The following is a 144,179-nucleotide window of genomic DNA, read 5'->3' on the forward strand; positions in this document are numbered from 1 at the left end:
GAAGATTATGGTACATCTTCCTCTCATAGAAGAAACTTTTTGCACATAAAATAGTAGCACTGCAGTAGCACAGGTGGCTGTACTAAACTCTCTCTCTCTTGTGTGTGTGTGTGTGTGTGTGTGTGTATGTATGTATGTATGTATGTATAATTATGTATGGTTTCCCAGATTGCTTTCTTTGCTACAAGGCACATTTTGTTAAAGGGTTCAGTAACAGACATGTGGCCCCTGGTCAATTGGCAGATTGGAAGGGTACACACTTAGAATAGTAATTTCTTATAAATATGGGATTGAGCCCAGAATGCACTTCCTTGGTACAATCAGAAAATAAGCTGAAATAAAATGAGACTCATTGCTCTAGAATATGTAGATCAGCCTTAGCATACCATGCACAGCTAATATTTTCTCCAAGCTAGAAGACTACTTGACAGGATCACACCTTACCCCGCTCTCAATCTCAAGAATTCTTTGCTTACTTGAAAGAAAATATTTTTAGACAACAACTTGGCCATCATCTGAAGTTGACTAGAGAGATCCTTGCTACAAACCCAATTGCTGATGTTATGAGTTTTAATATGTTTATTAAAGCTTTCTGACAACCAATGTGTCAGCTACATATAGAGGACTGATCACAGTCTAACCAATGCTTCACATAACTCAGTGGCCTTATAAGAACCACCTCTTACTGTGATTCCATGCAGCAGAAGTTATTTATACAGCCCGAATTTTGTAACTCCGGAACTACAGGTATTGAATAGCAGGAACTAAAGCAACATGCAGAATGTGGCTTCATTTTTAATAATTGCTAGGAGCACAGAATCGTATTAAGGGAACTGTTACAATCCACATGCAAGTACATGGAAAAGGGGATAGCAAAGCAGAGTTTAATTTTAAAATGCTATAAGAGAAATTATTTCCTTCAAATACTTTAAAAAATAATAATGATAAAATAATTTCAATTCTGTTCACAGGCTCTATTTGTACTAGGCTGGGCAATTTTTGGTTGAGGATACAGCAGAGTCCAATAGACAAGGTGGATATGGTTTCTAATTTTATTGAGGCCCTCCCCTCAAACATTTCTCCATCTCTAACAGCATGATACTTTAATCTATTTCTTCATTTATTAAATTTATCTGCCGCCCATTTTGTCACGCGGAGACTCTGGCTGGCTGATTGGCTTAATCTAACAGAAGAGTGGAATTTATCCAGTTTTAGCAGGAGTTCCCAGGGGTGCATAAGAATGTCCTCTTGGCCTATACTATGCGTCCTTTTGTTTGCTACACTCCCTTCTTATTCCAAAGTACTGGAGCACTGAGGCAGGGAACTCCTGGAACAGGGCTGCAGTCATGTTCTTTTAGGGTAGGCTAATGGAATGAGACGCTTTTTATGAAAGCTCTTTTATATTATACTCCTTGATTTTGAACCACAGTAGGTCCCCCATAAGAAGCAGCTTGCGCATTCTACCAGACCCATCAAATCAGGTCCTTTCCACAAGCCCTCTTACCTGTTCCTGGAGTGTTAAGGTCACTTCTTCTTACTGTCTCAGAGCCTGAGCACAGCTCTCACACTGACTGGAAGATTCAACATTTGTCTACTCTGCAACAGAATTAAGTGAACCAGGCTGAGTGACAATGACTGAATAGCAAGCAGCACAGATCACGAACTAAGGCAGAGGGAAGGCCACCCCAACGTCACATGATCTTTAATAATGATCATCCTTCCTCAGCTTGGCATATTCAAATGTGATGGATCACAACTCCCATCATTCCAGCCAAGATAGCCAAGGGTCCTTGGTGCTCTCTGCAAGAAAACAGTCTAGTTCAAGGAGCATCAAGGACTCCTTGTTTCAACCCTGAGCTACAAATATTCTCCTTTGTCCGTTACAAGGAGAGTTGCAGTCTTGATCCCATCCAGCCCTTCCAGAGAGTGCCAAGTTGAGGGAGTATGCTCTACGTCCCTGCCTAGAAGTAACTAAAGCGGCCTCACGTCCAATTAGGAGAGAGATTATAGCATATTAAAGACCAACTGATTTTCATATAGAAAGTTCCAGGCAAAATTGCCAATTGCTCTAAAACAAGGTTCCCATCTAAGAGAAAGATTTGGGGTTTTTATCTCACAGCCCCAAATAAAGAAAGACCTTCTTTAAGTTTGAGGATTATTCTTAAGCCACAGCTCTGAATTATTAGGGTTTACTGAGTCATGCTCTGTGTCTCAACTATACAACTCTTGGAGGGAACTATATATTCACTGAGAAAGAACAATGCTGGGCCATACCTATCTTTTGGTGTCATTTTGAACTACGGAAGGAAATCCACCCAAAATTTAACCTCCCTTTGGCAAGTCTCTACCTATCACTCACTTGCAAATGTTGATACATTCATACTTCCTTTCCAGGTTTCTTACCATTCCCACAATGTTAGCAAGGATAGTGTTGAATTAGGTTGGCCAATAGTGCAACTGACAGCTTCATTTGTTCTTTCTCATAGCAAAGCACTCGTTCTCAATGAGAATCTAGGTCCCAGATAGTAAATTCAATGCTATTGTGAGCCCTTACTTTTCAATGGAAAATATGAGAAACCAAAATTCTACAGTCCTTTCTCTAGACCTGCATTGCATTCATTCAACAACAAGCAGAATTCTGAAGTGTTCTTTTTTAAATGAAAGAACGCAGCACAGTTATGTTTCTAAAGGTACAAAAAAGTAACATAAATTAAAAAAAAAGAAAACTAAAATACCTTATCATCTGTCCCACTTGCCAGCAAGCTCATTTCTTGTCCTATTAACCTGAGAAGATCCTGGCTACACCTGCTGTGCACTGTTATTGGAGCTGTCACTAAGGAAACAGATACCCTGTTGGGACAAGTTATACTTCAAAGCCCTTGCCAAACTTGCATTTTTAGCATATCAAGGGAACAAGGAAAAGAGTGGGGGGAGGAGGAGGAAAAAGACAAGTGACAGGAGGTCTGAAATGCTTGTTAAAAGGAAGTCTGCAGAAATTCAAAACACATTTTGTCACAGAAGAACAGAACAAGAAGCAACAGCATCATATTCAGACAAGGAAACAGTTGGGAGAGCAAGTGACATTAAGGTCCTGAGAAGCTGGATTGATCGTGATGAAAGCAACACCAATAACAGAAAACCTGCATTAAGTTTAGCATGCCACATATACAATTACACATACATACATAGACATGTGCATTTGTGTGTGTATTATATGTGTGCTTTCTATTGGGTGGAAACTGAGGAATAATAATTTTTTTTGTATAGACTGGCAGCACACAGTACACAGCCCCTTTGAGGACAATGTTTTATTTAAACAAAAGACACATAATTAGGAAGACAAAATAGTGGAAGAGTTGGCAAGTTGCATAGCTACACTCTAACTACCACTCTGCACCTTTTCCTCTGGTTGTGATTCAAGCTAAACATTGGCCAACTAGCAAGAGGTCAAGGTCAGTCCAAGATGCACATGCGCACACTTTGACAAGAAGCAGAAGAAAAAGGGAGAGATTACTTCCAATTCTTCTTTTTTGTTTTCAATCTACCCTATGATAGCAATGTGCAAGAAACTTGGTATTTATTTTGGAAGAGACAGATGGAAAAAGACAATAGGTGACATCATCTGAAGGAGAAATAGAATGGAAAACCTTTGACCAAAAAAAAAAAAAAAATAGTAAGAGGGGAAGCAATTTGGAATGTTTGTTCCCATCCTCTTTGTCTTTGAAATAGTCCATGATTTAAGGCCACAATCTTGAAAAGCTCACTGGTTAAACGTATCAGCTTAGCTTTTGAAATGAACATGGCTTATAAGAGTACTGAATCTTTAGCGTTTGCAAACAGAAATACTTTCTCCTGCTTCTTTGCCATTGAGTTAACTCTTATGTTGTCCCCAAACAACTTTGTTTAGCTACATCCTGTAGCTTAGCACTGTGTAACTTTGAACCTGCTACTGTAATGCTTATGATTCTGCAACTACTAAAAGTCCAGGCATCTTAAAGTTGACAAAGTTGAGAAACACTGGTATGAATTATTCTATTTTTTCCCCTAGACACAATAAAGCAGGGCTATCAAACTCCCGGTCTGTGGGCCGGATGCATCATGTGTTGGCCACGCCCATGCCCGGTTTAACAAAGGGAGAAAAAGTCCCGATACATCACGTGACACTGCTGTGACGACATGAGTTTGACACCCCTGCAGTAAGAGGTGCCCTTGTGAATGTTCTTCCTTCTCGTTATTGAAATACGCCTTAGCTCCCCCCACCCCCCGGTAACCTAAAAAAATAAAAGAATTCCCATTGTGTTTTGAAGGCTTCCTCTTGAACTACAAGAATGAAAGTTTGTATCAGATAACAACATGACCAAAAAAATGTATCCCTGATAATATGCATAGTACAAATTATGTGATCTACAATGCATACAACAGGCCTGCCATTTTCTCTTCCAGAACAGCAAAATCACCCGTCAGTTGCAGCAGCTAAGAGTGAAGGTTTCTTACTCTCTTCACAAAACAATTTGAACAGTTCAAACCGACCAAATTATGGAGCTTACCACCTTCAGAGCCACGAGCTGGTATCCTGTGTGAAAGTGTAGAATGGAAGGCCAGGTACCATGTTGATGGATATGCTACAAAAACAGTCAGGATGCTAAAGTTTTCCACAAAAATGGCCAGCACCAGCAAAACATCACAGCACCTCCCAAGAACTGCTTTCTCTTGCTATAGTAGCCAAGACAAAGAAGCACCATGAATAACCAAACTAAGGGAGGCTTAGTGTTAGCACAATGTATACCTGCATACCATTTAAGATCACACTGTATAAGGCTATCCAAATGGTTGATTCTAGATAGGGTGAGAAATGGTCTCTAAAGTGTGGCAAAATGACTTTTTCCAAAGCCACCCTCCGGAAAGATGATGGCCCTAGGATAGATGTTTGAGGCCAGGACCTATGTGAGATATACTTTGTTAGAAGCTCCATAGCTGCCCTTCACTCATTTTTAAGAAATCAAAATAATAATGAACAAAATGAACAAAACAAAAACTGTATCCACCCCATTTTGAACAAGGGGCTTAGTTATGATCAGTCTCTCTGGCTGCAGTTCATTGGTTAGTTCTATGCCATGCAACTGGCGACATCATCTGCCAGCAGACTGGGAGTGCGGCGCCATAATGACATGTGACTGCATGGGCATGTTTAGTTCTGTCCTTTGGTTGGCCATCTGAGTGAGGACTGAAGTGGCAACGGCTTCAGCTGCAGAGCGGACGTTCAGCCCATTGGGAGATGCAGTCACCGAACTGTGCTGGATGACAGGAGCTGGAGAACCGGTGGGCTCAGAACTCTCTTTGGGGCTTTCTGATTTTTCAAGAAAAGGGAAAAAGAAAATGGTATTAATGATTGGGCTTGGCTTTACAGACTTCTACAGAACATGCTTCGGCAACTATTATTCTGCTAGTTCTCACCAGTTACATTTTCTCAACTGAGTTGCTCTTTTTGGCCACAATATTCTCTGTACAAAAATTCAGCTTCATTACAGACTTAACAAGCCTGAAAATACAACTCATTCTGATGCTAATCAAAAGTATTTGTATAATCTTGTGTTGGATACACTGAAACCATGATCATAGACTTTCGTTTTACATAGCCTATTATGTGAATCCAGCCACCTGTATTCGATAAACCATAGTTTATTGTTGTCAAGAGTCAGCCAATTCTGGTTTCTTCGATTAAAAAACAAATCAGCCACACATCTCAATGATAAAACTGCTTTGGAGTGAATGTGCATAAGAGAAGAATTTACTGGCATTATTTAGGTGCCAATTGAATGTTTTTCCCTACAGCTACGCCTTATAATGTGAACTTTAAGAATTGAAGAGGAAAAGGAAAAAAAATACAGTTTTACAGCACTGGAAAAAAAGCAGCCTTTGGGGGGGAAATAGGTTTTGTTTTATAGCTGCAAATGTAGTAGAATCTTTTTCAACTGAGTGTTCTTGAGATAATATGGACTAAACCATCCAATCATCCAATGGAAGAACTGGCCATAATAACTGGGGTGTTCTATCCCCAACAGTTTTGGAATAGCTTAGGTCAGAGTTGGTGTTCTTGTAATATTCACAACTCTTCAATTACAGAATGCTTTCTAAATTTTGACTGATTCCAAAATGCTGTTTCATAAAATGCTGAAATTCTAAAATCTCTATCTGACCTCGATAAAAGAGAATGCTAGTAACTCAGGGTTGAAATTGAGAGCCTTGGTGTTCTCTGAGCTTGGTTGCTTTTTTTGCAGATGTTTCATTACCCAAACTAGGTGACATCATCAGGTGTTTTTTTTTTTTGTTGCTCTGCTTGAATATTTATAAGATTCTGCTTACCAAGATAACCTTGTGTTTTCTTCTGTAATGCAGTGACAGGACAGTCCTTGTGAGCCAACAATAGTTGTTTGAGTTGCGCAACTTCATTCCTTAATAATGTAACTTCATTCTATGAGAAAGGAAACATTTAGTCTCATTGCGTTGGTTCAATATCCAATCTTGAATCTTGTTAAGTGTTAATTTGAAACAGTGACAGAACAATCAGAGGTACAACATAAATATGAAGGAATTTATGGATGATGGGTTTCAGCCAGCACTTTTTACTCATTACTTAGCCTAGGGAATGCTTCATTCGTCATGCCCCTCTTTTTAGCATTAAAATTGTTATGATCCTATGGCTCAGTCCTATGCCTAAATGGTGTCTTTTGCTATTGGCATATTTTTGAAAAGGCCAATTTGGAAACCTGGTAGTGAAGAAAGGAGATTCTAATCTAAGAAACCTTGAAATAAAAGATGTTTTAATTCTGAAAATCTTTTGAAGTAAGTCAGGCTAAATGTAATGCACGTGCGCACTTGTACACAAGCACACACACTTAGGCAGTATCGTTTCCACCAATGAAATATAAAGTGGAAACTGCAGGGCTGATGCAAGGTACCTGGAAGGGTTTTACAAAAAAGATGCTGAAAAATCACAAAGGCCAAACAAGCCCATCTTCCAGGTTTACCTTTCTTAGCATACTAGCTTCATGGAATGCTGGAGCTATTTTTGGTTTCTAGCAGACAGAGGCTGCTTATGGAGAATGCAGGTAGCAGCCTGTTTTAATACTGGAGTTGAAGCTGATGAACCATGTCGTGGTAGACTTGCTTAGTTGCATTCTTTGTGTAAGTCTCTCAAAAATGGTGGGAGCACCATGCAAGGGCACATATGGAAATAACTCAAGTGTATTAACATTCTTTTTATTACCACTGAAAGGGAGATTACACTGAACTTCAGTTTCTCCCTCTAAGACAGAACTATCCCTGCTGGCTTAGGCCCAAGAACCAGAAGGCTCAATTCTTTTTCCTCAAAGGCAGGAAATTTCTATTAAGCTTCAGAATAAGTTAAGCAGCAGGGTAGTAAAAAGCAAACCAAAAAATTCATAGCAGCGCAAATAGCTTGGCTCACAATCTAGCACCAGCAATGCACCAAATCAGGCCAAGGTTCCACAGCAGACAAGAGAAGAAACGAAGCTTCCAATGTTAAGAGACAGATGGAAAGCATGAAAAGGTTCTCTTTATGCATTTAGACCACATAAAAGTTAACATGTCTTTCTTACTTATAAGAATAATAACAGAAAGCTTCACGTTAGGATATTTTGAAATGATAACAATATATTAATAATGATGTATTATTTATAGGTGATGGGAACAAAGAAAAAGAAGAGGAGGACTATGAATTATCCTTGTCAAAGGGTGAGTAAACAGATCTGCCGCAGTAAGATTGGAATTGAGTTGTAAGATTTTCTGAAAAAGTCTACACCGACGAGTAACAAGAAATAAAAATGACTGAGGCCCTAATGTCTGTTCCACAAAATGTCCATTCCCACAAGAACCTATAATTTAAATGAGGGATCTATAGTCTCAGAAAGTGTGTGTTAGTAGAATGCATTATTTCACAGAGACCTCAAATCTCCCCCCAACTCCCGGCAAGGAAAGCTCCTCCAGATGGTAGACAGCCAAGACCAAGAATACCTACTCAATGTCAGGATCTTCAAAGATAAGCAATGAAGGTCTCAGAGTATAAAAATCACCTCCACGCTACATTCAGGTCCCATAATTTCAGATTGTATCGGCTAGGAACAAATTTATGAACTATAGATCTCACATAAGTACCCTAGAGGATGATGGCCTTGAAAATAAAGCAAGGATAGATGTGATATTAGGGGTACATTTATCATACTTTAGGCATGCTGGCAAGCCTACTTACACTGAGTTGGATGTTCTGTGTGGTGAGCTCTTCTGCTTTCTTTTCCAAGGACGACACCCAGAGCTTGCGTTTCTGGCGGCAGCGGGAGGCAGCAGCACGGTTTCGCTCCAAGAAACGCTGCCTGCGTTCGTCTGGATCTTCATCTGCTGTGCGTCTCCGTCGGCCACCTGTACTTGGTGTGGGTTGAGCTGGGGAAACCTGAGGACGAAGGACAGATAGGTGGGCAGGCTTTTTATACAGAAGATGGGGCAGGCTGTTCAAACAAAAAGAGGAGGAACTTGTGGCTTTCCGGTGTTATTAAACTACACCACCCTGCATTTCTTGCCATTGCTCATGCTGGCTAGAACTGCTGAAAGTTGCAGTTCAGCCATTATCTGAAGAGGTCCACCTTCTATTAAGAACTCAGCAGTCATATATACTTATACGGAGCAAAGAACATGCCCAATCAATTTTCGGGGTTATTAGCACTGCCATAATGCTACTCAAATGCTACTTTACTGTTTAATGTTTGCCTTTTTCTTCTTGATTGCTTTTATTATATTTTGCATGGTATTTTTCTGTAAACTGTTCTGATATTTTCTCTGAGAATAAAAAGTAATAACTACAATCTTTTAATGAACAAACAATAAATAACACTTTCTTCTGATTTGTCTGGTTCCCAATAGTCTATTTGTAAAATAGATGTACAAAACGCACAGATGTCAATTGCTGTGCATTTATCTGCAAGCAACTTGGAATATTCGGTCATTATTTGATTTTGCATCCTTTTATCAATTTAATTTTTTTTAAAAAAACTTCTCTTTTCCCTTGTGTCTGTTCAAGCATCTATATTATTTTTGCAATGAGATGCTTGTGTGGTAGAAGCAACGCTGTAATAGTGACTGAAATCCTTTTTATTTTTAAGTAGCCAAATGGAAATAACTGCCAAAAGCAAAAACAAATTTGCAGGTTCCCACCTTAGCTCAGCCTCCCCAAATGGGCCCTATAATTAGACAGACAGTTTCCACTTCTCTATACTCGCTGTTAGTCAGGCAACATATGGACAGTAAACTTCTGGAAGCTCTAACTGACAGAGCAGGTGGTAATTGTGATGGAAGGCTGGCATTTGGTAAGCTGGCAGGACCAAATGGAGTGCATTTAAACTCAAGTAATTAAGACAGGAAGAGAGACGGGGAGAGAAGATTTGCAAACATTGCTTCTCTGTTTCTGACTCTGTCCCCGTTTCTGACTCTGTTCCCATTGCTGTTGTATCTCAGTGATAAACATCTGGTATCAATGCTGACAGAAGCAATGGATGCTCACCCTAGTCTAATCACCTGCTCAGGGAATTAGAAACTCAGTGCCTAAACCTGCTCAGGGAATTAGAAACTGAGTGCCTAAACCTGGCACATCCTGCAACTAGAAAGCTGAAATTTGGCAACAAGGAAAAACAATATGCTGAATGTTCAAGCTTATTTTCATTTGCAACATTTAAAGTTTGTTCTAAAGCACGGTAGTTTTTTCAGAAACTGCAAAAAGGAGAGTTGGTTCTATAAGGAAATGGGGAAAGACTACAGAAAGATGTACAGGAACATAAGGGAAGAGAGAAATCCACAATTAAGTAGCATTTATTCCCAGATAACTAAAAGACTGCTGGAAGCTGATGACGGTTTTCCTTCCCTTCTCCAGAAATGACTATATTATTGCATAAGAGAGTTCATTATCATCAGGTCATTCTTGTTTTAATAATGGCTCAAAATCTTACATTCACATTTGATCTTAAAAAATACGAATAAAAAGTGTGCATTCCATAGCATATTATGCCATGCCACCCATCATACTCTCTCTAATACCATAGTTAGCCGAAGCCTCTATTTAGAAGTTCCCCATTCCCCTTTTACTCACAAGGACCAGTACATTTTTCTTTTAAATAAAAATCTGGCTCCAAATAGTAGCTGTTGGGTTTTAATTAAATTTCATACAGTCTAGCAAATGCCTTTACAAATTTCCACGGCAGCTTTCCTAAATTTGGGCTCTTTCTTTTGGCAGATGCGCCTGCCAGCTGAGGAAGGACGAGATTGTATTGTAGTCTCACTTCTGTTTCCTGAATCTTTACTTAACCCAATTTGGCATTTAACCAACCTGTGGCTGGGCTGGAGAAGGTGCATCAGGGTGCTGGATAAGTATCTGACCCTGTTCAGGATGGGAAGTCACCATTGTGCTCGCTGATCCCACCATCATGCTGCTGCCGTTCAGTGAGGAAGTAACTCCTTGCGTCAGGCTGGCTTTTAACCTCTGCATGGGATGAAGACAAAACAAACACTAGGAGAAGCCCGACTTTCTGCTTGTTGAGATGGCACAGTGGCTAAAACATAGCATCGCAAGCTAACTCTCCTCACAGCCAGGAATTCAATCCTGACTGGCTCAAGGTTGATTCAGCCTTCCATCCTTCTGAGGTCGGTAAAGTGAGGACCCAGATTGTTGGGGGCAACATGCTAACTCTATAAACTGCTTAGAGAGGGCTGTAAAGCACTGTGAAGTTGTATATAAGTCTAAGTACTATTGCTATTGTTGATGTTTTTAACACATATTTGGAGTTTGCTCAAAAGAGGCAGTCTGTTGAAGACAAGGGGCAGTAAACCTGACATGCTGTTAACTAGAGGTTCACATTTATGTTCCTAGAAGAAAAATAAAAACTTGGATTAATGGATGTAAACACTTCACACGTGACTGGGAATTCTTTTTGCTAAGGAAATCTGAAAAATCTCAGACAAAGGAGATGGTGTTGGATTTCCGGAAGCAGAGAGAGGAGCCTGCCCTACTTTATATCAAGGGGGGGCTGTGTGGAGAGGGTTTCCTCTTTCAAATTCCTGGGAGTGCACTTCAGCCAAGACCTCACCTGGAAAAATATCATGTTCCAGGTGGTTCGAAAGGCTTAACAGAGATTCCATTTCCTTAGGGTCTTGCGGAAAAATCAGGTGGAACAATGATTGATGACTTCCTCCTACCGGTCTACGATAGAAAGTGTCCTCATATATTATGTCCTTAACAGCCAAGGACAGGAAGGCCCTACAGAGGGTGCCCCCTAACCCCACTGGATGAAATCGTCATGTCCTGCTGTCTCAGCAGAATGAGGAAAATCCTGAGGGACGATTCACACCCTGGACAGCATTTCTTTATTCTCCTACCATCGGGCAGGAGATATAGGAGCACAGCCAGCCGGACAAATAGGCTGATTTAATATGACAGACTTACAGCGCAAGTATAACAAGCAATATGTCTATACCGATGGTGTGTGTGTGTGTGTGTGTGTGTGTGTGTGTGTACTTGGGTTTGGGGATTTTCTGTTATTAATGAGATGTATTCTGTGTTTTGTGTGGCCTGCACCAATGGAGGGTCATTCAATATTATTGTACACGTTGTGCGTTGCCAATAAAGGTTTGAACTTTGAACTTTTTTGTGGAGAAGCTCTAATTAATATGGAATGTTTAAACAGGAATTCTTCCTTTCCCATACAATTAAGAAATAAGTCATCATAAAATGTTCAGACAGCTGAATTTTTCTAGTAAAACACTGGGTTTTTTATTACATTTTACTTCATTTTCCTTCCAAGGAATGTGTGTGTTAGACTCAAAATAACTTGGTCATATGTAAGACAGTTAAAAGAGAGAGATTATAAAACTATCATGAGGATATGCCTGTAAGATAAAATAAAATATTATGTTGGTGTAAAGGCTGTCTAGCCTGAAAAAGTACAGGAACTGTTTTTCTTACATTTGTGCGATATTTGCTCAGATGAAAGTTAATATCTACTCTTAATATGCTGTATTTGGACATGTCTATACTTTTGTGGCTGTAGTCTTTGTAACACCAAGCCAGAATTCAAAGGACTCTGCATTAGTTTTATATGCTAAAAAGGATTTTACAAGTGGTTTTGGCTGAATATCTCCTCTTCTACTGCCATATATCAGCCTCCGTGGATGGGAATTTTGGGGTTTGCAATTCCAACATATTTGGAAAGCTCGAAGTTGGGAAGACTGTCATACACCAAGTTGCTTTTGAATCTGAGAGGAATTTCAAAAACAAATTTATTGTATTTGGCATGGGAATACAACTCAAAAGAAAAAAAAAACCCACTGTGAGCTTTAGCAGTTTTGGAACTAGTACTTTGTCTGTAAATTGTGCAAGCGGTAATGGCAAAGGGGACTAAGCCAGATTTCTGAAAAATGATACAACAATCTAATACATTTTTACAAGATGAAGTTTCTTTACAGCGGTGTTTTCTCAACTTTTAAGTTGTGTGGACTTCAACTCCCAGAATAATATCCCAGCCAGCCATGCCTTCAAGACTAGAATGATAGAAAAAATGTTTTTGAAATCTACAATGCATCTTGATGCATACATCTCTCTCATTTGATTCTTTAAAAGGTGCCATCTTGTGAACAGTGAAGTAGAATAAGGAGCTCACCATTTTAGCTTCAGAGTGTCCTGGAAAGCCTGATGGTGAAATTGAGCCACTGCTGATAACCGGGGGACCAGGAATACCAGGAATGTTTGGCACCATAGGCATCGGCCTTGCCAGCTATATATTGGAGGAAGAGGAGGAGGAGGAAGAAGAAGCATCTTAGGTTTTCTTTTTTTACTTAGAACACACCCAAAAGAAAAAAAAATGCCTCACAAAAATCCCACCATTGGTGTTCACATAAAATCCACAAATTTTCAACCACTTAACCAGACTGAAAAGAAGAAGAAACAGGAGGCAGGAAAATTGCTGGCCAGTTCACTTTCTCTGAACCATTCCATTTGGCTACAATAGCCAAATACTCTCTCTTTAAAAAAAAAATATTGTCCCAAATATCCTTGTTTGCTTTCAGGTATCCGTGTGCAACTTCTCAACAGTCACCTAAAAACTGTAGCATAACAATTTGTATCTTGAAATTGGGGGTTGCTGGCAATCTGCCAATCACAAGGAAGATTCTGGTTCCAGGTAACTAGGCCCACATAATTTTTTTTAGAACAAAGGCACTTGGGGATCCATCATGATTAAACATTTGGTCTTGAATTAGAGGGGGCGGAACACATCACTGAGCAATATTCAAGGCTATTGTCGTCTTTCAGATAACTTTTTCAGGTTGTGGAAGGGACAAAAATAATTCAAAAACAAAGTGCAGAAGCCAGAAATGTTTAGAGGAAAGGCAGACTCAGAATTATGTTTTTATCATAAGGAGGAAAACTTCTGACCAATTTGTTATCCCCTGTAAGGTTCTTTGCAATTTTACCGTCATTTTATGATATTGTTCACTTTCACAGCAATTGGAGAGGGAGGATGCTATGTAAGCTAAGTAGAATTCATGCAGTATTATTGATACACCTGGAGAAAAGGCAGTCATTTGAAAACCTCCACACTAGGTACACAGAGAGATGTCTTCTGCTGTCCTAACAAATTAGTCTTTCCAATTTATTGGAGTCGACCTATTTCCATTGTGGCAGAAACTTTCCAAACACTTAAAAGTCAATGAAAATTTACCGCACAAAGAAGCAGACACTTGATTTGAATGCAATATCAGAAATAATACAAGATGCACCAGAAGGTGCTCATGTTTGTCAAATCCATATGCAGAAATAAAAGCTAAATAACCATTTCATGCCCCGAAGAGGCCAGGGAGGGAGTTTTTCCTGGCTTGGAAAAGCCGACATGTTCTCTGCAAGCTTGAATGGTTTCAAGCACAAAGCTAGCTAATCAGAAAGCCTGCCATTCCCAGCCCCAGAACCAACAGGGCCGGCCATCTGTTCATACAAGGATTCAGCCTGAGCCTTCCTGACCAATGACTTGGTTGGCAGGCACTGCTACCCTCACAGGCAGTGGCTCTCACCACCCCTATGTCCTCTACTCCAACACAGGCTTATCTCATGCAGAGAAGTAGAGGGAGATGTCAATTTTTGCAAATTAAAGTGCCCCATATGCTCTGCAAAGGGAAAAAGCTGTCCCTTCCTTTATCAAAATCAGCCATGCTGGAAACTTTCATTACCGATATGACAGAAGGCATCTGAACGGGTGGGCCAGGAAGGACCGGCATAGTCTGTCCATTCACAAGGTGCATGACAAGTGGTACAGAACTGGTAGGAGACCTGGAAAAGATTTCAAGCAAAAAGAAAACGCGTCAAACAAACTTCAGTCCAATTGGCAGGCGAGGGAACTCTCTCTCCAGCAAACCCTGGTTGCACATGGTTCTCTTTGATTCATGGGTCCCATCCAAATTCTCCATGGTGCTCTAACCAATGGACAACAAACTGATTTCTTAATCTAACTTTTTAACTGCTAACTAAATTGACAGAGTAAACATGGCTCGCAAAGCCACAGTTGGTTCTAAACGAATACAGTACTTCTCATTCAGCAACCGGGTCATTAAGCAAAGTGGTTGCTAAGGGAAACTTCATGATTTTATGACCTTCATTTTTTTCCCTTTACAGATCTGTAAAGGTTATAAATATGAGGACCCGTTGCCAAGTTACTTTTTCATCCCCGTCATGAATGTGAGTGGCTGCTAAACATGGCAGTCGCTAAGCAAGGACTATATGTAACTAAAGCCTGCTTCTTCTCCCAATCCATTTCAAAATCTAACTGGAATGGCAATAATAAAAGAATTTAACTATGACGAAACTATATCTTAGGACATGTTTTCTTCCCTCATGGCTATTCCTGGGCAATTATATATTCCACTGCCATACCATATAAGATTTGATACCAGAACACTTCAGGAGAAAATTCTACCTGATAAAATGCTCAATTCTAATCTGCTTAGGATGCTTTCTCTTCCCTTAAAGTTTCTACTTACCCGAGCTGCCTGTTGGAAGGTGGAGCCTGGGTGATGACTGAGGTTGGAGAAGGGAGAGTTGGATGTAGGGGGTCATATCCCAAGTGCAGTGGCAGAGATCCAGGACGTACAATAGTTGGAGTAGGTGTAGAAATGATAATAGGTTTTGAAGCGCTCTCCTAAGAGAAATGCAGACAGTCAGTGCCAGATTCCCACCACCGTCACCCTTTTGTAATGCTGTAAATTTTTACAGCTTTATTATCTTACTGATTACCAAATTACATTATATATCATATTACTAATTATAATTGATGGAAACATACAAACATGGCATAAAAATACAAAAACATCCCTCTTCCTTAAGGCAGAACAAAGAACACTCTGCTAACTCCAAATAACTAACAGGGATGAGGTCTATAAGTATTACATGAATGTAGTTTCAAAAATCCCAATTTTATCTAAAGACAAAAGGTCCAAATCTCAAACCAGGAATCTACAGCACTCAGTTTCATTATAATCAGGATAATTATTACAAGGATTGCTTGATTTAAGAAATGAGTCAAACAGATTTATTAATAGCATTTTGTAGTTTTGTACCAAAAAAATAGTTTGGGATTTAATATCATGTTAACCCTATCAGGTCCCTCACAAAGTAGTACAATAGAATGGAAAGCATGGATTAATGTGATCTGCAGGTAGATGATAATAGGCAATTGAAACTCTGAGCGAAATATAGGAACTATCTGGAATGCAAATAGATGTTCATTAAAATTAAAATCCAATCCCAATGCGTTTTTTTTAGTAGCAAGAACTTCCAAGAGCAGTGATAAGCCACGTTTCCATAAATTTCATTTCATTCTTCTGAGCTCTTTCCTGCTTTATGATTTGGTTGAGATCCATCACTAGGAATGTGGAGTTGCCAGCAGACATGAAGCCAAGAAACGAGTGCACAGAGAAAACACTGGGGTGGTGATAATTTAAATTGTTTCAGCAGTTTTCATGCATCTGTCCCTGGCATGGAACTGCGCCAGTTCTTACACCCAGCAAAGAATCAGAAAATGGGTAGCAAGTCCAGCAGGAAACTCGGGTTTATAGGATTAAATTGACTAATACTTCTGAATCTCTTGCCTCTATGTTACTATTATCAGAAATAAAAAGACAGCTAGTTTTGCTTTTGTTCTTATACAGAGGGCATCTTTTTCAGAACGAGCAAAAGCCATTAAAAGCAGATTAAAATAATGCAGGTAGTCCTCGACTTACAGCAGTTCATTTAGTGATCATTCAAAGTTACAATGGCACTGAAAAAAGTGACTTATGACCGTTTTTAACACTTACGACCGCCACAGCATCCCCATGGACACATGATTTACATTCAGATCCTTAACAACTGGTTCATATTTATGATGGTTGCAGTGTCCCAGGGTCCTGTGATGTCTCCTTTTGTGACCTTCTGCCAAGCAAAAATCAATGGGAAAGCCAGATTCACTTAACAACGGTTTTTCTAATTTAGCAACTGTGGCGAGAAAAATCGTGAAATGGGGCATAACTCACTTTCTCGAACGTCTCACTTAGCAACATAAATGTTGTGGCCATAACTCGAGGACTACCTGTACTTCCTGAAAGCTCACCTTCTCCTTAGGCTGTGGTGACTGTGGACTCTCTACTGGGCTGTCTGGAGGAGAAGAATCCACTTCAACAGGCTCTTCCTCTTTGATTTTGACGTCTGGGGTAGAGGGAAGAGACATATCTAGAGGACCAGAACACTGTGGAAACACAAAATACATGTTTTAATACAGTGCCCAAAGCTCCTGTGATGTGCTTTGCAGGTTTCTGCATGCCCACCACTCACGAACTTAGTTAGTAAAGCCTAGAAACATGACTACCAATGCTTGTGACACTTTTTATGGCAACAGCAATAACACTTAAACTTATATACCGCTTCACAGTGCTTTTACAGCCCTTTCTAAGCGGTTCAGCCTATTGCCCCCAACAATCTGGGTCCTCATTTTACCAATCTCAGAAGGATGGAAGGCTGAATCAACCTTGAGCCCGGTGGGATTCGATCTGCCAAACTGCAGTCAGCTGGCAGTCAGCAGAAGTAGCCTGCAGTACTGCACTCTAACCACTGCGCCACCACAGCTCAATTATCCTGGTTTTCTGATGCTAACATCAGCTTTTTGGTCCAGAAAAGCTAATGATATACTAAAGACTGCAGGATCTAATCTGAGTCAGTCACCGGGACCAAAGGTTTATTCTTCTGAGCTTTCAGGATCGTGCTGGAGCCTGTCATTAGGGAACTTCTCTCCAGAGTATGTGCACTGGGCTGTTCCACGCATTGTATTTACTAAAGACGACTGTCGAGGATGCTCTTACAATCCCTGGGCTGAAACAGTGCAATGCAGATTATACAAACAGCAATTTGCCCCCACCAAGGACACCTGCTACTCTTCTTCACATGAATGTCAGGTTAGATGTCTGTCTTAAATTGCTCAGACCCTAATAGCTTATTAAACCAGAAAGGCGGTATTTTGGAGACTGTGTACATAGCATTATACAGGCAACCCTTTTTTCCTGTAAAACTTTGCAAATATAAAAATAAAGCTGGAGGGCCTGCAGGTCACAATCCCACCCCCACCCCCGGGCTCATTCACAGAAGTGCTGGAATCCGCGATATAAGTCACTTTTGAATTATTGCTTGATTTGTCAAAAGCCAACGAGAGAGCCATGTAACTTATTACAAACCTATGACTAGGCCATTGTAATAAAACCCAACCATATGCCTGAGCCTGGCAGCTAGCCACCACACCTATTTTCATTTCAACAGCTCAGCGTGGCCTTTTCCAATTTTTTGTGAACAACAGCTTGCTGTGCTCATAGATCTCCGGGTCGTAGTACAGCAGGAAGAAATGGCATTGTGCATAGCAAAGCAGAAAGAGAAATAGCGCATTAAATAGTCTTGGAGCAATCAAAAGTGGCCTAATACCTGCTCAAGGCCTTTGATGGAGTTCGCCAAGGTGATAAAAAAGGGTATAATGAGCCGCTGGGAGGCGAAAAGGCCAGTCAGCACAAACAAGCTACTTTTCCATGTATTCAAGGCAGAAAATTGCTTTTAGTGGTTACCAAAGAAAACCAACAGGGGCAACCAGGGTAACAATTAATTAGATCATCTTTCTTTCCTTCTTTGCTTAGCAATCTGCTAATTGCCGCCTCGTTGGTCTTCTGCTGGCTACTTCTTGTGCATAATCTTCAGTTAAATGTTTCTTTAGGGCCCTCTTCTGTGCTGTAATACACACCATCAGGTGCAAGAAATCAGGGACCAAATCAGTAGAAATTTATTCCACGCCATCTCTAAACAAGAAGCTGAACTACTAATGGTCAAGACAAATTGGCAGTAGATAAGAGTCAGCGGAATTCAAGGAGGGCTAGATTTAGATCTCTTGTGGGTGTGATGGGACTCCAGACTGATGACATGCTTGACCTCCCCCTCTGGCTCAGCCTGGTCATCGACCACACAAACTGTCATATTACATGCCGAATCTCAGACTTTGCCATCTCCTGGTTGTTTCTCCTTTAGCTTCTTATTTGTTTAACACAGGCCCAGTATGTTCCAGTTCAATTCTCTCTAACCAGGTACCCTCTAGAGCAGGGGTCACTAACCCCCGGTCTGTGGACCAGCACTGCTCCGTAGCATCCCACCAATTAGGCTGCACATACAAGCGAAGCCCCATCCAGTCTGTGGAAAAAATTTTTTCCCTGAAACCGATCCCTGGTGCCCAAAAGCTTGAGGGCCACTGTTCGAGAGGTTTTGCGGCTATAATTAATTTTGGCTTGTTTTTCTGGGATATACACTCCTAATATAACTAGAGGGCACCTTCTTAGAGAAACATTATAACTTTAAGCGTTTTCCCACCATTCAAGGGGAGCTTTTCCCTAAGGCTGCTAGATAATGCCTTTTAACTTTCTGAAAAACTGATTGATTCAAAGCATTTTGATGGTTTGCATGCAAAACACATGTTCTACCACTGAACTTTCCCATTTGCTTTACTAATCCTGTAACTGAAAAATGTCTGTAGAAATAAAAGAAAATGGCCACCACCGTGGATGATGACACTCAAGTGGGTGTCCAAAGTACTGCAGCTCAAAGTCAGTTATTAACATTAATCAGGCTAATACATCTGTAAGTAGTTACAAGCTTCTTAATTTCTAGTCACTCCTGACAAACCACGAGTGACATATTTTAAGAGTAGAGTATGAAGCCAATCTCATAGGAGGGTTAGCAATAGGAGGATCACATTTAACCCTCTTGGAGGAGGATGCCTCAGTTCTGCTCATCTACCAACTTAATGAGGTGATTTGAAACTAAAGTTAAAAGAACCGGAGCGTGTCCAATTTTTTTAAAAGTATTAAATTGCTTCACTTGAATGAAGTGGAGCTCCAAAGCACCCAGAATTCCCAGTCAGCATTTTTAGGCCAAGGATATGCAGAAAACATAAACCGCGGAAGAACCACATTAGGGAATCATTCAGAAGACAAACCATTGCTGAAAACATCTACTAGGAAGCATCAAGTTCTCTGTGAGAAACAGCAGGTATCCGAGAAACAGCCGAACTGGCTACTATCTTTCAGAAGAAACTACTTTATTGGGTTGCTGTAAGATAAAATAGAGGTGCCTCCAGCCCTTTTCATATGGCATAAAGACTAAAAACAAGGTCTGGGCCTGCAGCAGGGTTTTAAAAAAAGAGGCCTCCGCACTGAGGAGCGAATGAATATGGAGCTTCTCCATATGACTCGTCTTGACCCAGGAGATGAGTCACCCATCCATCTGGAAATACCCCAATCTTTTTTTTTCAACTACAAAGATCATCAACATCTCTTAGCTGGAACTACCCAGAAGAAGCAACATCCTCCTCTCCTCTAATCAACTTACATACATCCGCAAAAGTAAAACTACCACCAGCAACTGGACTCGATTTAGCCAAGCGTTTAAAGTATCCCGTGAATGTGGCGGGCAAAATCCGCCAAGTTTTCTAACTAGGAAACCAGCTGGAATTAACAATCCAGGCAGCTCTATTCTTGGAGGAGTAATTCCTTCAGCCTGCATGAAACTAGCCGGGCTTGGAACCGCTGCAGGCTCTTGCTGAGGTTAGAAATATTAAGGCTGAGTCATATATTTAACTAGGAGGAAGGGGAGACAAACTCCACCAAATTAAGAGTCGCAGTGGTAGCTATTTTAAAAAGTCCAGCAATAGGGTTATGGGTGGTCTAAACACATAAAGTGTTTGGCTATAAAACAAAACTTCAAATTAAAAACTAAAATTAAGATTCAAGGCTGCCACACATTTTTTTAAAAGACAAGGAACCCAGACAGACATAAAGGAATGGCTCAATGGGAACAGCAAGGCAGCAATTTAGCAGGCAAGATAAGGATTTCATTAAGAGACCCGTGGCTGTTTATTTATATTAAAAAGTATAATATGAGACATAAAGAGATCAAGGGTTGCTTAGTTTCTTGTTCTGGCTGGTCTAATCCTATTTTAAATTCTTATTTAATAAATAATTCAATTTGAATGCTCCCTGTTTTAAGGTTTATTAGAGAAAGAGGGAGGGAAAATGTGAACTCAAACAAGCAGCATTTGGATACCACTTCCAAGAGCAGAATAAGATACAGATGATTTAATGAAGAAAAATATGAAAAATAAAATACAAATATATGTGCGTTCTAGCCAAGAATCCCTTTCCAATGCTTTGGAAAAAAACTCTCATTTTAAAATATGAATTCATGAAATCTATTTTTCAACATTTCTTTCATTACTGTACTAACTGGGTTCTGTGAAATCTGACATTAGCTATGGCTGGGATGCAAAGCTTGAAGCAGCACGGAGGCATTACAATTTTTTCCTCTCTTTTAGATCTTATCATAAATCAAACAAATGCCCAAGATGGAGTGTTCTAGCTGGTGGAAGCATCCAGTAGATCTTGGCTGATCTTCAGAAAGCAAAACAGATTAGGGCCTCATTTGTACTAATCTGGAGGCCACCAGAAAATCCCAGAGCTCTACAGTAGATTAGGAATTTGGAACAGTATCTCAGAAAATGACCACAGCATACTGTTATTGTTTTTTTAAAAAAATCCACGTGACTAGTGACTTTAATAAATGACTACATAACTATAATAGATGGCATATCTATCTAGTAACTATGATAATAAACTCAAGTGATCTTTTCACATCTAGCTGTTTCACATATAGTTGGAAGCAAACTGGCAATGTAACTCTTGGAGCAGAGGTGCAATGCGTTTCACTCTAGGGATGCCCATAACTATCTACCCCATAGACCAGAGGTCCCCAACCTCCAGGCTGCAGGCAGGCTGTGGCCTGTCCAAAACTGGGCCATGGAAGTGGCAGGCGAGTACGCACGCAGCTCCATTTGTGTGCCCGCCGCTTGCATGGAACCTATTCCCTCTCCCCCACACTCCACTGGCCCACAAAGCTGGAAAGGTTGGGGACCACTGCTACAGACAAATATGCAGCTTTGGATCATTTTCCTCAATAAATAAAGAAACAAGTATAATGTTTCCAACTTCTTTGTTTAATAGGGTTTTCTTTCTTTTCTTTCTATTTTTAGGACATGTGTGGAAAATAGATGTTTTAATTTAATTTAATGTTTAATTCATATTTATGCAGAAATACCAAAAACTCAAAAAAGAATTTGCATACTTTTAAGCACTACTTTACATGCATGACAAAGACCGCCAACTTTGCCTTGTTGGTTGCCCCTCACCCTCTCCATGGTTAAGTGTGGCTCCTTGACTAACAAAACCTAAATTCTCCCTGAGCTGGCAACATTTCTTGATACAGATGATGACCCTCATGTTGCTCAATGTTTTAGTTTAGTAGGAACAAAAAACGTTGCCTCTTGCCTTTTTCTCATCGTCTTCTGAGGCTTTCTTGAATTCATGTTCAAATGAGCTTGCCAACTCATTGAAGAGACCAACTTCTTCACAATTCTTCAGAAAACGTGTTGGTGTTGGAGTTTGATCTGTTTGCCAAAGGAGAGGAAAAGGCAGTAAGAAATATGTGATTGAAGCCCGTGATTCATCCCACAGAATGAGCAGCCAGGATATTAATTTATAGCACAGTTTTGTAACAATGCAGTTAATCATGCTAGAAAGTTTGGATTCCACTATTCAGATACTTGTGTCTGTGTCGGTTTGATCATCATCATCATCACCACCCTGCCCTGTGCAGAGCACATTGGATTTCAGCCATGTATTAATATAGAACAGAATTCTATGTATTTTACAATGATATGTGGTATTAAATCTGTAATGGGGACAGGAAAATGTATGTATAAATGAATTGCATTTTTGGAGAACTATAATGCAGTCAGAAGTAGGAGGGGCTGGTCAAGACCTAAAGGCAGGAATTAATTTAACAGCGGCTAGAATTGTATCTGCTAAAAATTGGAAAAATGAGAAAATACCAACGCAGGAGGAAGTTATTAAGAAAATAATGGAATGTGCTGAAATGAGTAAATTGACATATGAAATTAGAGAACAAGAAGATAAGCAATTTTATAAGATATGGGATTCATTTTATCAATGGTTAGACAAAAAATATGGAAATGAAATATGTCAGAGAATTTTATAATACAAGGATAACAGAATGATACAGAACATAATATAAAAATGTACTACTATTGGATGGACTTAGGATTTTGTAATGAATTGTTATAATATAAATTAACTTAAAATTTTGAATATCTCATATAAAATGATGGAACAATAGTTTAGTCAAATAAATGATTAACAAAGATAATAATGTATACATATATATTAGATTTGTTTTCTTAAGTTTTTGCGGGTATTTATATGTATGGTATTCAGCTTTGTTCGGGTATTTTCCCACATCATTATAGTTGTGCTTTTAAAGTTGTAGCGACGTTTCGGCAGAATCTCATCTGCCATCATCAGGCTTCTGTAAACGAACACTATACAGAAGCCTGATGATGGCAGATGAGATTCTGCCAAAACATTGCTACAACTTTAAAAGCACAACTATAATGACGTGGGAAAATACCCGAACAAAGCTGAATACTCTATATATATACTAGATTTATAATATGAGAATTTATACAAACTGTAAGTGAGGACTATGGAGAGGATGCACAAAAAGATTTGTAACCAACCAACCGTATGTAACTGGAAGATGGTTTTATGTTTTGTGTATGTTTGTCTAAAAATTAAAAAAGTCTTTTTTTTAAAAAAGGCAGGAATGAATGAGGGCATTTTAAAAGATAAGAGCAGGATAGCTTAGAAAAATAGCGAATACAGATTGGCTATATCATAATAGGAGGGGGAGATCTTACAGTAGGAGCATATGAAAGCCCGTGACATTCTACTGCTCTGAAGGGTGCTGGGACATGAAGTTGTGCTTCCGAGGATCTCAGGAAGATGCATCAGTGTGCATGTAGAGATGCTTCTAAAACTATCAAGAATGAGGAAGGAATAAGGAATCTCTATCTTGCTAGTATCTTATCCAAATAGTGAGACATGAAAAGAACATCCCGTTTATGAAGAGTTTCAATCCCTTCTTCTAATAAGGAAAAGAGAGAGGGGGGAGAAAGGGAGGACGAGGGAGAGAGAGAATGGGAATGAATATGCAGGTCTAACTTTTGCTCTTATCCCTCTCAGAACCTCCTTCTCCACTTGCTCTTCCTTTCCAGCTATATCATATCAATGGCCTAAAAAAAGAGAGAGAGAGAGAGAGAGAGAGAGCCAGTCCCCTTTCCAAATTTACAAAAACCTTCCTTGTTTGGCTGCCTCCGGCTAGATTTTTGCTAGTTGCAGAAAAGCCACTGAAGGAGCAACGTTTTAAAAGCTTTCTCATTTCTGCTTCCGCATGCCTCTTTTAGATTTACTTGCAGCATTTAAATTGACAACGGCACCTTGGTACTACTCGACTGCTTCAAAACTTGTCAAATTTGGTACTCGACACATTTTTGATGCAAAAACATTTTCCAGTACTCGGTGTTTGTTTAGTACTCTATGTACGGCATTAGGAAGAGGGGAATGACTGCTGAGAACAGACAGGAAGGAAGTCGGACATGCTGGAAAGGTCGCTGACATAAGAAAAGGGACAGACAGAAAAATATTCCCAGCTGAAACAAAGGGTCACGTGATAAGTCACATCGTTTGTTTGGGACTTGCCCTTTTTAAATACTTGCCGCACCAATTAGCAATGTGTACCGAGATACCACTGTACACGATGCAGTAAAATAACATTTTAAACATGTTCAGTGTCAAAAGGGATATGTTTTATGATTTGAATACTGCATGTTTGAATGTGGGGTTTTTTGTTGTTGTTCCTATTCATTATACAGAAGAAAAGAGAATTGTGTATAAAGCACTGAAGCCATTAATGCTTGGCCTCTGAATCCAACACAGCATTTTGAATTTTTATAATTACCCTCCACACACATTTTTAAAATGAAACTGGACATGCTGCATCCATCCAGCCACAGAAGAATGGGTTATATTCTGATTTGGATTTTGGCCCACTGTACCCACTTCTTGTTGGGACTTTTTAATATGCTGGTTGATACGAGCAAGCCCGGGAGGATCTCAGGAGAATCTTTTATTTGTACTTTATGTTATTTGGTGGTGGAGGCAGAAACTTGGTTTGCTGTCATTGCTAGGGGGAGGCATGCATGAATTGATGTTTGCAAAGGCAAAGCAGGAACTTTGAGTGATTCATCTACTTAATCAAAAGCTGCAACAAGAAAATAGAATTCTTTATTGGCCAAGTGTGATTGGACACACACAAGGAATTTGTCTTCAGTGTATAAGCTCTCAGTGTACATAAAAAATACATTCATCAGAATTGTAAGATACAACACTCAGTGATAGTCATAGGGTACTAAATAAGCAAAATCATACTAGGAAACTAAATAAAACAATATAAATCGTAAAGATACAAGCAACAAGGTTATAGTCATAAGTAAGAGGAGAGAGGTAATAGGAAGGATGAAAAAAATAATAGTAATACAGTCTTAGTAAATAGTTTGACGGTGTTGTGGGAATTAGTTGTTTGTGATGGCATTCGGGGAAAAAACTGTCCTCGTGACTAGTTGTTCTGGTGTGCAATGCATTATTGCATTATAACATCGTTTTGAGAGTAGAAGTTGAACCAATTTATGTCCAGGATGTGAGGGGTCTGTAGATGTTTTCACAGTCCCCTTTTTGACTCACGCAGTATACAGGTCCTCAGTGAAAGGCAGATTGGTAGCAATTGTTTTTTTTCTGCAGTTCTATGTTCTATATTTTTTGCAGTTCTATGTTCTATGTTTTTTCTGCAGTTCTATAGGAATCAATGACAGGCAATTCTGTGAAACAGTCACTGTGTGTATCACAATACATAACCTGGTAGACATCAGTGTTAAAGAAGTATGTATATATAGTTTTTTTGTAATTGACTATTAGGTATTTACTGGGCGCGAGTGCTTAAGGACACTCTCCTCTGTCCAATCCCAACGCTCTTATCCTCTTCTACAGCATGTGCACTATTTGCCCAGCGATCCCTTCATATGTCAGGAAAAAATAAGCCCCTCAAAGCGTGCTTTCTATTATTGTTATAATTTACTGAAAAATTGATCAGACTAAGTATGGTTAGCAATCCTCACAAAATAAGACGTACAACCATTCATTTAATGACCATTTGAAGTTATGAAGGCACTGAAAAAGATGACTTATAATAGGTCCTTGCATTTATGACGACTGCAATGTTCCCTAGGTCACATGATCAGAAATTTTGGCCCTTGGCAATTGGCATGTATTCACTACATCTGCAGCGTCCTAGGGTCCCATGGTCGCCATTTGCGATCTTCCCGAGAAGTTTCCAACAAGCAAAGTTCATGGGGTGGGGTGGGGGGGGGAGAAGCTGGGTTTGCTTAATGACCATGTGATTCGCTTAATGGCTGTGGCAAAAAGGCCGTTAACATTGGGCATAACTCTCTTAATGACTGCAATGTTAGGGATGAAAGGTCCCAATAATGGTTATAAGCTGAGGACTACCTGTAGTTCTTACATAATGCCTCAAAATAATTATAATAAAACAAAATTTAGAAAAAAAAAAAAGGATCAGGGATATCATGGGGAAAAAAATTCCTCCATTTCAGATTGTACAGTATGTCTGCCTGACAGAGGAAACAATATTGGCTTATTAGTGTTGACTTGCTACAAGTATATTCATGGACCCAAACTAGTTCGAATGACTTTCCATATTTCTATTTTAACCAAGAATGAAAGCACTTTTCCCTGTCAAAACTGCAGTAGCAGAAGAAATTGCAATTCTCCCTTTCTAGGGGATGCAGATGAAGGAACCAAAATATGCAAGGACAGTCTGTGTAAAGGAAATAACTGTTTAACTCTATCTCGTACTCTTCAGGTATGTTGAAATTGCAACTCTCTATGTTCTCAGCCAACACGGGAGAAAGAGATGTCTTGAAGGATTTTTCTTCTCTGTTGGAGACTTTATAACCAAGACAATTTCTTACAAGATCTGTAGCCTGTCAGTCTTGTTTTTAAAAGACCCCAAATACAATTGATAGAAGAGGAATGCTCTATGGCCTTCTCTGTGTTAAATGGCTGCTGCTAGGCTGGCAGGAATATTTTCCTCAAACCTGTGCATGTTAGGAGGGAGTAGTCTGGGGCTTTGCAAATGCCTTCCCAGCAAAGTGCTAGGCGAGGTTTCAAATGTATTAAGTGATCACCTACCACTTAAGAAAAATGACACCTGGGAGTAGAAAAGGAAGCTGGGCTGTCAACTATTGTTTGTCACTCTGAAATTACACATGACGTGTTAAAGAACTGTCTGTAAATCTTTAACTCTTAAGGCATCTGACACTTCTGTAATACATAAAAAGGCAGGTCTACTTAGTAGCCTTTCTTTCTTTCTTTCTTTCTTTCTTTCTTTCTTTCTTTCTTTCTTTCTTTCTTTCTTTCTTTCTTTCTTTCTTTCTTTCTTTCTTCCTTCCTTCCTTCCTTCCTTCCTTCCTTCCTTCCTTCCTTCCTTCCTTCCTCCTTCCCTCCTTCCTTCCTTCCTTCCTTCTTTACCTTGATTAACTGAAGTCTGCAAAACAGGTGGAATAATACCTAGTGCATTCAAGCTCTTACTATCAATCTTACAATGGGCTGTATTAACCATTCCCCTTAAAATTGATCTGGAACATGGTGCGTACCTGCTATGATGACGGAATCTGTTCTGGAAGGACCGAATTTCAATGTCATCTCATGCTTGAGTTTATGAACAGCCAGGTGGTCTTCATTGGTAAATCTCTGGAATGAGACAAGTACATGCATTTTTATCCTAGAATGTTACATTCTGCAGCAGGATTTGGGTTGGGAAGGAAAGGCCCTAAGACAGAGGCTATAATAAAATCTCTAAAGTGTGCGCTAAACAAAACAGAGCATGACAGATTGTGAGAGAAGTGCTGTGCAAACACAATCTCTCTAAATTGAAAGGGGGGGGGGAGGAGAACCATAACATGCAGTGTTCCCAGCCAACAGAAGGAAATGGGTTTAATAATCAAAAATGTTTAAAAGGGGGGGGGGGAGGCAACAGTGTATATAGTTACTGCAACTCAACTAGGATAAGTGTATTTCTTTCTCTGCAGTACCCGGCAAAATGTGTCGATTTTGTTATTGACTAATGGAGAGAGAAATTATTTACCACTGGCAATGGAGGGGGTGGGAAGGATCAGCTAATGGTTTGAATGGTGCCAAACAGAGCTGGCATCTACGAGGTGATTTGATCCTGCCGTTTATGAAACATGACAGAAATAAGCTGGCCCAAGATCTTTATTCTAATGGATGCAAACACAGAGAAATGCAACAACTCAATCATTGCTCCCAGTGAATAATGGCCTGCATATCTTGTGTGCCAGAATATGCTATGCTGCACCTGCAGCATGATTACAAAAAGGAATTAAGAATAGCTGGTCTCTGGGACCTTGGGAGCAAACATGGACACCCTCAAGGCTACAAGGATGTGTCATATAGTCCCGCTAGGGGTTTCCAAGCAATGTAAAGGTGTTGATTAATCATCTGTATTTTAGCTAGCCACTGAAATTCTGTATAAACAGTCCTTCCTGCAGAACTGAAAGGAAAAGAAATAAACAACAGCTATCTTTGTTAGAGAAAGATACCGTATATTGTATTTCATTTCCTACTACAGTAAATGCACAAAAACTAGCAGTTTTCTTATTTCAAAAGAAAAAAAATGTTTTGTTACTTCCACTTAGTTGATAACACTTAAAATGCCATCTTCACCACAGCTCTACAGAGCAGTTGTTCCATAACTATCAAGTGCCAGAACAAATCAGTACTGTATAGGTACTCGACTTACAACCACAGCTGAACCCAAAATTTCTATTGTTAAGTGAGACATTAAGTGAGTTTTGCCCCATTTTATGACCCTTTTCCCCTCAGTTGTTAAGCGAATCACTGCAATCATTAAGTCAGTAACACAGTTGTTAAGTGAATCTGGCTTCCCCATTGACTTTGCTTGTCAGAAGGTCACAAAAGCGATCACATGACTTTGGGACACTGCAACCGTCATAAATATAAGCCAGTTATCAAGCACCTGAATTTTGATCATGTGATCATGGGCAGAGGTGGTATTCAGCAGGTTCTGACCAGTTCTGGAAAAACGGGAGCGGAAATTTTGAATAGTTTGGAGAACCGGCAAATACCACCTCTGACTGGAGATTTTGCAGCATCCTTCCCTGCCACGCCCACCAAGCCACGCCCACAGAACCGGTAGTAAAAACATTTGAATCCCATCACTGACCATGGGGATACCGCAAAGGTGGCCACTGTGGAAAACGGTCATAAGCCACTGTTTTCAGTGCTGTTGTAACTTTTAACAGTTCACTAAATGAACAGTTGTAAGTCGGGAACTACCTGTACTTCATCCTGAGGGTACTCAGAACAAACAAGTAATCCCACACCGAACTGAAAGTATATTCCAATGTCCCATTTATTATACATTCTTCCTGTTCTAGATTCTGAAAAGGAAAAAAAAAATGCTTCTGAGTTAACCGAGCGACTGCAACCATGCCTTTTTTTGGTGTGTGTGTGTGTGTGTGTGTGTGTGTAAACAATGCTCCAGAAGCAGTTTGCAGCGGCTGCTATTTTCTAGAATGCTTTTAAAAAAAATTCTAGTCCAGCCATAGATATGCTCAAAGCGAAGTAAAAGGGTACTAGCTATGAAAGTATTAAAAGCAGGTTTTCCCCTTGTGAGCAAAAAAATCAGGATCCATGCTTTTACTCCAAACCCTGCCTGGGGTGTCAAACTGGCAGCCCGCAGGCAGGATGCCTCATGCGCAGGCCATGCCAATCCCAGCTCCGCGTGTGATGGAAAAACGGTGATGACATGTGACTGTAATGTGACACCATCAATTTGACACCTGTGCTCTAGGTGGATACCACTACCTGAGAAGCCATACTCGTTTACTTCAAGAATGAAGCGGATTATAGGTAGTCCTCAATTTATGACCATTCATTCAGTGACTGTTTGAAGTTATAATGACTGGTCCCTGTAGTTATTGCAGTGCTCTCACAATCTGTTAGTGATTGGGGACAAACCCCCAAACAGAATGTGCAGCAGCAGTCAAGCCAGGCAGCCAAATGAGAGAGGAAGGGCCCTAGAGTTTACACACACTGATGACAAACACTGTTTTTTGTAGTTTAAATAGTTGTTTAATCCAATTAGAGTTTAAACATTGTCAATCAGTCCATATGTCATTCACAAATATATCCATTCAGTAACTTAGTTCATTCACTAGTCAGTTCTATATCCTTATCTGCTTATAAAGATATCTTCTCCTCTGATACCTTTCCTTTTGAAGACAACGCTGAGTATTCACAGGATATCAGCACATCAGTGAAATAGTCCTTTCGTTCAGGTATTCAAACAGTTGTAGCAAACAGTAGCAAACAAACAGTAGCAAGCAGACATAACAAGCAGAGAGAGGTTACGTTTCCCCTACTGCCTTTTATTGCCGTTTGTAACTGCACCCTTAATTAGTTAATTACAAGCAGTTTGGTGCTTAAAGCTACAAGTTACAAACACCCAAACCTTGGTTTTATATATTTATTCACCCAAACTTAGTTGGTGTATCAATGTCATACCCAACATTCTCCCCTTTTGGGTGATATAAATATACAATACCCTTACAATCTAAAACCATACTTTACACAACTCTCTTGGTGCTTAATGGCACCTTGGGCTTTAGTAAAGTTATCAGCTATATTGTCCTCCGACATGCAGTACTCCAGCTGTATCATTTTACTCTTTACAGATTGTCTAACGTTTAAATACCTTAAATCTGTATGCTTGCTCCTAGTTTTTACTGCAATATTTGTGGCCATTTGAATTGCTGCCTGATTATCTTCATGTACAATTATAGGATAATTTACAGTTAATCCCATGTCATTCATCATCTGCTTATACATGATTAATTCAGTACATAATAATGACAAACAGGAGAATTCTGCTTCCATAGTAGACAAACTTATATGCTGTTGTCTTATTGACTTCCAACCTATTAATGTCTTACCCAGCATTATGGCTGTTCCTGAAGTCGACTTTCTTGTGTCTCTTTCTGATGCAAAACTAGCATCTGCATAAGCACTCAGTATTAGATCACCTTTTGGTTCTAGATACAGTGCATGGTGTAATGTTCCTTTAAGATACCTTAAAATTCTCTTTAATGCTTTCCAATGACATTGAAGTGGATCATTATTATGTCGTGCCAGTTGATTAACACCATAAGCAATATCTGGCCTTGACCAATTGCTAATGTATGATAAGCTACCAATCAAAGATTGATATATTACCTTATCAAACTTGGGACTTTGAGTATCCATTTTGCAAATATCCTGACTCATTGGAGTCTTTGCAGTCTTACAAAGTTCCATCTTATAATCTATTAGCAATTTAGATATCTTATCCTCCTGAGATATCTTAAAACCTTTCTGTGTTTTCAGTATATTCACACCTAGATATTTCTTTATCTCTCCTAATTGCTTGATTTTTATTTTCTTAGCTAATGATGCTATTATTTTATTGGCTTCATCATTAGTTTCTGTAATCAAAGCAATATCATCTGTGAATAATAGTAATAATGATATTTTCCCATTTGTCTCCCTTTTAAATAGACATGGATCGGCTAAACCAGCTTTAAACCCTATATTGTTTAGTTCCTTTACAATATACTGGTTCCATTCATAGCCTGATTGTTTAAGACCATAGAGGCTCTTTTTTAACAACCAATAATCATTATTATTTTCACCTTTAAATCCAATAGGTTTTTTCATGTATACAGTATGTCTTAGTGGAGCGTGCAAGTAAGCAGTTTCTACATCTAGATGGTTGACTATATATTTCTTACTTGCTGCCCACACTAAAGCTGCCCTTAATGTTGCTGCTTTAAGGCTAGGTGCAAATACCTCATCATAGTCATTGGCATCTTGTCTAAAACCTTGGGCTACTAATCGTGCCTTATGGATTATATTACCATCTTTTTCAGTTTTTATCTTAAAAATCCATTTGCAGCCAATGGGTTTTTATATCAACAGGTAATCTCGCATTTTCATATACTTTCATATCCTTTAAGGATTTTAATTCCTTATTCATTGCTGCATACCAACTTTCCTTATCTTTAGTAGGATACATGTTTATTTCATCTACAGCATATGGAACTTTATTAATCTGGCACACTGTGTTAGCCTGGTATCTATCAGGCGGTCTAGATATTCGTGTAGTTCTTCTGGGAATTGCAGGGCTTGTTTGAGGACTTTTTTGAATTACTACCTGTTCATGTTCCTCAGCTTGCTCAGCTATTGGTACTATTTCTTCCTTTATGGGCTCTATCTCTGCCTGTATTTGTCTCTTTACTTTATTCTTAAAGTTACAGGGATAATTAATGGGATTTCTATAGCATTCAATAATTACTTCTTTATTGTTATCCTGTTCTAACTTATCCCATCCTACGTGCTCTAGAAATTGGGCATTGGCACTACATAACACCTTAGATGTGCCTTTCTCCCAAAATCTATATGCCCTATGGTTTGCTTGGTAACCAACGAAGAATAATTGTTTAGCTCTGTGTTGCCCTTTACGCCTGAGTTGTGTAGGGATATGCACCCATGCTGGTGCACCAAATGTGTGCAGGTAACTCAGATCAGGCTTCCTGCCATGCCACATGGTGAATGGTATTTCACCAGTAGTTGTATTAACAACGTTGTTCAATATGTTATTAGCACACATTGTGGCCTCCCCCCACAAAGAATCAGGTAATCCAGAATCAGTTAACATTGTTCTAACCATTGCCTGTAGTGTTTGGCCTCTTCTCTCAATAAATGCGTTGTGTTGTGGTCTGTATGGTGCAGATTTCTTGTGCTCTATTCCAGCTACCTTTAATCTATTCTGGAATTTGCTGTTAACAAATTCCGTACCCTTAATTAGTTAATTACAAGCAGTTTGGTGCTTAAAGCTACAAGTTACAAACACCCAAACCTTGGTTTTATATATTTATTCACCCAAACTTAGTTGGTGTATCAATGTCATACCCAACACAATCACATGATCAAAATTCAACTGCAGGGGTGCTTGGATTCCTCCCCCCGACACCTGTCTCCCCCTCATCTCTGCCCTTTTGGATCCCTTTGTAGACTCTCACATATCCCTACAGTCCTCTACCCTCTCCTGCTGCTGGCCTGGGATCCAGAGGCTCTGTGGAGATGCAACCCTGGGATGTGCAGGGTGAATGAGCCAGGGTGGCATCACCTGAGGCCTGGCTGGGGAGGGGGCAGCGAGATGGTGAGGCACAGTACTAAGGCAATAGCAATAGACTTATATACCACAGTGCTTTTACAGCCCTCTCCAAGTGGTTTACAGAGTCAGCATACTGCCCCCAGCAATCTCTGTTCTCATTTTACCGACCTCAGAAGGATGGAAGGTTGAGTCAACCGGTCAGGATTGAACTGTTGGCAGTCGGCAGAATTAGCCTGCAATACTGCATTCTAATCACTGTGCCGCCATGGCTCTCTGGCTAAAGTTGGAGGCTATGTGGGACCCAATGTTTGGGGTGGCAGGAGACTGGAGGAAGCGGAGGAACATGGGCTTCCCAGAGCTGCAGTATGCATTCTGCAACTCAGGATGGAAGAGCTCCTGGAAAATCAACCTGTTTATCAATTCACTTTTGTGTATATTTATTTTGTGATTTGAACCTCATTTATTCTGAGACAAACCACATCAATGTTTGCAGCAGAAACAAACTATTCATTAGTCTTTGTTTCCATTACGATGCCTTGAACTAAGTTTAAAAACATGAAATTGTATTTTCCTTCCTCATATTATCAGGCTGAGAAGACTCAGCTTTTTGGTCTTATGTATCAAGAATGCCAAAACAGTTGTAAAGGATAGTTGTAAGGCAGAGGGAGAGAGAGCAGGTGGTAAATTGGTGGATAAATGCAAGTTGTGTACTTCACAACTGAATGGGCATCTAAAGAGTTGCATCACAACTCAGCCATCAAACCATTAAATTGTACCACTGCTCCAAATAGAAACAGTTAGAGGAACATCCAGCAGAAAAATGTAAGGCTCCATACTATGTAATTACCCATATGAATATTTTGCTAACTGGAGTAAGATATGCATTATGATTACTGCATTATTTATTGGACTGTTGAATTCATATGGTTGGTGAAGCTCTTTTATTGATACTGGGAATTTGCCTTGGGAGCTGACCTTGGTCCTGCCTTACATTAACTACCTGGGATAGAAATATCTATTCTTGTATTTATGCCACACATCCTTATATCGGCATTGCAAAAAGAAAACACACACCTTTGTTCTACAATGCAGAAGTTTACAAGCTTTGATAGGGTTTTAGTAGCTTTACAATGTGCTTCATGCAAACTGAAACAGATTCAGCTGTTTTCTAATTAATGCCAAAACCTGGAGGCAAAATGTAACATTTCAGCTCTAAATCATTTGTCTGCATACAGAAGGCGAAGTGATGGAACATAAAATGAAAAGGATAGGAATTGGAAATACAGAATCAGTATTTTTAATCTCTCTCAAATTTGCCACTTCCAAACTTTGGACAGGCTTGTCAGCCATGGACTGAGGGAATAATATCTCTGCCAAATTTTGTAATAATATTAGAAAACTGCAATGGCTAGCATTTTCACTTCTATGCAACATAAAAGCACAGTTTGCATTGGGTTTGATAACCCTAAACATGTGCTCTCCGCTTCTATCCACATATAAAGAGCTCAGTTTGAGAAAACCATAGGACATCAAAGCTATTTCACTTCTTAAGTCTCTTTTATGAAGTTAAAGGGATTCCTTCAATATGTGTAGATGTGAATTTGTTTCAAGTGACAGAATATATTCAAAGCCACTAATTACTATTAATGTATTCAATACAAATATACTCTAAAAGAGAAAGTCTGAAATACAGTTGTAGCTTTTGCGTGTGAAAAGCAGTACTTCTCAGACTAATCTTTGTTAAAAATTACTCTCCTTTCTCTGAGAATAGTGCTTTCTTTTTAAACTATATTAGCATTACCTATATTGAGTAGTATCTCCATCTATGCCACAGAAGAAAGAAGAAGGCAGAATTGGCCATAGTGTATTGTCACTACCGATTCAGGCTGAGACAGACAATTGCTTTGCTTATGGTTGCATAGTAAACCTGTGGTTTCTGACCTGCAAAACCTTATGAGATATTTGGGTCAATTAAATAGTATGTGGTTTACCCTGTTTATGTGCTACGGGGAAGCCTATGACTATAAACATCAAATACATAAGACAGACCATAAATGTTTTTAACCCAGGAAAGCTGAATGTCACATATATATGTAGTTACAGTAATAGATTCCCTCTATGAACTAACTTTGTGAATCAATATTCAGTCAAGTTATTTTATTACATTTTCTTTAATAACTTTTTTATCCTTTTTTCTTATCACCCTACCTGAGAAATTTTATCAATTTCAGTGCTCTCAATTTATTGTCTGTATCCCTTCAGCCATTATCAATCAATGATACCTACAATAATGTATATTGTTTTCTGGACTAGAAGATATTATCAATTTAGAGCTATGATGTCCTTCCCTGTAATTCAGAACATTCCATTTCCTCAATGCTTCCAGAAAGTGCTGTGAAACATTTGGCAAGGAAATGCATACATTTTCTTCTTTTTTTCTCTCTTCCTCCCTCCCTCTTTCCTTTCCTTTCCTTTCCTTTCTTTGCTATTGCTTGTCTTAACACATTCTTTTACCCTCATATAGATATATAAGTGACAGGTTGTAATTTTTCAGCCCCAACACTCTCCAGTCACCAGTGTGTTCCCATGTTCTTTTTTAATGCCTTCAAGTCAATGCTAACTCCTGGATACAGCCCAGACTAGTCCCTGCAGTTTCCCTGACAAAATTTCAGAAATGATTAGTCCTTGCTTCTTTCCTAGGGCCAAGAGAGACTGGCCCAAGGTCACCCAGCTGGCTTTGTGCCGAAGGCAAGAGTAGAACTCAGAGCCTCCCAGTTTCTAACCATTATACCAACAAGTCCTTAGAGGCCAAATAATAAATGTAGCTCCTGGACACAAACAGATCAGTCATTAGTTCAAATAAAGACAAAACAAGAGGTCAAGCTTGGGGTCCATTTCAGTTTTCTCAGAGGAAAACTAAACTATTATTTCTTGCTCCTGCATAAATGACAACATAAGAATTAGTGTTGGATATCTTTGTCTGCATTAAATTCCACCCAGAGAGCAGCTCTCATACTGTCAGAGAAAATTCCAGTGATAATTACTTCTCAGAGCTGTTAACTTGTATTCAGGTGTACTCTTTTTCATTTCCCCCATATAACAATCAAAACAGCAATCTAAAAGAGTAGAATTTACTACAATATAGTGTTAAGTTTATGTACGCAAGGCACTTTGAGAAAATAAAAAAGGTTAATATATGGCGTATGGGAAAGGATTCAGCCGCTGTTTCCATACTGGTGATGATTACTGTCTGCTTTTAACACGAGAGAGCTAATTTGAGCTTTTATTGTGACTGATTTTCATTGATGCTGATATTTATTTAGTCTTTTTATGCAGGATTTGGGCTTTACTGTTAATTGTTTTGTATTTATTGCTCTATTTGATTGTGTATACTCAAAGAATCTGACAGATGATTACCGTGCAGACATAATGGTGTTTTACTTAGAAGGAACTGAAATAATGTATTAGAAAAAAAATCCAATACATACCAACTGTACCCCAAATTCTTGTAAGTCAGACTTAACATGCCTGATTTAACTTATTTTTGTCTGTGTCTTTGAGTCATTTTAGACTCAACTGCCTGGACTAGTCCCTGCAGTTTTCTTCACAAGAGTTTTTGGAAATGATTTCTTCCTAGGGCTGAGAAAGTGACTGGCCCAAACTCACCCAAGCTGCAGCTGTCCCTCTCTCGCCGGCGCCATCTCCAATAACAGTGGCAGCAGCGGCAGGAACCATGGAAGTTACGGAGGCCGCTCCCCCACCTGAGAAGCGGCCGAAATGCTTCCACGGTTCCCGCTGCTGCTGCCGCTGTTATTGGAGACGGCGCTGGCGAGAGAGGGACAGCTGCAGCTCGGCCTGGGTGCTTGGAATGCAGGAACGGGCTGCACACCGGGACTTTTGCAAACTTGCAGAGCCCAAGGCTGGAGCACCAAGGGTAGCAGCAGCAGAGACGCTCACTCGGCTCTTCTCACACCCACCCAGCCGCTCAGGATTAAACCAAAACACAGCACATGGAGCTCCCAGGTACCTCAAAAAAAATTTTTTTCCTGTTGTTACGGGGAATGGGGGAAAAGCGGGAGCGACTCAGATGCTGTTGTTGGAGATGGCCCTGGCGAGAGAGGCGCCAGCACCGGTGGGAACCGTGGAAGCTACGGAGGCCTGAGAAACGGCTGAAACGCTGCCAGACATCCACGCCACTGCCGCCCACCTGCTGACCTGGGTAAGGGAGGGGTAAGGGAGCCCTCCGTGCTCCACCATGATTAGCTGTTAGGAGCGGCTGATGGTGAAGCGTAGCTGCCTGCGGGGCACTCCTAATGGCAAGTTCCCCCCACCTTCCCCCCAATTTTGCATGTTTTAAAATAGGCCTAAATTTGGGGGAGGGGCTTAATTTCATTTTATGCCTAGAAAACATGCTGGGTCTTCCTATGGGGGGGCATATTGTTGGAGAAACACGGTCGTCTCTCAGTTTCTAGTCTCATGCCTTAACCATTACACCAGCCTGGCTCTATTAGACAAAGACGCTACTATCTGAGCTACAGAAATACATCATGAGGTTATTCAGTAGAAGCTGAATATATGTTTATCACCTACTGACAGCTTTACATCACTCTCACCATCAATTAGATTTTTATATTGCACTTCCTCCTGAATATTATTACAAACCAAACTAACATTAGCGGTGAGACTGAGGAAATTTAGGCTGTTATTCTGAAGTCCCAAGAATGTTTCTTCACAATTTCTGCATTTTGCTTATAGAAAATTTATGCATAAAGATGAAAGGGCTCCACTTTTCTCTAGACGTCTTTGCGCATAAAGAAACACCAAGACAAGCTCACTTCTAAGCGTTATATATAAATGAAAACCTGGGAGACTCGCACTCTCTTGACATATTTCTCTAAGAAACAGTTGCAGAAGCCTTCCTTTCGACATTATTATCAACATAATAACATCATACTGAAAAATTGGTGGGTCTTAAGGGGCAGAGGAAACCATGAATTAGGAGTTCTCCTTTTGCTGATGTGCTGCCATATAACAGCATAAAGAACAGTTACATGAGTTCAGTGTCTCAACTACAGTGACCAGCAATCACTCCTATTTCAGAACCCGCTCTCTCTTCAAAAGGCAGGCCATGCTGATTGCAAAAAACAAATCTGTTCTGCTTGCCTGTAAAAGACAGAAAAAAGCAGCTGGGTTTTCAAGACAAGAAAGTTCTTTATTAAATGTGCAAATGTCCAAGAAATGTGAAGATGCAGTATGTGACCCAGACAAGCATCCTTCTCAGAGGAAATGATTCATGTTGACTAACAGCCTGAATAAGCCTACTGCATCTAGCACTTCTGGGCTCACAAGCATCCTATACTGCATTCACTAACAAACAGTCATTCTTTCATCTTATTAACTAACAAACTTCATCCCCTTAATGGATGAGAACCTGAGGTACTACAGACAGCAGGTTCCTTTATTAAACATGCATCAATACATCTGTTATCTCTCTCACACCTTTAAATTCAAAATCACATTTTGACCTCCTGCCACTCTTACCTGATCAAAATACTAAAGTATGAATTTAGTGAGTACTGTAAAGTATGTTCAGTGTGTATCCGACACATGGAGGCAATTACTATAAATATGACTTATTCATTCACCTAGTCTACTTACTGTAGATATGAAACATGATGGATTTGTTTGCATAAACATGGAACAATGATAAAAATGCCAGTCTAGGTTTGAAATGAAATAATGTAATATGTGAAACAAGAAGTCATTCAAGATTCACAGATGGAACAATCATAAAGCAACTGTGACTTAATGTAAAATCAAACATTTATCTTCGACTCTTTAACTAATGTTATTTACTCAGGCACTAACCATACTGAATAATGTATATTATTTTCACTGAGATTGAAAAAAAGATACTGGTGGATTTGTAATAAAAATATCATTTTGTATATCATTTATTACACTTTGCTTGCCAATTTTTTTTTTGCATTTTGTTCTTAGAAGTCTTTCCCAGTTGCCTAAATCTTAGATAGATCAGAATAGCATTTTTTTTGAATTACTGTTTGCATTTGTTTCAAATTTTATTCTCATCCCATTCTTTAATGTTATACTAGTATTATATCCTAACTGGAGAGACTTGTATTAACGTATTCTTCTCCCACCTAAAGCCTTTCAGATGCATTGGATCCATTTTGTTATTCCAAATCAAGCAAATTATGAAACGTCTAGTATATTTAGATAGTACCAAGTTTAATGGGAGAAATTGCACTAAATAATGTTGGCATCTTACTTCATACTAAGTAGTAATCTTTCTACGTATGATCCTGAAATTTAAGGACACATATTATTTGCCATTTACTAGCCACTTCCAAATAGGTTTATTTGGAAACTTATTTGGCTGTCTATCTTATACCAAACAATCTTAGCTGGCTCACAATAATATTAAACAGGCAATATACTCACAATATAAATAAAACAGATGAAATCCCACAAACATCTAAAAATAGTGTTAAAATATTTTATTTCAAGGTTTTAATATTCGTAAAGAACATAGCTTTCCCTCTGTTTCAGATATTTAGGTGTATACCTAATTAAATACTAACTATATAGACGAAGGTGATATCGGAAGAAGGGATCCCCAAATTGCTTAGGAATAAATATCTGTAGAAGTTTCCAACTAATAATACCACAGTCATTTGATAAAAACCGGAAAACTTGAATGTGAAAGAAAATTCTTATGGCTGCAATCTTGAATAGCAGCATTCTATATTATAATGTTTTGTTGCTGTTGTTTCTTATATGAGATCATAGGAACTAAATGTTGCTGTTTGCCATGATTTATTAATAATTGTCAAGCCTTCAGATAAAATTTTCAGACAACAAGCAAAATCAAACATTAATAACACTAAGATCTCTCATATGATTTTTGCAGTTGGTTGATATATTGGTTTGGTTATTATGTTTTGCCAATTATTTATTTAATTAGATTTTTTTTAAAACCCTGGGTCTAGTGAAATCTTTCAGTATTTCTTTGAAGTTCATTTGTGTTGGTACATTTTCCAAAAACAATAAAAAAATGGAAGGATACCCTTTTTAACAAATATATCCACATTAGACAGTATTATTATTTAAATAATGTTTATATCTCTAACATGTAAGGGATCTATAATTACTCAAGTACAACTTAAATACAGTAAGATCTGTGGACCAGATTATGATATTACAATGGCCTATAAATGTAATATAGCTAATTATTAAGGAATCTTCCTGTTGGTCTTTCATTGAAAAACCTTTTCAATTTCATTTCAATTCATTTATTTACAGTCCAAGACTAATCATAAAAATATACCAAATAAAGTTACAAGGCAGGACTGCAACAGCAGCATAAAGAAGTTACCAAAAGGCAGTAATAGCAATTGACAGAAATTTTGCAATCTGCCATCAATACTGTGGCTTATAGAAAGTCGCAACCCTTTTTGTATTCAACTACATAGAGTAGTTTCAATAACTGATTATGTTTATTCATTAGTGGACATATATTTAGTCCATATAGGTTAGATACTTGATGAAAATATCATGACACTGGCATATACAGTAGTACTTAAAAGTTAGTGAACCCCTTGGAATGTTCAATATTCCTATATAAATGTGACCTAAAATGTTATCTGTTCTCCACACAAGCCATAAAACTAGATAAAGAGAATCCCAGTAAACAAATGACTCAAAAACATATCTGTTCATTTATTCATTGAGGAAAATGATCCAAAGCTTTACAAATAAATCACAAATAAAATGGTAGCAGGGACAACTATTTTAAATTTCACTATGTAAAACCTCTATGTCATAACTAATTATATAATTCATAGGATCTTCACCTGGTGGCAGCACTTAACTGAACCTGGCAGATTTTGAAAAAACTAAGCAGAATCAGATTTGGTTTGTATTAGGATAGGAGACTACTAGGAAATTCCAAGGTTGTAAGCTTCTAATGAGAAGCTGGAAAAAACTACCCTGAAATAAGGCAACCAAAAAATACTTCTATACTGTTACCAAATGAAACAACATGGATATGCCTGTCTAGTGACCAAGAGCCAAGCTTCATTAAGGATACCATTATCATTTACACTGCAGTTACCAATACATAGTTTTAATATTTTTCGATTAAAATGTTAAAAAAGGAAGGGAATAAACATGATTCTATTAAAATCCCTTTCATATCAACAACCATCAAATAATCCACCAAGTGTTTAAAATAGCAAGAGAAATATTAGATTCAAAATCTGATCATGGAGCTTCCCGATTCATCTTGCCAAATTTTATACCCAAGGTTTTCTAACGTAGATTCCATATACAATGACTTCTGCTAGTGTCACTTGAGATGTCTGATTTTTTTCAACCACGGAGGCATCGGCTTCTCTCTTTACTCTCTTTATCTCATGAATAGAATAAATATTATATTTATCTCATGAATGGGCCAAATATTAATCACTTGTTTGTGAATACACACACACACACACACACACACCTCCACTGAGGACCCGACAAGAAATTCATAGATTGGTGGACCTAATGTATCAATGACTCCTCTCTACGAATAGAGGTAGCCCACAATTTATGACTGTAATTGAGCCCGGCAGTTATGGTCATAAGCTGTTGTGGCAGTTCTAAAGTCGGTCATCACATGAACAACCTGATTTTATCACCTTTTTTGTGATAGTCATTAAGCAAAGGCAGCAGTCATAAAGCAAACCCATTGGACTGGAAGTAAATGTGGGTTTCTGGCAAAAATGTAAATTGTAGTCAAGTGAAATGGGAACTGGGTTGTAAGTAGCATTGGGGGGACTTTGAATGGTCACTAAACGACTGGTCATAAGTTGAGGACTACCTGTATTAGTTTGAGAAGCACTTGAAGAAATTCAGGGAGATTTTTGACATTGTTTTCCTCTACTTCATGCCTTTCTTAAGCATTCTGGCTTCCCAAAAGCATCTGAGATTTTAAAAGGCCTTTGCTGCTTGTAAAGCCTTTTAATATTCTTTCACCTCTTCTGAAACTTTATTACTTGGATTATTTTTATTATTCAATTCTAATTCTCTGGTCCCTTGAATTAACCCCCTCTTGCTTATGTTTTTCAGTTTATTGATGAAGGACGAGAATTGTATGGTAACACTTTATATAAGATGTATTTGTATCCCAAACTGTAAATAAGGATATATGAGCAGCATTAAAATGAAAGTAACCTGTTAAAATAGCATTTATTATACTAATATAATTCTTATTTTAATGAAACTTTTTATTCTTCTAACATTAAGAACAAAAGAAATTACAGCCATCAAACTGCCATGGAGAAGTAGTATAATTCCTATCATATTATTTTTTTCTTGGTAACTCAGAAATGATAGTAAACTTCCTTTAAAATAGAATATAAGTTCATGAAATTATACACACACACACACACATATTTTAGGAGTTTCCTACCCAGATAATATTTAAAACATCTGTGGCCTTTCCATGTCTGAAGATAAAGAGTAAACTTAAAACAAACAACGTCCAATCACTTATTTTATTCTGCAGAGTATTTAACTGACTAGAGGTGACCAAATAACTGATTATTTACAGAATGAAACCCTACATCACATTATCAAATTCTAACTTCCATATTATGGCAGCCATATGCAGATACCTCTAATTTTTTCCCTGTTCAGATTTTCTAACTTTTCTGATCTAGGAGACATAAGTTTATTAGGGCTTCTATAAACAAGTGTTTCTTATATCTCATGCTTGGACCATCTATAATAGAATTAGCCACTTTGGCTTCTGTCGACTTTTTCCTTGCTTCTATTTCCAATCAATGTTTGGAGTTCTCAGTGGTTCTTGCTTTCATATTAAGTGAACTGGAACTACTAATAAAAAGCTAGAGTTAAATATGTTAGACATATTAAATGTCCAATATACAGTACTTAACTTTAGCTTTTTACTAGTAGCATCAGTGAAGAGTTAGATTTTACTTCATCTAATATTCAATAGCTACTTGTCTGTGGTCTATGGTATTGTTCATGATCCTCAACACTGTTGCTGCTAATTAGTGTATCAATGCGTGATTTATGAGTTGCAAGTCAAATACTAAAGAATAGGAATCCAAAGGGAGACACCAGGATGGCAGCAAACTTTGAAAAAGTATATTAAGAAATTGTCCCAGAATATACTCACAGCACCACGTAGTCTATCTTTAATTTGCTGGGTGATGGAAACAATGGTCTCCAGAATTCAATTAGCAAAGGTTGCTTTCGTTGGGAAAGTTATATAGCCCTACAACCTCTCTTTCCTCCTCCACCCAGAGTTGCTTAATAAAAGTATGTTATAATATTATACAATGATTGATAAATGAATATTAAATATCAAAGTTGAAAAATGATGGCATAAATTGGCTGTGGTGATCCCAGTGGTTATCCGCATGCTAGGTGCCATACTGAAAAATCCTGAGCTGGACTGATAAATCTGCATATTACAATCAATTACAATAGACCACATTGCTTGGATTCACAATATGTTATGCTTATACATTATGACATCCTAGATTCTTGGGAAAAATTTGATGTGTATGAAGGTGAATATCAGCTGAGGAACTGGTAGCTGTGATTTTACATTGTTGTGCATATAATAATAATTCAGTGCCAAATTCAGTCTGAACAACTGGCTTACTGTGCGATGAACTGTAATAATATAGTATTTACAACATGTTCTTATTTCTCAATAAGATCAAACCAAAGCTATAGCTTTGCTTGATCAGCCAAATGACTTATTGGCTGGATGTATACAAACACTACATTATAAATTTAATTTTGGCTTAATGCAATCTATGATGACACAGGGAGGTTTAATCTCAGATTAGTCTGTAGGAATGCAGCCTTAATAATCAACAGAATCTCTTATTTGTTTAACAATATTTATAGGCTGCTCTAATGCATATAAACTCTGGATGGCATACAATAGTTCAAATATAATGCATTTTTTTAAAACAAATGTTATAAAATACTATTAATGGTAAACTGTCTATTATGACCACCAAAATGAAGCCATGGGACAAAAGTTCACTAAAACGGTCTTACTGTAATCCACTTCCAAAGGCAAGGTGTTTCATATAAATGGAATTTATCAAGGAGAAGGCCTGTTGCCCGATTCATGCCCTATGAATTTTGCAAAGGGGAATCCTGAATACTAGTCCTGTGAGGTGGTCCAAACAAGAAGTAATCCTAGATAAACTAATTCTTCTTTATTGTAAGGTTACAGAATCTTGCAATTATGAAAGGACATCTCTCCCCCATCCTTGATAATCCAACTAACTAGGGAGGGTCCCTTCTGACATGTTTGCCACACCCAAAGTCTTTTTGTGGGCTAAGACGCCTCTTATCTGACCGTTCCCCTGGCTGCAGCTCTTCTCTGTCTCCCATTCCCACATATCATTACATCCCCCTACATATCCTAACCCCAAGGGCAGATTTCATTTTGGCAAAGCATTTCTTGATATAGCCGGGTAGTCCTCATTTAACAATGCTAATTGGGGCCGGAAACTCTGTGGTTAAACCCAATGATTAGCTGAAAAGCCATGGGACTTCACTGCTTAGCAATGACAGTTCTAGCAGTCATGATTGCCATTGTTAAGTAAAGACTGCATGGGTTGTTAAGAGAAGAGCTCCCAACTGCAACTGCTTGCCAGCTTCCCCCATTGACTTTGCTTGTCAGAAGCTGGCAGGGAAGGTTGCAAATAGCCAATGCATAACCACATTATGTTGCTATGTTGCAGTTATGAACTTGGATGCCTGGATTACAATCCCATCACCATCTGTAAATATGAGGACCGGTCATAATGTGGACATGGTCTGCCCTGTCATAAGTTCAAACAGTCACTGAATGAGTGGTCATTGAACAAGGATCACCTGTAATCTAATGTTGCATCAAGGTGGGCTTTAAAGACAATCACCAGCACTTTGAACCGGGCCTGGAAGCTATTCTGAAGTTATTCCAGTGACTTTAGAATCACTCTGACAGATAGGGCAACCCCTTCAGCCATCTTGTTTCTGCCCAGTGAACCATTTTCAGCTTCTGGGTCATCTTCAAAGGTTGTCTCATTTAGGAAAGATGGACACTACAGAATAATAAATATCCTTATAATCAAACAGAAATGAACGAAAGCATTAAGAGGTAGATTCAATATGGGGTAAAGTTAATCTATTATGTGGAAAAATGACAACTAGTAGGATTGCTAGGAAAAATCTACTGCCCAGTATAGTAAAGGATAGAAAATAAGTAGATTTAACATAGAAAACAAGTAATGCAATCTCTCTTTTCCCCCTACATTTTATTGGGCACATTGAAAGTGATGGATTCCTCAAAAGCAACCGCATTTTATTCTTAATTCAGAATAATTCAGAGTATTCAAATTTATGTAGGAATATGGTGGGAGTCTGACCTCTCCTGCTAAATTTTAGAATAATGATTTCTTGTATCTCACCATTAATGCCTAAACACACACAGGGTGCATGGGACAATTTTATACTTCCTTGCTACAACATATAATGCTGCCAGGTCTACACAGCAGCGCTTAAAACCCATCAGATGATCTGTGTCATCAACCAGTTTTAATGAGCACCTAGTTCAACATCCTAGAGTGCTACTTATGATAGATTTAGTTGACATGCTACCCTACTACCCCCATCTACTGCTCCTTTCTCTCCTTTCAGATTCGTCTCAGATTTTATTAGGTTTTGGTTTTTACATTTTTAAACTTTTTATATAACGGTATAATGTTTTATTTTAAGGTATATTTTATGGTTCTTCATTTTTTTTATATCATACCCTCCTTATGTTGTTCTTTGATTGTAATAAAAGATTTGTTTTGATTTTCACTACTGTGTAAGCAAGCCCCAGGATTGAAGTTTTAATTTCACTGATTTTAACACTTCAAGTTTTTCTTCAGCTTGAAAAATGACAGAATAGGATCAAGAAAGATGTTTATATTGCATAATTGTTGATATAACAGTATACAAACAGTAATTACTGAGCCAATTTTGGTATGTAGAAGTACATCCAAAATGTATTTTAAAGTAGCCACTGAAGCTGCCGTGAACCCACTTTATAAAGCTACTTGATTAACATTTAAGACATAACTTGCATGGCAAATTTCCACTTCCGACAAACCACAGTAACTACAACCAAGCTTTAGCCAACTGCAATAAATTTATCCAATCCCGTCCATTTTAGAAATGAAAACATTTGATGATGGCTTCATTATAAAGCCAAAAAGGGTTAAGCAAATGATTTAAATTAATTCCCAGTTCTTCTCTAAAATCTTTATTTTTATAGTACTCATGATTCATAAAGAGGGAGAGAGGGAAAAAGATTTCTACTGAAAGAAAATTAAGTCTGGTAAGTCCATTAACAAACCCCCAGTGAACCTATGTGAATCACATACTTAATGAGTTGATAGAATCCTCACCAGAAAGTCATCTCCCCATGTTCACTATTTCCAAATTCCCAGATGGAACTTTGAGACTGTTACTTCTCTAATGTGTAGTGTTAATAGCTTTTGAAAATAGTCCCGAGCAGTATCCAAAGCTTTTAAGCGGTTTACTTTCCAGCTGCAGCCCCTTTATAAAAAACTAAATGGTCAGGAGACAATGTGAACAATTGTGTACATATTTTTCTGGATACAGCTAGGCCAATAAATCTAATCCTAAACTTCTACAGAGCTCTTTGTCTCTTTCTCTTCTGTACTTCTCTACATCCAATGTTCTCAATTTTTTGTCTTAAGCTGAAACACAGCAGCTCATTTGGCAAAGAAGTAAGCATTAAAATTATATTAGAAGTATACAGAATATCAAGCAATTAATCTCTTTTATAATGAGATGAAATGTTTATGATAAAAAAATCCCTAATTGTAAAATAACACAACTAGATTTCTCTAGGTGTTTAGTTGTCATATTTGAAGTTTACAGATCTAATATACTGAAGTGATGAATTAAGAATGTGGGAAAAGCCCCATCACTAAGAGACAACTTCCGTATCTCAAACATTCATCAAGGATTTAATAGGCAATGACCCAAAGGAGTTTCAAAAAATTAGCGACCCTTTTGGTAAAACTACCCAGCTATAATCAAGTTTTGGTTGTTACCACAAAATGATTTGAACAGGGTTTCCCACTGCGGTCAGCCTATATGCATCACTTGAGAAATAGAGAAGCATGGAGACTTACTAATAACCTAAATTAGGCTACTTTTAGACAAGTAATCCCACCACAGATGTTTGAAATCCTGTAGCATCACTTGTATAACACCACAGTAAATGGCCTTTGTGTTCCAACTGCATGCACTAAGTATAAATTGATAATATTCCGGCCATCTGTGGAATTTACTTGCATTATTTTACTTTCTTGCCCAATCCTTGATAAATAACTCAACCTTAGTAAATGTTCCACCTTTCAAGGGAGAAGAATATTATTTCTTCAGGTAAAAAAAAAACTGGCACACAGGTAGGGCATCTCCACTTTAATAAAATGCATTAAGTTCATCTTTTCTTGGTAAGGTTGGCATTTAAGTGTTTGTATCATGAATTATTAAAACTTTAAAAGCAATGGTTTCCAAAGCTTTCTTCCTTCAAGAAAGTCTTCCATGTTGTTTTGAAAGAGAACATCTGTATGTTTTTTGCATGTTCTAGAGTGCATAATTCCAGTTTAGATAACCAGGACTGAGTAACACTAAGCTTTGTGAATATATATTCTCAACCTTTATTCCACTATCCACTAATACAAAAGGAACTACTTACAAAAAAATCATTATGGTTATTCAAGCTCACAAGCTCATCACTTATTACTGTAGTCTGATGACACATGGAACTGGACTATTGTTTAATTACACACTGCATCTACATGGAATACAGGCCTGGTCTTTATATAGCATCACTGTTCCTAAAATTTGCTGAGGTGGCACAATGCAATTGATAGTTGTGGGTAAACTGTCTTCCTACCTTCTGGGAACCATAGACTTCTCTAAAATAATTAGGAACCCCATGTCATAACGATTTTTGCTTCCTTCTATAACCTCTAAGGATGTATATCCTATCTCAGGAGTATCCCAACTTGGCAACATTAAGATCTATGGGCTTTAGCTGGCTGGAGAATTCTGGGAGTTGAAGTCAGAAATCTTAAAGTTACCAAGGTTGGAAACCTCCACCTTATACACGAAGGTATATAATTTTCATCTATCTATTCTTTATTACAATCAATGACCCACACAAAATAATAGCAGCACATAAAAAACAAAATAAGGCAAACAATAAAGGAACAAACACAAAGCAGAAAATACCAAGTTCGTGTGAATTCTTGAACAACATAAAACATATTATTATTTGGGGAAAGAGTACAACTCAAACTTAAAAACTCTTAAAACAACAGGTAGAAGAGGCTCAATTATGGTGAACTGAGATATCTTTCTCTGTACTTGTACCTAAATTGTGGATTTTCTAGAGGTAACTTTTGTCCCCTTATCGCCTTCCCTTCTGATAACCAATTAAGATAGTTTGATTCCAACAATTTTTGACTTCTGGGCTGAGGTGCTATTGCGCTGACTCCTTGTTTTTAAATTGTTTTTATTTGCTAAATTTGTCAGTTTTACTGCTATTGTTTTGTAATCTTTTGTTGTTCAGCAATTTATTTTCCAATTTTAAAGTGCCCTGAGCCACCTGAGCACTGTACTTATGGTGTAAAGGCAGAATATATCTTCACCAGACCGACACTTGAAGAGAATGACAAATTTAAAGTCTGTTGTGTGATAACTATTACAAAATATATATTACAATGCCCAAATGTAGTCCTATGAGGGGCTATTTTACCTTCAGATACACCTTTTAATATATTCCCAACAAAGCCAAAAAAAGTCAAAACTTCAGGAAATTACAGTCACTTTTAAAAGCACGATTTTATCTAATGGAGAAAGTGTGCATGCCAGTTTAGTATGTTAGATGCTGCCCTAGAAACCAGAAGACTTATGAGTCTTCTTAGCCATGAAAGCCATCTGGGTACTTTGGGCCAGACACTCTTTCTCAGGCCAACCTACCTCACATGAATGTTGCTGTGGGGAAAATAGGAGGCAAGATTATATTCACCGCTTTGAGACAGGGAGATAGACAGATAAAAAGATATGATAAAAACCTACCGATAATAATAACATTGATGATGCTCTCCAAGCTTAATTTTTGAATTCTGGCTATTTTGTTACCCCAAACTTGGCAACTTGAAGACTTGTGGACTTCAACTCCCAGAATTTCTCAGCCAGCATAGGGGACCTCTGCCCTAAGAGGTAACATCTTCAGTGTAGGAGTTTTGATGAAACGAAGTTCATTGATAAGTAGGGTGTGAAAGCCTTCTGTGTTGCTTGCTTGAAAGTGGATGAACAGGATGGATCTCTGGGGAAGAGTTAAATTGGGAAACACTTCCCCAGTTTCTAGCCTGATGTCTTAACCATACAACAAACTGGCTCTTGTTGCATTGTAGATTTTGATTTATTAGGTTGATATAAAGATGGGTATAGTTCATCAATCTGTTGGCTTATTGTTGTGTGATGGTGGATAATTTCCTGTGTGCTAAACTCATGTGTTAATGTTGGGGTTGAGGAAAAATAATTTGATAAAGATTCATAGATAGTCTTCATGCTTGCATTAAAGTGCCATCTTTTTTACTCTGGCTTTTCTACCAGTGCTAGTTTCCATCACTTTTCAATTCAGGTTATAACTGAGAAGGAGGGAGATTAGCAGTTTTGCCATATTGGTTTATTGCTTAAGGCAGGGGTGTCAAACTAGCGTCGTCACGGCCTCATCACGTAACGTATATTGGGACTTTCCTCCCCTTCACTAAACCGGGCGGGGCTGGGGCCAGCACATGACGCATCCGGCCCACGGGCCATGAGTTTGACACCCCTGGCTTGAGACACCAGGCTAGAACCTGTGAGACTGACTTCTACTCCTGCCTTAACACAAATCGTAGGCCAGTCAATCTCTCTCAGACTTAGGAAAGAAACAAGGGCAAACTCCCCACCACCACCAAAAAAAACCTTGCCAAGAAAATGGCAGAGGCTAGTCCAGACAGCTGTCAGGCCACACTTATCTTCTGACAGCTAGCTGGTGTTCATAAATATGGTCTGCTGAAAATTCTTAAACTTACTATTTTACTTGTATTGGGGTTTGGAGAATTTTGTAGGGATTGATTTGTGCACAATTGTTCCTAATAGCTAGAGTAAGTTGTAGTAGATGCTGCAAGGTATTTGATCTAAATGAGGGCTGTTTCATGGGTTATAATATTTGCTGTTGATTTTAGTGATACATACTTTTGGATTAATGTGTGTGGGTATCCACTGTGTTAAAATATATCATGTGGGTAGATTATTTCTCCTTTCCTTAATTTCAGTGTGCTCTCAGAATGCTATGGCTCATCTGAATAGGGTCTTTATTTTTGGTTTTCTGTGTTATTATTGTTCTGTGGTTTATTTTCCACTGGATTTGTGTTTGTACTATGTTGATGTTTCTTCTAATGAGGAAAATGTCTAGCAGTGGTAGCCTGTTTTTTTTTCTTTTGTAAATAAGATTCCATCTAACATATAGTCCATACGTTGTATTTTCTAAGTATTCGTTTTAAATATGAAAAGAATGTCAGCTACATAGCACATCCATATTAGTTGGTTGAATTAATAGGATTATAATTTCTTGTTGCACTACTGCTATGAGGTCTGAGATGGTGGATCCCATCGCAGACCCTTTGATTGGTTCATGAATTTGTCTGTAAATTGAAAACAATGACCGTAGCATAGGTTTTGCTTTCTCTCTCTGTGTACAAATATATGTATTCAATTAAGGTTGGCTATTTTGTATAGAATAATTGGGGGGGCTAGTTTGGAGGCAATTGATATGAAAAGAGTGGTGATGAAAGATATTTTATTTTGTGCTCTTCTCTTCTGAGGTCTTTTATCATTTTTAAAGCAGTTTAATCAGAACTGATGAACTTCATAGTCATTTACCAAGTACCAATATGGGCATTCAGGACAGAATTTTTTTGGCTGTCAATAGAACTGTCAATAGAACTGTGAGAGGATAGTTGTGCTGTTTTTCACCACGTGTTGCTCTTGTTTTGTGATTTATCCATTTTGGCTAGTATGCTAAAGATTTTCTTAATTTGGTTGTCTAGTTTTTATACAGGATTGTTTATTGGTCGGTAATTTTCATAGCCGTTCAATAATCCTGTAGCTTTTTTGTGTGTGCTTATAATGGATACATTTGCATACCCTCTATTATAATAAAAACGTGTTTAACAAGATTTGACTACAATGGCTAATTTATAGCTTTATTTTGCTTTCTGAATTCTCTATCCTACATCATTTTTACCCCCAAAAAGTAATATTTGAAGAGGTTTTTTTTTTAAAAAAATATTTTTAACCAGTTCTTGAATATGCTTCTGCTTCTGATCGTTATCATTTTAAAAACAAAGCTGGTAGCTTAAAAACACAGAATTTGTTTTGCTAGCATGTATCATTAAGATTGTTAAATGCAAACAAGATGCCATATTTCCCAAGAGTATCATCTTCACGCAGTCCTCAGGGGCTCCTTTCAGAACAGAAAGTTTCTTGCAGTCCCACTTGCCTGTTCATTTTCATGCGCTTACCAGACTCCCAATATTTTGTTTACTGTTAGAATGTACAGAATGGAACCTGCAACGATCAGAAACCTCATGTGTTATATTATAGAGGAAAAAAAACAGAACAGGGTGTTTGTTTGTACATGCTTTGCAATTATTACCCAGGCTTTCCTCTTTGCTGTTTTCTACGGTCTCGTCTATAAGCTGTGTTGGTTCTTTTTGCATCCTAAAGTTCCAATTGGATTGGCAGACATACCTTTTTTGATTGACAGAGGGAAGGAAAACTTCTATTTAGAACCTTTCTGTGTGGGCATTTGTCAGATCTTAATCATAACTCATCTCTGCCTATTTCCCCCGAAGTGAGCATTACACCTCCACTTACTGAACTAAATCTGAGAGCAGAATTTGACTTTTCATTTCTGTTACCACCAAATGTCTCCCTATTCTTAATCGACACTTGAGAATGTGATGATCTGCACATTCAATAACACAGATATGTCCTCACTTGTACAGCCACAAGCTGCTAGAAAAAAAGAAATCAATTCTTTAGTTGAGTTAGTCACCTGGGACTTTGGGACATGTCTAAACTGTGAACTTTGCTTGAGGCTACTGTTTTTATGCTCAACTTTGTTGTTGTTTTTATCTTTAGTTGACAACTTGATAAACACCGAGAGTCAGAGTTACAGGCAATTTGCCTACTTTTATGGGATTACTGTAGAAGAGCCAGTTTGGTTTAGTGCAGGCTGTCAAGCTCGCATGCACTGGCCATGCCCACGCCCGGTTTAGCAAGGGGGGAAAAAAGTCATGATACATCACATGACGATGCCGTGATGACACAAGTTTGACACTCCTGGTCTAGTGGGTAAGGGCATCAGGTTAGAAAACAGGAGGCTGAGTTCAAGTCCCATGAAAAGCCAGCTGGGTGACTTTGGGCCAGTCTCTCTCTCTCTCTCCCTCAGTCCAACCTACCTCACAGGATTGTTGTGGGGGGAAAATAGGTGGAGAAAGGGGTGTTCAATATTTTTGCCACCTTGAATTATTTGTAAACATAATAAATGTGGGATATGAATTAAATAAATAAATAAATAATAAAAATAAACTAAACTGTTTTTCTGGTCTCATCCTACTGGTTCAATAGTCAAGCTAGTTCTTGAGAAATCTTGTTACACACAGCAATTATACTATTTTTAAAGCCTGACTTAAGTTAGCGATAACAGGAAGGCATTCTGCACTCAAAAATGTACAAGCTACACAATGCTTTTTTTAAAGCCTGGGTGAATGAGAAAAATCTGAATTAGCACACATTGGCCGAAAGGTTGTGTCTGTACTGCTTTAAAATGTTTAATTACTAATGGAAAATGTACTGATAATCATATAGCTTTACAAGTTTTCTTTGAATAAGGATTTACTGCTTCAGAGCCACTGAAAAAAAATAATGATCCAATCACTGATCCAGCTATTCTTGTACTATTGATACTGACTGACAATAGCTCCCCAGGTTTTCAAGGAGGGCTTATTTTGACTTGAAATGTGGAAGGTTATACCTGGAACTCCTTCAGCTCTATCACTGACCAATAGCCTGTCACTTACTGAATCTCATCTAACTCACTGTTATCCCTATACTGCCATTTCTTCCTCTTTCTGCAAAAACAGTCTGGTATGGAGCAATATGCACTCTGAACTGGAACAGTCCTTAAACAATTTTGCTGTAAGATCTGCAGTGTGGGAAGAAAAGGGTACAACTCAGAGGTGGGATTCTACTGGTTCTGTCCGGCTCTGTGGAACTGGTAGCTCTGAAGAGCAGCAGACATAGAACTGGTTGTATGTTTGCTGCTGTTTTGCCCCACCCACCCGCCTGGGCTCTTACCTGACCTTTATTTCCTGCTTTTTCAACCTTAGCTGCCGTGCGAGGCACAGCTGTGGTTGAAAAAGGAGGAAAAAGGTGCTTTTTCAAACATTGCTTCCCTGCATGCAGCGCTGCTCAGCTGTCCAGGCAGCAAGCCGATTTACACATGCATGCAGTGTGCAGGGAAGCACATTGTAAATCACCGAACCGATAGTTAACCCTGTCGGATCCCACGCCTCGTACAATTCCTTTGAACTGTTTATTTTCTGGTTCAAAAATATGGAACCTACAAAAGAAAGATGCTATGTTTCACTAATGAATAATCCAGGATTGGAAAGAAGACTTTTTTTCAGTATTATTTAAATAAACCCCCTGCTCCAAAACCAAAACACTGAATTTTTTATTTATTTATTTATTTATTTGTTTGTTTGTTTACCACCTATCTCATAACAAACCAATTATGGGTGACTTACAGTATTAGAACAAATAAATATCTCTAAAACAATAAAAATACAAATAAGAATACAGGTAGTTTTCAACTTACAACCACGACTGAGACCAGAATTTCTGTTGCTAAACTAGGTGATTGTCCCGTGAGTCATGTCTGATTTTAAATCTGTTTTGCAGTGGTTGTTAAACAAATCATTTAGCTGTGAAGTGAACTATGCAACCATTAAGCGAATATGGCTTCCCCAATTGACTTTGCTTTTTGGAAGCTGGGAAGATTGCAAATAGCAATCACATGACCCCGTGATGATGCAACATATGCCAGTTGACAAGCTCCTGATTTTTGATCATGTGTCCATAGGGATGCTGTAATAGTTATAAGTGTGATGATCAGTTGTGAGTCACTTTTTTCAGTGTTGTTATAACTTAAAACAGTTACTAAATTGGTAATTTTCATGCAGTGGTTCATGGTGTTTTCAGAGGCTTACAGGTCAGGTTGTCCTATTTTGTCTTACATAATTCAATAACTTTCATAGAATAATAGTCCACTAAGTATCAAGAAAGAAAGCCACCGAAAGCATCAGTTATTTATCTGTGAGTCAGATGGAAGCCAATGCTTTAAAATGTTTTAAAATAGTTTTAAAACTATGTCTCCTTTCTTAAAGAGTTTAATTCAAAACCAATTAAGCAAAATTTGAAAAGTTAAACTGGAAAACATGAAAAACTTCCTGCTCCAAAGTCCAAAGTTTCAAATCTAGTAGAGATAGTTCGAGACACTATTTGCCTTAGGCTTAAACCCAGTAGCATAGGTTAGCTCATTCCAATATAGGCAGATAGCAGATGGCAATGAAGTTAGAATTCACAATTAGATAATTAATTCATTTTCTTTCCTCAATGAGAAATAGAGAACAGGCTAGAAGCAACATGTATCATTCATAAATAAAACAAAGGATGGCAATCGGAAGGAAAACACACATAGTCCTCTCTAGAAACTGTTGTATAATATTGACTTCTGGCAGCGTAAGAAGTTGTCATAGAGTAGAGCAGGGGTTGCCAACCGTTTAGACCTCAGGGACCACCAAACTCATAAATTTAAATCCCAGGGACCACTAACCACCTCTGTGGGTGTGGCCTAATTTATGGGTGTGATTTGGTGATCATGTGACTGGCTGGGCATGGCTTGTATGTAAATATTATAAATATTTATATAAATATTGAATTTTTTATAAAAAAGAGCAACTTTTCCTCAAAATCAGGCAAAGCAGGCAGGCAGATTGAGTTGCTCACAGAATCATTTAGTGATCTGTCTATCTGCCATTGGCTAGCTCAGTCTAGTCACATAAAATTTGCTTGCCGTGAGTCTGCACTGAATAATAGAACCTTCAGTCCTAAGGGAGGTTCGGCTGTAGTTAAAAGCAAAGATCTAAAGACTAGATAGAAATCAAGAAATCCAACCATTTCCTGCTTCCTACCTAATCTAAATTTCCCGGCACAGCAGAACAGCTGATGGTCGGAAAAATAGCAATTTAGCAGGCAAGTTTGCTGGGTAAGGAGTGAGTGGGCGGGGAGAGTTCCCACGGGCGATGTGAATGGCGCAGCCTTGTGTTTCTGCACAGCCTGGATTTACCCTCTGGGGGTGAGATTTCTTTGCGGCCCACCAAATTTTTCTCGTGGCCCACCAGTGGGCCGCGCCCCACCAGTTGGCACCACTGGAATACAGGACTAATAACACTCCGGCATGATAACGGCTGCTTCTCATAGCAAACATTCCCAAAAAAGGATATTTAATAACATAATGCATTATCCATTCATAATTTAAACGTAGAAGTAAAAAGTAATAAACATGGAATATTTCTTATTGCAAAAAATATATGAAAAATATATTAAATAGATACACAATTTTATTTTATTTTATACATTTTTATACATTTCCAGGAAAAATATTATGAGAGGTGGGGGTAGAATAGCAATAAGATGAAACAAAATCACAGGTTGCTGGGCGTGATGAATCCAGAACAAGGTATTCCCCTGACTCATTTGATATGATAATAGCTTAATTGTGAGATCATTAAAAACATTTGGCAAAAACAAATGAGAACTCTAATATTTTGATTTATGCAAGTCTTTGGCTGAAGAGAACTCTTCCTGCAGTCTGACCAACTACCATTCCAAGCTTGAAATGTGTGATGGGTGTCTCTCTCATAACTCATTTGCTTGGGGAAAAAACAACTCTTATTTAAAATATAGTATCTCAACTAAAGCAAATCTACTAATAAAACTATTTTTAAAGTCTTCTCCCAAGGTTATTTTAGAAATGGAGGTGAAAGGTAAGAAGAGGGATATAGATATAGCTTGGTATGATAAAGTAAACCTAAAGTTTAAAAACCATAATTATGTTAGGAATGCTATACTATATTATGAATCTGGAATAGATATACAAACCCAGGCTTTGTTGGCTTCAGCTCAAGAAGTATTTTATAGAAAAGAACAATTGACAAAGACAAATGGTTAACATGTAAAGACTTGCTAGCTAAGGAAAATGGGGAGCTTAAGATGAAATTGAGAATACAATTGACCTCAGAAGGATCTGGTTTTCAACAAATCTCATATGAACAATTAAAATTTAATACAGATAAATAAAATACCAGGAACAGAGTGTGATAAAAACAGAATTTGAAAACGAATTAGATACACATGAAGAATATGTGATTGCAAAAATGTATATGTCTTTGTTGACATTTGAAATGGAGGAATAGCAAGCAAATAATGTATCTTTGTAGCTTACAAAGTGTTGAAAATGGATAAAAAATGAATTGCTAATTTTTGAGATTTATTGATTCAAAAATTTTGTTTATGGGAAGAATGGAACTATAATATGCAATGTGGGAGGGTGCTATGTTTATAACTGGAACAGGACAACTCACCACAGGACAATTCAACAAATACAAAAGTTAAATTAATTTTGAAAGAACAGTGGCCGATGATAATAAAGACAATCCAGAAATACAAGAGTCACAACAATTTTGATGAAAATATGGTCACCAATAATAAAAATAACTGAATGAAATGATTAATATAGCATTGAATTGGGACCTTGACAACGTTGCCGGTGGGGAATTGGCCTAGACACATTTATAACTGCTGTATAGACGTACCTAAATCACTTCTGTAGATATCTTCTTCTTGCTATTTTGTTAACTTCATTTCTTCTCTTACCCTTTCATAATCTTAATCTTTTTCTATTTTTCTTCTGTATTTCTGTAGTTTTAAAAATCTTTCTAGAATCATTTTAATTACAAATTGTCCAAAAAAGATATAGAGTTAATCTACATCGAAACATTTAACAACAATCTGTAGTTATGTATTCTTCCCCACACCAAATTTTAAAACGACATATATGTGTCACAAAGGACCAGCCCTAATCAGAATAAATATTTTAAAATTATAACCCTGACAGCTTGAACAGAAGTGAATATGGTTCTTTATGCTGAAGAATAAAACTAAAAAAATAAAGCAGCAGGGGCATGCTCCTCAATGGGAAAGAAATGTTTAAACAGCTATTTTCAAGTAACTACAGAAAACAAAAGACACATAAAATCTCAATCCTTGTAAAAATAAAAATCCCCATTGAACTTTTCACTCATGAGATTTTTGATGTGGTATGCATGGCCAAAAATATCTTGGAGGCCCTTCCATGTTGTTACATGCTTTACAGCAGTTGGCTGGATTTCAGAGGTCCTGCACAGATGCAGTTGGTGAAAGGTTTTTGAATACTTTCAGACAAGAAGTAGGAATGCAAATGTGTATTTATATAAAATTTCTGGTCATGCTCTGTTGCTACTCTGTATAATAACAAAACTCTGCCTTATGTGAAAAACCAGATTCGCATATTCATTATTCAGGAAGAGTCATACCAAAGCAATTTTTTCTCAAGCCTCAACACATTTGTTTTGAAAAAGCCTCTATGAATTCGCAAAAATGTCTGATTAAGCATTTTCTAATCTGATCACAGCAGTGTCTGAGCATTGCTGTAATTCTGTTATGTATCCTCCAAGTCTGATTCATAGCATAAGAGCCAAAGAAAGGATTCCGAAATTATTTTAAAACAGCTACATTCCCAATTACTGCACCTTAACGAAGAGACCTTACCATTTGATTACAGGATTCCCAGGAATCATTGCATAAACTCAGCAAGACAGGTAAAGATTCATTTAACCTTACTTGCTGTTGGTCAGTGAGATATTTTGGTCCCCCTGATAACAAATTATGTCCCTACTGATTAGCTCCAGAATGATGTTATTCCACACTTCATTCTGTAGGTGTAGGGATCCAGTTGGTATACCTACCCAATGCCCATATATTCCCCCACCCACCCATCCACTCTTCACATCATAAAAATGAGGACTGGGAATGGGAGGATGAGTTACGTGGAGTTGGCTTTCTACTTCCAAAGAGCACATTTCCCCTATACTCCAGGGGTGGGAAAGTCATTGTATTCTGTGACTTCTGAAAGGCCAGGAATAGCAGGACTGCATATTTAGCCTGACAAAACAGGCTCGTCACATTTCTAAGAAACCGACTGGAGAAGCCTCTGAAGTTCTTGTGAGGGAGAAAAGAAGGGCAGAAAATCAGGAAAAGCACCCTAATTTCTGGAGAAACGAAACTATGACAAATGCTAAGTTGAATTTAGAACTGGATTTATAAACGTGGATTTCGTGGCAACACGGCATTTCACGTATATAGATGGTTATTTTATAGAAATGCAACATTTCCCCCGCTCCCCCTTCTGTTCAATCATGCCTGATTTTTGGAGACTGCTTGGACAAGTCCCCGAGTTTTCCTGGCAAGTTTTCTTCAGAAGTGTTTTGCCATTGCCTCCTTCCTAGAGCTGGGAGAAAGTGACTAGAGCCTCAAGTCAGCCAGCTGGAACTAGAACTCACGGTCTTCCCATTTCTAGCCCAATGCCTTCAACCACAATATCATATTGTATAAAATCTACCAAAACTGGTACACCAATACAGAGGGCTATTTTATACAGGTGCAACATACCTTTTCAAAATTAGCTGAATAAAAAAGGTCATTTGTTGTACCACTGTGCCTGCTGCAACAAGCAACTATTCAGAGTTTTATAAGCTTCTTATATAACTGCACATTCTTTCATTGGCTGAAGCTCAGCACTTGCCGTTTCTAATTTGCAAAATGATAGCGTACAAAATCTTCATGAAGTTTCCAAGGGTGCTGCAGATGAGGCACGGCAGACACCTCTACATCTCAAACACTTGCACGCAAGGAAATAACCAAGCTGCTCTAAATTTACCACAGTCAGGATTGTCACAGCTAAACTTGACACTAAAACTGGGAATAGTTTTACAATGGGAGTTCACAAAGACAGGAACGGCACGACTGCAGCTATCCTCAGTAAACAGCACACATCTGCTTATGCTGTGTGTGTGTGTGTGGGGGGGGAGAGTAATGAGATCACATCCCATGCAGATATTCTCTGCACCAGTAACCTGGATAGTAATCTACTGCTGTGTAAGAATTCTGACCCTTAACTCTATAGCAAATTGCTTGAACTCAGTGCTATTTCAAATCCTGCTATAACATTTCTATGGGATTTAAGGTTAGGCCATTCTGAAACACTGAATTTGTTCCTATTCATTCTCATAAAGACTTGCTTATACCATATGTTTCGGTCATTTTCTTGCTGCTGCTGCTGCTGCATGACACTTGGATTTCAGCTCCAGTTCTAGCTTCCTTCAATGATAGCAACTCATCCAGGGCCTGAAACAGCAAAATATTCCCAAACCGTGGCACTATCAGCTCAAGCTTGACCATTAGCATGAAGTTCTTATTAGTGGTGGTAACCGGGCCGACCTGGTAGTAAAAAAAAAGCCGATGATCAGCTGAGAGGAGGAAAAAAAACCCCCCACAGATAATCAGCTGAGAGGAGAAAGGAAAGGGCAGGATCGGCCCTCCCGACTGCCCCTGCACTTTTCTTGATCCTCTCAGCTGATTGGCGCTGCAGGTCTCAGCTGGTGGTGGGGAATGCTGCGCGCATGCGTTAGGCAAAGCATGCCCACCAAGCCACGCCCACCGAACCGGTGGTAAAACAATTTGAATCCCACCACTGGTTCTTATGGTGGGATGTGGTTGGCATCAGAAACAATTCTTATGCTCCACTTTTGACCTATCTCTCTATAGAACTTTCCTCCAAAAGTCTAATGGGTCTTCAAGATGCTTTCTGTTTTAGATATTTATCTAGGATAAGTATCAATATTCGTCTTAGTAAGCCAAAGGTTTTCCTTATAATTTTCTTACCCCTTTCTTTTCTGATAGTAGAGTCACAAATACTCTTTCTACCCAAGACAAGAGAGACCAGATCCCTGAATTTTGTTCCAGGACTGTAATTTCCTAAACCATTTAAAGCTGCATTATTGGAGGAGATTTTGATAGTATAGTCACTCTTGGCAATATGCTCCACCTGTAGTTATATAAAACACTGAATACTGTTCCAATTTGGGAGAGAGCTTGTGCATGCTGAATTACTGGGGAATGTTACAATGCAACTTTCAGCATTCTGTCTCCTTTATGTATTGGAATACAATTCCTGAACACCCCAGCCAGTATAGCCACAAAGGCAGATATAATTAGGAAAATTGCAAAACAAGTTATGAGATTGGGAAGGATAAACTCATTGTATGTGGGAAACTGCTCAGCCATCTTTCCTCTGATACCATATTTCTGTAGTTAATTAGAGAATTTGTCTTTCAGACATTGCCAGGTTAATCACTGAAAAATGCCTACTATGATTCCCAGGGAAGCTATACTACAGTATATGTTAAAAGCTGAAGAACTGAAGCTAGTAGCAATTTTCTCAAGGTCAGTTTTTACCTATTGCTTTGTATCAGCTAGAACACTACAACTTAGCCATAATAGGTTGCTTGAACTATTCCAATAACTGTTTTTTATAATGTTATCGCAACACAAATGTTGGCCAAATAGAAAATGGAAATATTGATAACATTATTCTGTAAGTGCCACACGATAGAAAGGCAATTTGTTTCCATACTGTGTCATTTCTTTGGTGTCTACTTTGATGGCAACTGGGATGCCAATTCCCTTTGCAGTTTGTGGCATCTCTTCACTATTTTACTTCGAATATCATGGGAAGAGTTAAAAATAAAAAGTGGTTGAGGATTACTGTGTTATTCCTGTGGATTTTATAACATTAATTTACTACTTTTCGCATTAAAGCGCTGGACTAATTATTCATAATGGTATGTGAAAAAAGGAAAGGGGTAAAATGCTAAAATAAAAATGCGTTGCTTATAAGGTCCACACTGCAGGCAGATGTTAAAGATGATTGAGAAGTACTGCTTTCTAATACACCAAATCAGTTTCCATACCAAATCTCTATTACAATCACATTTTTATATGTGATTATCCATATCCAGCCTGCTTAATTTAAATTATCCACTGAAACTGGGGATAGAGTAAAGCGATAAGCTTCATTATTTGATTAACATACAGCTGGTATTTACTTGCCCGAGGAAGGACACAAAGCTGTGCCCTTTCTACTGGATAACTGCCCATAGATATAAACACATTAGATTGAGGGCTTTGGGTAGCTTCCATTTTGAGTAATAAACAAGGAACAGGTTTATAAATTCAGAATTGGAAAAGACTAAAGATATTGAATAAGGATTCCCTGTCATCAGTTAATCATTCAATAGATTAGTATAACTTTCTTTCCTCTTCTTGTTCTCTGAACCCTCTTGAGCTTGCTTTGAGACCAACTAATAGCAGGTATCTGAAAGGAAGGAGGAAGGGTCAGCTGCCTGCCCTTGAGGACCTGTAATGCCCATACTTCCTTTAAAGGTTATCCACCTCAACCCTTCTGGATGAGAGCTAACACACTAACCAAGCACTCCCACAGTAGACAATGACCTATCACGATGGAAGGGCTCCCACTGACAACCTATATGGTCACATTTCCTCAGATTATAGACTAAAGGTTTTGGCAAACCTTTAACAACATGATTACAAAAGGATTTTAGAAGAGGAAGAGAACTGTATAGTATAGTATAATTTACATTTGACAGACAAATGCATGTGCTCATAGGCCATAGCATGTTGGACTCAACTAGTTCTAACACTTTGCAATGAATCCTTATTATGAGAATGACTTAGCTTTCAGATTCCTGGAAGGGTGGCTATTAAATAATATTTAAGCCTTTAATTATATTTTAGAGTAGAGAACACGTTATTGTGCTTTTGTAGTTAAAGGTCTGTCAACATTTTCATTTTAAACACTAATTTTTAAAGGGTTTATAATTTGGTTATAAAAATCCATTCTAGGGTAGAACCTGGCATACAGAAGCTCAGCCCAGGAGGTTTTTCTTTATTATCCAATTTGGTTTAAACTAGTTTAGCCATTTTTAAATTATAGGCATGTTAAAAAATAAATGGTTGCTGGCTTCGGAAGACTTTTCAAATTATTATTTAAAAATTAGCATATATTCCCACTTACAATAGAATTGCTTTTGAGTTAAATTTAAAGGGGAAAATGTTTAGTAGAGTCATAGTCCACTTTCTATGGTTTAAAAAAAACCTTTGAAAGCAGATTAGATTTTAAAAATTCATTACATGTGCATATAATTTCTAAAACCACAAATTAAAACAACAAAAATACTGCATGCCAAATAAAGTAACAGCAGCTAAAAGCTTAATATACTGGGCTTCTAATCATTTAAATAACCTGATTAATGTAAAATCCTTTTGAAGACTGCTAAAGAATTTGAGGAGAACTTTCCAAATAGATCACTGAAAAGACCCCGTACCTAGTACCTCACAACTCTAAATGCAGGATCAACTATGGATCATTTATCCCAAAGGTGCTTTTTCAAGAAGCAACTGGACTTCCTTTGTTTTTTCTTGATGACTTTTTGCTTCTTGGATGAGCTTCTGTTCCGAAAAAGCTTCCTTGGATGAGAAGTGAAATGTCTTCAAGGAAAAACAAAGGAAGCCCAGTTGCCTCTCGAAAAAGCACCTCTGGATAACCATTACATGGATGACTGAGCATCTCCATAGACATACTGATCAACGTACTGATTTTAAAATGCCAGTCATAAAAGGAAGCCTTAAAATAAAAAGCCAGCCTCATATCACTTAGTATCCCAATAATGAGCAAAGCTTGACTGGGTTGGTAAAAAAAAAACTAGGCACAAATAACTAGACAATAACTATAAAAATAACTAGACAAAAATAGTCAAATCTGATTAGGAACTGAACAGGAAACCGCCAAGGAATCCTAGAGTTGTAGACTAGAATGCTGATAAAACATTCCAGAGTAACGTAAGGGCAAATCACTTCTATCTTCTTCTTCTTTTACTGCTTCGGGTGTTGAGGGAGACAAAAAAGTTTGAGTTCTTGCATTTCTGGCAGCCTGAACCATTGTTATTTGCCACTATTGTAGTGTGTCCTTGATGTCTCTCTATCTTCCTCTGAGTCAGCCTCATGTTCTTTGGCCTTCTCCTCTTTTTGTATACGCTGTGTATAGTATAGAATCCCAAGACATTCTCTCCTTATTCTACATCACCTCTGCACTATTTAAAAAACTGCATAAATGTGACCATGTAGACATCAGGAAGATATTATCTTGTTATAGCCCACTAGATGTTATTGAATGTTATCTCTTATTATTGATTTTGTTGTTGAATGCTGATGGGAAATGTGATTTAACAACACTGGCAAAGCTACATAGTATGCATCCATGATTTAGGGTTCAATTTGTAAGAGCTTGGCTTCTGCAGTTTCTAAGATGCAGATGTTGCTTTCACTGTAATAGGCTGAAATAGATTTAAATGGTTTACTTTCTTTGTACATCAAACTGTCTAAATTGTGGCATGAAAATCTAGTGAACAAAGAAATAAATAGTGAAATCAACTGATTTATTCGTTTTTGTCAACCCACAAAAGTTATTAGTTACAAAAACAAATGATTTCAAAAATCCACCTGAACTACTGGATACAGGCATTTCTGAATCCAAATTATCATTTGTTTCAATTAAAACATATAGATCTTTTAAATCACCTGAAAGTATTTCTTTCAGGCATGCAGGTATTTACTATACAAGCTTAGCCTCTACTGACAGGGAAGGATGCTGAGATATATAGATAGTGAAGATGTTATTTATGCATTGGATCTACATCTAACTACTGACTGATCTAATCAACACCAATATATGCTGATTTACATACTTTAGCAAAATAGAATTTTAACAAAATTGTAAAGATTACTGTATCATCTAACATAATAAAAAATACAGAAGCCAGCAGATACAAGTACTTAATCTCTGAAATTAAAAAAAAAGATCTATGCTAGCGTTTACATAAATAACAAAGGACAAATGAAATAAGCTTTTATGGTTGGGAAATTCCTCAAATGGGTGTTATTCTTCTCCTAATCATCAACCACCTTATTTTAGAGAGGATATCAGAGATGTATCACCACACATACCAAAACCCAATATAAAATACAAGCACTTGGAGTAGTTAAAAGCCACATTAAGGTAGTACATAAATTAGGATCTTGATTTTTTTAAAATGGTTTGTTTACAAAAACTGAGCAACTGGGGACAACATTGAAGCAATAAGGCTGGCCCTTCAGGGGATGACATCCCAGCAATATCAACTAAAGCAAAAGTGAAAAATGGACTTCATAAAAAGGGAGGCATGAAAGGATTGGCATTTTCTTTAAACATGAATTAAAGGCACCTGCTGGGAAAGAACTTGCATCTCCCTAAAGCCCTGTCTCTCTTTCCCAAGAGAATTTGTCTCAACTGTAAGGAACATACAGCTGGCACTGGGAATTCTTTCTCTCAAATATATTCCATACATTTATTATACCATATACCTACTTTAAAGCGATTTTTCCCCCGGGCAACGTATTTTAAAATACGAAGAAGCAGACTTTCTTTAAGAGTATTTAATCATTTTGGTGTTCTTTATTCACTTGCAGCAGATATTCACAGGATGTAAGCATTTGCTGGACACATGTTTATTCAGAAAACAATCTGAAAGCAAGTTCTTTCTGTGTCACAATCAACCTTCCATGGCCACCAACATATCAAAGCACTTACAGGAAGGGAAAAAATCCCATTTCTGTGTCTGAATGCAACAATGTGCAAAATAAGGCCTTCCTCACCACTTTTTGATTTGCTGGTATGAAGTGAAAGGCAGAAAGAACAGCTTGTGACTTAAAAGATTCTGAAAAAGAAAAGAGGCACCTCCCAAGGCCACCTTTTCTTTTTAATACAAGTGCTTGTTGACCAAAGTAATCTATACAGGTTTGCATTATTATCCCGGCTATAAAATATACCTTAGTGTCATGCCATGTTTAGCCAATCACAGAAGCCATTTGCTGGATCATATATTACCAAAGAATAGAGATTTAAGGGATAATGGTTATAGTGGCAGAGCATACAAAGCAATAAACAACTTTCCAGGTTGGTTAAACGCCAAGTGGAGCTGAGACTTCAGCGCCATAAACATTATTCCTATTATATGACAAGATAAGAGGATATAATAAAGCTCAAAGAGGAGGGGGAAGATATTTTGTAGTTCGGTTCAGGTTCTGAGCTTTTGATTTCTTGGTTGTTCTACAGATGACACACTTAAGACCAGCGGCTTAAGGGGGAATAAATTGTCCAAGGGATAGGTTTAAAAAAACAGACTATTGTTTGAGGAAATGGTGGACATAAAAGTAGTCATGCGATCAGCATCTAAGTGGTGATTTGTGGTAAGTGTTAAAAAGTGAAATATTCCAAGTCTCCCCCCCACCCCCTTTTTGGTGGCTGTATAATGCCTCTGCCTTGCAACTAGTATTATGGTACCACTCATAAAAAAAGTATCTCTATCTGGCAGCTACACAGGGTAAAGCAGACAAATTACAGCCTTCTACTTTAAGTACTTTGCAATACTATCTACAACAGTGGCCCCAGACCTTTTGGGCACCAATGACTGGCTCTGTGGAGAGTGTTTTTTCTACAGACTGAAGGGAGTGTGGTTCTGTGTGTTGCCTGCATCCCGTGGATGGGGCTTAGTTTGTTTGCACGAACCAATTTCTGGCATGCCGCGGCCTGGTACCAGTCCATGAATTGTTTGTTTCCACGCACCTGTTTCTGGCATGTCCATGGTACCAGGCCATGGACCCCTGATCTACAATGTTGTATGTCTGGATTTTCATAAAGTGGATTTAAAAAAGCAAAAGAATGCATAATATTAACCATTTAATTTGAGGCAGAAAGATAAGGACCATTGCATCCTTTAAGATTTTTAGCACAGAAAGACAGGCTGGCTTATGTTTTAAACATACTCAGAATCACCTGCCAAATCTGATGCAGAATCCTGAAATTCTGCCTGCATTGCTTCCATTGAAAGGAAATGACCACCGTACAAAATAGGGGTTGAATTTCTCCAGTTTGGATTTGCACTGTTGGCATAGATGCTGTATAAATTCCCTCTAATGTGAGCAGATATGACATCCATAATGCTATCTCGCAAAGGCTCCCAAGCATGGGATGATGCTTGTTCAAGCAGTGAACTCGTCACTGATAGTTCTTGAACAAAAATCAGAATTAACTTTCTTTAGCCACATCTTTGCCATGGTAGGCCAAATCCTATTGTTAATAATAGCTTGTTGTGGGTCTGAGATAGGTCACACAACCAAGGGTCCCTGGTCCAATGAGAAGGTTCCATCAGTTTATGTTTCGGTCAATGCCTTTCTGTTTTAAGGACAACACTGAAGTTTTTAACTCACATTCAGTTCTACAGAAAGTGCATTTTGTTATGTAGAGAATTTTAAATAGTTTAAGAAAATTCTGTTAAATAATCATTACAGAAGTCCAGCATGTTTGCCAAATTGACTATTTGGATCCATTTAACTTGACAGTTTCCATCAAAAACACAGGGCTACTTTTTATAAGATTTTTCTTCTTGGTAGAAATTGTATGATGCTATACTTGCTGCTATAATAAATGACTTTTGTTGTCTAAGCACACGCAAATTACTATCTGCTTTAGAAGCTACAAAAATAATGGTGAAAAAGATCATTACTCTTTTTTATGGTTGAAGTGTTCAGGTCAAAAACAAACCTTATCGAGTGAACTGAATTGCTGTGTTAAATTCAATATATAAAAGTAATTTGTACAAAGAAATCCACCAGCCAGAAAACTGTCTGGACACACATTAGGTAGTCCTCGACGTACAATCACAGTTGAGACCAGAATTTCCATTACTAAGCAAGGTCGTTATTAGGAGAATTGTACCTGATTTTATGACTTTTTTTTTTGCTACAGTTGATAAATAAAGCAGTTGTAAAGTGAACCACATGATTATTAAGTGAATCTGGCTTGGAACCTGGCTAGGAAGGTTGCAAATGGCAATCACATGGCCCCCTGCAACTGCAACTGTTGTAAATATAAGCTGGTTGCCAAGACTTGTATTTTAATCATGTGGCTGTTGGGATACTGTGATGTTTGTAAGTGCGAGGACCAATTATAAATCAAGGACTACTTGCATTGATATCTCTTGTAATAACCAAGCAAACTATTTTATTTATTTATATCCCATTTTTATTATTTTCATAGATAACTCAAAGTGATGAACATACCTAATATCCCTTCCTCCTATTCCTCCTGTTAAGTGGGTTGGGCTGAGAGAATGACCGGTCCCAAATCATCCAGCTACCTTTAATGCCTAAAGTGCGACTAGAACACATGGTCCCCTGCTTTCTAGCCTAGTGGCTCTCTCGTTAATTTATACCGAAGTTTGTCAATATAGAGCAGAGAGGCCTTATACATTATAAGAACTAGAACAGAACAGGATACTTTAATGGCCAAGTATGACTGGATACACAAGGAATTTGTCTTGGTGTAAATGCTCTCAGTATACATAAAAGAAAAGATACATTCGTTAAGAATCAAGAATCATAACATACAACACTTAATGATAGTCATAAGGTACAACCAGCAATCAAATCATAGTAGGAAACAGTCAATACAAATCTTAAGGATACAAGTGACAACGTTACAGTCCTACAATCACAAGTGGGAGGGGATGGGTGATAAGGAATAATGAGAAGATTAACAGTAATAGTAGTGCAGACTTTGTAATAGTTGAACAGTGTTGAGGGAATTATTTGTTTAGCAGAGTGATGCCTTTCGGGAAAAAACTGTTCTTGTGTCTAGTTGTTCTGGTGTGCAGTGCTCTATAGCGTCGTTTTGAGGGAAGGAGTTGAAACAGTTTATGTCCGGGATGTGAGGAGTCTGTAAATATTTTCACATGAATGGATAAGCAATTTTCCTGAAACAAAAATCACTCCTCATCATTTGTACTTCATAATACTATCCTGAAAGTTAAAATTACAGTGGCAACAGCTTTAAATCAAACTATAAGGAAAACTTTCCCCGGCTGTCAGTTCACAATACTGTAACTTCTAAAGGTGGTATATGGAGTCACCTTCTTTAGAAATCTTGATGGTGCAGCTGGTATATCAATCTGAGTAACTAACACAGAGAGTGTACTATTTCAGGCAGGAACTTCTGGATTCATTCCAACACAATTCTACTATCTTTAGTGTGAAAGTTTTAGATCCTGACAAATCTCAGAGAGAAAATGGGCTTGGCTTCAATAAATACTTTTTCCACATTCAAGGCAACTTTTTTTTAAGAGATAGCTATTTTTATATTAGTATGGTTACTGCTATGTTCTACTTGTTCATAAAAAATAAAGCATCTAAAACTACTTAACCACAAAGTTCACTGGCCAATCACAATCAAAATCTTCTCCACCAACTTGTTAGAAGATATATGTACTAAAATCATGTAAACTGGACTCTCTAGAAGGTTTGAATATCCCCCTTAATGTAGAAAAGCAAATACACCTCAGCAGGTATAATTCCCCACTATTAGAATTCAAGTGGTAATGGTATATCCAAATGGCAGAATATGTACACAATTTCTACTGAAACTACTTCACAAATGGAATTTTGTCCAACTTACTTTACATTCATTCAACCTGCTACCCTCCAGGTTACTGACTTTAATTCCCAGAAGTCCCTAGACAGCAATCAAGTTCGTTTGGGGAAATTTAAATATACTAAGATGTGTACTAAGAAGTATCAATTAAAACTGGGGAACATTATTTGAATAAACAATTCTAGTGGACTGAGATCTAGTGATTTAGCACTAATGAGGTTCACATTGCGCAGCTCATCTACTTTACGTGCATTCGTCTCCCTGACTTTGCTCCCAAACAATCACCTCCAGATTGAATTACAAGTAGTTCTTGATTTACGATTGTTCATTCAGCAATTGTCTGAAATTATGATAGTGCTGAACAATGAGAGTTGGGACCCAGGCCTCAAGTGATAGCTATTACAGTGCCCCTGTGGTCACACGTTCAAAATTTAGGTGCTTTAGGACAGCATGCCTGCCCTTATAACCACAGATGCGCTGCAACTCCCCCACCCACCTATTGTTCCCCCCACCCATCTTAGCTATCTACCTGCTGATGGTGTACAAAATCGACATGGCCCCGCTTAGTTCCCTGGCTACTTTTCCCCATCCCCTCACAACCGAGAGAGTTAGGCCTTCTCCCTATCCCTTTCCTTTTTCTGAAGTTGCTGAAAAACCCTTTCTAGCCTTTAGAATGATTGCATTTGCTAGCTTTTTGGCTGTAAAATAGCCCTTTTAACCTTCAGAACAATCATCCTAAGCATGCTGCAGCTACCATCAGCTAGGAATCTACATTTGGTGGGTCCTATGAGACAGGTCTTCTCTGCTATAGGGCCAGCCTTGTGGAATATCCTCCCCCCCCACAAATTAAGATTGGCCATATCCTTTTTGATATTCCCAAAAGTCTTCAAGATTTAGTTATGTGACTAGGCCTGGGGCTCACACAGAACTGGAGTTTTTCTAGATGGCTCTGTTGTTGAGGGTTTTTTTTATTATTCACTTATGATTGTATTTTGAGGTTTTAGGATATTTATTATTATGGTTTTTAATATTTGTATTTGTGTTTTTATGTTTTTAGTTTTATCTATGGTTGTGTGCTACCCAGATGGGCAGCTATATAAATATGTACATGACAGCCTTTTCTAACATAATCCTTTAACTTAGTGAAAATATTTCAGACTGATTTCCCATACAGGGTTGTATTAGCAAGTGGAAAAGAGTAGGATACAAATAGCAATTGGGAAGATACAATGATTTTTTAAAAGATAATATCCACTGGATTTTTCTAATTCACAATGTAGTTAGCAAACAGGTATCACTGCACTCCTACTTATCAGTAGTTGCTTTGATGGGTCTGCATTCTGATTTTGGCAGGAATGGGGGGGTGGGGGAACGGGACTTTAGACTGTTAAAGATACATTTTCTCAATTTTTTCCTTGCTTGTAATTGTCCAGTTGTCTGAATACGCAGCAGTTGCTGATCTGTAATTTCCTTCCTCTGAAAGAACGTTACTCCATAGAAATACGTTTTGTAACTTTGTTCATATTTTAATAGAAGAAACTGCATAAATGTAACCCAAGAGCGCCTATTGATTAAGCTGCAGAAAGCCTAGAATCTCCAAAGTCTCTTTTATGAGAAACATTCTTGTTGAGCAACTACTTGGAAGCCAGGTGGAAGAAGGAATCTGGAGAGGAATGGAAAGAAGTGTCACCTGTCCTCTTAGCAAATAGATTAATGACATTCAGTGGATTTTTTTTTTAAAAAAAGAAGTATATGTAGCACATTCAGCTGTGTCACACAGCAAGCTTACTGCTGGGAAGTGATCGTGTACAGAATCCAAAAATAACAGTAATTGAAGACCTAGCAACGAAAAAACATGTTTATAGGTCCATTAAAAGTCCAATAGCTTGAATTACAGGGTAGAATGGAAAGCAGTTTCACCTAATTCAATTTCAGTCTATCACCTCCCTAACTGAAATAGCACTTTTCAGAAAACAATATAATGGAAGGAATTGGGAATGCCATTGATATATATACAAATACTCTTGTGTAACATTCCAGAGGCAGTGAAATACCAAATGACTTATTTTAACACCAGCTTTCAAGACTGAAGAGCAAAAACTCACCAGCCTTCTTTTCAGTTTCCATTTCAACTTTATTTTACTTGCTGTTACATTTTGTATGTATTATGCCTGGTTTGTATATAATGCTATGCACTAACATACCAGGCTATATAGCAATAGCACTTAGACTGATATACTGCTTTATAGTGCTTACAGCCCTCTCTAAGCGGTTTACAGAGTCAGCATATAGCCCCCCAACAATCTGGGTCCTCATTTTACCCACCTCAGAAGGGTGGAAGGTATATGTAATGTAAACAAAGGTAAAACAGAATATGTATTTATCTGTTTGATTTTTTTTAAAAAAAGCTTATTCATTTGATTAACTTCAATTTTTAGACAAGCCACTTTTTTTAGATATTTGTGTGAATCCTTTAATGCTTTACGTCATGGTATATTTATCTTTAAAAAAAAAACCAAATTGTTTGAAGCAGTAATCAGACTACATCATAAGTGTAAATTGTAAATTACTAAATATTAAGACAATTTTCCATTTTTCTCAAACCCCATATAAATCATAAAAAGCTTTTAGCAATAAGCAATGGAACATATTATATATAATGATACAAATCAACAGAACCAAAATGTTATTTAACCAAATGCCATACTCAGAAGCAATACTCAAGAACTATCCATACAAAATCCTCAATAGCCAACTAAGTTTAAAAAGTATGAAAAATATTTAAAATATAATTTAATTAAAAAAAGACAGTAGATTTTGCGACTCCTAGTAGGCATATGCCAACCAAGGCCTCAGGCCCTCCTTTTCCCCTCCAAAGTTACATATCGAAAAGGAGTGAAGGGGAAGAAGGGAGAAAAAAGGGTTCTAAAAGATCATTAACGCTACAGACCAATGGGTTGCCTATCATGATAATTCTATGGTGCCTGGGCAACAATATATAATATTCACTATAGATAAAAGATATTGAATTGTGATCAGAATCAAAAGACAATCGGGATACTAAAACCTGATTGAAAGGTTTCACTGTAAAAAAGAACTGTACGTTAAAAGTGTACACGCATTAACGGTTCATTTTCAAGCAATCCATGCCTGAACTGAAAATGCAGGTTCTGAATGCTTTGATTTGTATGCAAAACAAAGTAGGGTTATTTTGTCTGGATATGGGGTAAAACACAGTTCTTGAGATTCTTCATGTTATATCTTATGGATGTTGGACTCTAACCCAAGTTTCTTTTTTCCGATGAACTCCAATTTATTTATTTGTTTGTTTATATCCCACTTTTATTATTTTTACAAATAAGTGGCAAAAATATTTGACAGACCTTCTGCCTCCTATTTTCCCCACAACACCAACCCTCTGAGGTGAATTGGATTGAGAGAGAATGACTGGCCCAAGGTCACCCAGCTGGCTTTCATGGCTATTCTCAGAGATTTCTACTTGTTTTATGAGTCATGACTTGTTTCAACGAAGGCTTACCATTATATTTCCCCCTGGCCTATTTCTGGTTTTTGTGCTCAACCTGTTTTTTGTGATACTAACAAAGGAAATGATGAAAATGAACAAGAAATCAACTGAAAAAGCTGTGTTTATGTTGCTCATCTGCAAAACTCAGTTTTGTTCAATAAATACAAATAAAATCAATCTCAGAGTAGCATTATGAACAAATATAGCCAGACGGAACTATGTCCATTTTTTTTCTTTGGGATTTCCCAAACTGCAAAAATAGAACAAAACAAAATTATAGCATCAAGATGACAGCGTAAGGCAGAATCAGTTCCCCTCCCTGTACGGCCATATTTTATAAAAAAGCACATTAATGAATCAAATGAAATTGTTTCCAGCTTTAAATCATTATTATATATCTGAGCCCTCACCATACCACACTTTTGAAAAATAGTAAGTTTATTTCCAAATAAAGGAAATAAAAAGAATGAATTGCTTCAGAATGGCTTTCCTTCTGCTTTTCTTTCAGAAATAATATGAGAAAATTCAAGGGATCTTCAATATGGATAAGAGTTTGTCAATGGACTGTTGCTCGGAAATACTTCCATTATACACTGCTCAAAAAAAATAAAGGGAACACAAAAATAAGACATCCTAGATCTGAATGAATGAAATATTCTTATTAAATACTTTGTTCATTACGTAGTTGAATGTGCTGACAACAAAATCACACAAAAATTATCAATGGAAATCAAATTTAGCAACCCATGGAGGTCTGGATTTGGAGTTACACTCAAAATCAAAGTGGAAAAAAACACTACAGGCTGATCCAACTTTGATGGAATGTCCTTAAAACAAGTCAAAATGAGGCTCAATAGTGTGTGTGGCCTCCATGTGCCTGTATGACTTCCCGACAACGCCTGGGCATGCTCCTAATGAGGTGGCAGATGGTCTCCTGAGGGATCTCCTCCCACACCTGGACTAAAGCATCCCCCAACTCCTGGATAGTCTATGGTGCAACGTGGCTTGGGTGGATGGAGCGAGACATGATGTCCCAGATGTGCTCAACTGGATTCAGGTCTGGGAAACGGGCAGGCCAGTCCATAGCATCAATGCCTTTGTCTTGTAGGAACAGCTGATGCACTCCAGCCACATGAGGTCTAGCATTGTCGTGCATTAGGAGGAGCCCAGGGCCAACCGCACCAGCATATGGTCTCACAAGGGGTCTGAGGATCTCATCTCAGTACCTAATGGCAGTCAGGCTACCTCTGGCGAGCACATGGAGGGCTGTGCGACCCCCTAAAGAAATGCCATCCCACACCATTACTGACCCACTGCCAAACCGGTCATGCTGGAGAATGTTGCAGGCAGCCGAACATTCTCCACGGCGTCTCCAGACCCTATCACGTCTGTCACATGTGCTCAGTGTGAACCTGCTTTCATCTGTGAAGAGCACAGGGCACCAGTGGTGAATTTGCCAATCTTGGTGTTCTCTGGCAAATGCCAAATGTCCTGCATGGTGTTGGGCTGTAAGCACAACCCCCATCTGTGGACGTCGGGCCTTCATACCACCTTCATGGAGTCTGTTTCTGACCATTTGAGCAGCCACATGCACATTTGTGGCCCGCTGGAGTCATTTTGCAGGGCTCTGGCAGTGCTCCTCCTGTCCCTCCTTCCACAAAGGTGGAGGTAGCGGTCCTGATGCTGGGTTGTTGCCCTCCTATGGCCTCCTCCGCGTTTCCTGATGTACTGGGCTGTCTCCTGGTAGCGCCTCCATGCTCTGGACACTACGCTGACAGACACAGCAAACCTTCTTGCCACAGCTCGCATTGATGTGCCATCCTGCATGAGCTGCACTACCTCAACCACTTGTGTGGGTTGTAGACTCCATCTCATGCTACCACTAGAGTGAAAGCACTGCCAGCATTCAAAAGTGACCAAACCATCAGCCAGAAAGCATAGGAACTGAGAAGTGGTCTGTGGTCACCACCTGCAGAACCACTCCTTTATTGGGGATGTCTTGCTAACTGCCTGTGCTTTCCACCTGTTGTCTATTCCATTTGCACAACAGCATGTGAAATTGTCAATCAGTGTTGCTACCTACATGGACAGTTTGATTTCACAGAAGTGTGACTGACTTGGAGTTACATTGTGTTGTTTAAGTGTTCCCTTTATTTTTTTGAGTAGTGTATTTGAAAATCATAATATTTCAAAGGGAAAAACACATTTGCAAATACTAAGGGAGATGTGGTAGTCATACTGGTCATTATCTTCCTGTCATTTCAATAATTTTATGTCCTTGACATGCAGAGACTTATACAAACTTATAGTTATTCATCTCCAATCCATGATAAATCCATGATATGTGAAAGGATACACTGGAAATACATCTGCTAGATAACAGCAACCTAATTATTTGTTAACAGGATCTTACAGGAGAGCATCATGACTCTAAGTATCAAGGCAAACATAGCATATTATTGGCACATAATATATTGAAAGAAGGGAAAGGATATACAGGACCTTTATTCAAAAGCTATCTCTAAGAGCTCAGTTCAGACTTAAGTTCAGACATACTATCGCTTTCCCTGAAGTCTCCTGCTTGGGAGGGTGGGAGAAAATGTCCAAAAGAAATACACCACTTGCTTCAATATTGCTTAAATGCAATCTCCACAATTTCAATTACCCCCAAGGAAATGCAGCCGTTAATAAATTAAAAAGATCGCCCATCTCCTCCTTAAAGACTTCTTATTAACATTATTATGGAATTAGCATCTCTAGGGGTCTATATCTACACAAGTTTATGTCACACTAGGTTTATTATCCTTTGGGGTGATGGAAGAGTCCTGACTATAATAACCGCAAAACAGACTCATTGTATGGTACTATGGAGGCCTTTAAAAAGGTTCTGACCAACTATCTATTTGGTTTGCCATAACTGTGAATTAATGTATCAAGTAAGAGATTAGATTAGGTCCCTTCCAATGTTCTAGATAATTTCATACGATGTGTTGCTAAAAAAATTTATGCCTGTAACATTTTACATGAGCCAGGTTTACTAGTATTTGGAATATCTTAGTATTGATTTTTAATTGCATTTTTTTGCCTCTTGTGATCAACACTGGCTGCTAGTTACTTCCATAACTGAGCCAGGAAAGAAAAATAACAACTATACAACCACCTAATTCACATTTAAAAGTAAGTCATTTAGCAACAGTTATCAACTCGCTATCCCATTTTCTTTACTTTGTTCCTGAAGTCCCTGTTCTCTGGCCAATCTTTGTCTTCAGTCATTCATATTAATATTATAAGTCATAACATACATATACATACATACATACATACATACATACATACATACATACATATATACAGCATTCAGCTTTGTTCGGGTATTTTCCCACATCATTATAGTTGTGCTTTTAAGGTTGTAGCGACGTTTCAGCAGAATCTCATCTGCCATTATCAGGCTTCTGTATTGTGTTCGTCTAAGAGTCAGACTTTCACAGCCGAACTCACAGACGAACACAATACAGAAGCCTGATAATGGCAGATGAGATTCTGCCGAAACGTTGCTACAACTTTAAAAGCACAACTATAATGATGTGCGAAAATACCCGAACAAAGCTGAATACCATACATATAAATACCCGTGAAAACTTAAGAAAACAAATAGATATATATACATACATACATACATACATACACATACAAAACAGGAGTGTGAAGTGAAAAGAAACAAACTTCAGACACGTAATTAAAATTATTCAGTTCAAATATCAACATCTGCAGCTGATCATATAAGATGGCTTTGAAAGACTGAAAATGGTAACTAATCCAGAAATGATAACATATAGTTAATGTGGATTACAAAATAACCAATCTACGAAAAAGCTTAAAGTGTACTGCTCTAATACCTTCTTTATCACCAGCACAGAAAAATGGATCCTAATAAATAGTTCACCAGACAATTTTAAGCAAGAAATTGTTTCAAATTTGGACAAACAGGTCATCAAGATCTCTTTAATTTTGTTGCAATTGTTTTGATCCTCTATAGAGGTCTTTACCTTCCTCTGACCACCTATATGAAAAGTATCTGTTTGCATTCCACAAGGAACTTCAGAGCCTTACAAATATAGCATAACGTCAGCTGTTCCACCATGCAAGCTGTCCAGATTGATTGATGTTAATTCAGGAGTAAGCATCACATATCCATTATTTCAATGGATATGTGCAGATAATAGCTTAGAGTTGCTTTGTCATTTCACTTTTACAAGTATACATAATAATAAGTGAATTATGAATCTCATTACAAAACCTGATACACTCATGTACGAGCATCTTTTCAAGTTAAGCATTAAGCACTTCAGCTAAGCACTCATATGGACAATTCCTTTGGACTTAGAGGCAGCCCTCGACTTATGTCTGTCTGTTTAATGACAGTTCAAAGTTACGACTTTGGAAAAAGTTATTTATGACCTGTACTTGCATTACAATCCCTGCACCAGCCCTGCGGTCACATGATCACAATTTGGCTCTTGGCAAATGGCTCGCATCTATGACTGGCAGCAGAATCAGCAGCCTCATGTGGTAATAATTTGCAACTTCTGCTGAGTTCTAGCAAAAAACAGCCACAGCGTAACCTGGATTCACTTAAGGACCATGGTGATTTGATTAACAACCACCACAAAAATTGTTATAAAATCAGGTATGACTTGAGCTATGACCAGAACGACTTATGATGGAAATCCAGTCCGAATTGTGGTCATAACTTATAATTTTTATATACAGGTAGTCCTTGAGTTGTGACAGCAATTGAGCCCAACATTTCTGTAGCTAAGTGAAACATTTGTTACATGAAGTTTGCCCCATTTTACAACCTTTCTGGCCACAGTTATCAAACGAATCACAACAAATCAGTCACAACAATGGTTAAGTTAGTACCATGGTTGTTAAGTGACTCTGGCTTCCCCATTGACTTTACTTGTCAGAAGGTCACAAAAGGTGATCACATGACCCCAGGACACTGCAACCCATCATAAATATGAACTAGCTGCCAAGTATCCAAATTTTGATCATGTGACTATGGGAATGTTGCAATGGTGGTAAGTGTGAAAAATGGTCCTGTCACTTTTTCCAATGGCGTTGTAACTTTGAACAGTCACTAAATGAACTGTTGTAAGTTAAGGTCTACCTGTATATACTGCAGTGTTGAATCTCAGTGTACTACTTGTCCATCTGAAGCCATTTAATGGCAAAGATTATTTCCATGGCTAGTACAGACCTTCAATCATACACCCTGAATGTAAACAAGGCTTATTTATTTGTTCCTCCATTTGAAAATAAATGCGTTCATCCAGGAGCAAATGTCAACTTATTTTCTTAAACTATTAAGGTACTGTTTTTAAAACTAAATAGGCTAATATTTAAAGGATTATGCCAAAATGTATCTTTGTACAGATGATATGGCTAGGTGCTTTTATTTTTTTTATTCTGTTTTTGTCCTTGTGTTTTTTAATAATATATATGTTATTATAAAAAGAAATTTTAGTAAGCGTTGCTGAGGAACCATATGCAATACCATGCACATTTGAAAATAGGTTTAAAGACATTCTAAGCTTTTCCTGAGAAATAAATACATGTTTGGGGGGAAATAACAAACCAAGAAATGTTATTAAATCATACTATGCTATCGGAGTATATTATCTAGATATCAGGTATAAAGTTTCCTCCCTCTATATTTAGTGATTACTTCTGGATGTGACAGAAGTAGAGAGAAAATACCAGCAAAATGCCAGGCATGCCAGGCAAATTTCATTACCTCAGGGCTCTTGCACTTGCTCATAACTTGGAATTACACACTGCAAATCTTCCAATCTGATTACCTCCAGTGATCACATAAGACGTTGGCTTTAAACTCTTTGCCTTGGTGATAAAACAGCCACTTTGATTCATAATGATATACTAACAGCAGAGTATACTGTAAACTCACCTGTCCACAGCCGGGAGCACTGCACACAAACGGCCTGTCGTCTCCCATATTTTTCTACAGCTGAGCTGCAAAGATGGGGAAAAGGGGATGGAGAAAGGAGGGGAAAAATAATTGTTAGCTAAAGATGAAATCTGAGTCGGGATGCTATTGTGTAACAGCACTTTTTAGGAGTGCAGTTCTTCAATATCAACGACATGTTTGAACAGATCACAGGGCACAAGGTTGTGGGGGTGAGGAAAGACAATGAGAAATCTGGGGGTGAGGGAATAGACAGATATTGAGCAGCAAGGTCTGGCTGCTTCCCAGTTTGGGACAGAAATACATCTACAAAAATGTGCAATAAGCTGTGGGACGTAACACACACACACACACACACACACACTGCACTAATGCAACTGTTATTTAGATGAATCACTGAATCATAGATTTGGAAGGGGCCAAGGAGGTCCCTGATTCCAATCCCCTGCTCAGCATTGTATAGAAATTCTAATTAAAGCATTCCAGACAGATGACTATCCACTTTCCCGACCGAGTTTTTCATCCAGTCAAAGGCTGCCCAGCATCTCTCTGAGAAATAGTCCCTCTGTTCCAGTGTTTTTATTGTTGGAAAGGTTTTTTTTCTTAACCTTTTAGCAATCATCAATAGTGAAGCAGCAGAAAAGCTCAGATCCTTGAAAACATCTGGACCACAGATACTAGGTACATTCTGGCATTTCAAGTAATCTACACATTCCCTCCTCCTTCCCGAGTGGGAACATGTTATTTAGGAATCACAGAGAGATTCAGTATTTCAAGAAATAGACATAGGAAAATCTCAGTTCTGCTTTATCCTACTCTCAGGTTGCTTTTGCAGGCCTTAATCTTCAATTCTGGCCACAGAATGAAGAAAGCTGGATTACAAAATACCATGCGTTATTTATTACCCTTCTGAAGGTAGTCAGTTTTGGTTTTTTTGTGATCACCACAACACAGATAAACACACATATTTATACAGTGATTATACAAAGTACAACAATCTTATCTCCAAGCTACAGAGAGATAAATTCAATTCTTCTCAATGCAACACCAGTATTTTTAATATGAGGGAACTACGAATCTGTAATTAGTCATAGGATTGTAGGAATGAAGCTCCATTTTCTCAAGGCAGTTATCTAGGTTCCTAATGGTAAAACTGCAAGACTGTCAAAAATGATCTGTCATTGGACATCATGAAAGAATTTAAAGTATCCGTCCTGTTGCACTACAGGTAAAACTATTCTTGTTAACAAAAAGGACAAACAAAAGAAGCTGCTACTATGCAAATTTTACAAATGATCCATTTCTCCATCCCACCCAGCTTTTTAATAGTGAAACAATTACAGTATAATAAAATTGCTATTTCTTCAGAGAAATTGCTATTGGATACAGTTCTTGACTGACAACCAGTTTGAAGCGACAGTTTGAAGTTACAATGGCACTGAAAAAGGTGACTTACATCCAGTCCTTGCACTTAGGGGAATCATAGCATTCCCACAGTCACATGATCAAAATTCTGGCGCTTGACAATCAGCGTGTATTTATGATTGTTGCAGCATCCTGGGGTTGTGTGATCACTATCTGTGACCTTCTTAGCCAGCTTCCAACAAACAAAGTCAGTGAATTAACTTAATGACTGCATGATTCATTTAGCAACTGCCGTGATTTGCTTAACAGCTATAGCAAAAAAAAAAAGATTATAAAACTGGGTGCAACTCACTTGCCTAGTAACAGAAGTTCTGGTCCCAATTGCGGTTTTAGGTCGAGGACTACCTGTAGTTACAGAGAGTCAGTTTGGTATAGACACCAGGCTAGAAATGAGAAGAACCTGAATTCTAGTCCTACCTTAAGTGCAAAGCCAGCTGGGTGACCTTGGGAAGTCACTTTCTGTCAGCCCTAGGAAGGAGACAGTGGCACACCACTGAAACCACTTCTGAAAATCACTTAACATAATTGGATTTGCTTAACAATTGCATAATTCACATAACAGTTACAATGATTCATTTAACGACTCATTCATTTAACATTTAACAACTGTGGCAAAAAAATTGTAAAATAACAACCACCTTGCTTAGCAACAGAAATTCTCATCCCAATTGTGGTCATAAATTGAAGACTACCTGTATTGTTAACTGTTTATGAAGTTTCCATACATTTTCTTAAATTAAGGAGTTTGTTGGAAGCAGTTGATCGCTGAATCTGAATCCTACAAATCCTGTTTCTAAACATCTTCCCCAGTTGTACAGGCTGGTATGCAAGTGCAGTTTTAAATGCAGCTGCCTGCATTATTTTTTGTATCTGAGAGTAAAATATACAACTGCATCTGCCTGCAAACTTGTTTTTTGTAATGTTCATGCTGAAGGCATCAGGTGATCATTCCTCCAAAACATAGATCTGAGAAAAAGAAATCATGGACAGAGTGATTTGTATTACTGTAATGGTGTTACTTTTTAAGCAATCTGTGATGTTCAATATATATTGCAAAGTAGGATTAATTGAAGATTTGAGGTTTTTTTTTTTTTTTACAAATTATTGCTCAGATTGCTGAAGAAGATGAGAAATGGATCACAATGCATAACTGAAATTTTTCCCACTGGCAAATAATCTGGAATTTGTCTTTATACATTTTAATATGTGTGCTATATTTATAACTTTAAAATGTCTTTTTGTGAATTTTGAAGAATTATGTTTCACTACTATTTTATATTATTTAATACACTTTGATTATGTGCCATCAAGTCAGTGCTGACCTTTGGTAACCACATACACAGACCTTTTCCAGGATGATTGAATATAGTTATTGGTCATTTATTATAGATTTATATTTACTCTTTTGGCTTTACATGCATTGCATTTTTAATTGTGTCTGATTTCTGTTGACTTACTGGAATGGACCAATAATTTGCAGCCTCAAAGAGTGATCTATTCTGACTGAAATTTTCCAAACCTCTAACAGACACAAAACACAGATTTTGTTATTCAGCCTCAAAATTAATTTTATACACGAAAAAATGAAGCCCGCTATTTATTCCCTAGTATATTGGGAAAATAGTTTCAACTCTTAGTCCTTTTCATCATGGAACTCAAACACATATTCTTTACACTGAATGGAACTCCAATGGATTTGCACTAAGAACTCTCAAAATATGAAATAGCATCTTCTAAAAGAGTTTTCCATTATGTGTTCTGACTACTTCTCTCAAATTTTCTGGCTATCACACTGAAAATGCTAGGCTAGAAACGTATATGGTAGTTGCAGAGTCTAATTTTTTTTTCTGTCAAGTGCTTTCCTTTATCCAGGATTTAAAGTAAGGACAATATTTATTGGGATGTTTATCCTATCCAGTGTTTATCCTATCCTTTCTCACATGTTCAGCAAGTTGCATGCATACATTAATGAAAACAAAAAGCTATATTATTACTGTTATTTAAAATTGTTCAGCACTGCAACTTTCAATATAAAGGAGGAATTAATTAATGGTTTTCTGATGTGAGGCCATGCTAAAGTTGCTATTAAAATAAATAGCTAAAATTATAACTGAAGGATTTGCAAAAACAACAACAAACAAACCACCAACTCCTCTTTTTTTTAAAAAAAACTCTGTATACTTGGTTTGAAGTCTTCAGAGCTCTTCACTATTTCCAGATCAAATATGCCCAACTGAAAGAGGACAAGTCAGGGAGACTTATGATCACAATTGAGCCCAAAATTTATCTTGCTAAGTGAAACATTTGTTAACTGAGTTTGCCCCATTTTATGACTTTTCTTGCCACTGTTGGTAAGTGAATCATCGCAGTTAAGTTAGTAACATGGTTGTTAATTGAATCTGTCTTCCCCGTTGTCTTTGCTTGTCAGGGAACAAAAGGTGATCACGTGACCCCAGGACACTGCAACTGTCATAAATAGGAGCCAGTTGCCAAGCATTTGAAGTTTGAAAACCTGACCAGGGGATGCTGCAGAAGTCATAAGGGTGAAAAACGGTAATAAGTTACTTTTTTTAGTGCTGTTGTAACTTGGAACAGTCACTAAATGAACTGTTGTAAACCGAGGACTACCCGTACTTCTGTATCAGGATTTGTATAATAAGAATAGCCTCCAGGTCATATTCTCACAATGCTGCATTTCAAATTGCAACCTTTGAAATAGTAGACTGAATAGTAGGAAGGATACCATTCAGATGCAGGAACACAAAGTGCACTGAATATAAGAATTGGACTATTATCCCAGCCCACCATTTCAAAAGTCTCCTGAACCCGACCCCCCCAGCCTTAACTGCCTCCTAATATGCCAACAGGATTTCTGAGAAATTCTGCAAAGATTTCCACTTTACAAAAAGCTCCATTTCCTTGCATAGCAGCAAAGGTTCAGTTTGTGTATGTTTGTGCTGTAAGGTATCTGCAAAGGGCAGCAGCTGGTGCCTTGCTTTAAATATAGCTCCCAAATCCACACTCTCCACAGTTACCATACAGCAAGCACAACAATCAGACGTAAAGCAAAATATTTTCCCTTCTGATAAAAACATTCACACCTGTGCTGCACAGCACAAGATACCCCTTATATTTAAAAAAAAACCCTTACATTGTGATTTTAAGTAATTTTTATTTTAGACTTTCTTCAAAAGCCCCAAATTGCAAATATAGCCCCTAGTTCCCAATCGTTTTTTTCTGAGAGATCAATCCCATTGAGAAGGAGAGGGTGACACTAGCCATTAATCCAGTTGTTACCTATTGAAGTTAAAAGGGAAGTAACAATCAAATCCGGATTTTCCCAAACAGAGTCCAGCTCTGTATTACTATAAGCACACAGTTGTGAATATTAGGAGAAGTCTACCTCACCAGTTTCACAAACAGGAAATTGTACATTATTTCATCATGTGGGAGTATTGTATCTTTATACTCAGGAAGTACAAATGTAAAACTAAAGCAGAAACGAGTAAAGCACAGTTAGTTTGTTCGGAGGAGGTAAGACGTATGTTAAGGTAGCTCCTTGGAATATTTACAGAGATCACAAATTGCACCTTGACAGTAACATACTAGAACATATATTTGATTCAGGAAACTACATATTTTTGACTATTAAAAGTTTTTTAAAAGCCGCAAAATTAACCTGAAGCTCAATAAAAACTGAGGGCAAAAATAAGGTGAATTTGGAACAGTAGTGTATCTACTATATCTTCAGTAATTATATTTTATTTTTCATCCAATGGATTTTAGAATCTACTTCCCTTCTATATTCCTTTTGCTCTCGCACACTTTTATGATAACAGCAATACCATTTGCACAATGCAGGTATTGTGCTACACTGCCCTTTCCATTCATACGCTGCAATTTTAGCTGGGTTTTCTTATAACTGTTTATATAAGCTTCTACTCAGGGAGTCAAAACCTCTAATGTTAGCATGATTCTTTAAAGCAGGGGCTGAGGAAATTAAATTCCTTTTATTTCTTTATACAACAGTAGACTTCTACAGTGAAGCTAAAGTGAAAGTATCACATACACCAATAGCATCCATCTCTTGCACCAACACTGTATTTAAATAAGAAGCAGGGGATCTAACATATTTGGAGCCCCACCAGCTGAGAGTAGTTTGAATGGCTCCATAGTTTAAGCTTTGTTCTAAAGACAAGATACAAAACCATACCTTTTTTGGTCATGCTGTAATTTTCAACTCCAATGTGAAACAAAGAACAGTGTAGAATGTACTGTGGTAGAGGTAGGGCAGTAGACTACAGACTTGCTCTAGAGGCAAAGCTAGAAGATCCTGAACATGCTTCAGGTGACCAATGTAATTCCATGTCACCCCTTTTTAGACAAGAAGCACAATTATGAAAAGCAACTCTATCTTTATTGTAAAGTTATATTACAAAATATTTCAGGACTGAAATTAATTCTCCTCTTTTCTTTTGCTCTCTGGAAAACTACGGAGTTTCCTCTTCTTGAAACATTTCTCATGTGTCTCCTTTGGTCAACTGAGATCATTAGTATTTATTAAATTTATTTGCCACTTACCATGCCACAAGGCAACTCTGGAAGGCTTATAAAGTTAAGACCAATAACACAAATATAGCAATAGAATCATAAGTTATGATAAAAAGATGGGGAAGGAGTGAACAAAGTGTGCAGGAGGTGTGAGATATCTTTTACATGACATTTGTCCATTTTGTGGCTCTTCCTCCTGTCTCTCAAGGTCATTCTCACATACTATTACAGTTCACTCTCACAGTTTGCAATTTGAGGAAGTGACGGTGCAGGAGCCTCCTTTGTCTTCAACGAAGTGGACAGACTGTAGACAAACTATAGCACCCTCAGTAATAACCAGAGGTCCTCTAACTAGCTCCAGCCCAAATGTGGAGGTCAGTAGAGGGTTGGACAGATACAATTTGCAGTCCAGACATGCCCAGGATCCTATGACAATGGGCCCCTTGACAACACCGTTTAGGTCTGAGGCGAGAACCTGGAGTAATGGAGCCACCCAGGTGGGAACAGAGAGGACAGGGGGACCTAGTAGGTGAGACTCTGGAAGACCGTGGCCCTTGGAGCAGGGTATTGTGGGGCCACAATCAGAGAAATCGGGACCTCCCCCCTTACATGCCTCATTTGAAGGGAACCCTGATAGAGTAGCAGTATTCCTTTTTTTTTTTTGAAACAAATTTTATTAATTTTAAAAACAAACAAAACATTAAAAACATAAAACCTCTTTCCATTATAAATCTTTACAAGGCAGGTAAAACATTATTTTATATCGCATACTTCTAATTTACCCCATTTCCATATAAACACATAAATTCCTTTGATAAATTTCTCATTATTTCTCTTTACTCTTATTCAATTACCTTTCTTTTCTATATTTATCTACTATTAAGTCATCATATTTATATTTCCCTCTGACTTGTTTACAATTATTCTCATCTAACATTCCTCCGAGATTTTATTAATTCTCAATCGAACATACACACACAAAACACAAAAACATAAAACTTCTTTTTAGAAAGTAGCTTGGCCCCAGATTACTTCTTTTTGTATGGACTTCAATTAAATTCGTGCTCTTCTTGTATGCCATTACCTATCTTATTTACCATTCTATAGATATAGAGTAGCAGTATTCTTAGCCCAGATCATTAACCATATAGACTTGTATGGGTGGTATTACCCTTCCCAATGGGCTATGGTGGTAGCTGTTACTGGGGTCTGAGATGGAGTGGCCAGGGAGTGGGCAGCAGATTTACACAGAGAATAATCCCCCGAACTGGCTGACATTGGTCTCTTTTTAATGGCCTTATGGACCTGGTTTGAGGATAACTCCAAGGGACAACAAGCTGAAGATTTACTAGCTTTAAGGCAATGGGGCCGGCCAGCAAGAGACTATGTTAGTGAGTTCTGTTGGGCGGCTGGCTGATTTCATACTTGGCTAGAAAAACTGTTGATCCATTTATTTAAAGATGGCCTGGACCGTGAGTTGAACCAGGCCTATTTATACAGGGGCCTACCCCAAAGATTGCATGATTGGTACCAGGTGGCTATTGAGCTTGATTCCGGTCTCAGGTGATTGCAGGCAAAAGGAGATGTTGGGCCCAGGGTTAGATGGGGGTTTCTACCCAGACAACTCCTACAAGTAGCACTCCATCTAGATGTCAGCAGGGCAGGTGCTTTCGATGTAATAGACAGGGACACAGGGCAGCGGAGTGCCCTATGCTGCCATTCACTCCAGGACCTACTCGTGGACCTATGCATGGTCGATCAAGTGGAAGCACCTGGCAGGCCTCAGAAAGATTGAGTGGCGCAAACCAGTTACACACTAGCACCAATACAGACAGATTACAAGACGAAGATCCAACCTCACACAGGTATTTTGGGTGACGTTTGGGAAGAAGGATCTGATGATGATCCGATGGTTAATATGCCCATCTGCCCATTCATCATACCAGTCATACTTCACAATATACGGATGAATCAGGTGGCGGATTTGGGGGCATTGATTGATTCAGGATGTGCACAGTGTTTGATGACACAGGTGGTGGTGGATACATTAGGGTTATACCATTAAACACACCTATCCGATTTGAACAAGTGGATGGGTCCATTTTGGGTGGTGGTCCAGCAACATACAGAACTGAACTTGTGAAATTGGAGATGGGGGAGCATTGGGAGTGACTTTCATTTGTAGTGGTTCGACATATGACGGAGGCCATGATACTTGGGTTGGCCTGACTAGATAAATGGAAATCTACCATATGGTGGGAAGGAGGGTTTAGGAAGCTAAGACACGTTAAAACAGTGTTGGAGAAACCAAAGGAAGAACTGATAGATAAAGCTACTTATCCATTGGAATACAAGGAACTGGCTGAAGTCTTTAATGAGAAGGGAAGTGACGTTTTACCCCTACATAGGACAAGTGATTGCGCAATTGAGCTATTTCTGGGAGCGAAGTTACCTAAACCCCATATGTATTCCATGACTCCGAAAGAATTAGAGGAAATGTGTAAATACATTGACAAGAACTTATCTCGAAGATTTATCCAGCCAGCCCATTCTCACATAGAGGCTCCTGTATTGTTTCAAGAGAAGAAAGATGGGGGCTTAAGACTATGTGTTGATTTCCGAGGCCTTAATGCTGTCTGCTTGGAACCCTTGTATCCACTACCACTTATGAAGGATCTCCTAGACACTTTGGCTAAAGGACGTGTGCTTACAAAGTTAGACCTGTGCAAGGCGTATTATAGGGTATGCATCAAGTCAGGAGATAAATGGAAGACAACATTCAATTGCCCGCTTAGTAGCTACCAATTTAAGGTCATGCCTTTTGGATTGCAAAGGGCTCCAGCAGTCTTCATGCAGCTGATTAACGTCTTGCATGAGCATTTGTATAGAGGCATTTTAGTCTATCTGGGTGACATATTAATATATTCTAATACCATGGAAGAGCATGTGGAATTAGGGAAACTGTACTTCAAAAGCTAAATTATACATAAAACTGTTGAAGTGCGAATTTCATCACACCAAACTGGACTATTTGGGTTACAGAATTTCAGGCGATGGGGTCAAAATGGATCCACCCAAGGTGAAGACTATATTAGACTGGCAGTTGCCTACAACATGAAAACAACTGTTTTCCTAACCTTTGCCAATTTTTATCAGCAATTCATTCCCTCATTTGCCTCCATCGTGTTACTTTTGACCAATTTGTTGAAGACGAAACATCTGGGAATAACCAAACCAAAACGAACCAAAATCTGGAGCGGACAGAGTCGTGTCAAAAAGTGTTCGAGAGTTTAAAGCAGTTTTTCTCCAATATTGAAACATCCTGACCCTGAGCATCCGTTTGTAATTCAGGCAGACGACAGTGATGCGGCTGTGGGCATGGTGTTATTGCAACGGAATGACCAAGGGATATTACAATCTTACACCTACACGACGGAATGAGATTGGGCGATTTGGGAGAAAGAGGCCTTTGCAGTACGCTGGACCTTAGTAACCTGGTGACACCTATTAGAGGGTGCGCAATCTCCATTTGAAATATGGACAGACCATAAGAATTGGAGGCATTACAATCACCCAGGAGACTGTTGCCCAAACAAATCCGGTGGGCGTTATATTTTCGGCGATTTCAAATTGAAACATGTTCCGGCAAGCAGGAATTTTTTAGCAGACACATTGTCATGCCTGCCGCAATAGAGAAAGCACAGAAACAGTGTGCTTAAGAAAGGTGTGAGTATGGAAATATATGGAATTACAAATACTTGGCTGTTGAAACTGTGGGAGAAAAATGACTTTCCTAGCAATATTCCTTCAGCAGGGCCAGGATAGTTAACAGCAGGATATACCACAGCTGTTCCTGAGGGTGGGAGTGTCTCTAGTCCTTGTAAGAAATATTTTTGGTAGCACATTCTGTAAGGAGGGCATGGAAGTGAAGTGCTTTTATAAAGGAGGAAGAGAAGTTCACGTGGTAATCTTACAGATATATCTCCAGGAGTTTTTATTTATTTTGTTGCCTGCAACAAATGAATTATTCTTGGTGAATTACAAAATCATCCAATATGCTAAAGCATTAATGGTATAATATAGACAAGATGGGCGATACACAAATCTAATGAATAAATAAAATACGAATAAAGTTATATACAAAATAAATGGTAGAATAAAAAATGAAACCCCCCTCCCAATAAGTTGATCCAAACACTCTTACGTTTCTATCCTGATCAGTTTATAAACTGTTAATAAAGTGGGAGTTGATGAATAGAGAGGAAATGACAAAAGAAAAGCTGTTCCTATGAACCACCATTCTCTCTACTGTATGAAAATGATAAAGTGGAAAGTTTGGCAGTGAACGGATCAAGTAAAGGTTCTCTGGGGACATCTGTGGTGGACAGGCTGCTTGGAGAAAATGATCCTTGAAATACCTTGCAGCCAAGCCATGTAGGATGGTAAAAGTCCAAACCAGTACTTTGAGATGCATTTGGAAGTCAGTAAAGTATCCAATGCAAGACTTGAACACAAGTATAATGTGTTTATACTGGGCTAGCACATTCTGGTCTAGTTGAAACTTCCAGATGGTTTACAAAAGCAGCTCCAAGTAGACCATACTGCATTGATTCCAAGCAAGTGGTGATGAGCGCATGAATCATCACTGTTGTGAAGTCTTAACATTTGCAATAAGACTACAACTGGTACACTAGCTAAAACTGAGCAAAGGCCTCTGGGCTAGGGCTTCCATCTATCTATCTAGAAGTAGCTGTTGAAATCAGGATTACCTTTCACTGTGATCTTGCTTCTTTTAAACCTCCCAGCCACCAGACAATGGATCAAGAGAAGTATGCCTCATGTGGTATGGGAGAACAATGTACAGCTCAGTATCATTAACATATTGTATCCTAAACCAATGGGTGACCTTCTGCAGTCTCATGTAGTTATTAAAAACCTGGGAAGAGAAAACTAATTTCTGCAGCATTTCAGAGAACCTGCCTTAATTCTCTCCTGTCTGTTGACTAGAACTCTCTAGGAACACAACAGAACTTTAAAACAGTTCTCTGCATGTAGTCCAGAAGGATACCATGATTGATAATATCAAAAGCTGCTGAGATGCCTCAAAGTACAAGAAAGTACAAGAAGGGAAATCAAGATCATCTATAGGAACAACCAATAATGTCTTATAGTTCCATGCCCACCCCTGAATTCTAGATGAAAAGAATTAAAACAGTCTCATTCCTCCATAGCTGAATATTGACCGTAGTCCCAATAGCCTTTCTCCAGAAGAGTAGTTTAAAGCCTGGGCAATAGTTATCCAATACAGATAGATCCAAGGAGAGCCTCTGAAACAGCCTCTTTTAAGACTACTGGTAGCAGTTTCCTGCAATCAGGCACTAATTCAAGAACACACCTAACCAGAGACAACCAAAAGAACACACTATTTATTTCATTTTGTTAAAATTCACAGGCCAGAAACAGTCTTAGATAACGTGGCCAGACACTCCCTAGTTATCACAATGGACTCAAGAGTTGTGAATCTGAGATTTATAAGCAAATTGTTGTTTCAGCTATTCCTAGTGGCTAGGTGGGAGATCCATCGCTTCATCTTTTTTGGCATACAGCACTCTTACCTCTGTCATCTTTCTAGGAAGTTAGCAACTGGTACCATGTCAGCAGTCAAGAGGTGACTTATTCAGGGATTGAATAGGGCCTGGATTAGGGCTTAGACAATTAGCTGAAAGTTCCATAACAGATAACAAAAGACAGTGCTTGGTCTTAGTAGCGAGTCCCATCTTAGAAATCTTTCTTTCTTTTCTTTCTTTTTTGTTCTTTAGAAATATTCTAGTGATAAGATTGAAGAGAGTTGTCTATGGAGAACTATGGTAAGTTGTAGCTCCTTGTCAAAGCTCATTCCAAAGAGAACAGGGCTGGAAAGTTCCCTCCTTTTTGTTATCTTCAACATGTACATGTGGGTGGTATAAGCTGTTTGGATGTTAAAATACTCTCTATGGTTTTTGATATTGTCTTAAAGGCTAATAAGATGGCCCTACCCAATCTCCAGGTGAGTAGGTATATCTAACTGCAATCTAAATGACTGTATTCGTTTATTTATTTATTCAACTTCTACATCTGCCCATCTCAAGCAAGTGTCTCTGGGCAGCAAAAAATCATAAAACATTTAAAAATAATTACAATACAATAAGTACAATACTCTTGCAATTTGATTCAGTTGGGAAGCCTCAACATGGGGGTTCTTGATCTCTCTTCTCCTCCAGAGAAGGTAGATGAATACTGGTGTGGGTATTAGAGGGACTCTTATTCTAGAGGGACTCTGGCCAGACTCCCTATGGACATCTGGGAGTAGAAGACCATGCCAGACTTCAGTGAGGAGAAAAAAAGCATTGAACTAATCCTTAAAACTTGAACAATTAAATTTAAAATTCCAGTAAACCAAATGTTTGGCGACTAGGTCACATTTCAAATTTTAAAAACTGGGGTGAAAAATAAAACAGTTCCTGAGATGGAACGGGGCCCTGAGCTAATTATATGTCCTAGAAAACATCACGCTCATAAGCAATTTGTTTACATATTCAGGAGATGATGCAGAGGCTGAAGCAAAGAAGAAACACATACCTCTCATAAGGCTTTCATTAGGCTCTTTTTCTTTTCTCTCTGATGAAGTAATTTTGGAAATTACAGCTGAAATAATCGACTCAGGTTTTTTCCATAATTGATTGCATTCTAAAGATGGATTATACACAAAAAAAATCAGCAATATTACCCAAACATAAGAAAGAGCTCACTTCCGTATGTCTTCTAAGAGGTAGAGGATAACAACAGCAACATAAAAAAAAATTGATTAATGAGCACTGGCAGAATTATTTCCAAAACTAGACCGCTCAGTCATAGGAAGGATGGATAAGAAAACGTTCTGAAAATTGAACAACGCATAAAAAGGAAACTACAGTACCACCACCACCCCATAGGACTCAAATAAAAACCGAACACCTTTAAAGGCTCAACACATCTTAATCTATATTTGTCATCCATTTGAGAAGAAACATGATCCACTGCCTATTTATATTGAGAATTGTCCTTGCGTGTTTTCACAACTGTCTGTGCACATGTCTGTCATCGATTGGTTGACAAAGATCACACTTAATCCATCAAAAATTCAGTCAAAAGGATGCTTCCTATAAATATATTTTATGTACTGATTGTGGATGTTTCTTGATTCATAATATTTATAAACCACATAAGTATATAGTAAAGGTAAAGGTTCCCCTTGCACATACATGCTAGTTGTTTCCAGGTCTAGGGGGCGGTGCTCATCTCCGTTACAAAACTGAAGAGCCAGCACTGTCCGAAGACGTCTCCATGGTCATGAGGCCGGCATGAGTAAACACCAAAGGTGCATGGAACGCTGTTACCTTCCCACCAAAGTGGTCCCTATTTTTCTATTTGCATTTTTACATGCTTTTGAACTACTAGGTTGGCAGAAGTTGGGACAAGTAACAGGAGCTCACTCTGTTATGCAGTGCTAGGGATTCGAACCACACACACACGCACACACGCACATAATAGTATGCACATATAATAGTATGTATAACATATAATATAAAATAAAATACTCTACTTTACGTTCAGGAACTGATCCACCTTAACTAAGGCACTATCAATATTGGAAAGAGATAGGCTGACAGCTGAGCAAAACCAATGAGAAGAAAAATCTGAGGAATTGACACTTCAACCATGCGTACTGATTTGCCTTTTCACCCTGCCACCACTTTAGGAAGACAAACTCCAAGAAAATTCAGTATGCTGCACTTCAAAAACACTTTCAAAAAGAAACCAAATGTAAGGTTTAAATATGGTTTTCAACCCCAATGTTGCATCTTACAATATGGAAAAAGTTTTTTTTTTAATTCCAATAAAAACAAATGTGAAAATAAGGACAATTGTGAGGTGTAAAGAACGAAATGAACTTCAACTGCTGCATCAATATAGGCCCAGGCATGACCCACAGATCCCTCATGAAGCCAATCTTTTGAAGAATAGCTTTTCAATTAGCCAAGAGCAACTTATCCCACTCACTATGAGACATCAAGATGCACTCCAAATGGTTGCCAGTTGTCAGAAATCCCATTTAAAACTTCAAGCTCGTATATTTCCATCCATTAGATCCAGTGTTTCTTAATATAGATTTTAATAACAGTTAAAGGGAGAATGTTACAAATGCTTCTTTCAAGTATCTTCCCCTGCCTTGAGCATCAGACTGCTAACTACTTTGTATGCCTGAAATAAAAAAAGATCTGTGTCTGAAAAGCAGTTTCATTTCTCATGCTGAGTAACGAAAATCACTCTTGACTAGCACCTGTATAATTATCTTTCCCAGCGTTTAAACTCGGAGGCATCTTATATTAACAACAGATTTAAGGCGCTGCTCTTTGTCACTATGGACCCTTGCAAAAACTGCAATCCACATCCCATAGTTTCCTGTAATTTGTTACTGACATAATAAATGTAACTAGCTTACCAGAATGGGCATTGGTAGAAGTTACCCTGAACGCCCTTTCTATCTATGCTGCGAGAGAGCCCAGGATGGGTTGACTCCTTCCTATGAGGTCATTTAGCTGAGTCTGTACTAAGATATAAAAGCCAGCCCCCGGGAGAGACCCCAGCTTTGGCGAAGATACTTGACAGACTGAAAGGTGTCTCTGAAAGCACAAAATGAATACCGAAATATGACTTACCCTCTCTGGACGAATCAAGGGAGGGGCTGGGCTCTCTCGCAGCATAGATAGAAAGGGCGTTCAGGGTAACTTCTACCAACGCCCATTCTCCTCCATGCTGCATCGAGAGCCCAGGATGGGACATACCAAAGCTTGCATGTCCACGGGCGGGTCCTCGTCCGGCTCATCACACAGACTGTTGAACCACTCGTTGAAGCACCCATCTGCCGAAGGCTGAAGTTGCCAAGGCAAAGGCATCCAGATAGTAATATCTGATGAAAGGAGATGGAGATGTCCATGTGGCCGTACGACAGATCTCCTCCAAGGGTACTTGGGTCGCCCAGGCAGCCGAAGTGGCCGTGTTTCTGATAGAGTGCGCCGTCAGACTTCGAGGAACCGGAAGGCCGCAGCTTTGTAGGCCTGCTCAATGCAAGATCTGACCCACCTGCTAACAGTAGGAGAAGAGGCCTTGTGCCCCAAGTGAGAAGGGAAAAGGAAACAAACATGGCTTCTGACTTCTTGAAGGAGGAAGTGCACTTAATGTATATTCTAAGAGCCCTTCCTACATCTAGTGTGTGCCACTGCTGCTCTAAGTCATGGTGCGGAAGGAGGCAGAAGCCAGGCAACATAATGTCCTGGAATCTGTGCAACGGGTATTAACCTTTGGAAGAAATGAGGGGTCCAGACTGAGGACAACCGTATCATTGTGAAAGGAACAAAGGTCCTGTCTGATGGAAAGAGCAGCAAGCTCAGAGACCCACCTGGCTGAAGTGATGGAAATGGGGAACACTACCTTCAGAGTCAGGAAACAGAGAGACAATGTTCTAATGGGTTCAAAGGGGGGCTTCGTAAGGGCATTAAGGACCTCATGAAGATCCCAGGAAGGATACCTGTGAACCACCGGGGGTGCAGGCTGGAAGTCCCCCTTTCAAAAAAACTTCCTGACTGAAGGGTGATGGGATAAGGAAGGAAGTGAACGCCATGAAAGAACTGAGGAGAGGGCCTCAACCTGCCTGCGTAAGGTGTTGGGGGCCAAACCTTTCTACAAATCATGCTGAAGGAATCTAAGAACCTCTGCCAACTGGGCTGAAGCAGGAGAGAGACCCTTCCCAAGGAACCCCCAGGAAGGGCCTTCCAGGTGGCATCATAGATGCACCTTGTAGAAGTTTTGCGAGATGCCAGGATAGTGATGATGACCCTTTCAGGAAGATCAGCCACCCCTAGCCGCTGCCGCCCAAGTGCCACACAGTCAGCTTGAGCCACAGGGGCTCCGGGTGGATCAGAATCCCCTGATGAAGGGAGGTTAGATGGGCTGGGATCCTCCAAGGAGAAGCCCCCGATAGGTTGACCAGGTCCGCAAACCAGGGCGTCCTTGGCCAATAGAGTGTCAGGAGGAGGAGCTCCGCTCGTTCCTCCAACATCTTCTGAATTACTTCCGGAATGATGGGAAGCGGGGGAAAGGCATAGAGGAGACCTTTGGGCCATCTGCACCAAACAGCATTGGTCCCCTCAGCTCCCTGGCAAGGAAACCTGGTGAAGAATCTGGTGACCTGGGCGATTTGAGGAGTGGAGAAGAGATCCACCTCCGGCATTCTGAATCTGAGGAAAAGGTCCCTGAATAGAGACGGAGGAATGAACCATTCTGCCTGGTCGACTAGGCTCCTGCTGAGCCAGTCAGCCTGGGAGTTGTCGATCCCAGAGATGTCATCCGCCAAGATTGACAACAGGTGTTTCTCTGCCCATAACCCCAACCGTAGAGCCTCTCCCATGAGGGCTTTGGACCTCGTTCCCCCCTTGCCGGTTGACATGAGCTATGACAGCCATGTTGTCCATAAGGACTAGAACATGAGAGCCGGTCACTGAGTGCCTGAAATGCTTGAGAGCTAGAAAAATGGCTCTGAGCTTTAGCCAATTTATGGGAAGGGCCTGCTCTGACCTGGACCAAGGTCCTGAGCTATCTGGTCCTGCATATGGGACCCCCAACCCAGGAGGCTGGCATCGGTGGTTATCACTAGCCTGTTTGGGACCCTGAAAGGGAGTCCCTTCCAGATTAACGAGGAACACCACCAATTGAGAGATCTCCGGATTTGTGGTGGGAGCAGGACCTTGATGGATGAGAGGCTGGTTCCTGTTCGTTGGTAGGGAAGCAGGAACCATTGGAGTGGGCAGGAATGGAAAAATCCATGGCTCTGGAGATATGACTGGGTAATTTGCGGATCCCGATGGGCTGCATGGATGGAGGAGGACAGAATCAAAATGTTGTCCCAGTAGCTTGGATCCTCACTGGAACAGAACGCAGAGATGCCATCAATGCCGCCAGAACCTTCGTGAAGACCCTTGAAGCTGATGAGAGGCCGAAGGGAATTGCTCGATACTGGTAATGGGTATTCTGATAACAGAAATGGAGAAACTGGCGATGATGAGGCCAAAAGGGGATGTGGAGGAAGGCTCCATGAGATCAATGGAAGAGAGCAGATCACCCTCCCGAATGCTCTCTAAAATAGAATGCAGAGTCTGCATTTTAATTTGTCTGTATTTTACAAATTGGTTGAGAATTTTTAGATCCAGGATGGTTTGCCACCCCCTTGAGGCTTTGGGAATGATGAAAAGGCGAGAGTAAAGCCCACCTCCCCGTTGAGAAGGGGGAACAGGTTGAATAGCTCGGATTTCAAGAAGGTGTTGAATGGCCTGTTTCATGAGATCTTGCCTTGAAATGTCCTGAGAGACAGGCCAGCTCAAAAAAACCACCATTTTTCCCCCCTTTGGGGGTGGCATTGGGAAGTCCAATTGTAACCCTGACCTAATAGTGCAGAGCACGCAGGCATCCATCGTTGACTCCTCCCATTTGGAGGCAAAGAAGGCTAGGTGACCTCCGATGGGTGGGGAGAACAAAGGATTACTTAGAGCGACAGAAGGAACGACCCCCCTCCCCCTGAAAGGGCTGTTTACCAGTAGAAGGTTGTTGCCTGCCAGATGTTTCCGCATGTTGGTCTTGGCGATGGGAGCATGGACTCTGAGACTGGGGGAAGTGGGATGAGGTCTCCGCTTCAAAGGCAGGAGGGCAATAAGGAGCTGGGCGATAGTTGGCTCTCTTCCCAGAGGAAGAGAGAATCTTACATTTATCTCTGGTTTCAGTGCAATAAGGTTCCAGAGCATCTCCAAAAAGCTTATCGCCCGCAAATGGAACTGAAGCCAGTTTCCATTTAAGGCGTGACTCCGCCTGCCAATTTCTGAGCCATAACAGTCTTCTTGCTGCTACTGAAGATGCCATGGCCCTGGATGCAAATTTAGCGGAATTAAGAGTGGCATCTGCAGTGAATTCCGCCGCTGCGATAATCTTATTAAGGTCTTGGTGAGACCGAAGGTCAGATGTAGGCAATCTAATCTGGAGGTGGTGCAGCCACCGTATGGATGCCCTCGCGAAAAAAGGAAGCTGCTGTTGAAGGCCAAACAGTCCATGCAGCACCAGAATGTCAACAGAAGGCACTGCCAGGGCATTGTCCAGGGCTGCGCTGACGTTGTAGAAATGCTTATCCAGAGAAGATGGGTGAGGACCTGCTGAAGGGGAAGCGCACTGTTCCATGACCATGTCCAGGAGCAAAGTGGGAGAAGGCAAAACCCCTGCATACACTACAGGCTTGGAGAAGAGTGCGTCTCCCTGGCTTGAGGGATTTCCTTGTGGCTCGGGAGCCATTTCCTCTGGCAACAGCTTGGCAGTGACCAAGGCCTTGCTGAGTAATGGACTGAAGAGAGAAGGATTGAAGACCAATGCAGAGGATGTCTGCTCTGGGCAAGAGTCCTCTTCCTCTGAAAGATTTTGGTCAAAGGTCTCACCCTAAATCAGGTTGAAGAATTTGCTTGAAGCCTTCAGCCAATCCCTGCCTAATGGCCAATGAGACAACATCTTGGATATTCCCTGGTCTATGCTCAAAGGCAGAGGCAGAAGGCCCGCTGCTGTGGGAGTGAAGGTGGCTTCAGGCCTAGATTGAGAAGAGGTTTGAGGCTTGGAGGGAGGGGGAGGAGCATAGGGCCCAGAAGCCTGTTGGAAATAAGGCCCAGATCTGCTGAGATCCTGAGGGTCATATTGTACTGCTAAAGCCTCAGGAGACCAGGATGGAGGATGGAAAGGCTCAAGATAACTTCTCCTCCCCTGGGAGGGCTTGGCTGGAGCCCACAGGTATCACCTGAAACCTGCTGTAATTGCACTCCCTTCTGTTGAATAGTTCTGTGGAACTGCCTCTCTAGGGCTTCATGTCTGCGCTTTTCTGCCCTCAACTCAGCCTGAGTTGCTTTCTTAGGGGCTAGAGCCTCAGCTCTGATTTTAGCAGCCACCTCCCTCTGGACCGATTGGGTGCATTGCCTACGTCTTTTTCTCTTATTGGGCTTAAGAGACTGCTCTACTGGCGGGGGGAAAGCTCTGCCTGACCCTTATCTTGCTCCACTGTAGAATGAAAGGCTCTTGCAATGGAAAGAAACTGTTTGTAAATTTTTCTATTAAGCCCCTTAGGGTATAAATGGCCCCCTGGCTAACAATATGGCCGCTCACCTCGTGGTGGAAGGCTTCAATCCAAGATGGCCGCTGACTATGGGAAACAGGCTCCGAGATCGAAGAATCACTCCTTAGGCTATAAAGAGCTCTGAGCAAAGTCAGCAAAGGAAAGGGCAGCCTCTGGCCACACGATCAGCTGGCTGACGCTGTAATCGGTTTGCCGATCACGTTTTAGACCGCTCAAACCGCAGGCATGGGGGAGATCTACAGACGCTGCCCAACTTGCCTGAACAGCGCTCTGGCAATGCTGCTCCCAATGTTGCAGGAGAGAGAGAGAACCCTGCTCTCCTGGAAGAGCAGCTGTCCAGATCCTGGAAGCTGCTGAACTGAGGAAAAAAAGGTACTGAAGATTGCTGGTAAGTGCTATCTACAGAACCTCAGCTGGCTGACGCTGTTATCAGTTTGCCGATCGCTTTTTACAACCGCTCAAACCGCAGGCGTGGGGGAGGTCTACAGACGATGCCCAACTTGCCTGAACAGTGCTCTAGCAACGCTGCTCCCAACGTTGAGGGATTGAGAGCCCTGCTCTCCTGGAAGAGCAGCTGCCCTGGGAGCTGCTTGAAGTGAGGAAAAAAGGTATTGAAGATTGCTGGTGAGTGCTAACTAACAGAACGCTTTCAGAGACACAGCTACTGACTGAAAGGAGCTGAGTCAAAAGCTGGGGTAACTTCCAGGGTCTGGCTTTTATATCTTAGTACAGACTCAGCTAAATGACGTCATAGGAAGGAGTCAACCCATCCTGGGCTCTCGATGCAGCATGGAGGAGAATTGATATATGAAGACCATTTTTCTGCCTGTTCTTGATGAGGAAGAGGATTTATAGTAGTCCAAAGCATTCCCACAAGCAATCTTTCTCTTTAGTATGCCTTTACATGGAACATGATTCTCAGAAAATAAAAACTGGCCCACCCAATAAAATACAATTCTAAGTCAACTTTAACATACCTTAAAGATATCCTTTTTGTTTTCTGAGAATCATGTTCCATGTAAAGGCATATTTTATAATTCCTTCATTGCTTTAGGTCTATTGGTTGATATCAACCATCACATATATTCTCTATCACAACCGTTATATTTATCTAAGGATAAATGTGTACATATGACAAACATGTAAATAAATGAACAAGCATGTATATTTCAACCAGTCCAAAAAAGGGCAATAAAAATAAATAGGTTAACTGAATCAATAACCACTTATTAATACTAATTGTTTGCAAAAGTGTCCCATTTACAATTTTTGTTTCTTCTTTCATTTCTTTTTGTTTCATATTGTGCTTTCATGGTGTAAGCCTGAAGACAAGGATTTTCTTACCTGTTATTTGTAAGGCATGCTGGGAGTTTGGGAGGCTAAAACTCTAGCATAAGCAAACTACAGAGCCATGATACAAAGAAGTCAGCTCAAAATATGAGTTGCGAATTTTATCCAAAATTCAAGGCACAACAAACTGGTTTTATGAAAGTACACAAAGTAAAATGCCAAGATGACCACTCAATTTACTAAAATTAAGTTGTATGTCAATGGGGACTTTCTTACTATGTCACATGCTATGGGATATGCTTCTGTAAGAAAAAAAAAATCTAAGTCAACATCCTGAAAACCGTACAGTTCCTAACCAACCCAATAAAGCAGTGGTTGCAATAAGTCATTAAAAAGAACCTTTAGTTCTTTGCTTCCAAGAACATTGTATGTAGACACAACTCATCTTGCCGAAGCAGCAAAATCTCCCTAGCCAAAAAAGTGAAGGAAGGAAATCTGTGCTTTGAAACTGTTCCAAAAGCACATCACTCCTTGACAATGTTTCAGAGGAAACACATTGCTCCCATGCTTACTGAACTTTCTGATGCATGCTGGAGAATATATTGACCAAAAGTACTTAAACCGGGAGGAATCAAGCATGTATCTCACGTTTTCCATTACAAGGCAAGGCAGTTCTTAAATAAATTGTGCCTGATTTTATGACTTTTTTTGCCATAGCTGTTAAACAAATCATGGTAGTTGCTAAATGAATCATGCAGTCATTAAGGTAATTCAGTTTTCCCTTTGACTTTGCTTGTTGGGTGCCGGCTGGGAAAGTCACAAACACATGATCCCAGGATGCTGCAACTATTATAAATACAAGCCAGTTGTCAGATACCAGAATTTTAATTGTGTGGCCATGAGAATGCTATAGGAGAGTTGTGTTAGGACTGGGCGCTATTAGAGTTGTTAAGTGTGAGGATTGGTTGTAGGTCACTGTTTTCAGTGGTATTATAATTTCAAACAGTTGCTAAATGAATAGTTGAGAGTCCAAGACTACTTGTCCTAATGCCAACACACAAAAAACAAAATGGAAAATACATAGTAGACTATAAGTGCACAGAAAAAATATGAGCAGCTACACTAAAAAATATTAGAGTCGGAAGAGATCTTGGAGGTCTTCTAGTAGTCCAGCCTCCTCCTACTCAAGCAGGAGACCTTATACCGTTCCAGACAAATGACTTTCCAATCTCTTAAAAATTTCCAATGTTGGAGCGCTCAAAACTTCTGGAGTCAAACTGTTCCATTGATTAACTGCTCTCACTGACAGGAAATTTCTCCTCAGTTATAGGTTGGATCTCTTCTTGATAAGCTTCCATCTGTTACTTGTTTTGCCCTCACAGGTTTTGGAGGATAGGTAGACCCCACCTCTCTGGGACAGCCCCTCAAATATTGGAAGACTGCTATCATCTCCCCAATCCTTCCCTTTGTTCGACTAGATGTTCACAGTTCCCCCAACAGTTTATTGTATAGTTTAGCCTCCAGCCCTCTAATCATGTTTTGTGGCTCTTCCTCTGCATTCTCTTTCTAGAGTCTCAACATCTTTTTTATATTGTGGTGACAAAACTGGATGGAGCAGAAGCCCACAAAAAGGGGTTTGCTATCTCTTGGCTCTGATCCTAAATCTCACTACTGGGCAGTTAATATATCAGAACAGCATGGGTAATCAAAGCACAAATGGCTGTAATTAGAATGAGGAACTACAGAAGCACCCCCTCTCTTGTGCAAAACTTGGCTTTTGTCTCTTTCCTATAACTCCTCAAGAGTTATCCAACGAATTTCCAGAAGAATACATTTGGAAAAAAAGAGGCATTAAGAAATCTCTGCTACTAAATCGTTCCAGAGATTGAGCAGAATTTGAATTTGAGATCAAAAACATTCTTATCATTTCTAAAATATCTTGCAAACATTCCAAAAATATTGTTTTATCGGCATAAGGATTCTTTCTTACTTTTTAGCAGATCGGCAGACGGTTAGCACAGATCTGCCAATTTAAGCTGCAAAATTCCCAAGCAGAATAATGATCAAGAAACCAGTGTCTATTTCTTTAAAAACCTGCATCTCAGATTATCAGGGTCGCTTCACACAATGTGGTAACATTTTCTAGAAATATTTTAACATTCTTCATTAAAATGCAGCACAACTAAAAAAGCATCTTGGCATGGGAAGGATTACAGTAAAGAATAAGAAAATAATTATAAAGGTATAAAAGCAAAAAAAAATGTTTTTGTAAAGAAAAATTTGCATAAACTCTCTATATTTATATATTTGTATGGATGTTGACCAATATACTTTTTGCAATCTATTTGCTCCAATACATTTCTACCTATTCCTGCCTCAGGCCCTGTTGTGTTTTCTCATTGTGGCAGAGGTGCCCCAACGATGGGAAAGGTGGAAAGAAAGAAAAGAGGAGCACCAGCAGCAAGTTGGACCACCAGCAGTTACAGTGGTGATGGGCTATCATGGAGAAAATATTTCTATGCGATAGCTAGCAGTTGAAAGTGATTGATGGCTTGATGGATAATCCATCCATCGATTATTTCTGTAAATGAATTTCACTAATAATTAGGTCACTAATAAGCACTAATAATGCTCTCATACATATGCTTTTTATCAAGGCACCTGCAACATATCTTCTTAGCTCATTTCCAGGTTGGGCAGAATATGTATCTATTTTGATGTAAAAAGTATGAATAAAATGTAACTTCAAGATTCAGCACATACATACATACATATGTACGTACATATGTATGTAAAAACACACCTTTGTATTCCACCATGTTTACAAATAACTCAAGGTGGCAAACACATCCAACATACTTTAATATTTCCACCCACAACAACAACTGTGTGAGGTGAGGTGGACTGAGACAGAGAGAGATTCCTTTGCTCTGTATATGAAAGTTTATGTAAAAATAAAAATTTGGTCTCACTGAAGCAACAAGGAAGAAAATCTGATGTTTGTTTGGTTTCTGTAGCCACCTATCTAAACTAAGGACTATGAATGAGATATAACATAACAGTTGAAAATAATTAAAACAACCTAGGCTAACTCAAATTAAATTACACTTGATTCCTAAAGTTGCTAGACTATTATATTAGACGAACACAATACAGAAGCCTGATGATGACAGATGAGATTCTGCTGAAACGTTGCTACAACTTTAAAAGCACAACTATAATGAGGTGGGAAAATACCTAAACAAAGCTGAATGCCATACATGTAAGTACCCACGAAAACTTAAGAATATATATATATATATATATATTTGTTTTCTGAGGTTCTCGGTATTTATATGTAGATCTTTGGTTGTTCGGGTTTTCTCCCGTAAGATTTGAAGTATCTAGGCAACGTTTCGATGAAGTCTCATTCATCATCTTCAGGCTTCTGTCTCCAGCTCTGTGCTTCTCAGAGTAATGGAGATTGCAGCTGCTTCCTCCTTTTAACTGCCAGTGGGGTGGAACTTGATTGGGTGGGGGCTTGGCTGTGTTCTGATTGGGTGGGGTGTGTTCTCATTGGTAGGGGGTTTGGCTGTGTTCTGATTGGTTGGGGGTTAGCCGTGTTCTGATTGGTTGGAGGCGTGTTCTGTTCAGGAGGGGGCTTGGTTGTGCTCAGGTTAGTTTTAGTTGCTGGGGGATTTGAGCTGGAGAGTTGTGATCTTGCTGTTTGGCTTCTAGTTCGTGGTCCTGCTGCATCTTCATAGTGGGTGTTGGTTTGCTTCATGTATGGCTCAGAGGGGTTTGAAGTGGGTAGTGATGCAGCTGCAGTGCAGCTTCTGGTCCATGGTCGTTTCTCATTTTCTGAATGGGTGGGAGTCTGTTTTCTACATGGAAGTGTGGTGGTGGCATCTTGTGTGGCTCTCATGGGTGTGGGTCCAGTGTCCTTCTTCATGTTAGGTACTGTCTGTTCATGAGGGCGGGTTTCCAAATGGCTGGAAGGCGGGAGGTGTCATCTCGTTTGTTCATGCTGTGTGGGCGTTTTTCTATCTCTATGGCTTCTCTGATTATTCTGCTGTTGAAGTGTTCGGTTTTGGCGATAGTTCTGGTATTTTTAAAATCAATTTCATGTCCTGTGGCTTTGAGGTGTTGGACCAGGGAAGAGGTCGTTTCTTCTTTTTTGATTGAGTTCTTATGTTCTTCAATGCGTGCGCTTATTCTTCTGTTAGTTTGTCCAATGTATGTGTTAGGGCAGGCTGTGCAGGGGATTTCGTATACTCCTTGGTTTTCTAATTGATTTTGTCTTTGGGGTTTCTTAGGATGGTGGATATTTTTTTGTTTGTGCAGAATGCTGTTTTGATGTTGTGTTTTTGGAAACTCAGGAAACTACAACAATGCCAGAAACCAACTCTTCCCCCCCCACAGCCACACATGAAACAAACAGTGCACAACATCTCAGACAAGATCCTCACTGAAGCTGAAACCAAGATCCTCTCAAAAGGATTCAACTTTGCTGTCGCTCCCAAACACATCCCCACAGAAACCATCATATGTGGAGTTGAAACCAGCCTGACCAAAACCAACCCTGATGATGCTAACAAAATCAGACTCGAAATCACCAACATCCTCTGCACTAGCAAACCACCCAAAAGCAACTTATCCAAAGAAGAACAAACTGCACTACTTAACCTGAAAGAAGACACCAGCATAATAATCCTACCAGCAGACAAGGGCAATGCGACAGTGGTAATGAACACATCTGACTACCAAAACCAAGCTAACCAACCTACTCCAAGACCCCACATACAAACCCCTAAAGACAGACCCCACCACCTACCTAGAAAAAACTACCAAATCCAAAATAAAAGCCTCCCCATCAGTGAAGAAATCCAGCAAGGAATCATACCCAGAGAAAAATCATCCAGATGCCCCAAGCTTTATGGTCTCCCCAAAATACACAAAGAAGGAACCCCACTCAGACCAATAGTCAGCTCCATAGGCTCACCTCTACAAAACCTGGCCAAATTTCTTGCCAAACAACTACAACCCTATGCAGAATCCATCAACTCACACGTAAGAAACTCATTCCAGTTCATCGAGATCATAAAGAAACAAAACTTACAACCTAGCGACCTACTAGTAAGCTTCGATGTCACATCCCTCTTCACCCAAGTGCCAATAAAAGAAGCCTTGACAGCCATCCAAAACAAATACAACCCCCAAGCACATCCTAGATCTAACCAACCACTGCCTATCCAATACTTACTTCACCTACAATGGACAAAAATACAAACAAATAGAAGGAGCACCTATGGGATCACCCCTCTCACCTGTCATCGCAAACCTCTACATGGAACACTTTGAAACACAAGCTCTAGAAAAATACGACCACAAACCCAAACTCTGGCTCAGATACGTAGATGACACCTTCATAATCTGGCCACACGGGAAAGAAAAACTGAACAACTTCCTCACATACCTCAACAGTCTACACCCCAAAATACAATTCACCATGGAAACAGAAGCCAACAATCAACTTCCCTTCCTAGATGTCTTGGTATACAAAAGATCCGATGGCTCCTAGGACACACCATCTACCAGAAGAAAACACATACTAACCGCTATCTACATGCACTCTCACACCACCACCCAGCACAGATCAATTCCGTAGCCAAGACACTCATCTCCAGAACAAAATGCTTAGCCGATGAACAACACCAAAAACCGAACTACACACTCTCACCAACGTACTTACAGCCAATGGATTCCAAAGAAAGAAGATTACCCACCTAATCCAAAAAGAAGCCCCAACCAAAATCCAAGACAGAGAACAAGAAAACGGAAAAGCCCTCCTCCCATATATAAAAGGCACTACAGACAAAATTAGCAAGATCCTCCAAAAACACAACATCAAAACAGCATTCTGCACAAACAAAAAAATATCCACCATCCTAAGAAACCCCAAAGACAAAATCGAATTAGAAAACCAAGGAGTATACGAAATCCCCTGCACAGCCTGCCCTAACACATACATTGGACAAACTAACAGAAGAATAAGCGCACGCATTGAAGAACATAAGAACTCAATCAAAAAGAAGAAACGACCTCTTCCCTGGTCCAACACCTCAAAGCCACAGGACATGAAATTGATTTTAAAAATACCAGAACTATCGCCAAAACCGAACACTTCAACAGCAGAATAATCAGAGAAGCCATAGAGATAGAAAAACGCCCACACAGCATGAACAAACGAGATGACACCTCCCGCCTTCCAGCCATTTGGAAACCCGCCTCATGAACAGACGAGTACCTAACATGAAGAAGGACACTGGACCCACACCCATGAGAGCCACACAAGATGCCACCACCACACTTCCATGTAGAAAACAGACTCCCACCCATTCAGAAAATGAGAAACGACCATGGACCAGAAGCTGCACTGCAGCTGCATCACTACCCACTTCAAACCCCTCTGAGCCATACATGAAGCAAACCAACACCCACTATGAAGATGCAGCAGGACACACGAACTAGAAGCCAAACAGCAAGATCACAACTCTCCAGCTCAAATCCCCAGCAACTAAAACTAACCTGAGCACAACCAAGCCCCTCCTGAACAGAACACGCCTCCAACCAATCAGAACACGGCTAACCCCCAACCAATCAGAACACAGCCAAACCCCTACCAATGAGAACACACCCCACCCAATCAGAACACAGCCAAGCCCCCACCCAATCAAGTTCCACCCCCACTGGCAGTTAAAAGGAGGAAGCAGCTGCAATCTCCATTACTCTGAGAAGCACAGAGCTGGAGACAGAAGCCTGAAGATGATGAATGAGACTTCATCGAAACGTTGCCTAGATACTTCAAATCTTACGCGGGAGAAAACCCGAACAACCAAAGATCTACATATATATATATATATATATATATATATATATCTCGAACTAAGCTGAATACTGTGTGTGTGTGTGTGTGCACACACAACACACACACACACACACACACACAATATATATATATTATAGTAATATACTGCATATTATTATTATATATTGTACAAGTGTGCTACACTATTACATAGTGATCTGTTCTGCACAAAAACCTAAGTGATAAACCATAGTTTACAAATAACAATGATTGTTTATCAAGCCAAAATTATATAATTCTTATTATGGCTTATTATGTGAAGCCAACTTGAATATCAATCCAAATCATGGCTTGCACTAATAAAATCAAATAAATAATTACTAAAAATGAAGTAAGATTTTTCTTTTGGTGAAAAGACATATTCTTCCAATGACAATTTAATGGTGAAGCCCGGAGTAGGAAGTCATATGGAGCCCCTTAAACATAGTTACATTATGTTAATCAAAATATTAAAAACAAAATTCAGAATACTAAAGAATCACAATATTCTATGTAATCTATCTTGTACCATTTTTTTAGCCAATATCAGGGGCGGGCTGCTACAGTAGCTAATGTTATGGCCAGTTTGGTGAACTGCCAAATCCTATACCTGGCTGGTCCTGTCCATCCTGCCCCAACCACGTAGTCCGTTTTGGATGCGAGGTAAGTGCAAGGCCCGTACAGAGGCTCAGGGTGGGTGAAAAATGGCCCTCCCAGAAGTTCTGGAAGTCCAAAAACGGATCAGTTTCCAGCCTCCGGAGCTTGAGGGAGGCCATTTTCACCTTCCCAAAGGCTCGAGGAAAGCCCCTGGAGTCTGGGGAGGACAAGAAACAGACTTCCTGAATTTTTGGAAGTCTGAAAATGGGCCCATTTCTGGCCTCCGGAGGGCCTCCAGAGCCCAGGAAGGGCAAAAATGTCCCCCACCTTGGTCCAGGAGGCCGACTAGTCCACACCCAACATGGCCACGTCCACCCAGCAACCAGGCAGAGAACCAGATGCTGAAATTTTTGAAGCCCACCCCTGGCCAATATGCTTCTTACCAAAGAACTTCTACTTTGCAACAAAATAGAACGTTCCAAGTGGGAGGGAAAACCTGGATTGGTTCCAGCATATATTCTGCCATAAGGTGCAGCAGACTATTTAATAATGAAGATATTAGTTGCTGTGTCCTGTTTTAATTATTGTATTGCCTCAATAGAACAGTTCTGTTTCAAGAAACTGAGTCTCTGCATGATTGGGGAAAATTCTACTACAAAAGATATGTAAATACATCACTACTATTTATACTTTAACTGCTCAATATTACTACAAAGTAATATTATATTCTTAGGGAGAAACAAAACAAACTACTTTTCCTTTACTATAACTACATGTTGGAATCTGGGACATCATATTGGTCTAGTACCTGACTGGATCTGGAACAAATGAGTAAGCCAAACTTCTAAAATATGATTCATTAAAATATTAGACATATTACTATTTATCTTGGGCTACTCCAGGCTAGAAGGCATGACAAATATTATCAAGAGATGCTCCCAATCTAAGCTACACCTTGAAAAGTAAAATGTAGTTGAAATTACTATCAGGTAAATCCTCTCAAAATTTCAGGGTTCTCATGTATAAGATTTCAGCGACTGCACAAACGTTTCAGAGAGCTCATAGAAGATTGCAACTTTGTGTGACATTTCTACATGTTTGATAGAGAATGTTATCCATCATATAAGATTAATGAACATAAGCAAACTAAAAAAAATATGACTTGAGTTTGAAAGATTTCCACTTACAGATTTTGAATCTGCTGTCTAAAAGGATCACAAATAGTTCTAATCTCCTCCTACAGGAGTTCTGCAAGAAAATTTTGCAGCTCACCCTTACTATACTATACTATACTATGTTGTGTATGAACACTTTGCTAGCTTTCTTCTGTCATCATGGACCACGTAATATAAACACTGAATATGACTGTCATTCTTTGCCATATCTGTTACAGCTACAATCCAATTCACTTATTGGTGAATTAATACACTGTAAATATTTTAAGCTTAGATACTTTTAAGAAATACAGTAGAGCAGGGGTCCCCAACCACCGGGCCGCGGACCGGTACCGGTCCGTGGAACATTTCCTACCGGGCCGCCGGTTTCCTGGGCACTGCCATCTTGTTTGACGAGAAAGTGCTTCCGGGTGAGCTTTTCCGGTTGGAAAGCGGCGTTTGGGTCCTGAAGGAATCCTCGCGCCTTAGTTTCATCGAAGGCGGGGGGGGCTTCAAACGAAACTAAGGCACGAGGATTCTTTCAGCACCCAAGGCAAGGCGAGCCGAGCGACCGTCCCGAAGCCGTCCCGAAGCGAAGCCCATCGACAAAGGTACAAAGGAGGAGTTGAAGGTGGCAGGGAGAAGCGGGGGACGGCTGGCTGGCTGGTCGCTCGGCTTGCCTTGCCTTGTCATGCGTGCTGATGCCGATACCGGGCCGCGGATCATTTTGTGATGCCGGTACCGGGCCGTGGCACAAAAAAGGTTGGGGGCCACTGTAGTAGAGTACTATTTAGCTCTGCTAAGTACTATTTTCAAAATGTATCAAAAGCAGAGTTACATTTTCTACACTACAATCTTGATTTCAAATTGTTACACCAAAATGGAAAAGATTCTTAAAATTTCAATGCACCCTAATTAGTACAATACTCCTAAGAAATTGTGATTTATAGATTTCCTGATTAAAAGGGTTCAATATGGGAAGAAGTGCATTATGATATAATTTTAAAGGAGGAGGACAGGTAAATACATTTGTTTGTAACTGCTGTAAAGATAGGACATTGCTATCTATATCTTTTTTTTTAACTTTTTCACACGTTTTTGTCTTTTCATAATCTTACTATATATGAGTTCATGTCTATCTTTTGTTTTTGTGAAAATCTTTAATAAAAATCATATTAACAAGACTAAAACTATTCTTTCTGAACACTTTCAAATTGTTGCTTATAGAACAAATGAAATGCAACTAGAAATTCACAAAATTCTAACAAGAAACCTATTACCCTTTTAAGGTCTTGATCTTGATCTCAAGATTTAAATCTCTCCTACTCTAGAGCTTGATAAAGAAAATGACAATTTCAAAATACTGCAGAAGGATATCTGCAAGATATGGAAGAAAGAGTAAAATAAATATCAATAAAGTCCCAAGGAAAAATTATATGGCATGTTACTGGAAGACATAAAGGCTTTAATTAAGGAGGCACTGTTGATGGATAGTTTCTGTACACGGGAGGTAAAAAGACAACTTGCTCTAAGAAGGATTAAAAGGAGCAATGTGTAATGTCACAGAACACTTGAATTCATCCTTGTCCTTAAAAAGGACCCGCAGTTGTAAATCATGCCTGTTTTCAGTTCTGAGTCGTTTGTCAACTAAAGCACTACAGCTAGCCCTTGATTTACAATACTTCATTTAGTGACTGTTCAAAGTTACAACGGCACTGAAAAAAGTGACATGACCATTTTTCACACTTGTGACTGTTGCAGCATCCCCATGGTCACACGATCAAAATCTGGATGCTTGGCAACTGACTCACATTTACCAGTATGATGGTTGCAATGTCCCAAGGCCACATGATCACCTTTTGCGATCTTCCGACAATCAAAGTCAATGGAGAAACCAGATACATCTAATAACTGTGTTATTAATTTAACGACTGCAGTGATTCACTTAACAAATGTGGCATGAAAAGTCATAAAACGGGGTAAAATTCACTTAACAAATTTCTCACTCAGCAACATAAATTTTGGGCTCAACTGTGGTCATAAGTCGAAGACTACCTGCAGATGAAGATAACTTGACCACACTGATCCATACTTTGTTTGTATTATTACAATGATTTCTATATGCTCTTGAAGATCATTTGAGGTTACTACCTTGTTACAGAAGGCTAATATTTATTTAGCTTTGTGCTCACAGTAAACAAACATTGCTACGGCTTGTGCAAAACATTTGAGGAGCAAAATGACCCACTGGATCTATTCCTCGTGCTCCAACCATTCATAGTGCCAGAATGGCTGTTATGAAACCCTCTGAAGGTCCTCTGGGCATGCTTGTGTAAAGCTTTGCCACCAATCCTGGCAGAAGTACACTCTGGGCATTCATACTCATCCCCCCAAATGCTGCAGGAAAGCTTCAAAAGAGCCACTTTGATTCTTTAAAAAGTTGGATTCTTTGCAGCTTTCAGGAGCAGATCAAAAGAGGAGCATCAGCTGCAGAAGTTGAATGTCTTGCAGAGGCTTATAATAGAGCACAATTTTGAATTTTCTGTCTTGTTTTTATTTTATTATTCAGCGATTCTGCATTGACAGCAGTATGTACATCCAGTAAAAAGAATGGCCTTTTTGCTCAAATATTCTCATCTAAACTCCACAGGCTGTAATGCACTGCAAGTAGCTAGATAGGATGGGTTTTGTGGTCTACCATTTTTGATGGAAACTAAACCTTAAAAAGTCAGCTCAGATTATGCCCATAGTTTTCTAAATGGCATATGAACAGAGACTGTATTCAATATGATTTCCCAAGGGAGTCCTTGAGATTTCAGGAAATGTTGACTTCCTGGGATTTAGCAAAACTGTAGCATTTGCTACTTGCAGACTGTTCCCCAATTTCCTTGCAATTAAATAAATGTTTCCTCACAATTGTTGTGTCTAAAAAGGCATTTTGAAAAACAAGTTTAGAGTACTGCAATCAAGTGAGATTTGCTGATAGATTGCTGTAACTAAATCTCTACTTGTTCCCTAAACATTGCATTTTGAGGTAAGCTTTATAATGGCATAAGCTCATTAAAATATAAAAGCAAGAATCTGATGCTGTCAGAAAAAAAGTTTACCCTTTTTATATACAGGCTAATTAGAAGGGGGGGGAGAAGGAATTGACTATATTCTTTTAATATCTTTGCTATAAACAACATTCCAACGAATTGTGCTAATCTTTTGAGCTATTTAGTCAGGAGAGTATTCCAATACTTATTTAAAATATTTATGTATGTGTTTTCCATTTCACAGTTGATCTCAAAAAGAGCTGCAAATTGGCAGGAGGAAAAAGAGAGAAAGCACCCAAAACAAAAGAAAACAAATAGGTGGACTATCTCAAGCGCCAAGAGAATATAATTTATTATAGACATACGAAGTGTTTTATGTTTAATTCCTTTGGGGCATGCTCTTATTACATGGAAAATAGCTTATTGTTGAACTTAATCTAAAGTATCTCAAACTTTTAAAGTCTCTATTTATCTTCTTGGACTTTAGTTCTAACCCTATACCTATGATGTGCAAGTGTATCCTCTCACAATGCCATGCATCCTACAATTGCATCAAAAACATGCCTCAAGGAAAATGATACTGAAAATCATATCCATATTCATCCTTCCCGTATTGCCAGTAAAATCTGAGGAGACTGGAAACATTGAAATCGGCTCCTTCAGCTTCAGCCAGTCATTGCTTGCAGCATTTTTGACAGTGCTACGCTTTTAGATTACAGGATACAAGAGGTTTCCCTAGCTACCATTCATTGAGAAATATTTCTTTGCCAATTTTACTGCCCAACTCAAAGATAATAGGATAGTATAGGTAGCCCTCGACTTACAAGCACAGTTGAGCCCAAAATGTCTGTTGTTAAGTGAGACAGTTATTAACTGAGTTTTGCCCCATTTTATGACCTTTCTTTCCACAGTTGTTAAATTAATCACTGCAGTGGTTTAGCTAGTAACACGGTTGTTTGAATTGGGCTTCCCCATTGACATTGCTTGTTAAAAGGTCACAAAAGGTGATCCCATGACCCCAGGACACTGCAACCATCAGTTGCCAAGCATTTGAATTTTTATCACATGACCATGGGAATGCTGCAACAGTCGTAAGTGTGAAAAACAGTCATAAGTTGCTTTTTTCAGTGCCGTTGTAACTTTGAACAGTCATTAAAGGAACTCTTGTATCTGAAAATGTCCTTTTTTACTCTCATTTTTAAAAAGCATTTGAAAATCCCAGTATATGACATTGGCACTCACATGTTTTCCAAAACCATAAATAGATCCTGATTACTTATTACTTCTTGTAACATAGATAATCCTCAATCTGTGATTGTTCAAAATTCTGACAGATCTCCCTGGAGGGGAGGGACTTAAATTTGGATTCAAAGATCCAACAGTCTCTCTCTCACACACACACACACACACACACACACACACACACAATGATCGTGTTAACTGCACTTTCCACACTCCGCAACCAGCCTGCATATACCGGTATATGGCTATTTGCAACATCCCAGTCATGTGACTGCATTTTACAAAAGCAGCACCATTGGTTTGCTTAACAATTGCGGCATTCGTTTAATGACCACAACAAAAAAGATCTATAAAATCAGGTTGGTCATATGACTGACCCACTTTACAGCTGTCACAAGTTTTGATCAAAATGGCAGGGTCCATTACAATCATAACTCAGGGACTACCTATAAATTCTTATTACTTACTTTGTAAATAAAAAGACTGGAGGAAACCAGAAACTCTAAGATCATCCTATGGATAACAAAACATACTCTGTAAAGCAGACAAGAAAGTCCTTCATCCTTGCCTATGTATAAAGCTACATACAAATTTATTAGAATTTTCTATGCAATTTCCAATTCTTTCAGTCATGAGGATAATGGATTGGAGTAGAAGGGCAGCAAAAAGACTTGTCTACAGATTTGATTGCTTAAAGTTTTACCAACATATAGCATATACTAAAGCCTGAAGCTTTTAAACTAATTCAAATTGGAAGGCTACACTTCAAATCTATCCCAAACTGTACTTTATAATTCATGAATAAATTGGAGTAATCTGGGCTTTCAAATTTCGAGTCTAGTGCTTTTATTTAAATCATTATTATGAGTCAAAAGAATTGTAAATATGTGGAGGAAACATATAATTGTTCTCTTGTTAAGGCTTAATAAAGTATAAATAAACCCCATTAGCATGTCTTTCAAGTTTTAAATAAAATGTTGCAGGCTTCTATGATACAAGAATGAGCAGATTTATTTTCAATACATATACAGTTATTACCCAAATACATTTATTCACTGAACATGCAAGAGTTTTCTACTAGACTACTTGTCTTTAACTATTGTAAGTGATGTCAACAATAATTTTTTTTTAACCATACTTTTGTTTGAATGCCACAAAGTCTGGGGCTTGTCATGTGGAATTACCGTATATTTAACCGCCTGGCTGCCAATGGGAATTAGGAATTGTTAGCAGGAAAGCACATAGAACTTCCTCCAGACAAGTGAGCAGGCTATTAAAGAGGAACTAAGACCTTTGTCCTTTCTTTGTCAGCCAACTTAGCTATTGTACTAGCAGAAAAGGAAGGGGATTCTTACTCTTCCATATTGGCTGTGAAGGAAAAGTAACCTGGCAATGGAGTAACAGTATTATTTTTTTTCCTGATCGAAAGTAGATGAGTAAACTAGCAGTTTTTTGGCGCTTAGTAATTATATTTTGATAGAGTTAGCTTAGAATAAAGGCCAAGTATATGAGCTGCAAAAATCTCTAGTTCTAATATTACCCTATCTATGCACTCAAGCAAGTCACCAATTTTGGTCTCATCCCCCTTATAGGCTAGACTGGTAAATTAAACAAGATTTCAGAAGAAGGCAGTCAAAAAGCTATCTCTACATCAGGGGTCTTCAAACTTGACAGCTTTAAGACTTGTGGACTTCCCAGAATCCCTCCTCCAGGCATGTTAGATCAGGAATTCTGGAAGTTGAAGTCCACAAGTCTTAAACTTGCAAAGTTTGAAGATCCTTGCTCTACATCAGGGGTAGTCAACCTTTTTATACCTACCGCCCACTTTTGTATCTCTGTTAGTAGTAAAAAAAATTTAACCGCTCACCAGTTCCACAGTAATGGTGATTTATAAAGTAGAGGACAAAAACCCTCCCTCCCACCATGGAATGCCCACTAGTGGGGGGTAGGGACCAGGCTGACTACCACTGCTCTACAACTGATTTAATTAGATATTCCTACCTGATAAAAATATATTTTCTACTTACTAAGCTACGGATAACTATGTGGACTATAAGTAGCGAATGCTATTTATTGTCTTTTATTCATCCAGGTGAGCATTACATAACTTGGTATATGCATAATATAAGAAATATCTGATAGGTGGAACAAGATACAGTATCAAGATACAGTTACCAAAAATTTAAATCCTAAGGTTTCTGATTTTTTTCCCCCAGTTGATGCAACATGGATTTTCCTACCTGAACGCTTTCTGGATAAGAGAGCCAGTTTGGTCTAGTGGTTAAAGCCCCAGGATAGAAACTGTGATACCATAAGTTTAAGTCCTGCCTTAGCTATGAAATCCAGCTGCGTGATCTTGGGCCAGTCCCTCTCTCAGTCCAAGTCACTTCACAGGGTTGTTGTTGTGAGGAAAATAGGAGAAGGAAGGTATGTTGCGTATGTTCATCTCCCTGAGTTATTTGTAAAAATAATGAAAGCAGGATATACATACATGAAAAAATGTTTTATTCAAAAAAATTGTCAGCACATACAGCTATTAGGAGTTCTGGAAACTGGAAAGCTAGCTACTAAGAAGATACTTAGCTTAGGGAAGATAATGATAAGTCACAGTAAAAAAATAACTTTAAAGGTCTGGAAGAACACAAAGGAAACTACTTTCATACAGCGACATGGATATGTCCACAGTTACCAGAAGTTGAATTTACTGTAGTAAACCTTTAATTTACTGAACTTCACTTCAGTAGACTAATGGAATAAAACAGGTTGATCATTTTACACGTGCCATTCAACATTTGGTTGAATGGACAATTTTTCCATTATTCCCATTGTTTTATTGTATTAAAGGTTCAGAGCTGTGGTGAAATACGAAACTTTATAAAAGTACACTTTAAAATCCTCACACCTAACTAACACATCTACAATGCTTAATTCACAAATAAAACTTACTTGACACTTGTTAGGAAAGCAGTATATTAATTTCTACCCCAAAACAGTTCAATATATTTATCAGCCCCATTATACCCTATGCTCTCAAACAACTCTGTCAAATCACAGTGCTACTCTATGAAGTTCTTAGCAAAAGAAGTGGCTAAGTACAAAGGAAACATCTTGAATAAAATCATATTTTTTGTATTCTGCATTTTTCACGAGTTTTGAGTAATTTTACTTCGATTTAGCAAGATTCAATGCTGTAATGTGAGAAAACTCTGACATGACATCAATATACTAAATCAACATATGCAACTGGCATGTATTTACAATGTTTGCACCATCCCAGGGTCATATAATCACTGTTTGCAACCTTCCCAGCTGGCTTCGGACAAGCAAATTCAACAGTGGAAGCCAGATTCACCAAACTACCTCATGATTCACGTGAAGTGATTTGCTTATCAACCATAGCAAAAAAAGGTCATGAAAACTGGCACAACTCACTTAACAACCACCTTGCTTAACAATGGAAACTCTGGTCCCATTTGTGGTCATAAATCAAGGACTATCTGTATAATATTTTTAGCTCCAACCCAGCCTGTCACTGTCTTAGTTAGATTCAAATAAACAAACAAAAAACTGCAGTTAGTGCTTTAGTACAATGGTGATGATGTGAAATAAGTTTTTGCAAGGCCATTCAGGAAGAATAATCTACTTCCAATATTCCTTAAAAGAAAATAATGTCTGCACCCAAATCAAGGGTTGACAAAGATGGAATTAATGTTCCCAAATGGACACTATCTTTTCCATTATGATTCTAGCTGGTGTCACTGGGCTGCTGCCAAAGGCCCCAGAACTTTGTAGTACCAATGTCACTCTCAGTTAACGAGCTGACGCTGCAAAGCAGCAACCATCAACACTCTATGCTGTCACAACCATGTTTATCCATTCCATTAGACTTCCTTACTGGCACATATCAGGACACAAACATCACTTCCTCCTCCCTATGCAAAGTTGGCAGGTGAGTGTTATTTTTAAAAAGTAATGACCACCACTTTCTTGCTAGCCTTACCCCTTTCTATAAGAAAAAATAAGAAGCAGAAGCTTAAAAGACACCTGTCATGGTGGACGGAGCTACTCAGTTGCTGTACAATGCAAAGAGAAGATTTTCATTTACAGCATTTTTCTGCAACAACAAAAATTCTTGACTACCACCAGTTCAGGTGAACAAACATTTGCTATCTCCTAGTAATTTATCCTATCCCCTTAAACAAGTGCAGAAGCATCACTCTGCAAGTAATACAGAATGTGAGGCTCCTTTCTTACATGGGAATTCTCATTTGATGGGGATGAAGAAGAGTTATTGATGCCGATGCAGTTATTAGGAAGTGAACTAGTACCAACAGAGTAGCACCACTTTGGGGAGCTCCTACAGCAATATAAGCAACACTCCTCCCTTTCAGCCTGTTGAAAACAAGCAAAACAGCAGGAGAAGCCATCTCTGTACACTTTTCCCATTCGTAACCCATTTTGTATGGCATTATGGATACCCCATCCCTTCACAAAAGGATTGGACATTCAAATGGGAATGGATATTTCATGGACAATCAGGCAAATAGTCACAGCAAGGAGAAGCAACTGCTATTCACTTATTGATTCTCTCTGGGCAGTCTGGCAACTTCTCCGTTAACTACACTGCCCAGAAAGGCAAACAGAAAATGGGAGACTTGCTACCCCTATTTCCACTTCATAGGTGTGTCCAAAGGAACTTGCAGCTGCGGGTTTTCTGCACAATCTTCTTGGGCATCCAATATGGAACACGCCCCCCCCATCTAGGAGGGTTTTCCAACAGCTATTCACTGACTCTACAGTATTTTATAAGCCTTGAACAAGAACTCACCCTCGTTGTGTTTTTAGTATTCTCTCAATATGTTTGGAGGGGGTGGGAAGCGTTTCTCTATTGGGACGTATATCTTCCACGAAGTCTTTGCAAGAGCTATAACTGTCTCTGATCAGTAATGCCACTCAGCTCTCCTTCTTTGAGGATGACGCTGTTTTTGCCTCTCATAAACCTCAGGCCCTGTACTGTCTGTCTTTTTCATTCTCAGCCATTTCACCCACATGTATGTGTGTGTGTATTATATGTGTGATGTGAGACATATGTATGTATATGTGTGTGTGTGTGTGTGTATATATGTGTGTGTGTATATATATATATGTATATATGTGTGTGTGTGTGTGTGTGTGTGTATATATATATATATATATATATACACACACATACATACATACATACATACACACACACACACACACATACACGTCATATACACATATACATCACCTACACACACCCCTAACCATACACGTGTGCAAGAAGCACACTCGCGGGCCAGCTCCCCAGGCTGCTCCCAACTCTTCCCTTCTCGCGCGCCCACCATCACTCCGACTCCCTGGTCGCGCGCGCCCCTCCTCCTGGCCACCGCCCGGGCCCCTTTTCAGAGCTTCCTCACAGTCCCCGAAGGCCAGCCCACATCCAGGGAAGGGGGCTGGCTCTGGCTCCAGCTTCACGCTCTGATTAGCCGAGTCGCCCACCACTCCTCCCGACCATTGACGCTAATTGACGCGGCTGAGCTGCCAATCACCGCCAGGCGGAACCTCTTCTCGCAAGTCTTGGAGGAGTTAGGATTTTTCTTGAGGGGAGGAGGAGGAGGAGGAGGAGGTTTAGAGAACGGGGGTGACAGAAACAACGGAAGACACTCACCTCGGGAGGGGAGAAAGGAGGGAAAGTGACCGAGCTCCCTCTCCCCTTTTAAATCCCCGTGCCCCTCCGCTTGGCGCCGACACTAACGGGACTCTTCCCCACTCTCCAGCGACAGCCCCCAAGTCTCGCTGTGGTGGATTGCTGTGCCCCCCCCCACCCCCGCCGCCGCTTCTGAGCACCCGAGATCCTCGCGAGATTTGATAAGGAGGCGGGGCTACCGGATCGCAAAACCAATGAAGGACGGGTGGGCGGGATTAGGAAAAACAGAAGGTGGTGCTGAGGTGTGGAAGGCGGCGGGGAGGGGGAGGCGGGGTTAGCAGCGGCGGCAACTGAGGGGAACAAGTTGGTGGTCTTCGGTGCTGCACTCCCGGGGTTGGGGAGGAAGAGCGCGCGGGCGCATGAGCGCGCGAGGCACGCCAGTAGAGTCCGAGCTCGAGCCGAAGTTATTCTTGCAGCCTTCTCCAATCTGGCGCCCTCCAGGTGCTGGCTGGGAAAGTTGCCTCGTATGGACGGTAAGTCAGGGAAGGTTGATTTAGTCCAGGGGTGTCCAACCTTGGCAACTTTAAGACTTGTGGACTTCAACTCCCAGAATTCCTCAGAGGAATTCTGGGAGTTGAAGTCCACAAGTCTTAAAGTTGCCAAGGTTGGACACCTGTGATTTAGTCGTTCTAACATCCAGAACATGGTCTGCGTTTGGTCCACGCTTACCGCCTTCGACCAGTCTTCTATGTGCTCCGTCTTTTACATTCTCAGCCTTTTCACCCACATGTGTGTGTGAGTGTGTATATTTACACACACGTATATACATATGCGTGTACACAAACACGGATGAAATGGCTGAGAATGAAAAAGACGGAACACACAGAAGAATGGTCGAAGGCCGTAAGCGTGGACCAAACACCGACCATGTTCCCAATGCATTGAATCAATACATCTCCTGTAGCCTTGTTGCCAGGTAAGCGGCCACCATCAACACTTGCAGCTGCAGGTTGGAGGAATTGCCATTCCTTTGCTCTAGACTGTGCTGTATTTAATGTTATTTGTGAACACCCTACAGCAGATTCTTATATCTGATCAAACGTGGCTAATCTGGAGAAGGCTAAGTAGAATCAGAATTAATACTTGGATGGGAGGCCATCAGGAGAAGGACCTAGCAGGAGGCGGCAGTAATCCATTTATGTTGCAAAAACTGCCTGGACGTCAACCAGAGCTTGATGGAAGGAAGTTTTTAACTTTACCTTTTATTGATGAAAATTCTTCATGATTCTGCTGCTTTAACTTGGATTTAAGGACCAAACTTTTGCTGATAAAAGCACGTTAATTTATATCTATCCAGATGAGACAGGTTCTTTAAACAATCCAATTATCACAGATTGCTGAATTATATCCCTCGGATATTAATTATAGAATGAATAACAGTTGGAAGGGACCTTGGAGATCATCTAGTTCAACCCCCTGCTCAGGCAGGAAACCCTATAGACTCTAGGACAATTACTGGTCCTTTTTGCTGATAAAGCCTATATTGACCAATTCCAATCTTTGAACTTAGTTTATGGCCCAATGTGCTATGAAAACCTGAATGTTTAGACTGAATTAACATGGTTAAATTTATTCAATCTCAGTTTTGTCTTCCAGCTTATTTTACTTTATAGCTTATTATATTATAAGGATAACACAGGGAAGAACCATTGCACTGCTTTGAGCTTACTGGAGAAAGGGCCAACATAAATGCAAGTAATAAATCTACTAAAAAAAACTTCTCTTCTTGAGATTGGTTGCCTTTGTGCACTTTTTTCTATGGTAACTCCAGTCAACTGAAGATTACTTGTTTTGCATTAAAATGATTTATGTTGTATATATTGGCTCGCTTCTTTATTCTTCTGCAGTCTTTTATATTCTCTGGGTTAAGGAATAAAGTCAAATTTAAATATAAGTTAAAGTTAGTATACTTAATCAGCTACATGGATTAACTCAAGTAATGTATATTTTTATGTCTATCTGTAATTTATTGCAAATTCCAAAAGATTCACTTATTACAGAGAGGAGGAAAGAGAATGATCAACCAAAAATTGGGTTGTTACCATAGTGCAGCCTTCCCTAACCTAGCCTCTGCGTGTTAAGACATTCTGTAGAAATCTGAGAAAATCATTCTACTATACACTCATTCTGGTGTCTGAAAGTTTTGTATGTTTCCATTTATATACCCAAACTTCCTGTTTTTTATAACCTTCAACTAGTAAAGAATGTACAAAATCCACTACTCCTATGTAACTGAAATTTCAAGGATCTTCACACCAATTGCATTTGTAAAGTTGTGGCTGCTGCAACACAGTTAACCATGGCCCTGTACTCCTGATTTCTGGTGCACCCTGTCTCCTTCCCACAAGAAAAGTCAATGGGAAGGCCAGCAGGAATGCAGAGGTCATTCCGGCTCCCACTGCTTTTTTGCCTGCCCATAGTCATTCTGTTTCTCTGTTTAGATAAGGACATATCTCTGAAAAGGTGACCCAATAAAGTAGATGGGTTGCCTAGTTTAACTTAATTCACCTGATGTCAAATGTTTTGTTAATTTAATGCGGTTTTCACTTTAACATACAGCAAATTATGTAAATCTGGTACAAAATGTCTGGGTTGACACAACTTTGTAGTTAGTTTGAGTTATAAACCAACCCCAGTGTAGTTTAAACCCAGTATATTGCACGAATACACCAACTTTGGTTGGATTCACTCCCTGGGAATTACTTTTTTAGGATTTCCACCTTAGACTGATCCAGATTCTTAAGTATGCACATTGTGCCAAAGTATAATTTCCTTAACCATTGTTTATTGAATAAATCATAGTTGGATGGGAATCACACCATGCACAAATTGATCAAACCGCTCTGTAAGCTAATCGGATGTACATTATAAATACAGCATTCACACATGGATAAAACAACCTGAAACTAGAGTTGGAAATAACTATTTAAACCATTGAGGTCGACACAGAATGACTCTTAGATAAAGTTTTCAGCACCATGAATTTGTAAATTATTTATCAAGCGTGAAAATAAGACGTGCCCATACATATTTCTACTTGCTATAGATCACATCTTTTAATGTATACAGCCAGCATCACTGCAGTGACAATAAAACATATAATGTAATGCAATTTGAAATAAATGCAGTGGACTCTTGCCTCTATTCAACTCTTGCCTCTTTTGCCTTTTAAAATTATTGATCTAATGCGTATGAGAGCAACCTGTGACTCCTGAAGTGCTCTCAGGATAGCCCCAAAATCAGCAGGTTGATTTCCCATAACAATGAGCAGGAAAGCCTTTGAAAGACAAACAAATCACAAAATAATTTTAACACTAAAGTTTTCTTTAATATACTGTGAAAAATCAAGGCAGGAAACGAACCTACACTGGTTTGGTTGCATGCTATTTTCTATTATTCATGTGAGGTAAAGATGGTTGTTCATCTGTATGATTAGTAGAAACTGCCTAAGGATCTCTGATACTTAAGTCTGCAGTAAAGCCAGATATGCCTCAAACGCCTCCCATCCTGTGAGAATCCTAATGCCTGTTGACTCCACCAAACAATTATTCTATCAGAATGAATGAAGAGAACACCAACCCAGCCCATGGAAGCAGAGCAATCCTCTGAATACAAGAACCTTGGTTCTCTCTCTAGAGATAATCCTGGCTTTCAAAGTAGATTATTCTACTTATATCCAACACTGGTAGATTTTGACATATTAAACACATCACGTTGCTCCAACTTACCAGCTGGGACTACATACCTACCTTGCAGCCAGAAAAGCAGACTACTTCTGCCCCAACATGGGTAGATATTTCCTGATATCAAACCAACTGGTTTCAGTGCTGGGGGAGGGGGAATACCAGGAGAGAGTGAATCTAGCATTCTTTTAAAAGGGGCATCATAATACTATGCCAGTGAAATAATGCCAAAACTGACGAAAGTTTAAGCAAGTGATACTACAATAAGTGAACATAGCATTTGCTGCCATTGATAGAATAACATGGAATAAGTGTTGGAAGGGGCCTTGGAGGTCTTCTAGTCCAACCCCCTGCTTAGGCAGGAAACCCTATATCACTTCAGACAAATGGTTATACAATCTTCTTAAAAACTTCCCGTGTTGGAGCATTTACTACTGGAGTTACTACTATTGATCAAGATACCACATATACTGTACCTGTGCATTTTTACCACTGAATTTCATTTTGTTAGATAGCGCCCAATGTTCAAGTCTGTCAAGATCCTTCTTTATCTTAAGCCTATCTTCCAAAGTGTTGGCTATTCCTGCTAGCTTGGTGTCATCTGCAAAATTGATGAGTTCCCCATCTATCCCCTTGTCCAAATCATTGATGAAGACATACTTCCCTCCATACATTCTTCCTTTAGTTATGCACCCCTTTTCCATTTTTTTATAGTCCTTTGTCTTTCGATTTGTCAAGAGTTCTTTATGCAGCCATGCTGGTTTCTTTTGAGAGCTGTTATTTTTCTTCATTGGTATTGTACTAGACTGGGTTTTTATAACCTTACTTTTCAAAATTTCCCAAGCTTGAGTTGTTTTCCCCTTGAGGATTCTTATCCATGGAATCCTTCCCAAGCTCTCTTACAGTTTATTGAAATTAACTCTCTTAAAGTCCAAGACTCTAGTTTGACTTCGTTCTATTGCTTGTGCTTGCATGATGTTGAATTCCAATATTGCATGATCACTCCCCCCGCCAAGATTCGTGTAGCTTCAACACCTTCTATCATGTCATCTCTGTTAGTGAGAATTACATCCAATATGGCTGATCCCCTTATTCTCTTCTCTACTTTTTGGGAAACAAAGTTGTCTGCTAGGTTTGTCAGGAACCTGTTGGTTCTTATACTTGGTGCAGAGTTTGTCTCCCAGTTGATGTCAGAGTAGTTACAATCCCCAATTACTTGATGTGCTTCCTACCTGCCTTAGTTAACTGACTAGCAAAAAATTCATCTATTTCCTCTGTTTGGTTGGATGGCTTATATAGTATAAAACTATGGCAATGTCATTTTCCCCCCTTTAATATTGACTCATGCAATCAAGAGTTTTCGTCATTGTTGTGCTCTATTTCTGTAGAGATGTAGTTATGAAGAATACAATAGAATAGAATAGAATAGAATAGAATAGAATAGAATAGAATAGAATAGAATAGAATAGAATACTTTATTGGCCAAGTGTGATTGGACACACAAGGAATTTGTCTTGGTGTAAATACTCTCAGTATACATAAAGAAAAGGTACATTCTTTAATAATCAAGAATCATTATTTCTTATAGTGTAACTCCACCTCTTTTATTTGATCTACTTATTTTAAATAATTTAAATCCCTCTAGCTGCATGTTCCATTTGTGGATTTCATCCCACCAAGTTTCCATAATGGCAACAATATATCTACCCTCATTTACTTGAATTTCTAATTCACCCTGTTTATTCCTCATATTCTGTGCACTGGTGTATAGACATTTGAGTCCATTTTGACTGACCCTGTGTTTACTGTCTACATAACCTGTGTTGTGTCTGACTTCCCCTACTTTCTTGCCACCTGTTTGATTAGTGCACCTGGTATGGCACTCACTATTAAAAGCTTGGTTTTGCTTGACAGCAAGGTTAATAATCTTACCCGCACAAACATCTATGATACATGCACTGATAACCCTATTAATTTTAGATTGCTAGGGACAGAAATGTTCTGTATCAATTAATTCTGTCTCCTGCTGTTCAGTTTAAATGTTTATCTAAAAAATCTGTGAATTTAATGCCAAGTAACTCAGTCCCTTTCTTTGATGGATGCAAACCATCTTTTTTGTAGTTTTTCATTGGACCAGCTACAGACTTTTATACCACTCCTTTAGCCAAACATTAAACTCTGCTACACGCTGGCCTTTCCCTTTTTGTTCCTTATATACTGGTAAAACCTCTGAAAAGGTAAGCCTACAGCCTATAATGTTATTACTTAAATGTAGAAGCCATGCAGGTATTTAAACTGTATCTTCTCTCTGCAGGCTGTTGAATATCTCTGGGCCTAGACAACTCAAGAGGAGCCAGCTGACAAATCATGTGTTCTAGGAAATATTCCAGGCATTCCTACTGAAATAAGCACGTCCCCTTTGAAATGTGAGGAATAAATGCTGTCTGCAATAGCAGTCCACAAAAATTATACTGTTTAACAAGAGGGCCAGGTGGCAACTGGAGATGATGAAAGCAGCCTTCCTTTCTTTCCCCAACCAAACAATCCCAGAATCCCTGTGCTGGTTAGGAATTCCTATATGCCTGAGAAGGGATAGGGAAGCTTGAACTGAGTGGAGTGAAGGGATAAAATGTTGCTTATAGGAGGTATGGGGGAATATGTGGTCATCCAGATGTTGAACTATTGATTGTAACGGCTACCCATCACTCCAAGAGAGATGAACATCCTTCCACCAAGGGCAAAAGGGAAAGGAGGCAAACAAGCAAATAAAAACTATTTTTAATTCTACTGTCCCCTTGTTTTGGAAGTGCTCTTATCCCACAGCACACATTTTGAAATGGTTCTTTGGTATAGGATCCCAAGTGTACACATTCAATCCAGCTGTCAACCAAGCTTGAGAACATGGGGTGAGATAAGACTGCCAGACTTTTCTTTCAGGTGCTGCTCCTAAATACTCTTCTCAAAATTACAAGGGTGATTATACATTCCCAACACAAATGAGAGGCAAGGCAAGGCAAGGCTTTTTTTTTTTTTTTGAGCATCCTTTAAGCTGTATGTACCTTGACATATACAGTATTTTACCACCAAAGCAATTCAGAATCCTTGAAATGGCTTCCTATCTATCAGTCTTTAGTATAACTCCTACAGGGGGTTTGTACTACAGCACAAAGCATAAATGTTTGATTACACGGTAGGCTTAAGCATAGCGTTTACTTGAAAGATTTACTTTTTTCCCCTTTGCTAGCTGCAGAAATCCCAGAATTGATGCGTGCCCACATTCTTTTCACTGGCTGGAGTTTGAGAGCATACCAACTCCTAGTTTTTGCCAAGTAAGAAGGGGATCATTCTTTGTTTCTGCTGAATGGATGGATGGATGACGAGCTCATATCCAGGAATTAGCGGCACTCATTCTTTCCTTCAACATAGTTAAATACAGATAGTCCTTGACTAACAACCACAACTGAGCCCTAAAATTTCTGTTGCTAAATGAAACATTTGTTAAGTGAGTTTGCTCCATTTTACAACCTTTCTATCTGGGAATAAGAAGTTGAGCAGTTCCATTATTACTAGCATTTTTGGAATATCTCTGGTCCTAGATTAAATTGTCCATTAACTATTCCACTTTATCTCCTACATAGACTAAAATATATATATATCAAATTTGGGAGAGGAAAAGAGAATGGAAGAGAAATCACATGTCTTCTTCATTCTGTCATTTGGTAATTAACTCTTTCAAGGTTAAGTACACAGTAAAAAAGATAGTGCTCCCAAGGCAGTATCATAGGAATATCTCTGGTCCTAGATTAAATTGTCCATTAACTATTCCACTTTATCTCCTACATAGACTAAAATATATATATATATCAAACATGATGTTTCAGACATGATGTTTCCTTAGTTCAGATACTTGTTAGCGTTCCCTTCGTTGTTCAACTATTACTGTTCACTCACTCCACCCCCCACATGGCCAGGCTGGCATCAGCAGCAAGTTTCCAAAACACAGCCCTAACTGTGATGTGCAGCTCAGTCAGTTCCTTAGCAACCCCAGTCTAGATTGCCAGGACCAGCTGTGGTTGACAACAAGCAGTAGCAACCCTAGTCAATATAGTCAAGCTCCCAAGAATTCCCAAAATAGTTGCGAGCCATTTGTTCACCCTGCACAATCACAGGCAAAGCATTTTAGGTAAAAGAAACAGATAGGACATAAAACATATTGAGGAAGCTGATGAACGATTACTATCCTCTTTTTTTCTTTGAAAGCATTTCAGCATTTTCAGATCAAGCCTTCCTAAAAAATAAAAAAAACCCTAGTAATTGATTATATGCCTTTTTATTTTTAAGAATAGGGGATTCTAAATTATGTTGAACAAGATTCATTTCTTACATAACACGAACATGGCAAGCAAAAGGGAGAAGTGGAAAGGAAATCCCACGGCAGAGAAATAATAAAACCGAAAGCCCTTCCTAATTCTAGGACACAGAAAAACAAAGAAGAAGCAGATGGAAGAGTTCAATGCTGCAGCCAAAAGGATTGAAATTCCGGATTGTCCACCCTGGCCCATGGGATAGCTTTCTATGAGCAGCAAGACAGATCTGTTCCATTTCATGTCCCTATGATACTGCCTTGGGAGCACTATCTTTTTTACTGTGTACTTAACCTTAAAAGAGTTAATTACCAAATGACAGAATGAAGAAGACATGTGATTTCTCTTCCATTCTCTTTTCCTCTCCCAAATTTGATATATATATGTTTTATCCTCCATGACTTTCTCTTAGTAGCTAACAGACCTGTCTCTGAACAGAATCTTCACAACCCAGACTTTTAAAAAACAAATACAAGCATTACAACAATGGGTCATAAGCTTCAAAACTTTCTTCTAAGCATCCTTGAAGCATCCAAGGCATTTTTGTTTTACCTCAGTAAGCTCTATTACAATGACAAAAAGCTACACAGCAGATTTCTGGAATCATCATAAATATTGCTAGTACAGTGCACAGTGACAGACGTACCTCCACCCCAACATCTTCCTCATTTTTGTGGAATTTCCTCAAGTTCTGGTTATTCCATGGGGACCAGAGGCTTGTTTAGATGGCTTTATGATTGAGATTGGATGTACTCATTGTCTCTGTGTGTAGGTTTTGTATATTGTGTTTATGTTTTGTGTTTGTTAATCTGTATTTTTGATTTTTATATTTTTAATGCCTGTTTTTAGATACGTATTGTGTTTTTATAAATTATTGTATGTCACTTTTGTGAGATGGGCGGCTAGTAAATTTGATTAAATAAGTAAGCCAAAACTCAAATAAAAGAAGTAAGGTCAGAACCCTGCTCTGTGCTTTCCAAGGTACCCAGAAGACTTATAATAGTAGTAGATAATCTGATACCTTTCAAATATGTTGGAATGCAACTTCTATTAATCCTACTCAGCACATACCCATAGGAGATTGTTGAAGTAACCTAAGACATCTGGACAATAAAGGGGCTGAAAATAGTTTTTTCTATATAAGAGTATTAACCTGAAATTCAGAGGTTTAGAAACAGAAATATTTGTAGATTTAATTAGATGGTAACCACTGTAAAAATGTATTCCTTCTAGTGACCAGGATGCAAAAAGATCTCTTATCTTCCTTGTCTACAACTAGACCTAAGACAAAGGATGGAATTCACAACTGACCTATCCCTAGTTTCCTTATCCATGATTTATTAAAGAAGCCCCATCTCTTACATGACACTAAGAAAATTGTACAGATGTGAAAAAACAGCTTTAAGTGGAAATATTTTAAGCTTGAAATAGCTGCTCAAACAAAGGTAAAGAGGGGAAAAAATATTTCAAACTTGAGATAGGATGCTTTTAAAAAGTTTCCAAACTCTAATTAAAAATGAAATCATACAGTTTAGCATGACTCAATCCAATCTATATATAAAATCCATTAAAAGTCCATGGGGAGAAGTCTGCAATATCCTATGGTACCTGAGAGTCTGGCACTACACTTGTGTTCTATTGTAGGCAGTGATCTTTCTAATGGGTGTTAAAAGACTTTTTAATATTTGCTTTTTTTCTTACGCCTAAAGTAGGAGGAACAAAAACATGTAAAATGCTTATTTTGCTTTTTAAAAAACAAGGATAGTAGGGAGTCTCAGTGTTATTTATGGGTCGTTAATACATTCTAGCAGCAAAACAGAGGCTCAGGAACTGTATCTTGCATAGAGGCTGTACATCCTGCTCCAAGCTAAAGTCATGCCGGCAGAAGCACCAATAAGTATTGCTACAATCCTATGACACTAAGGACAAGCTTCATTAAATTAATTAAGATTTCATAAAAAGTAATGGCATCAAGCTACTGATTAGGTATTTCACACTTACTGCAAATTACTGAACTAAAAAACAAACTTACAGCCATTACTGGATTTTCAGTAATCTATTGGAGGCACTGAACACATTGTATTATGCTGTGCAAATGGTCCTGGCATCATCAGATGGAATTCCTGTGCCCCACTGGTCAATTTCACCCTCCCCCCGCAAAAAATAAAAATAAATAAATCACTGACTAACCCCCATGGACAAAATATTTGGAACCGGGTGCCTATTACAAAATCAAATATGCACACTAAAAAAAAGCAGGAAATGTATACCAACGCTGTATTTATTCACTTGCCCCCAGTGAACAGGGAGGATTTGGTTAACAGGTGAGCTTCCCACCTCTCCCACAAAACACTCAGCTCAGCGTACACATTAGACTAAACACAGGTGGGAAGAAAGGAAGAGTATGTACGTAGTACGTTGCATGTTGGTTTTGTCACATGGCAAAGAGAATGAGGAATGCTACCATCAAGCAGAAGAGCCCCATGGCTTCGGAAAGTGCAAAACCCAGGATGGCATAGGAGAACAGCTGCTGCTTCAGGGAGGGATTTCTGTGAAGGAATTAGAGAGAGAGAGAGAGAGATATGCTGATCAGAAAACAGAGAAGAGCTAGACTTCCAGCATCTCTCAAGGGAACGTTTGACATTACATTGTTCCTGGCCATGTCACATGTTTTAGGAGAAGCAAAAAAAAAAAACCTCGCTGCGCAGAGAGTCTTTAGCCAGTTTTGCAATTAAATCTGCAAAATTTATTAGACTATAAAGCTTTTACTAGGGTTTGTTCTGCACCAGGTCTTTTTAGCACTGCTTTTCTGCAGTCAATTGCAAGGAGAATGAAAACTAAGGCTTTGAGAGACATTTAACATGCTACTACTATATATCAATAAGCAGTGGCCAAGAGCTTTCAGAGTTTATTTCTAAGTTTATTATTTCTTTCTACAAAATGACCCTGCAATGTTAATTAGAAGCTTCCCTTTGCGTTTTTGTTCATCTCTTGTTTTTATTCTGCATAGCTACAGCATCACTGATTTAAAAAAGCCTTTTCCTCAGTGGTGCGAAGAAGAGGAAACTAATGCTTCATTATAAAATGGCAAGTGTTATTCCCAAGGGAGATATTTTTTAAAAGATGGGATAATAACGTTACTAGACATATATCCTTGGTGAGAAGGACTGAATAATTAAGAACAATCATCAGTAATGCTACACTGGGAACTAAAGCAATGAGAGGCAGAACCCGGGAGGAAAAAATATCTAATTACAGGTGGTCCTCAACTTACAACCACAATCGGGACCAGAATTTCCACTGCTAATCAAGCTGTTTGTTAAGTGAGTCATGCTCTATTTTAGCACCGTTCTGCCACAATTGTTAAATGAATCACCATCATAAAGTGACTCATGTGGACATTAAACAAACAGAGTTTCCCCCACGGAATTTGCTTTTTTTTTTTTTTTTTTGAAGCTGACCGGGAAGGTCACAAATGGCAATCGCATGACTCTGGAACCCTGCAATTGTCATAAATACAACCCTTCTGCTAAATGCCTAAATTCTGATCATGTGACCATGGGGATGTTGCAATGGTTGAAAGTTATTTGTTTTTCAGTGCTGTAACTTTTGTGTGTGTGTGTGTGTATGCATAATGTTTATCTTTTGAGAGCTGAATGCAATGAAATTTCATTTTAATGTATGCTGATTGGTATACATTTAAAGGGACAATAATGTTTTGTTCTATTCCATTCTGTTCCTATTCCATTCTATTTCTAATTCTATTCCTCTCCTCTCCTTATTCCATTCCTACTCCATTCCCATCCCATCCCATCCCACCCCATCCTATTCCTATCCTTATTCCATTTCTATTCCTATTCCATTCTATTTCTAATTCTATGCCTATCCTATTCTTATTCCATTCCCATCCCATCGCATCCCATCCTATTCCTATCCTTATTCCATTTCTATTCCTATTCCATTCTATTTCTAATTCTATGCCTATCCTATCCTTATTCCATTCCCATCCCATCGCATCCCATCCTATTCCTATCCTTATTCCATTTCTATTCCTATTCCATTCTATTTCTAATTCTATGCCTATCCTATCCTTATTCCATTCCCATCCCATCGCATCCCATCCTATTCCTATCCTTATTCCATTTCTATTCCTATTCCATTCTATTTCTAATTCTATGCCTATCCTATCCTTATTCCATTCCCATCCCATCGCATCCCACCCCATCCTATTCCTATCCTTATTCCATTTCTATTCCTATTCCATTCTTCTTTGAGCAGTCGCTAAACAAATGTTAAAGTCAACGGCACTAAAAACCAGGAAAACCCCATACTTCCCTGCCACTGCAGAACGACACTACCAATGAGGACATAAGTAAAACTCCCCCATACCTGGCATAGCCAATGATGAGACTGCCGAACACTGTTCCAATGCCAGCACCAGAGCCAGCTACACCCACGGTGGCAGCACCAGCGCCAATAAACTTGGCGGCAGTATCAATGTCCCTGGACACCGCACTCGTTTGGAACTGCCGATGCAGCAGCGGCAAGACTTCATGCTGAGCACCCGAAAGAAAGCAGGGCTAGGAGTAAGTAAGAAATAGGGGTGGGCGTGGGTGGGGAGAAAAAGGCAAAGGTCTGAAACAGGAGGTGACCAAAGGTAACTATGTAGTAATCAGCATGGCCTGCAGCCATTAACCGATCTTGGCTGTTGATGTTTGTTATCATCTCAGTCAGATTATACTGCGTTTCCAAATATAGCAGAGTTAAAGCGTGGCATAGCGTGGCTTGACAGTGGCTATAAATTTTGGCAGGGGGCAATTACCTCAATTTGGGCCATTCTAATTACAAAGATAGGCAAAGGTAGGCAATCTGTTTCATTGGCTCCGGGTGCTTGTTTGTACTGTACAAGCCATAGGGAGAGTATCAGATCACCCGATCCTGGGATAGAGAATCACACGACAAGACCCAGATTCAAATGCCTCTGTGACTGTGAAGCACACTGCATTTAACTGCTGATCCGCATCTAGGAACCAACCTAGAATTGAATGTGCTCTTTACAAGGATAGGATTAAAGCAATACATGAATGAGGAACTGATGGAGATCATTTCTCAAAGCTTATTAACAGTTCCAAGGTTTGAACTAAATGAACCGGCCTTAGCTTCTCCCTGTGGCGAAGAGGAATAGCTGGAAGAATTGCAAATAAGGTCCAAAGGTAGAAGATTCAAACCTTAACAAATTCAATAATAATCTGCAGACCCAATTAATATTACAGAGAGACGGTCTTGTAGCATCCCGAGGCCCTCTAGTGACTTCTTGTAGTTTTGTTTTGTTTTTTACAAGATATCTATTTGGAAATGAATACTGTTTTATTGCTGCTGCTTGTATAATCTAAAAAAAAAAAAATCTAGCAGAGCCAATTCAATGGAAGAGGAGGTAGAAGAATCCTACCTCAGGAAACTCAGAGATGAATGAATAGAGGAAAATGTATAAGTTACATCAATAACCTAAAGCAATCAGTCCAGAGAGTGGGCAGAGGCCAGGTTCAGGGCAATCAAACTTTGGAGTACCAATCAGGAGCAGCAAAATTCCCCTCAGGTAAGCCATATAAAAGAAGGCAAAGGAATGTCATTTTTGCCTTTCATCATAGAAGGAGACAGGGTCTTTTTCCAGGCTTGCTTCAACCTGTTAAGAAAACCCTCCAACCTGGAGAATGACTAGAGAATCAGAATAAAATAGCCATAGCAAATACACACAGATTAATGTGTTTTTGTTATTTCATGGATCAATCTGAGCTATGTTTTTGTATCCTGGGCCCAATTTTGTTCCACCTGTATTGTAAGGATGCGTGTTTATGCCTGTAAGAAAAACCCACAAATTAAAGCCTGCAGGAACTGCACTTTTCTCTTTTTCTCCCATTATCTTTCAGCCACATTTATTCCCATATTTTAATCTGTATTATAAAAGCCTTGTTATGTTCTAGAACAAGCGCCTTCAAACTTGGCAAGTTTAAGACTTGTGGACTTCAACTCCCAGAATTCCTAAGTTAACACGATTGAAGGAGGAATTCTGGGAGTTGAAGTCCACAAGCCTTAAAGCTGTCAAGTTTGAAGACCGCTGTTCTAAAATCAGTATTTCCACTTTGATACAGAATGCTCTAATATAGCTATTCATTGATAGTAGTGATGTACAGTGCTGAATATTCTCAGGGCAGAATGTTCTGGAGAATTCTGGAATATTCTCACTGATACCAATCTGACTATTCTAGGGGTGATCTGAAAGCTTTCAGTATTGGTTGGAATAACTACATTGGCCTGCTTGAATTGAACAATTGCTTTTGCACGTCCCTGGTTAAAGCTATATCAAGTTTTTGCCTGCCGAAACTTGGTAGGACAAAGAAGCAAAATGCTGAGAAGATTCAAAATCTATCTCTCTTGGATATTCAAACTTACCTTATCCGTCCTGATCTGAGGTCTGTTCAGCACAGAAGCAGAGAGAGGTCTGCATAAAACCGTGGAACTGTTCCTCACCTGAAGAAAGAAAGAAAAAAACACATTACAGAAGAGAAACAAAACTTCTACTGGTTAAAAAAAAAACTTCCTCACCAAGTATATTCTAATTTTAAAGGCAAAATCCTAACACTTAAAAGGAACAACTGTGGGATCAAACATGGTGATTTAACATGTGGTGTAAACCCAGGCATTTTGATTTGTAAACCATAGTTTATGGCTCTGTATTATAATGTTGCACATCCAAACATTAAGACCTGTTCAAACTACAATCAAAACAAAAAAGGTTAAATATAAGTAACACATTATTTGCAACTTGTACAAAGTCATGCAAATAAATTGAGCTAGTTTGTGTTTTTAGTTTGCGCAATGTATTTTGTCAGGTATAAACAATAGTAAAATGTCCTGCTGGATCCCTCTGGGCTTTAGAATTTTACTGTTATTCTCAGCAGCAAGTACTAAGGAAAACGTGTAAATTAAATTCCAGATTTTCATAGATCATTATCTGAAAAATCAGCAGTAATTAGAATCTGTGAATTAGGTATAATTGTTATCCTACTTGAGCAACTAATGGAAAAGAAAACAAAGCACAGGGTAGTTCCACTTGGGAAGAACAAACCTCTTCTCACTGTCAATTGATATTGAACTTTCTCGATATTATCTTAATTTAACCTGGGAGAAGGCACTCCAAATTAGAAATGGCATATATTTGAAGAAGCCTTTAATAAAAATTATTATTAATGAAAAAGCAATAATTATTTCAGATAAATAAGATTCTCAAGCTGAATTCTTCATTTAGACATAGACTACTTAAAACATTATTAAAAATACCCAAGAAGTACATTTTAGTTTACTCACCAGGGTGGAGGCAGAAATCAACTTTGCACAAGTATACATATTCAGAGTTGTGGGGAACAGCCACATTCAACAACTGGGAAATAAGGTGAATGCCAAGATATTAGGACTATTCATGCCTTTCATTATTTTTCATAAGTAGGAACCTAAGGGTAGTCCTCACTTAGCAAATACTCCTGAGACCCGCAACTTCATCATTAAGTGCTGTTGCTAAACAGAACATCACGTGACTGTGACGGGCTTATGAACTCACCTTCCCTTCAGTCATTAAGGAAAACATTCTGTGACCACAACTTATTTTATTTCCACCTTTATTTCTAGCAAGACTACCAGATTCTGTAACAGCTTTGTTCCCTATGCCATCCGTCTGGTAAACTCGCCAGATTTTTCTTGCCATGTACATGTATACGTCCGGACTAGACTGTGTTGTTTCTGTGTGTCATATAAGTGGGCATGTGCATAATTTTGTATATTTATTCTTTCATGGTTATAATAGTGTATATTGGAGATGGAGGCCCCTTTGAGAGCTATGTGCAACAAAATTTCATTTTAATGTATGCCAATTCAAAGTGACAATAGTCATTCTATTCTATTCTAAACTCTGCGTGTCACAAAGGAGTTGCAAAGCATACAAATGGTGATGTGACTGTGGCACACTATGACAGCTGTAAATGCGTGAATGGAATGGTGATCACCTGACCAGAGGATAGGAATAGGAACACAAGGAATAGGAACACAATAGGAACACAAGATTGGTTGCAAAGCTATATTTTTAATATGGTCATAACTTTGAATTGTTGTTAAACAAAGAAGTTGACTACCTGTACTATATTTAGAAGATCCATCAGGAATTATTTATGCAGGACATCAATAATAAATGAAAAAATGGTACAATGGAAAAAGACAGAAAAATATGTTCTCTCCCAGATAAAGGGAACTGTTTAACACAATTTGGGCTTCCCAAATTTTAAGATCTGATCTTAAAATGGTCAAACATTCCACTATATTTTTTCTTCAGATAGAGCTTAATTAAAGTTTCTTTTGGTATATTTAAATTAGATTTTGATTTTCACATTATACCAAATTCTCAAGGATTTGGGAACATGAATTTTAGGACCAAGGTGATGTGATTCCTTACAAATTCCTAAAATTACACTGCTAGAATAAATTCATAATAGATTCGTAACTGGCTAAACAACCATACTCAACGTATAGTCCCCAATGGAACTGCATTGACATGGAGGGAGGTATGCAGTGGGGTAACCCAGGGCTCTGTTTTAGGCCCAGTACTCTTCAACATTGTCATCAATGATTTGGACAAGGGGATAGACGGGGAACTCATAAAATCTGCAGACGACACCAAGCTAGCAGGAATTGCCAACACTCCAGAAGATAGGCTTAAGATACAGAAGGATCTTGACAGACTTGAACATTGGGCACTATCTAACAAAATGAAATTCAGTGGTGAAAAAAGTAAGGTTGTACACTTAGGCAAGAAAAACACAATGCACAGGTACAGAATATGTGGTACCTTGATCAACAGTAGTAACTGTGAGAGGGATCTCTGAGTGCTAACGGACAACCATTTAAATATGAGCCAGCAGTATACAGCAGCTGCCAAAAAAGCCAACACAGTTCTAGGTTGCATAAACAGAGGGATAGAATCAAGATCACGTGAAGCGTTAATACCACTTTATAATCCCTTGGTAAGGCCACACTTGGAATGCTGCATCCAGTTTTGATCGCCACGATGTAAAAAAAAAAAAAGATGTTGAGACTCTAGAACGAGTACAGAGAAGGGCAACAAAGATGATTAGGAGACTGGAGGCTAAAACATAGGAAGAACGGTTGCTGGAACTGGGTATGTCTAGTCTAATGAAAAGAAGGACTAGGGGAGACATGATAGCAGTGTTCCAGTATCTCTGGGGCTGCCACCAAGAAAAGGGAGTCAAAGCACCTGAAGGCAGGATGAGAAGCAATGGGTGGAAACTAATCAAGGAGAGAAGCAACTTAGAACTAAGGGGAAATTTCCTGACAGAACAATTGATCAGTGGAACAACTTGCCTTCAGACGTTATAAATGCTCCAACACTGGAAATTTTAAAGAATAAATTAGATAACCATTTGTCTGAAGTGGTGTAGGGTTTCCTGCCTAAGCAGGGGGTTGGACTAGAAGACCTCCAAGATCCCTTCCAACTCTGTTATTCTTTTCTACTTTGTTGCCTATTCTATATACAGTATTAAACAATTGCCAATGTAAGGTGGACCTAAAATCACCTCTAGAAGATATTCAGATGGAACGCTCTGAGACAGTAGAGGGAGACTCTAAGTGAAGGAACAATTTTTAAAATGTCAGCTAACTTTATAGTTAATAAAATCTGGCACTTGAATTACAACAGATCAGTATGACATTCTAAACCTTGATTGTTTCATAGTAACAAGTATAAGATTTCCCTCTTACTTTGCTTTTATGAAGCAAGCTTGGGACAGTAGAATTTATGTACATGTGGAAGGACTATGTTTCATTCATTTGTCATACATCGAAAAAATCCCTGATCATTAGTGACCACGTTTAATTTGAAAAAGATCCTATAAGCCTGGAATGCACTCTCCCATTTAGGCCAAACACGCATGTCAGCAACTGGGTTCTATGATTTAGCCTGTAGATAGAGCAATCAACTATGATATTTACATCACCAGAAGTGGCTTCTGCATTCAGATGTCTCATAACACAAGACTGAATTATGTGTTGTCCCTAAATTGCTCCATAGTCTCCGGACAAGAACACATAACTACTACAAGGAAAATATCTCACAGATGCACATTTGGCATTCATGATGTACCAGTGATCTGAAATCAATATAGTTTATATGGGCTATATGAAATAAGTGCTTCCCTTCCCCCCTGAAAATATTTTTTTATGCACAACTTTTTTATAAACTGACCAACAAGCTTGCTATTATACACAGCAGATGTCCAGAACTAAAACATAGCTGTGGACTGTGTTTCAAATTATTCTCAAGGCAGCAGCCGTGAGATTCAGAGAAGAAAAAGGACGTGGTCTATAAAACACTCAACCTGCGTGGCAGCAACTGGACTACAGATCCAGAATCCTCTGCCACATCCATGGGATATAAACTGTGAAGGAAGAACTGCCAATCAGCATTGATATGCTCCTGTTGTAACTAATAGCTTCAGCTGCAAAAATCAGGTAAAGCTTTTCATTATTGGGGATGAACAATATGAGGGACAAAAGAAATCAAGATTTATTCATTTTTATAGGAAAAGTAGCTTACACTGTACTGTATCATCAGTCACTAATACATACATTTATTGGACTAGCAATGATAACTTCCATAACTGAATAATTTTTTATTCACAGTTTACAATCAAATACTAGTTGCCCTCCTGTGGATAAGCCTACTTTATAGCTAACTGTCTTAGTGTGATTCAGAATAGAGTAACCATTTTGATCACATACATAACCCACAGTGATTCCTGCGGGGTTTATGATAAGGATCTGACAAAGAAAAATGTTTCATTACTTTCATTATGCACATAACAAGTGCTGTTAAAGGCAATGAAAAGGCTTAGCAGAAAAGGGGAAATGATATATAAAAAATAAAAATATTTGTCAGAAGTATCTTTAAAAGACAAAACTCAGGATTTCCCAAGACTCTCATATGCGCTAGAAAAATTGAAGAAGCTAATAGTTCTCCCATAATTTCTTAACCAAATTTCAATAAAAGTGAAGGCCTATCCTTTCATGAATATTTCAATACAGTACTCACAAGATGACTTAAAAGGTGAGATACATTATCTTATTCTATTTATTTTATTGGAATTTGTCAAACAAAAACGAGAACAAGAGAATAAAAATATAATCACAGGGACAACAGGCATGTTAGTGCACTTATGCACTAATTTACTTAAATAATCTTTTGGAAATCATTACTAACAGCACTATGGATGTTTTTCAAATGCAAATAGGAAAAGGGAGACCGTTTCTTGATTTGTGTCTGCTGGAGCAAGGATTGAACAAAAGTTAAACTGAATCATCTAAAAGACCTCTGGATGATGATATTTTGTCCATCAATCTTTACTAGCAGTAAATCTGCTAGACAGATTGTTTAATAGTAACAACAAAGATAGTGCTGAAATAAGGAAACAGGAACATATTTGTTTGCAAATAGGCTGTAATGTCTATAAAACTGAAGAAGCTTCTTGAATGAAAAGCAAAACATTTTCAAAGAAAAAGACCAAGTCTAGTTGACTTTTGGAATAGCACTTTTGAGACAGGCTGTAAATTCTGATCAGTTGTTTATGGGTAAGTGGTTCAGATACAGCATTAGGAGTAGGGAAGTTCCAGGTTCTTGTCCATCTTAAATCTCAGTTTATAGGGAAACTTTGGGTTAGCCACTCTATTTCAACACACCTATCTCACTAGGTTTTTGTTGTGGGAAAAATGGCAGGAGAGTACTCTGTGTGTGTGTGTATGTGTATGTATATGTATGTGTGTGTGTATGTATGTATGTATGCATGTATGTGTATATATATATATGTGTGTGTGTGTGTGTGTGTGTGTGTGTGTGTGTGTGTGTGTGTGTATCTTTGGTTATTCAGGTTTTCTCCCGTGTAAAATTGGCAACGTTTTGATGAAATCTCATTCGTCATCTTCAGGCTTGTGTCTTCGGCTTTGTGCTTCTTGGAGTAATGTGAGCTTGCAGCTGTTTTTTCTTTTAACTGCCAGTGGGAGTGCAACTTGACTGAGTGGGGGCTTGGCTGTGGTCTGATTGGCTGGGGGTGTGTTCTTATTGGTTGGGGGTCTGGCTGTGATCTGATTGCTTGGGGGATTGGCTGTGTTCTGATTGGTTGGGGGGTTGGCTGTGGTCTGATTGGCTGGGGGTGTGTTCTGTTCAGGTGGGGGCTTGGCTGTGTTCAGGTTAGTCTTAGTTAACCAACAACTAAGACAGCTCCTTACTAGCACTGATGATGTTACCTAGTTTAGGTAATGAAACGTCTGCAAGGAAACAAGCAAGCTCAGTGAGCACCAAGGACCCCTCGTGTCAACCCTGGGCTACAAATATTCTCCTTTATTGGTGCCTTTATTTATAGTGAGGTATTCTGCAGCGCAATGGTTAGAGTGCAGTACTGCAAGCTACTTCTGCTGCACCCAGCTGCCTACAATTTGGTGGCAGTTCGAGTCCCACCATGGTTGACCCATCCTTCCATCTTTCCGAGGTGGGTAAAATGAGGACCCAGATTGTTGGGGGCAATATGCTGACGCTGTAAACCGGCTGTAAAGCAGTATATAAGTCTAAGTGCTATTGCTATTCTCCCTGAGAAACAATTTGGAGGGTTTGTCTATGGGGATTTTCAGTCATCCAGGTCACGGTTGTCCCAAAGGTGATTGTTTCAAGAGATAACTGGACTTTCTGGTGGGTTTTTTTTTTTTTTGCGGGGGATGTTTCTATTCTCATCCAGAAGCTTCTTGGATGAGAAGCGAAACGTCTTCAACGAAAAACTAGAAAGTCCAAAGAAAAGGAAAAAAAAAGCACTTTTGGGACAAAAGGAGGGTTGCCCCCCCCCCCCCCAAACGGCAACAGACGGCCCTACCGAAGCTCGATTCTACAGCTTCCTTTTTTAAAACTGCAACCCCACCTGACCTGAATCAGATCAAAAGCCGCTGCCCGCGTCAAAGCGGCGGAGGTGGTGTTGAGGAACCCCGGGCAAGCAACCTTGGGGGGAACGGGGGGGGGCTTTGGCCCGCCGCCTGAAGGACGAGCTTTGCTGCGGTCACCCTGGGGCGGCCCCGTCGCGCGCATCGGCTCCGCGAGGCATCCCGTGCTAAAGGACGCTCGCGCCCAGCCGACACCGCAACCTCGCGGGAGGGAAATCGGAGGTTTGCAACTCCGATGCGGCCTCTGCGGATTCTATTAGGGGGAGGGGGGGGGGAAGAAGAGGAATATTCTCCAGCCGCCAAGCCCCGCCCACACGCCAGCCAAGATCATTCCCACGGGCGGCTCCGCCCACCGCAAGCTCCGCCCCTTTATCCCGAGGAGACGGTGCACGTCCCGCTTGACCTCACCGTGCACCCCTTCAAGACCGAAGCGTGCAAAAGAAGGGAAGCAAAACAAGAAAAAAAAAGGCCGGCCGGGGTGAAACAGGCAGGGGGAGGCGGGACGCGGGGGGAGGTAGAGAGGGAGAGGATTTATACCACAAAGACTAAGGCTCCGCGACCCTACCTGCTGCTCAGGAGAAGAGAGCGAGAAGAACCGCTTTCCGCGCATGCGCGAGCGGAAGGACGAGGCTAAGGGCCTTAAAGCCGCCCGGAAACGGTTTCTGCGGGGGAGAGAGCCAAGGCGGCTGGAGCGCCCCATCATGCCAAGGGGCGGGAGGGGGGCGGGGGACGCAAGTGGGGAAATGGCCTTGAGTATGTGACAGCGCCATCTGCCGGCGTGGGTGGTTGTACGGAAGGTTACGGTTCTAGTCGACCGGAAGCCTGCGGTGCAATTTTCGCGGCTCGCCTCGCCTCGCCTCTTGCCGGAAAATGTGGCAATTCGCTTTTCAAATCGTTCAGGAGCATCGCGCCCCAAAGGTGGCGGCATTGGAAGATATTTGTATGGTCGTTGCTATGGAGGAGAGAAGGGACCGCTGGTGGTGCTTTTCTCTTAATTTCAGCAGGTGTCGCTCTCGGGCGAACCAGCAAACTATTAAACTTGTTTTGCTTAGGAATACATTCGCGAAGGTTATTCGTTATTCGCTTCTTTCCAAGCTGACGGGTGGATAGAAGAAGTGTGCTGTTAGTAGGATGTCTTAAAGTTAGGATTCTTGTGTGGAGCTACCTACGATAGCTGCAAAAACCCTCGATTAGCATTGGATGCGTGGCAAGAGAAATGACTAGGTCTTATGGCTGCCACCTAGTGTCCATCCGGAGTGTTGCAGCTCTATCGAAGCTCAGTCCTAAACCTTTTTTTAATTGCACTAAAGCAAGTTCGTTTTCTGTGTGTCTATGCATATGTGTGTGTGCTATTCCTTTTTGCCATCCATTTCTACTAATTAATAATCCTTGTAAGATTGAGTACAATTAAATCACCTAACTCTATCTAGGGATTTTCTTCACAGAAGAAATATTGAATTTAGCTCTTCCAGGTTGAATGGAAGAGGGATTGTTGTGAGCTGCCCAGAATAATTGAGACTTTTGTGAAGACAGCGATGTACAATGCCATCCTCCACTCAGCACATTAAGAAAAGCAACCCCTGCCTGTCATTTTCTGCCATACATTAAAAGTAGTGTTTATGCAAATAGAAAGGGTGAGGAGTCTGAATCACCTGTGGTGTTTCGTTTAATTGTAGCAAGCACTCTCCTCCCTATTGGCCCTGTTGGTTTGCTATGGCAGGAATGTCAGCGATCCTTGTCCTCCACAGCCATTTCATCCTGGGGTGCTGGAGGAGTGAAACCCTGGAGGAAGGAATGTGAAATTTTCATTAGGTGAAATTGAAAGAACTCTGCCAATTTCCCCTTTTAGCTCCTGTGTCAGGGATAATAATAAAATTCCTTCCGAGATGAAGTATGAAATATGTCAACAGAGGGAGGTCATACAAAAGTCTATCAGCGGGATTCCCTGTGTCTTCAGAGACCCAACTATGGGAAGGAATGTGATCAGCGCATGAATAGAAAAGGTAAAGAAGCAGGGGAACCTGTTATCTGCCTTTTAGTTAACATAGTAAGCACGCTCCATATAGACCATCAGGCCCTCTCTAGGGCCAACGAGGAGGAGCTGAAATGCAGAAAAAGATTTTTAAATATAGATTAATTTCCAGTTGCATTATGCATGAGAGTCAACCAACTTAAGGCTGAAGTAGGAAAAGGCAAACATCCATAAGCTGAGTGATTTTTGCCAGGCCTGTCTGTTCTGGGGCCTCTGAGTTGAGGTAATTGCTGCTAGAAGTCCAGCTCAGCAGCATGGATCTAAGGGCAGGCTGGATGGACATTAGAGGAGCTATACTCTTAACCCTTCAGGAGGTTACCAGGTTGGAGAAAATTTCCTTGTTTAAAAGGTTCCCAAAATCAGGACCATAGCTGATTTGGGCACTATATTTATTCCCTGGCTTATGTGTGGATCTATCCTTACACCAATTCCCAGTTCTGAAAAAAAAAAACACCTGACATTACTATAATGTAAGTGTAGGAAGTATGATGTAAATCAAGACACCATTTTAATATCTTAAAGGAGAAAAGCAGGGCAAACACACCCATCAATGCATAAAAAAACCCCTACCAGCCCGGGTAGCAATTTGGTGGCCCCAAGCTGAGGGATGCATCCATTGCACTTGGCCTCTGAGGCCTAGCATTATAGCTTGTATTATAGCTGAGGATTTAAAAAAAAAAAATTCAAAAGAGCCACAGAAGTTGTAGGGATGATCCAGTGACACCACTGGAAGGAATAGGGCTTGGTGTTCGTGCACATTTTCATACTTGATATTTGAGTAAGGTTTAAGAGTAACATTAAGCAAACTGAGGCTTCCTATTTTAATTTGTTGATGTTGCTTAATTAAGTGATTTGAAATCTGCAGTTGGAAAAGTCTTCTACCTGTCCATTGTCCAAAACCTTGAGGACATTTCTACACAGCATAAGTTTATGATACTTGCCATTGGATTCCATGCACACAGCGTTGAATGAAATATTTCATCATCCAGTGGAACGGAGAAGCTGTGTTTCCATTTAAAACTAACTTGCTTATTCAGCTGTGAGATGAGTTCCTTTAAAGTACATAGGAAATAATAGCTGTCCAGATTTGCAACATAACACTTGCAAGCTATTCAAGGAATGAGAGGGGGCAGGGGAGAGAAATGGCTTCATTATGATATGGCTAATGATGACAATAATAGTAGTAATAATAGCAACATCAGTGCTGCAAGCATTGGTCTTTTATTAGGAAGTCCCATGAGACGTATCTATGCATAAGATTGTACTGGGTGATGTTGTCACTATTAAATCACATAATGTGCAGTCTTCATTGTGCTTGCCTCTGCCATAACCTAAAGATGGGTATGAGAAAAGCTACCATTATACAGACAAGAAAACTGAGACTGACTCCCAGTGAATCTGGGGCATGAGGCAGAATTTGAACTCAGGAACCAAAACTTACTACAGAGTGGCCCCAATCCAAGTAAATAATAACATTTCTCTTGAGCTCATTCTCACTATTAGAATTCACACAGATACTCCTGAAGAAACCCCTAGCTTACATACAAGCAGTAAATTCTCCCTAAGTACATGCATGCACACGCTGGCACAGAAAAGCAGAATTAACATTCTTTTGTTCTGCTCCCCAAAGGCGCAGACAGATTTGTAATACACATTCATTCATTCTCTGAGCACACCTCCCATTAATTTTTCACCTCCTCCTTCCTTTTTTTCCTTGCAATGCCCTGGCCATCTTTCTCCCCAGGGAGAAGGCCAAGAGCTAGGCATCATATCAAGTTGTCTTTGCTTAACCCAAGGTTTTGGTGGTTGTAATTTATACACCTCCTCTTTGGACCAAAAAAAGCTGTTAACTCATCTTTATTGCTGAGGGCAAAAACCCAAGATGCAGCTTTAAAGTATTTCATCCCTCACAGGGTCAAGTTTCCAGGGATAATTGGTTTGTGATCACATGAAATGTATGCGTATGTAGGATGGGAGCAGCTATTGCAGTTTTGTGGCAGTGTCCTAGTGGTTGCAGGGCTGAGAGCTAAAATATCAATTGTCATAACAAGACAAGTCTTATTCATCAGTATCACCCAGACTTTCTCACATGTTTCCTGTTTAGGACTGGGTTCACACCTTCCACTGGGTTGCTTAACTACTCTTTAATTTAAAAAAATTAATAAAGTTGGGTTCATAAACCTGCTAAAATAGAAACCCTCACTTAGAAATTACGATAACAAGATTTATACCACAGATTATTGATGCAATCCCTCACTCCCAACAAATCAATAAAAAAGTGGTACAAATTCAGCTCCTCTTTGATCAGGTTACATGTCCAAATCCAAATATTGTAAAACTTAAAAGTCATGAATAGGAAGGTGGTTAAACTGAAGAGCACGGAAGAGAAAATCTTTTGTAATTGACAAAAGGAAGAAATGAAAGTGGGATGTGGATCTGATACCATAGATAAGAAGAAAAAGATGCCCTTGAGCTGAACTCTTTTGCTGGGAATTTCACAGAAGCATCTAGGCAAATGGATGTAGGGAAGAGCACAGATGTGGTTTCCAATTGCCTTTTTCCAGATGGTTTTTTGGCTTCCTAGCCTAGCACTGAGCCCTGGAATTCCTTGGTGGTCATTTACCCAAGTACCATGTAAAATGGACTGAGGCGGGGGCTCTAAGTTTAGAAAACCAGGGAGAAGGCAATTAACAGCCATAATAGGAGTTTAAAAGGAGCAAAGAATCAGAGATAATGGATACACCATAATCTGATGGAATTGCAGCTACTTATGACTCTAGGTAGCATTATGGGACTTAAAGTAATGACATCAGAATTGGGGGAAGATTATTGAAGTAGAACATTGGAAGCTCTGTGTGTGTGTGTGTGTGTGTGTGTGTGTGTGTGTGTGTGATTTTGTTTAGTGATGTTGTTTATTAATATTCCATTCATTCTATGTTAGTACACTGTCTGATCTGATAGCCAGAAAACAAGCGTTGTAAATTAAGTAGAAATGTTACTAAGATGAGAGAGAGGACTGAATTTTTAAATAATGATATTGCTAGCTGACAGAAGAAATAAGATTGGTAAGAGGAAGGGTACAATCAATTAAGAGCTTAAAGGCAATTACGCAGAGCAGGGTAAGCGGCTTGTCATCTCAGCTGTTTCTTAAAGCCACTTTAGACATTCCAGGCCGGACTTGCAGTGGATTCATAATAGAGCTGGAATGATGCTTAGTCCTAATGATGGCCACTTGAACCTTCCCTTGCTTCTTGTCCTTTTCATTTGTTCCTGCTGGCTGGTTCCTGTGTGGACTAATCCAGTGGTGGAATTCAATTTTTTTTTTTACTGCCGGTTCTGTGGGTGTGGCTTGGTGGGCATGGCAGGGGAAATCTCCAGTCAGAGGTGGTATTTGCTGGTTCTCCAAACTACTCAAACAAAGAAACAACATTCCTATGCTGCAAAGTAAATTTAAAAAATAATAATATTAAAGGGAAGGGGAACTTTTCAG

General features: G+C 39.2%; 2 protein-coding genes across 4 annotated transcripts; both read right to left on the minus strand.

The window, feature by feature from the left end:
* Window positions 1-564: 564 nt before the first annotated feature.
* ATF7 (activating transcription factor 7) lies at window positions 565-117,705 on the minus strand. 2 transcript variants are annotated; one of them, XM_087925358.1, is made up of 12 exons: window positions 91,016-91,376; window positions 78,404-78,468; window positions 27,300-27,396; window positions 21,982-22,100; window positions 16,692-16,826; window positions 15,085-15,242; window positions 14,278-14,377; window positions 12,717-12,830; window positions 10,391-10,543; window positions 8,270-8,467; window positions 6,364-6,472; window positions 565-5,347 (listed from the first exon to the last, which is right to left on the minus strand). In XM_087925358.1, exons 2-12 carry the CDS (start codon window positions 78,449-78,451, stop codon window positions 5,130-5,132), a joined length of 1,449 nt encoding a protein of 482 aa, XP_087781484.1. In that variant the 5' UTR covers window positions 78,452-78,468; window positions 91,016-91,376; the 3' UTR covers window positions 565-5,129. The 2 variants fall into 2 exon arrangements, with proteins under 2 accessions (XP_087781484.1, XP_026570637.1); XM_026714852.2 differs by lacking the exon at window positions 91,016-91,376 and adding an exon at window positions 117,531-117,705 and having other exon boundaries at window positions 3,294-5,347.
* A 10,174-nt stretch (window positions 117,706-127,879) lies between these two features.
* On the minus strand, window positions 127,880-139,357 carry ATP5MC2 (ATP synthase membrane subunit c locus 2). Of its 2 annotated transcripts, none has more exons than XM_026714740.2 (5): window positions 139,223-139,357; window positions 132,982-133,054; window positions 132,067-132,144; window positions 130,006-130,196; window positions 127,880-128,165 (listed from the first exon to the last, which is right to left on the minus strand). In XM_026714740.2, the coding sequence occupies exons 2-5, from the start codon at window positions 133,045-133,047 to the stop codon at window positions 128,051-128,053; spliced, it is 450 nt and encodes a 149-aa protein (XP_026570525.1). In that variant the 5' UTR covers window positions 133,048-133,054; window positions 139,223-139,357; the 3' UTR covers window positions 127,880-128,050. The 2 variants fall into 2 exon arrangements, with proteins under 2 accessions (XP_026570525.1, XP_087781485.1); XM_087925359.1 differs by lacking the exon at window positions 139,223-139,357 and adding an exon at window positions 134,510-134,592.
* Between the last annotated feature and the right edge of the window lie 4,822 nt (window positions 139,358-144,179).

The sequence above is a fragment of the Pseudonaja textilis genome, chromosome 2 (genome assembly GCF_049901715.1).
Source record: "Pseudonaja textilis isolate UNSWEBS1 chromosome 2, rPseTex1.2, whole genome shotgun sequence".
NCBI classification, from domain to species: domain Eukaryota; kingdom Metazoa; phylum Chordata; class Lepidosauria; order Squamata; family Elapidae; genus Pseudonaja; species Pseudonaja textilis.

Excerpts from the sequence above, each read along its gene's own strand:
- ATF7 (XM_087925358.1), bottom strand. The coding sequence starts at position 78,451 with ATGGGAGACGACAGGCCGTTTGTGTGCAGTGCTCCCGGCTGTGGACAG. Across the intron at positions 27,397-78,403 it reads GTGCTCCCGGCTGTGGACAG|AGATTTACCAATGAAGACCA; the intron begins GTGAGTTTACAG and ends GTCTCATTCCAG. Across the intron at positions 8,468-10,390 it reads CTTCTCCAGCCCAGCCACAG|GTTTCCCCAGCTCAACCCAC; the intron begins GTTGGTTAAATG and ends CTTCGTCCTCAG.
- ATP5MC2 (XM_026714740.2), bottom strand. The coding sequence starts at position 133,047 with ATGTGGCTGTTCCCCACAACTCTGAATATGTATACTTGTGCAAAGTTG. Across the intron at positions 130,197-132,066 it reads CTCAGATCAGGACGGATAAG|CCCTGCTTTCTTTCGGGTGC; the intron begins GTAAGTTTGAAT and ends ACTTACTCCTAG. Across the intron at positions 128,166-130,005 it reads CTCATCATTGGCTATGCCAG|AAATCCCTCCCTGAAGCAGC; the intron begins GTATGGGGGAGT and ends ATTCCTTCACAG.